Source organism: Dunckerocampus dactyliophorus, chromosome 5, assembly GCF_027744805.1.
Source record: "Dunckerocampus dactyliophorus isolate RoL2022-P2 chromosome 5, RoL_Ddac_1.1, whole genome shotgun sequence".
NCBI lineage: Eukaryota > Metazoa > Chordata > Actinopteri > Syngnathiformes > Syngnathidae > Dunckerocampus > Dunckerocampus dactyliophorus.
The window spans coordinates 32277320-32421498 of NC_072823.1; the positions used below are offsets into that span (position 1 = coordinate 32277320).

The 144179-nt window shown below is 42.4% G+C and overlaps 7 protein-coding genes across 24 annotated transcripts in view; 6 read left to right on the forward strand and 1 right to left on the reverse strand.

The window, feature by feature from the left end:
- Positions 1 to 214: 214 nt before the first annotated feature.
- Positions 215 to 9833, forward strand: herpud1 (homocysteine-inducible, endoplasmic reticulum stress-inducible, ubiquitin-like domain member 1). Of its 2 annotated transcripts, XM_054776539.1 has the most exons (8): positions 219 to 566; positions 955 to 1032; positions 1179 to 1256; positions 3484 to 3656; positions 5125 to 5235; positions 6606 to 6968; positions 7830 to 7944; positions 8020 to 9763. In XM_054776539.1, the coding sequence occupies exons 1-8, from the start codon at positions 414 to 416 to the stop codon at positions 8164 to 8166; spliced, it is 1218 nt and encodes a 405-aa protein (XP_054632514.1). In that variant the 5' UTR covers positions 219 to 413; the 3' UTR covers positions 8167 to 9763. The 2 variants fall into 2 exon arrangements, with proteins under 2 accessions (XP_054632513.1, XP_054632514.1); XM_054776538.1 differs by having other exon boundaries at positions 215 to 566; positions 7830 to 9833.
- A 2957-nt stretch (positions 9834 to 12790) lies between these two features.
- Positions 12791 to 61779, forward strand: cetp (cholesteryl ester transfer protein, plasma). 3 transcript variants are annotated; one of them, XM_054776777.1, is made up of 17 exons: positions 12791 to 13043; positions 27216 to 27330; positions 27519 to 27650; positions 32478 to 32548; positions 37335 to 37422; positions 37529 to 37598; positions 43199 to 43259; positions 43541 to 43632; positions 45089 to 45188; positions 48222 to 48322; positions 48423 to 48473; positions 48559 to 48705; positions 49688 to 49755; positions 51574 to 51613; positions 55384 to 55453; positions 55552 to 55637; positions 61409 to 61778. In XM_054776777.1, exons 1-17 carry the CDS (start codon positions 12902 to 12904, stop codon positions 61505 to 61507), a joined length of 1533 nt encoding a protein of 510 aa, XP_054632752.1. In that variant the 5' UTR covers positions 12791 to 12901; the 3' UTR covers positions 61508 to 61778. The 3 variants fall into 3 exon arrangements, with proteins under 3 accessions (XP_054632752.1, XP_054632754.1, XP_054632753.1); XM_054776778.1 differs by having other exon boundaries at positions 12793 to 13043; positions 48243 to 48322; positions 61409 to 61774; XM_054776779.1 differs by lacking the exons at positions 55384 to 55453; positions 55552 to 55637 and having other exon boundaries at positions 61409 to 61779.
- Positions 14135 to 27198, forward strand: LOC129181498 (uncharacterized). The gene is made up of 2 exons (XM_054776775.1): positions 14135 to 21124; positions 21306 to 27198. The coding sequence occupies exon 2, from the start codon at positions 22399 to 22401 to the stop codon at positions 24667 to 24669; it is 2271 nt and encodes a 756-aa protein (XP_054632750.1). The 5' UTR covers positions 14135 to 21124; positions 21306 to 22398; the 3' UTR covers positions 24670 to 27198.
- Positions 61780 to 92885: 31106 nt separating the features above from the next.
- On the forward strand, positions 92886 to 115448 carry LOC129181167 (tetraspanin-18-like). Its single transcript, XM_054775948.1, has 6 exons — positions 92886 to 93312; positions 99251 to 99321; positions 112133 to 112395; positions 112850 to 112972; positions 113915 to 113998; positions 114146 to 115448. The coding sequence occupies exons 3-6, from the start codon at positions 112387 to 112389 to the stop codon at positions 114188 to 114190; spliced, it is 261 nt and encodes an 86-aa protein (XP_054631923.1). The 5' UTR covers positions 92886 to 93312; positions 99251 to 99321; positions 112133 to 112386; the 3' UTR covers positions 114191 to 115448.
- A 302-nt stretch (positions 115449 to 115750) lies between these two features.
- Positions 115751 to 117761, forward strand: LOC129181165 (uncharacterized). Its single transcript, XM_054775940.1, has one exon. The coding sequence runs from the start codon at positions 115784 to 115786 to the stop codon at positions 116744 to 116746; it is 963 nt and encodes a 320-aa protein (XP_054631915.1). The 5' UTR covers positions 115751 to 115783; the 3' UTR covers positions 116747 to 117761.
- Positions 117762 to 118120: 359 nt separating this feature from the next.
- Positions 118121 to 144179, reverse strand: part of LOC129181164 (uncharacterized) — a 61401-nt gene continuing 35342 nt past the window's right edge. For 3 of the 10 annotated variants that reach the window (XR_008570375.1, XM_054775938.1, XM_054775937.1), the window contains one exon: positions 131649 to 144179. This exon is cut by the window's right edge. The gene's annotated coding sequence lies outside the window, so the exon portion shown is untranslated. Of the gene's footprint in view, positions 118574 to 118830; positions 118978 to 131648 lie in introns of those variants that run through there. The other 7 variants (XR_008570376.1, XM_054775939.1, XR_008570377.1 and 4 more) reach the window with 6 other exon arrangements.
- LOC129181166 (tetraspanin-18-like) overlaps positions 140881 to 144179 on the forward strand; it is a 6941-nt gene continuing 3642 nt past the window's right edge. The window contains exons 1-3 of one of the 6 annotated variants that reach the window (XM_054775945.1): positions 140881 to 141024; positions 141889 to 141987; positions 143400 to 143594. In XM_054775945.1, coding sequence (XP_054631920.1) covers positions 141928 to 141987; positions 143400 to 143594 — 255 coding nt within the window. In that variant the 5' untranslated portion in view covers positions 140881 to 141024; positions 141889 to 141927. Of the gene's footprint in view, positions 141025 to 141634; positions 141690 to 141727; positions 141988 to 143399; positions 143595 to 144179 lie in introns of those variants that run through there. The other 5 variants (XM_054775944.1, XM_054775947.1, XM_054775943.1 and 2 more) reach the window with 5 other exon arrangements.

Consider the following 144179-nt stretch of genomic DNA (forward strand, 5'->3'; position numbering starts at 1 on the left):
GCATTTTCCAACATGTCTGGTAAACCAAGCTGGGAAATACTTCAAACTACTCCTGGATCGGTGAACTTTATCAAATCCTGACCAGGCCTTCCACAGTTTTATGTTAGAATATGGGTACATGGCATACAAAGTGAATACCTCAAAATGTAACGATCTTTTACGAATGATATGCGCATGCACACAACCTTTGACGCCAGCCACTCACGTAAGAGCGCCAGCAGGCTTCGGCCAATCAGGAGCGGCCACAGTGTTTGGCAACAACACTGCGGACGTCAGCTCAATTGTGCAGTAACTATTTAGCGCAGGGTTGTTGTTTCTTTTCCTAGCTTGGCCAAACTGTTACTTCATTACAGTTCTGCTTCTACTAGTAGGACGACGTACACTTTATAGCAATTTCCATTTCAAACCAAACAATGGAGGCGGTGGACTCTCAAGGAAAGACCATAACTCTTGTCATAAAAACACCCAGCCGGGCTGTGGACGACCAGACCGTCGAAGGCGTCCGTTTGGACTGGACGGTGAAGGACCTCAAGACACATTTGGCGGCCGTCTATCCAACACAACCGGTACGTATTGGAGGCTAACGATAGCGGAACTTGCTAATGTCATGTGTTGGGATAGTTGCTGAACAGCTGTGTTGTTTTTCCTCTATCTCTGTAATGAAAGTGAATGTAACGTAAGGCCAGTATTTTCGAAGTCTTTTTCCACAACACAAATTGAGAGGAAGCAGGCTAGGACGAGCTGAGCATGCGCCGCAATGTATTGTCCTACGTAAACGCGGAAGCGTGTCACTACGTAATACGTACCCGGAACGGAAAATATACCGAACCAAGTCCACCATCTACCTGCAGAGTGTTAGTTTACTCTGCGTTAGCTGAGAGGTGGCAGCCCTGTTCCCCCACTTTGGAAACGTTCCTTCAGCTTCAGGGTTGTCTTGTTTGTCATTTACCTCAGACTGAGCGTGACCAGAAGCTCATATACGCCGGTAAGCTTCTACCTGACCATCTTCACATGGGAGATCTCTTCAGAGAGGTTTGTACACGTTTTGGAGAACAACTGCAGGACTCTTGGCGCACCGTGTCAGGCCTCTCTCTCTCTCTCTCTCTCTCTCTCTCTCTGTCTCTCTCTCTCTCTCTCTGTCTCTCTCTCTCTCTGTCTCTGTCTCTCTGCTTTCTCAGCCTGGCTCCATTCCAACTTTGCATCTGGTCTTCGCTGTCAGGATGCAGCACCAATCATCTCTGGGAGAAAGCTCACAGGTGAGAGGTTACAACGTTCATCAACGTGGCTTGAAGCAGGGATGTCCGTTTCATATCCCAAAGTAAGTGTCGCTGTCTACACGAGGTGGAACAATAAACACAGTAAGCCAGAGGTGTCAAAAGTACGGGTGTACGGTATTGTATGTACTATATTTTACACTCCTCTTACCCAAAATAGTAGACATAAGAGACAGAAAACTTGTTTACAGACATAGACATAAAATAGACATGAAATAACACACCTATAGTCACTTTTCCGCTCCTATTACCCAACATAGTCACATAATGATGAAAATAAGACATAGAAGACATAGAAAACTTGTTTACAACCTTCTAAATATGCTTTATAACATGAGAGCCCTCTAGACATGAAATAACACCCCTATAGTCACCTTTCCACTCCTATTACCCAATGTAGTCACATTATATGAGGAAAATAAGACATATAGGACATAGAAAACTTGTTTACAACCTTCTAAATATGCTTTATAACATGATTAGAGCCCTCTAGACATGAAATAACACCCCTATAGTCACCTTTCCACTCCTATTACCCAATGTAGTCACATTATATGAGGAAAATAAGACATATAGGACATAGAAAAGTTGTTCACAACCTTCTAAATATGCTTTATAACATGATTAGAGCCCTCGAGACATGAAATAACACCCCTATAGTTACTTTTACACTCCTATCACCCAATATAGTAGACATAATAAGAGAAAATAAGACATAGAAAGACATACAAAACTTGTTTACAACCTTCTGAATATGCTTTATAACATGATTAGAGCCCTCTAGACATGAAATAACACCCCTATAGTCACCTTTCCGCTCCTATTACCCAATATAGTCAAATAATATGAGGAAAGTAAGACATAGAAACCTTGTTTACAACCTTCTAAATATGCTTTGTAACATGATTAGAGCCCTCGAGACATGAAATAACACCCCTATAGTTACTTTTACACTCCTATCACCCAATATAGTAGACATAATAAGAGAAAATAAGACATAGAAAGACATAGAAAACTTGTTTACAACCTTCTGAATATGCTTTATAACATGATTAGAGCACTTGAGACATGAAATAACACCCCTATAGTCACCTTTCCACTCCTATTACCCAATATAGTAAACATAAGAGGAAATGAGACCAAAGAAGTTGTAATTAAATGAGAAAAAAGTCTTCATGTTATAAGAATAGCGCCGTAACATTATGAGGAAAAATAGCATCGTTTTGGGAGCATGTGGTTCAAATATTAAAGAAAAAAGTCGTAATATTTTGAGAAAGCAAACAAAATAAAATTGTAACTTTTGGAAAACTATGTTGGGGAGAAAATTTTAATATTATGGAGTAATGTCACAATATTATGAAAAGAATATTTGAGAAACAAGAAAGTTGAAACCGTTGGAAAATGTAAAAAAAAAAAACTAATAAAAAAAAAACAGCAACTGCAGCAAAAATGGAAAAAACAGCAGTCATTTTACAATAATAAAGTCCAAATATTAAGAGAAAAAGTTGTTATCTAATGGGGGAAAAAGTCCTCATTTTACAAGAATACTGTAGGAATATTAGGAGGAAAAATGATGTCATTGTAATAGTGTAAAGTTGAAATATTTAAAGGAAATTTGTTTTTTTTAAGTCACAAGAGAAAAATTATTTTTCCTCACAATGACATTTTTGTAAAAAGAAGTCTGACTTTTTCTTGTTAAGTTACAACTTTATTTATTTATTTGTAATATTATTTTTGCTCATGATATTATAAGCTTAGTCTTTTAAAATTGCTCCTTTTATTTGGACTTTATTTTCCCAAACTTACTGGTTTTCTTTTTTCCATTTGTGCGTTTCTTTATTTTCCAGCTATTTGAACTTTCTTGTAAATTTTCTTCTCGCGATCATGACTTCATTTACGTCATATTTTGACTTTCTTCTCGTCACACGATGACTTTTTCCGCAAGCTAAATGTCCAAAAATGTCAACTTTAGTTGTTGTTTTCTTTGTTTGCCATAATATAACGACTTTTAGCATTTACATCTTTCTTTAATATTTCAGCTTTATGCTGCTAAAAGGACGTTATTCTGTTGTCCTTGTTAAAACGGCAGCTTTTTTTTTCTCGTTGGATCGTATTTTGACTTCTGTAGTCAATGTGCTGCTGATTTGAAATATTATTGGTGCTGAGTTCTGCAAATTCTAACACATGATTCTCTTTTTTTTTGTATCAGGTTAAATACGCCGAGCAGCCTCATCTCTCCAGCCGAGGGCCCAAGCCGTCCTCGGCATCCTCTAGTCCCAGCGGCACCGCAGGACTGAGGCAGAGGAATGTCGCCGGCGCTCAAGGAAACGTTCAAACTGCAGCATCGCGCCAAGCGGCTCCGGCAGGGCCTCGCACCGCCGTGTAAGACAGAGCAGGAAACACTGTGTACTTCTTTGGTGAAATGCATGTCAATGCCAAGTGTTGCTTCTCGGATACAAGAAGCTTTGTTCATGTCCGAAACAGAAACATTGCAGCGGAGAGCAAAACTTGTCATGCACACGTTTCTCGTGGTGGCACAGAACCGGGGAACTATTGCAACTATTTTAACTTTTTGCAAATTGTCTTCTCATAATATTCTAACCTTATTTTAATAATATTATAACTTTATACCCATAATATCAGATTTTTTTTCAACCCCAACCACAATTTTGCAAAAATGTCAATTTTATTTTTTTGTTTCCACATCACTACTTAAAAATATTGCCTCTTTTCTTTAATGGTTCAACTTTATGTTACTAAAATGACATATTTTATTCTCATAAAATTGCAGATTTTTTCTCATTTGAATACAATTTTTTTCTTGTGATATTTTGACTTTGTTCTGTTTTTATCCGTTTCTGTTTTCTGTCTCTTTTTGAAATAGTTCCAATTTGCGCTACTAAAATGTCATTTTTTCTCATAATATGAGGAGCTTATTTTCATGAAATTGTTGATTTTGTGTCATTAGAATATACATTTTTATTTCTTTTAGTGTATTTCTTATTTATAAAAATTTGTAAAACTTTCTTTTTGTACATTTTCTTCTCATAATATTATGACTTTTGCCCCAACAAAATTTTCCAAAAATTACAAATTTTATCTGAATATTTTCCTCATATTATTACATCTTTATATGAGGAGCTTATTGTCATGAAATGACTTTTTTCTTCTCGTTAAAATACAATTTCTTTCCTCTTGATGTTTTGACTTTATTCTTTTAGCTTTTTTCCCCCATTTCTGCTGTTTTTTTTTTCAATTGTTAGCTGTTGACTTTCTTCCCATAATATTTAGACTTTCTTCCCATATTATTGTTACATTTTTCATTTTATTTTTTATTATAAAATGTTTAAATTTCCAAAAATTACAATTTTTTGTTTTGTTTTTTTCCTCATAATATTACAACTCAAAAAATATTGTCTCTTTTCCCAACTCGTTCAACTTTATGCTTCTAAAATGTTATTTTTTGTCATATTACAACGTTATGCTTGGAAAATTAGGACTTTTCCTCGTTAGATAACTTTTTTTCAGTATTTTGACTTTATTCGTGCAAAATGACTGCTGATTTTTCCTTTTTTGCTCATATCTTATTCTGGTGACATTAGAACTGTTTCTGCATCCCAGTTTTCCAAACATTCCAATTGTATTTATTGTTTTTTACTACACAAGGCACACCGAATGTAGCCTGGCTGTCTTCCCGTACGGTGTAACACTCAAAGCGTTCCACCCTACAACCTGTGCCAACTCCAAACATTTACAAGACGGTCCGATTGCGAGACGGAGCCACTGAATTTAGGAGAGCTAAAAACACATGCATGTCATGTGACAATATGACTTTCATATTCCCCTGCAGGCCCGGAACCCCACAAATGACCCGACCAGCGTTCCCAGCCTACTCTCTGTACAGCCCCCAGCAGCTCCTGTGGCTCCAACACGCCTACGCCCAGCAGTATTTCATGCAATGGTCAGCTCCTCCACTCTAAACTCATCCAAAGGTTTCATATTTTCTGTGCTAACAAGTTCTACACATCTCTGCTTTGTCATAGAGGTCACAACGCCTGCAGTATTTATTATTCTCAACGTCACTCTTTGCTCTTTTTTTCTTTTTTTTTACATTTCTCAAATATTTCAACTTTCTTCTGAAGTAATCTTTCTACATTTATCTTCTCATATATCATTTCCATAATATATTGACTTTATTCCTATAATATTTTGACTTTATTCTCATTATATTTAGACTTTATTACCATAAAATTATGACATTAATCTCATAATAGTTACTTTATTTCAATAATATTATTCCCATTACTTTATTTATATAATATTATGACTTTATTTCCATAATATTATGACTTTTTTCCCATAATATTTGGACTTTATTACCACAATATTATGACTTTAATTCCATAAAATTATAACTTTAATCACATAATAGTTAGACTTTATTCCAATAATATTTGGACTTTATTCCAATGATATATTTACTTTACTCCCATAATATTATGACTTTACTCCCATAATATTTTGCCTTTATTCTCATTATATTTTGCCTTTATTCCCATAAAATTATGACTTTAATCCCATAATAGTTAGACTTTATTCCAATAATATTATTCCCATGACTTTATTCCCATAATATTTGGACTTTATTACCACAATATTATGACTTTAATTCCATAAAATTATTACTTTAATCCATAATAGACTTTATTCCAATAATATTATTCCCATGACTTTATTTCTATAATAGTATGACTTTATTTCCATAATATTTTGAATTTATTCCCATATTATTATGACTTTTTCCCCATAATATTATGACTTTTTTCCCACAATATTTGTACTTTACCACAATATTATGACTTTAATTCCATAAAATTATTACTTTAATCCCAGAATAGACTTTATTCCCACAATATTATGACTTTAATTGCATAACTTTTTCCCCAACCTAACTTTCAAAAAATTACAACTTTATTTTGTTTTGTTTTTCATAATGTTACGATAAAAAAAGTATTTTTTTCTCTTTAATATTTCCACCACACTATTTGTCCTCATATTATTTTATTCTGGTGAAATTACAACTTTTTTTCTCTTCAAATTTTGACTTAATTCTTGTAAAACGATTGCAGATTTGTTGCCGTAGTTTTCTTGTTAAAGTGTGTTCTTAGAATGTACCACGGGCTCAGGGAAAAATAATGAGCAAAAAGCCACAAGCTGCAGTTGGCACACCCCTGCTTTCCAGTTTTTACAACGATGCAAAACGCTTAAGGTAATGTTTGGGTCACTTCACGGCCGGTCTTTTAAGAAAATGTTCCCGTCTTCTACCAACAGTCACGCAGCTTGGGCAGCAGCTGGCACCGTCCCCTCCTCCTCACCTGCACACCCTCCCGTCCCGGCCCACCAGGTACCCCTGCCAGCACCCATTGCCAATCAGAACCCCATCAACAACCTACAAGCAGCCAACCAGAATCCAGCACAGGATGGCGCCTTCATGGACCCAGCAATAGCCAATCAGAATATGAGGATGAACGCCCAGGGCGGACCAGTAGTGGAGGACCAAGAAGACCTGGAGCGAGACTGGCTGGACCGGTTGTACTCTGCCGCCAGATTTGGTGTGCTGCTCATGATCATTTACTTCAACTCCGACCTTAGTCGCTTCCTGCTGGTGATGGGCACCATCCTTCTCATCTACCTGTGAGTCGACAAGACACACACGTCAACTCTGACTATAGGGGTGTTAGTTCATGTCCAGAAGGCTCTCGTAATGGTTACATCTGTTTTTCAAAGGCGGTAAACAGGTTTTCTTAGTTTCTCTTATTATGTCTACTACATTGGGTAATAGGAGTGTAAAGGTGACTATAGGGGTGTTATTTCATGTCTAGAGGGCTCTAATCGTTTTAAAAAGCCTATTTAGAAGGTTGTAAACAAGTTTTGTATGTCTGATTTCTCTTATTTACACTCCTGATCCAAATCTTAGGACCAGTTGAAAAATGTCTAGAATGAGCATTTTGCACATTTGGATCTTAATGAGGTTTTAAGTAGAGCTACAATATGCAAAAACAAGAAGGGGGAATGAGACAAAAAACACTTTGAAAATGTAATTTATTGAAAACAGCAATTAAACTGAAAAACTGAAAAGACATATAAATGCTGGAATTTTGGGGGGGAAATTAATGAGAGTAATGTAATATGACAAATAAGACTATTTTTAGTCATATTTTATACATACTGTGTATTATATATATATATATATTTCGTAATTTAACGAAAATGTACGAAAAAAATTACGAAAAATTTAAATTACGAAAAAAAATTCCAGCATTTATGTCTTTATTCTTGTAAAACAACTGCTGATTTTTCTATTTTTGCTATTGTGTTTGTTTTTGTTCAATTATCATTTTTGAGTGTCCCAGCTGCAGGCTGCAAATGGCTCCCGGGCTGCCCTTTGGATTAGGCTTGTGGATCTGTGGCGGTTTTCTTCCAACATCTACGCATGCATCCATTCATGCATTCAATCATGCATTCATTCCAAAATGACTTTTTGTTTCTTTACAGCCACACCACAGGCTGGTTCACCTTAAGAAGGCGAGAGCAGGTCCAGGGACCCAACCCCATGCAGCCCCCTGAAGTCCTGCACAACCAGGAGGATGAGAACAGAATCCCACATCCTGTAAGTCAGACGAGTTGGCCTCGGACTGAAAGACGTGGCAGGAAGCCAGCGTGTGAACGTGTGCTGTCTTCTCAGGCTGCCAACACGGAAGGACCCACGGAGCCAATGACCGCCGTTCTGGTGCCTCCGCTCAGGGCGTCCATCATGTGGACGGTCTGGGTCTTCTTCAAAACCTTCTTCTCTTCGCTTGTACCTGAGGCTCCTCGGGGCGTGGCCAACTGACCTGCTCAACTGGACCCTCCCCCAAACAGACTTTTGCAACCGAGGTATCCGTGGACTTCTTTGGGAATATGATTATTATTGTTCTTCAGGAAATGCGTATTACATAACATTGACTGGACTATCAGTCACTATCATCACAGCGGCATGATGGACATCACGATATCAGCATAAAAGGTGTAAGGCGTGATTTGTTGCAATGCACCTATGTGATCACATGATTTGTGTGGCTGTGATATCATGTCAGACATTAAAGGTGATGTTTTTCCCGTGGAAAAGGAGTCGGTTGTCGTATTGGTGCTCCGCTGAGGGGAGAGGACCAGGAGATCAATCTTCTTATCTTTTACGTTTCCCCAACAGGACAAAGTCCTTTGACCGCAGGTTGACATGCATTTGTGACCTTAAATGACCTTGGCATGTCGACCCAACGCTGGGGAGAATAAATAGTTTCACCGTGTGTGTGCATGTTTGATCAAGCACTGGAAAAAGAGTAAAAGGATGATGCCCCTAAGACCGTACATCATGATACAGCCAGACGACACCACCGAGACGATACCACCAAGATGATACATCCAAGACAGACTTAGACAATACCAACAATACGATACATCCTAGACTGACCCACACAATACCAAGACGAAACATCCTAGATAGAGCCAGATGATACCACCAAGACGATACATCCATGACAGACCTAGACGATAAAACCAAGACCATACATCAAGATACACCCAGACGATACATCTTAATGCACACAGATGATACCCCCAAGACAATACATCCTAAGTGCACCCAGACGATACCACAAAGACGATACATCTTAAATGCACACAGACGAAACCCCCAAGACAATACATCCGAAGTGCACCCAGACGATACCACAAAGACGACACATCTTAAATGCACACAGACGAAACCCCCAAGACAATACATCCGAAGTGCACCCAGACAATACAACCAAGACAGACCTAAACGATACCACCAAGATGATACTACTAAGACGATACAGCATGATACACCAAGATCATACATCCTAGACAGACCTAGACGATACCACCAAGACCATACGTCATGATACACCAAGATGATACATCCTAGGAGGACCTAGACGATACCACCAAGACGATGCATGCTCGGTAGACCTAGACGATACCACCAATACGATACATCATGATACACCAAGATGATACATCCTAGACAGACCTAGACGATACCACCAAGACCATATGTCATGATACACCAAGACGATACATCCTAGACAGACCTAGACGATACCACCAAGAAGATGCATGCGGTAGACCTAGACGATACCACCAAGATGATACATCCAAGAGTCCGATGATACCACCAAGACGTTTCATTCTAAATGCACCCAGATGATACCACCAAGATGATACATCCTAGATAGACCTAGACGATACCACTAAGATGACACATCCTAGATAGAGCCAGATGATACCACCAAGACGATACATCCAAATGCACCCAGACGAAACCACCAGGACGATACAGCTTAGATCAGGGGTCCCCAATCACCGGGCCGGGAGCCAGTATCGGTCCGTGGGCGGGGCCGAACTGGGCCGAGGAAACTTTTCAAGCGCAATGATAAAAAAAAAAATACACACACAAAAAAATACTTTGGTAAAAAACTAAATACAATTTTAAGTAAATACATATCAATTTTGGAAATATGGGCCATTATTTGATTCCACAAAATAATATAGTTTGAAGTTTTTGCATGTTTGTGTTGTTTTTCTGCGAGTGTCCCACTTTGTTTGACAGTCCTTGAACGCACCATTGTAAGTGCGCTAGCCTTCTCCCACTCTGCAGAGATTGTCAACTATACTATATTTTTATCGTTTTTTTTCACTTCATACTTGCTCCCAAATGCTGATACTCTGTGGGAATGCATCAAGGTTAAGTTTGATGAGGTTATCGAGTGCTAATGTGTATATTTGTTGTGTGCACAGCTTCAAGTTAATTCATGCTAGCACACTGCCTGTTAGCACACGCATCAAGCAGCGGCGCCATCATCTTCAAACTCCAAGCTTATAGTGGTGGATGGTGGCTCTGGATTCACTTTGTGCTTTTCATTTCATGTTGTTCCTGTCTTAGTTTTACACAATACATACTAAATGAGATCAACGATACCAACAAAATGACACAGACGATAAGAGGATACCTCCAAGGGCTTCTTTCCTCCAATGGGCTTACTTGCTGCTTGATATTATGTGCACGATCTTCTGGATTACTTGTACGGTGCGTTAAATGGAATCGCGACATTTGTGTGTTGTGTTTTTGAGGGAGGGACATGCCCATCTGTGGAGGAACAAGGAATACTGCTGTCAATGTGCACGTGAAAACGGATGATGTATATTTATGATTAGAAGTACAAATACCTAAGAGGAAGAGTGATGGTGATTTCTGTACGAAGTATTTATGAAGCCAGGTAGAGCAATGAAATGTTCTGCCACCAGAGGGCAGAAGGCTCATGATTAACTTGCACATCCACCTGTTTGCCAGTCATACAACACAATCAGTCAGGATACACGCTTACCATCCCAAATATCACCTTGGCTCATCAAAGCTTTGGAAACACAGACGTAGCGGCTTTCATGCTTGCCTCGTAATCAGGAGGTCGACGGTTCGAAGCTGATGGAACATCCGTGGCTGGAGTTTGCATCTTCTCTGTTTGCTCCTCCCGCAGCATGTGTCACCTTCCTGTTCAGGTGGGATCTTAGATGATGAGACACCTAAGTGGCTCGCGGTGTGTGTATAAAATACAGTACAGTCTTAAAAAATGAAATAGAAGAATCAAATTCCTGACTTTTATCCCTGTGATTGTCCTGGAAGGGGCGTTGCAAGGGAGGGAGAGACAGGCTTATTGGACGGAGCACATGTCACCAATTAGTCTATTGGAGCAGATCCTTTCACATGCTCAAGGATACCATCTTCCTCCTTGTCTTGGGGGTGTCGTGATGGCATTTGAGCAGCTGGGAGCGGCCATGCAACCAGTGTGGATTCCTCCACTTTCTCAACCATGTGTCATTTTACTTCACTTGTCACTTTCCGTTTCTTGGACAACTCTGTCTGGGCGACATCATGACGAGAAAAAAAGTTCACTAAAAACAAACAAAAGTGGCGTCCTTCGTCATTGTAGCGATGCGCCACGACGTATTCTTCGGCTGTGCGCGCACGTAACGTTGCAAACCAAAATGTCCTCATCTGAACCGCTGTAAACTGAAAGGTCGTGAGTCGAAACGCAGGCGACAGAAATGTGGTCGAGTGAATCACTGCAGCACAAAACGGCGTAAACTGAATCGTGGTAACCCCAAATGCCGTAAACTGAAAAGCTGCGAAGCGAAATGCCGTAAGCTCAAACGTCGCCAACAGAAATGTCAGAAACTGGAACAGCCCGATACTAAATGTCATAAACTGAAGCATCAAACACCGCAATGTTGCAAGCTGAAATGTTGCAAACTGAAACATTGCAACACAAAATGTCACAAACTGAAACGGTGTAAACAGAAATGTCATAAGCTGACACGTTGCCAACAGAAATGTCATAAACTGGAACAGTCCAATACAAACATCATAAACCGGAACATCGTAAGCTGAAACGTTGTGAAACAAAATGTTGCAAGCTGAAACGTCAAAAAACGGAACATTGTAAGCTGAAACATTGCGAAACAAAATGTTGTAAACTGAAACACTGCAACACAGAACGTTGCAAACTAAAATGGTGTAAACAGAAATGCCGTAAGCTAAAACATTGCACACTGAAATGTGATAAGCAGAAACCGTGTAAACTGAAATGTTGTAAGCTGCTGCACCAAAATGTTGTAAGCTGAACCGCTGCCAACAAAAATGTCGTAAACTGAAGTGGTGCAATACGAAATGTCGTAAACTGAAACGCTTAAAACCAGAACATCCTAAGCGGGAAACTTGCAAAACGAAATGGGCAAACTGTGTGACAAACAAACGTTGCCACACAAAACGTCGCAAACTGAAGCGGTGCAAACAGAAATGTCGTAAACCGAAAGGTTGAAAACCAGAACGGTGCAAGCTGGGGCGTTGCAAAACGAAGTGTCACAAACTGAAAACGTTGCCACACTAAACGTTGGAAACGCTGGCAACAGAAATTGTTAGGAACGGAGTGAGCCGCAGGTTGGATCCCAAGATGCGTGAGACGACGTGAGGTTTGGAAACAGTTTATTCCAAACTCAAAAAAGGGAAAAAAGACAACACAGGTAGAAAAGTACAACAAAGGATTCCACAACTAAGGGTGACCCGGATGGCGTATGGGAAAAAGGCAGGAATAACACAAAGAGCTACCAAAAGAGTAGAGCTCGTAAACAGAAGACACTGCTCAGTAATCAAGCAGGAATAGCTAGCAGGATGCTTACGCTGCTGAGGGGTCCAAGCAGGGAAAACTACTAGCAAGGCTAGAAGAGCTAAATAGCAAACAGTAAGTAGTGGTAGCAGAAACGCCTGGGGTGACGAGTGTGATTCAACTATCTGGCAACACTGTCTGGAAAGCTTGCATCTTAAGAATAGTCCTGGTAATCCTCTCCAGGTGTTGCCAATCAGCTCCTCATGATGGTGTGACAGGTGTACTGCAACAAGGAGCACAAAAGAGGTGCAGTTACGAGAGCGGGTCACAGTCCACAGCAAAAGCAGGAGGCGGTCGTTGGAGTTTTGAGCGACGCACACGCAAACAAAGTGACAGGGTTGAAAAATGATGGCTGGGCGTTTGCCGCCGTGGATCCTTGTCGTCTCGTGTCTGTTTGGGACGTGTGACGGATGTCTGCCGGACGCTCGCTCCGCTTACGCTTCCTCCGGCGCCGTGTGCCGCCTCACCTACCCTGCGGCTGTCGTCCGTGAGTAGGATTCACGCCACGAAATGTTACCCTTCAACTCTTCTTTTTCAAAAGGACGAAAAACAAACACAATGTTATTTGCTGAATGTCTTATTTCCATTTGAATGTTTACATATTTGTATCATCATTTCATACGTTAACAATCAATTATAAAAATAGACATTTCTTTATACAGTATCTCGCCACCAATTATTAGGGCCACTTTGGAAAAATAATGAGATTGGAGAATTGAAAGTTGTACATTTGCGAGAAAAAACGTTGTAATATTACAAGAATTAAATCATAAAAATACGAGAACACATGTCGTGATATTACAAGAATATAGTTGTACATTTACGAGAATAAAGTTGTCAATTTATGAGGAAAAAGTCGTACATTCATAAAAAAAGACATAAATTTACAAGAAAAAAAGTCCTACGTTTACGAGAAAAAGTCGTAATGTTGCAAGACTAAAATACGCTTACAAGAAAAAAAGTCAAAATATTATAAGAACAAAAGGAGTACATTTATGAGAAAACATGTATGTTTACGAGAATAACGTCGTAAATTTGCAAGAAAAAGTCATTTACTTAGAAATAAAAGTTGTAAATTTACCAGAAAAAACGTCCTAAATTTACGAGAAAAAAAACGTAATATTACAAGAATAAATTCCATAAATGTACGAGAAAAAATGTTATAATATTACAAGAATAAAGTCGTACATTTACAAGAAAAAAAGTTGTAAATTCACGAAAAAACGTTCTAATATTAAAAGAATGAAGTCGTAAATGTACGAGAAAAACGTAATATTACAAGAATTAAATCATAAATATACGAGAAAACATGTCGTGATATTACAAGAATATAGTTGTACATTGACAAGAATAAAATTGTATTATTAAGGTCATTAATTTACAAGAAAAAACATAATATTAAAAGAATGAAGTCGTAAATTATGAGAAAAAAACATAATATTACAAGAATAAAGTCATTAATGTACGAGAAAAAATGTTGTAATATTACAAGAATAACGTTGTACATTTACAAGAAAACAAGTCGTAAATTTACGAGAATTAATGTCATAATATTAAAACAATAAAATAAATGAAAAAAACATTGTAATATTACACGAATAAAGTTGCACATTTACGAGAAAAAAGTTGTAAATTTATGAGAAAAAACGTAATATTAAAAGAATGTAGTCGTAAATTTACAAGAAAAATGCTGCAGTATTGCAAGAATAAAGTTGTACATTTATGAGAAAAAATGTAAATATACAAAAAAACTGACATTTGCGAGGAAAAAAATGCCTAAATTTACTAGAATAAAGTCGTGAAATTAATTATTTAATGTATTTTTTTAAAACATTTTTTCTCTGACTTTTTTTTCTCGTAAATGTACAACTTTATTGTCCTAAATGTACAGCTTTTGTTAATAATATAAATCAAACTACAATCTATAAAGAGGGGGCTTCTGGGTAGTCCGGTTTCCTCCCACATTCCAAAAACATGCATGTTAGCTTCATTGGAGACTCTAAATTGTCCATAGGTATGAATGTGAGTGTTTGTCTATATGTGCCCTGCCATTGGCTGGACACCAGTCCAGGGTGTACCCCACCTGTCGCCCGAAGTCAGCTGGGATAGGCTCCAGCATGCCCCCCAACGAGGGTCGTTGGGGGGCATCCGTGCTTGCAGGCGAGCGTCTGGTGGTCGGGCTTTCACCCGTGGAACCCAGCCGGGCTCAGCCCGAAGAAGCCACACGGGATCTCCCCCCCGTAGACCCACCACCTGCGGGGGCAAGCATAAGGGTCCGGTGCATTGCGTATTAGGTGGCGGTCGAGGGCGGGCACCTGGGCGACCTGGTCTTCGGCGGCCAAATCTGGCTCTTGGGACATGGAACGTCGCTTCTCTGGCGGGGAAGGGGCCTGAACTTGTGAGCGAGGTTGAGACATTCCGACGAGATATAGTCGGACTCACCTCGACCCACAGTTTGGGTTCTGGATCCGAACTCCTCGAGAGGGGATGGACCTTGTTCTATTCTGGAGTTGCTGCAGGGGAGAGGCGGCAAGCTGGTGTGGGCTTATTAATAGCCCCCCAGCTCGGTGCCTCTGTGTTGGAGTCATCCCCGGGGAACGAGAGGGTCATTTCCCTACGCCTTCGGGTTGGAGAAAGGGTCCTGACTGGTCGTTGGTAAGTACGCGTAAGTACGCGCCAAACGGCAGTTCAGAGTACCCAGCCTTCCTGGAGTCCATCAGAGGGGTGCTGGAGAGCACCCCAACTGGTGACTCTGTCGTTTTACTGGGAGACTTCAACGCCCATGTGGGCAATGACAGTGTGACCTGGAGGGGCGTGATTGGGAGGAACGGCCTCCCCGATCTGAACCCGAGTGGTGTGATGTTGTTGGACTTCTGAGTGAACCACAGTTTGTCCATCACAAACACCATGTTCCAGCATAAGGATGTCCATAAATGCACATGGCACCAGGACACCCTAGGCCGCAGGTCTATGATCGACTTTGTTGTCGTATCATCAGACCTGCGTCCGCATGTTTTGGACACACGGGTAAAGAGAGGGGCTGAGCTGTCAACTGATCACCACCTGGTGATGAGTTGGATTAGATGGTGGAGGAGGATGCCGGACAGACCCGGCAGACCCGGCAGACCCAAACATGTAGTGAGGGTGTGCTGGGAACGTTTGGCAGAGTTTCCTGTTTGTCGAGTCTTCAGCTCTCACCTCCGGCAGAGCTTCTCCTGCATCCCAGGGGAGGACGAGGATATCGAGTCCGAATGGGCTCTATTCCGTGCCTCCATTGCTGAGGCAGCCAATCGGAGCTGCGGCCGCAAGGTGGTCGGTGCCAGTCGTGGCGGCAAGCCCCGAACCCGATGGTGGACACCAGAGGTCAGGGCTGCCGTCAAGCTGAAGAAGGAGTCCTATTGAGCATGGATGGCTTGTGGGACTCCTGAAGCAGCTGACAGGTACCGGCAGGCCAAGCGGCACGCGGCTTCGGCGGTGGTCGAGGCAAAAACTCGGGTGTGGGAGGAGTTCGGTGAGGCCATGTGTTTTAGAATATTTTTAGAGGATCGTGTTCAGTCGGCACACAGAATGACACAGACACATCAAGGTATTTTAGCCTAAACAAGGGCGTATTTATTTAAGCATCAACACACAAGATATATGATTGCAGCGAAAAAGCCTCTTACCTACGCCAACAGGGTGGAGAGCCAACACCCATGGAAGAGTTCGCATCAATCGGCTGGGCGTTCGATCACAACCCGCAGCAAACTCCGTCTAGGTGTTTTCGCTCACCCCTCTTTATGCCAGTCTGTTCATGCGAGCGTGAGAACGGGGTGGCCTGCCCCGAAACTCAGGCATTCGCACACAGAGTTACTGTTTTTAACAAAACAGGCGCCAGGCAACCTAGTTTGGTTTTATGAGTGTCCTGTCTTCCTCAGTACATAACAAGCACCTGGTAGGCAAGGTCAGCAGATAACAATAACAAGATACTTCCCAAACCCATCACCCTTTCTCACATTCGTATCAAGGGAAACGAATGTTCAGAACAGCACAAACCCTTTCTCACATTCGTATCCTGGGAAATGAATGTTCAGAACAACACAAACCCATCACCCTTTCACACCATGGAACACAACTTTCGGTCGGCCTCGAAGAGGTTCTGGCAAACCGTCCGGCGCCTCAGAAAGGGGAAGCAGTGCCCTGTCCACACTGTTTACTGCTGACCTTGACTGAGGATATACAGTAGTCGGACAGTGGACGGAATACTTTGAGGCCCTTCTCAATCCCACTGACATATCTTCCATAGAGGAAGCAGAGTCTGAGGACACAAACGCGGACAGTTCCATTACCGTGGCTGAGGTATCTGGGGTGGTCAAAACGCTCCCCAGTGGCAAAGCTCCGGGAGTGGACGAGTTTCGCCCTAAATTCCTCAAGGCTCTGGATGGTGAGGGACTGTCTTGGCTGACATGTCTCTTCAACATTGGGTGGAAGTCGGGAACAGTATCTCTGGATTGGCAGACTGGGGTGGTGGGCCCCCTTTTCAAGAAGGGTGACCGAAGGGTATGTTCCAACTATAGGGGGATCACACTCCTCAGCCTCCCTGGGAAAGTCTATTCCAGGGTGCTGGAGAGAAGGGTACGACCGTTAATCGAACCTCGGCTACAGGAGGTGCAATGTGGTTTTCGTCCTGGTTGCGGAACACTGGACCAGCTCTACACCCTTGCAAGGGTACTGGAGGGTACTTGGGAGTTTGCCCAACCAGTCTACATGTGCTTTGTGGACCTGGAAAAGGCATTCGACTGTGTTCCTCGCGGTGTCCTGTGGGGGGTGCTCCGGGAGTATGGGATTGGTGGCGAGCTACTACGTGCCATTCAGTCCTTGTACAACTGGAGCAGGAGCCTGGTTCGCATTGCCAGTAGTAAGTCAAGCCTGTTTCTGGTGAACGTTGGCCTGCGCCAAGGCTGCCCTTTGTCACCGATTCTGTTTATAATTTTCATGGACAGAATTTCTAGGCGCAGCCAAGGTGTCGAGGGAGTCCAGTTCGGGGGCACTAAGATCTCATCTCTGCTATTTGCAGACGATGTGGTCCTGATGGCCTCATCGGGCTGTGACCTGCAGCGTTTACTGGGACGGTTTGCATCTGAGTGTGAAGCTTCTGGGATGAGACTCAGCACCTCCAAATCCGAGGCCATGGTTCTCAGTCGGAAAAGGGTGGATTGCTCCCTCCGGGTTGGGAATGAGGTCCTGCCCCAGGTGGAGGAGTTCAAGTATCTCGGGGTCTTGTTCACGAGTGAGGGAAGGTTGGAGCGTGAGGTCGATAGGCGGATCGGCGCAGCGTCTGCAGTAATGCGGTCGCTGTACTGGACCGTCGTGGTGAAGAGAGAGCTGAGCCGGAAGGCAATGCTCTCAATTTACTGTTCGATCTATGTTCCCACCCTCACCTATGGTCATGAGCTTTGGGTCATGACCGAAAGAGCGAGATCGCGGATACAAGCGGCTGAAATGAGTTTTCTTCGTAGGGTAGCGGGACTCACCCTAAGAGACAGGGTGAGGAGCTCGGTTGTCCGGGAGGAGCTCAGAGTAGAGCCACTGCTCCTTCACATCGAGAGGAGCCAGCTGAAGTGGCTCGGGCATCTAGTCCGGATGCCTCACGAACGCCTCCCTGGTGAGGTGTTTCGGGCATGCACAGCCGGGAGAAGGCCCCGGGGAAGACCTAGGACACGCTGGAGGGATTATGTCTCACAGCTGGCCTGGGAACGCCTTGGTGTCCTCCCGGTGGAGCTGGAGGAGCTGGTCGGGGACCGGGAAGTCTGGGCTTCCCTACTGAGACCGCTGCCCCCGCTACCCAGACCCGGATAAGCGGAGGAAAATGGAATGGAATGAAATGGAACACTAAAGAAGCAGGAAACATATATAAAACATAGAAAAATACACTAAATCGGAGATTTATCATTCAATACACTAAAGAAGCAGGAAACATTTATAAAACAGAAAAATACACTATATAGGACATTTATCATTCAAAATACTAAAGAAGCAGGAAACATATATAAAACAGAAAAGTACACTATGTCGGACATGTATCATTCAATACACTGAAGAAGCAGGAAACATATATAAAACATAGAAAAATACACTATATAGGACATTTATCATTCAAAATACTAAAGAAGCAGGAAACATATATAAAACAGAAAAGTACACTATGTCGGACATGTATCATTCAATACACTCAAGAAACAGGAAACATATATAAAACATACAAGAATACACTATATAGGAGATTTATCATTCAATACACTAAAGAAGCAGGAAACCTATATAAAACATAGAAAAATACACTATATAGAACATCTATCATTCAATACACTAAAGAAGCAAAAAACATACAGTATATAAAACATAGAAAAATACACTATATAGGACATCTATCATTCAATACACTAAAGAGGCAGGAAACATATATAAAACATAGAAAAATACACTATATAGGACATTTATCATTCAATACACTAAAGAAGCAGGAAACATATATAAAACATAGAAAAATACACTATATAGAACATCTATCATTCAATACACTAAAGAAGCAAAAAACATACAGTATATAAAACATAGAAAAATACACTATATAGGACATCTATCATTCAATACACTAAAGAGGCAGGAAACATATATAAAACATAGAAAAATACACTATATAGGACATTTATCATTCAATACACTAAAGAAGCAGGAAACATATATAAAACATAGAAAAATACACTATATAGGAGATTTATCATTCAAAACACTAAAGAGGCAGGAAACATATATAAAACATAGAAAAATACACTATATAGGACATTTATCATTCAATACACTAAAGAAGCAGGAAACATATATAAAACATAGAAAAATACACTATATAGGAGATTTATCATTCAAAACACTAAAGAAGCAGGAAACGTATATAAAACAGAAAAATACACTATATAGGAGATTTATCATTCAATACACTAAAGAAGCAGGAAACGTATATAAAACATAGAAAAATACACTATATAGGAGATTTATCATTCAATACACTAAAGAAGCAGGAAACATATATAAAACATAGAAAAATACACTATATAGGAGATCTATCATTCAATACACTAAAGAGGCAGGAAACATATATAAAACATAGAAAAATACACTATATAGGACATTTATCATTCAATACACTAAAAAAGCAGTAAACATATATAAAACATAGAAAAATACACTATATAGGAGATTTATCATTCAAAACACTAAAGAAGCAGGAAACGTATATAAAACATAGAAAAATACACTATATAGGAGATTTATCATTCAATACACTAAAGAAGCAGGAAACATATATAAAACATAGAAAAATACACTATATAGGAGATCTATCATTCAATACACTAAAGAGGCAGGAAACATATATAAAACATAGAAAAATACACTATATAGGACATTTATCATTCAATACACTAAAGAAGCAGGAAACATATATAAAACATACAAGAATACACTATATAGGAGATTTATCATTCAATATACTAAAGAAGCAGGAAACATATATAAAACAGAAAAATACACTATATAGGAGATTTATCATTCAATACACTAAAGAAGCAGGAAACATATATAAAACATAGAAAAATAAGTTTAAAAACATTTTGAGTGTGTAGGAAAGAATATTCTAGTCAATTATTAAACAAGACCAACATGAGCAACCAGAGCAACATGGGGCATTTAAACAGTATTATACGGAACGGTGCTGAGGAAGCAGACTACCCTCACTATTTCATAGATGGACATGATAAATATGACAACATGAATCAGGTAGTTGAAAAGTTCAACATCTAATTTGTAAATATTGGAGCAGAGCTGGAAACATTGGGCCTCATTCCCGAACATCTTCTTAAAAGTCTTCTTAAGAAGTGTCCTTAAGAAGGCGCGGGTTGGAAACTGCGCCACATTCACGACACGTTCTTAAGTAGGGATAATCGTTCGTACCGGTGTTCTTAGGTTGATGAATGCCAACTGCGATGCACGTGCATGTGAGCCCTAATTTGCATAGGTCACCGCCTATTATTTCCTATATAAGGGCAAAAATGTGCCGTGCGCAACAGGCAGCTGGAGGCGGAGATGGCAACGCGCAAGGGCAAGACTGAGGAGCAGCTGGACAACAAACAGAAGAAAAACTTCAATTGTACTGAAATAGAGGTGCTTTTACAAGGAGTGAGCGAACACAAGACCACCTTATTTTCACGTGTATCCACCGGTCATCAGGCCATCCAAAAAGAGACGGCATGGAGCACCATTGCAGGAAACATAAATGCCATTTCCACGGAGAAACGCACCACCGCAGAGGTTAAAAAGAAGTGGTTTGAACTAAAATCAGAGTCAAAAAAAAGATTGCACTGCACCGGAGGGATCTGGAGGAAACGGGAGGTGGGCCATCAATCAGTGCAGGCCCCTCCCAGGTGGATGACAGAATCATCACCATCATCAGGGAGACATCCGTCAGTGTGGTTCCAAACACCCTGGATACGGATGTGGACTTTTCATTTTTCATATCTGATTCCGAAGCTGGTGAGTCACATTTTGCTATTTTAACATTGTAAATGCCTTTCAAATTGATGCTGTCCTGTCTTTGTTACCAAACTTTGGGGCCTTTGTGGTTCTCTTATAATTCCACACTTCAAATTTAGACTTTTAATTCGGTTTTATTCATTTCTATCTTAACCCCTGTATCTCTTTCATTTGATTTCAGAGGACCTAGTAGGACGGAAAACACAGGCGATAACAGAAGAACAAATCCCGACTCAGGCCCGAACCCCGACACGAGTCAGGACTCCGACACAAGTGTCTGCTTCCTCCCGTCACCCCAGAATCATCTCTGGTGCTGTACTGGACAGTCAACAACAAATAGCACACTCACTTTCTCAAATTGCCACGACACTCCAAACCATTTCGGAAACTCAAAATATTTACACAATCATGATGGAAAAATCAAATCAAAATTCATAGTTTGTGTGTGACAATGTATTTTTTCTGTGGTTACATTTGATTAGACGCTGCCTAATTAATACAGCAGCCCCGTGCTCTGGCTCAAGACGTGGCTGGGGGCGCATGTCGTTATCTGGGGGTGCTACGTGCGCAATAGACACACCACGTTTCATTGCGATGTTATGCAAGACGCAGCAGGCCATTATGATCCTGCACACCTGCAACAACAGAGAATCAATGATTTATCCAGTTGACCTAATAAAACATATTTGCAATGGAGAATTCCTGGATTAATGAGAGCCTTCACAAAGAATCAGAATGTTTGCCTCTTATTTATTTGCCATTCCAAAGCATAAATAAACTAAAACCTAATATTAAATACTACAAAACCTACTGTACCTTTTCTGGTGTGTAGAGCAGCCTTCCACCTGCAGTGTCCAAACACATCCAGCGTCCCTTGAGTATACCGATGGTGTGCTCCACGCAGGAGCGTGTACGTGTGTGCTTTAGCTTGTACATTTGTTCTTGTGGGGTCTGCGGATTATTCAATTTAAATAGGACTTAAGTGGCAGAAAATATTTACATATTCTAATTGTGAAATTCCTTTTTTTTTGGATGAATTGGTGTTACGGCAAACAGCTGTTTTGCCAGCTGATGCGCGAGCCCGTGACTGCGGCAGCCCTGTGACGCGCTCGGCAACAGGCAGAACCCTGTTTAGATTATTGCAGTTTTCTTTAAGAGAGCACTTGGTAGCGCACATCCACTCCCGTATTCAACCAGGTTACTAAAGAGGGTTTTTATACAATTCGCCATTAGTTCGGCCAGTCAAGTCACATGATCAAAGCCAATTTACTTTCATGGAAAGTTACAGCGGTGAGCGCTCCCGTCTCATCGGCTGGTGCGCGAGCACGCTAATTACGCAGCTGTGTCAAATCAGGCAGAGTAAAGAGACGCCACTACATAGCAGAACAAAGGTTTTAGTTCCTCCACAGAGCTGTGAGAATACTACCAACATAGAGCTGAACGGACAGCCGGTTTTTCACCTCCTGAAAAATAAAAGAAAAAGGAAAAACAGTCTGGGCTTGTTGAGTGAAGTCCTGCTTAATTGTTCAGCGTTGGTACACCCCTTCAAGTGTGGGGAGCACAGCAAAAAAACAAAACACTTGACAGTGAAAAACCGCTGCAGCCCACTGCTGCGTCCAGGCCCCGCCCGCTGCTGCGTCCTGGACCCAGTGGAAGCAGCTGAAAAAGAGTGCAAGCGGGTGGTAGCCAACAAACCTAGCCTGAAGCTGGAGGTATACGAACTCATGCTCAGCAACCTTGAGGGGCTGGTGAAGATGGCAAAACAGACCATGCGCCAATGGACTCGGTGGGTCCCAGAAGGAGAGCAGCCTGACTTCCGGCAGCGTGTCAGGAATGTGGAGACTTCGATGCAAGAGTTAATTTCTGACAAGGCTACCTTGCTGCAGGTGAAGCTGGAAAGCAAGGGGCCCTCTGAGGAGACACCACACCAGTCACCTACCATCAAGCTGAAACCAACGGCACTCCCACAGTTTGACGGCAACAAGCAGAACTTCTACCTCTGGAGGAAAGAGTGGGAGGCACTACAAAGGCAAGGTGAACCGACTGGCTCCAAGGAGGTCAGGAAAATCCAGCTGTTGGACAGCCTGGAGGACAAAGTAGTGAGGGACCTTCGCCTGTCAACATATGGGACGGCGGATGAAATATTTAGTGTGCTGGGGAATCAGTTTGGAAATAAGACAGCAATTGCCCTGGAAATCATTGAGGAGCCGCAGGTGCTGTCACCAGAAAAAAGTTACCAACCCAGGAAGATTGTCGATTTAATACAGGTCGTGGAAAAGGCCCTGTATGACCTCAGTGAACTGGGAAACACTGGGGCCCTGAAAAATCCACTCGTTACCAAGTCCCTGGAGAGTAAGCTGCCAGACGGCTTAAAGAAGGAGTGGCTGGTCCATGTGTCGGAAGGAGAGGAAGCCTCATCACCTGAGGAGAGGTTTGACATGCTCCTTAAGTTTCTGAGAAGTCAGGAAAAGATTTATGAGCAGCTGGACCAGCTCAGGGATGATGACCCCAGCAGGAGGGAGTCAAGAGTCCCACAAAAACATGCCCGAACAAAAACCACCAACTCCTCAAGCTCCCAACCATCCTGTGTTGTCTGTGGAGAGAGGGGCCATAGAAAGAGACTCTATTACTGCAAGAAGTTCAAAGTTCTCAAAATAGCAGAGAAAAAGGAAGCAGTTAAAAAAATTGGTGCTTGTGGGAGGTGCCTGGAGGTCCACGACGATGACGCAGAGTGCAAGACCACCTTTCCGTGCAAAAGCGAGGGGTGTAATGATGCTCAAGGCCCGGGTCATCACTACTACCTCTGTCCCGAGGCTGCAAGTAAGGGAGATGGGCCGAGGAAGCCAAAGCTTAGTCCAGCAAAAGGGGGATGGAAAAAGTACACAGAGGCCCAGGAAGAGTTCCTGACAAGCCTGCCCCCTGACTCAGCCCAGCAGTGTCGTGATGTCTTCTGCAACTCAGTCTCAAAGACATTCAGTTCAGCCGTATCTGAGAGGAGTTTGCTGGCAGAGAGTGGATTTGAAGAGTTCCCTGTCATAATGATGATCCTGGAAGTTACTGCAAATGCTGGACAGAGGATTGGGACCCTGATAAACTTGGCGTCCGACACGAACTACATCACTCATGAGGCTGCAGGTGAGCTGAACCTGAGGAGTGAGGATGTGACGCTCATAGTCCATGGAGTCGGCGGGATGCAAGTGACAGTGGATACCAAGCGTTACCTCCTGAAGATCCGGGTCACAACAGCAAAGGGAACCCTGAGGTCTCACCAGCTTGTGTGTTACGGACTGGACAGCATTGCAGAGGTCAATCGCCACATACCACCCAAGACACTGCAAAAAAATGTCCCTCTTCATGAACTGGTCTGTCCTACTAAAATCAAGCTCCTCATCAGCCACAAGGAAGGCCGACTCGTCCCTCAAAAAGTGCGCTCTGTTGGTGACCTTGTCCTGTGGAATGGTCCCCTTGGGAAAGCAGTGGGTGGCTCTCATCCAGATCTCATGGAAGATGTTAAAGTCACAGCCCACTTGACAATTGAGGTTTGAATATATATTTATCAATGGAGTATATTTTAGTTGTTTTGATGATAAATAATTGTTGGGATATTTTATTTGCACTACATTTTTTGGGATCAGGTTGCAAAATCCATCATGAGGGCGATTGCGCATTGAAAGTGCAAGCTTTGATTGTGCGTAAGAGTCCTCCTGAGCGTTCGTAGAATTTGTTCTTAGATCTAAGAACTGAGTTAAGAACACGTTTCGTGAACGCCAAAAATCTTCGTAAGAAGGCTTTAAGAACACATTTGTGCGTAAGAACGTTTCGTGAATGAGGCCCAAAGATCCCAAATGACCCCCAGTAGAGGAAAGGAATGCCAACTCCATGTTCCTCACTAACGTTACACAAAAGGACATCATTGATGTTGTTCATACATTTAAAGCCAAAACATCAACGATTGCAACGGAATAGAAATGGAAACGATATAAAGGGTTATGAATGAGATTGCACAACCGCTAACGTACCTTAGAAACCTATCATTCCTGACAGGTAAATTCCCAAACAACATAAAAATAGCTAAAGTAGTTCCAATCTTTAAAAATGGAAACAAACATCAATTCATAAATTACCGACCAGTGTCCTTAATGTCACAACTTTCCAAAATAATTGAAAAACTATTTAATAACATGTTGGGCAATTTTATAAATAAAAATGAGTTACTAGCAGACAGCCAATACGGATACAGAACTAACATTTCAACGTCCATGGCGCTGATTGAAATTACAGAGGAAATCACCAATGCTATAGATCACAGAAAGTATTTATGGATTTAACAAAAGCCTTGGACACAATTAATCATGATATCCTAATCACTAAACTAGGAATCAGAGGGTTAGTCTTGAATTGGGTTAAAAGCTACTTGGCTGACAGGAGGCAACATGTGAAGCTAGGAGAATATACGTCATATATCATGTGGCGTACCCCAGGGGTCAATCCTAGGACCAAAACCATTCAATCTATAAATAAAGGACATCTGTAAAGTCCCAAGAGACCTAAAGCTAGTATTATTTGCAGACGATACAACCGCATTGTGTTCTGGAGACAGCACACCAGAGCTAGTACAACAAATCACAGATGAACTAAATCTACTAAAAAGATGGTTTGATAAAAACAGACTATCCCTGAACCTCAGTAAAACTAAAGTAATGCTATTTGGTAAGTGTAAAAAGGAAATGTACCAGCAAATACAAATTGATGATGTAAACATTGACAGGGTGAACCTAAATACATTTCTCAGGGTTATAACAGACCAGAAGATGAACTGGAAATCTCACATTAAAAATTTTAAACATAAAGTGGCAAGAAACACCTCAGTACTGAATAAAGCTAAATTTGTCCTTGACCAAAAAGCACTACAGTACATACGCTCTACTGTTGACTGATATCAGCATATCAAAAGTATTGTGTGGAGTTATGGGTCATAACTACAAAAGTGCACTTCAGTCACTAACTGTGCGACAAAAAGGTCACTTAGGATCATCCATAATGCTGCTTACAGAGAACACACAAACTCTTTATTTATAAAATCACAATTATTAACATTTGCCGATCTAGTAAACTTTCAGACGGCTAAAATGATGCATAAAGCAAACAATAACCTTCTACCCAAAAATGTAAAACAATTATCAACTTATCAACAAGAGAGGAGAAATATGACCTGAGGAGAAAATGTAAGCTAAAACACTTCAATGCACGGACAACACTGAAAACTTTCAGCATTTCTGTGTGTGGAATCAAGTTGTCGAACGGATTGAGTGAGGAACTCAAACAATGCACAACAATGAGCCATTTGAAGAACAAGCACAAGCAGTTGATGTTCACAAAATACAAAGAAGAACAGACCTGAACTACAAGTACTAACCACTACTACACTGACTACTAACTCTTCATTGTGGAGAGTACATGGTCTGTACTCACTCATCATCAATCAAACACTCTTTCAACCATCTTATCAGTTATTATTAAGCCTCTAGCTTCCTTTTAGTAAGTAAAAACCTTGGCTATGATTGCACTACATTGTCATGTAGACCTACAAAGTACACTTGGAAGAACAAGAGGTGAATAAATGTATTGCAACTGATGTGAAACTGATGAGGGGTAGGATTAAATAAGCTTTGCTTTTTCCTACTCCTTTTTGGACATGCAAAATTATGAATTGTACTATGTGATGTGCTACTGTTTGACTCATGCATGTTCAGGATGAATTCAAACCATGAACCATGAACCATATTAGGGGCCCTAATACTCCGTCGTAGTATATTATATGATCTTCATAGATTTATGAACACATTTATTGATATTTATCTTACAATTTGATATATTATTCATACATTTAAGCCATTTTTAAAATGATTTGACCGTAAATATTTTGGAAATAAAACTAAAATTAAAACAAAAATGTATTATTTTTTCAATAATTGCGAATGAATGAGACCCTCACTGAAGGATCCCAGTCTGAATTGTGTTGTATTGTGTTGTCGGTCCCGTGGTGTCACATGACCATGTGCCCTGACGCTGACGTGTTGTGTTTGTGCAGTGAACGAGAAAACCACCAAGGTGATGGAGGCGGCGTTCCAGCACGCCCGATATCCCAGCGTGAAGGCAGAGAAGTCGGTGCTCTTCCTGGGCACGGTCTCATACGGCCTTGACAAGTGATTGTCTTTCTTTCTGATATCCCAAATGCCGATAGCGTATACCGAGCTCGCAAGCACAATATCGGCCCTGGCAGAAAAATCCATTTGTCATTTTTATGCCGACATGACATCGGCCGGATGATATCGCTGGGCATCCCGTGAGTAAATGCTCGATTTACTGTAGGCTGTGTTGTTACTTGCTGCAGTTTGGAGATCCACAACCTGACGATCGGTCGGAGCTCCTTCAAGCTGGTAGCAGGTGAAGGGATCTCCATGGAGATCAGCAACATATCCGCCATCTTTGACGGGACCATCCGTTATGGATATGGCAGCTGGCTGTGAGTGTCCGGAAAACTAAGTCAGGATTATTCAAATGTTTGTTGATCTACGTGGCGGCAGATTTAGGGATTTTTTTCTAAATGTAACATTTTTTCCTTCTCAATTTTGCCTTTTTTTTTGGAAGGAAAACCACCAGTTTCTGCTTTCTTGCAAATGATCGTCTCGTAATATTAGAACTTTTTTGCAATCTAATTTTCCAAAAAATGACAACTTTATTTATTGTTGTCTTTGTTTGTCATAATATCACAAAACTTCATGCTACTAAAATTGACAAGTTCTTCTCAACCTTGTGCTTATGTGCTTATCTCGATGTCCACGTCCCTGACGATGCCTTTGCCATCTGCATTTGTGCTCACAAATCTGCCAAGCCTGAATTGTCTTCTTAATGCGTTCTGGTCTGCAATCCATACAACGTCTCCAATTTGGACAATCCTTTGTGTGCCCGGCCACTTACTCCTTACGAAGTTCGGACCTGCCAGTTGGCTCCAGCGTCTCCAGAACTTGGTTACCTTTGACTGCATTGCTCAAAGTCTTTTATAAGGGTAGCTGGAAAAGTCAAACGTTTTTAGGTCTCCACTATGTGACGCTCGGCCAAGAAGAAGACAGACATACTGAATACAATCTTCTCGACTCTGGACTCCTGCATCAATTGGGCGGTCATTCGCCAGATTGGCTGCCAATTGAAATATTGTCTGGACCTCACTACAGCTGAACACAGAATCTCCACAGACATTCTGGAGTGCTCTCTTGAGGACACAACGTGGATTTTCCACATCCAATCAGTTCCATTCTTGGCTGCTGTTTCCTCCAGGCTTGCTTTATTCTGGCTTTCCAAGAATTTGTACATATCATCCAAGACAGGTTTTGCTCCAATGTAATTGGTGCCTGGGTCAGACCAGATTTTCGACGGATGCCCTCTGATTGCAGTGAAACGTTGGTAGGGCAAAAGAAGACTTTCACTCGATAGGCTGTTGACCAACTCTGCGTGGATGGCTCTGCTCGCCATGCAGCAAAATACAACACCCCAGACTTTTAGGCTTACTCTTCCCTTGACATCATCCCTAACATGGTAGGGTCCAAAGAGGTCTACGGTTGTAAACTGGAATGGTGTCGCAGGCTCCGTCCGTTCGGGTGGCAAGCTTCCCATTACTTGTTGGCATTTTACAGCTTTTGTTTTCCTGCAAACGATGCAGCTATCGACAACTTTTTGGGCTATTTTCCTTCCCTTGATTACTCATGCTTTCCATTTCATTTTGAGCAAGGTACCAGCTACGCCCTCATTACTTTCACTGTGACACCAAAGCCCATATGGTCGAAGGGGTACAGCACTTTTGTCTTCTTTAAAGATTTGCACACGCGCACCACAAAGCAGCAACCCAGTGTTTTTGTCTCTGTAGACCACTAGTCTGTTTGTGGTAGTATCTGGGAAGGTAGTGCCCTCTTGTGCTGCAAGAATTACGTCTCTCAGCGCATCCTCTCGCTCCTTTGCAGAGATGACTCCTGTAGAGGGGATTGCCTCCCGCTTCGGACTCTTTGTGGCTGGATTCTGTCCTCTAAACTTCTTTGATACCCTTCACATCCATGCAACTGTTTTTACCAATCGAGTTAAACCGCTGTACCATTTAATCTCAATGAACTGGATGGAAGCTGGATCAGGTGTTTTTTTTTGGGTTAGCAGGGATGATTTCCTGGCTTTGGATTGGTTCTTGCTACTGTTCCCGCTTTTTGTGGTATCTTGTCACCACAGCAACAAATGACTTCTTTTGCATCTTGTGGATGCTCTCCCTGGCAATCAAAGCCAGATCTGTGGCGGCTTTTGACGGCCATTCATTAACTGGCAAACTGAGAAACATTGGCCCATTCTGCCACTTTGAGTCCTCGTCCAGGTCATCTGGGCCAGCACCTCTGGTGATAATGTCAGCAATGTTATGTGAGCCAGGAATCCACCACCAATCTTGGACCCTTATGCTTTGAATCTCACCAGTTCTATTTGCAAAGAATGTTTGATAGCCATAGCTTTCTCTCTGTATTGCTCCAAGCACTGTTTGGCTGTCAACCAAATGATACCACCTTTCGACTTTAATCCTACTGTGTTGCTCAAAGTATTTCTTCAAGAGTGAGGCGAACACTGCTCCGCATACCTCTGCCTTAACAGCGTCTCCTTTGTGATCCATGGGGGGGTTAATTTGGCTTTGGACTCCACTAGTCTGATGATTGGACAATGAATGGAGTCCCACCTTAGATAGAGAACTGCCCCATAAGTGTGCTCACTGTCATCAGAGAACGTAAATGCCAGTGGTTTTCCGGACGTGCCGGGAGGAGTTAGTGCCCTGGGAAATTTGACTTTGCTCAGTTTTGAGTATTCTTCAACGAAACGAACAGCATCTTCTCTGAGACAATCTGAAAGTCCCAGGTCCCATGTTTGCTTGACTGGGCAACTTTCATTTTTTGGCTCCTCGAATGCCCTCCATACAAGAATGGCACCCTTCTGCTTCGCTGGGGTAACTAGGCCCAGTGGGTCATACAGGCTCGACACCTGGCTGAGCAGTTCTCTTCTGGTCAGAGGTTTCGGTGTCTCGGTTTTAATTTGCTCGTGAAGAAGGTCTTGGCTCAGCCTCATCTTTTTCCTCCTCTTTAAGAAGTTAATGCCCAGCATAATGTGCAATTTGTCTTCCTCCACCAGGTAGCCCAAACCAAGTGCTTTATTGTCGTCATCCCAGATCTTATTCGGCAACACTATGGTCTTCACTCTGCTCGTCTTTGTGCCAACCTGGCTGTCCTTCCTCCCACTTTGATCTGAGAAGACCCAAGGCTTCAGTTCCAATCCTCCCGCTTTCAAAATCTTCTGTACATTTCCCGTGATGGTTCTCAGTTGTTTAAGGTCATTCTGAGAAGTGAGAATGTCATCGACGTAACTATCTTTATGGAGTACCTGCTGCTCATCTTTGAGGTGAGTGAAAGGTGAGAGGGTAGCAGTTTCACGCATTGCTAACTGCGCACTGCATCCAGCTGGCTTGTCTCCAATGTTCACTCGGGTAATTGCATACTCCTTCAGTCCCTCATTCTCAGAGTCTCGCCAAAGGAATCGGTGCAGGTGTACTTCATGGTCTTCCAACCAGACGGAATTATACATCTTTTTAATGTCTCCAAAAGCAGCATAGGCTCCTCCCCTAAATCTGAGGAGGATGGCATGAATTGGATTCAGAACATCTGGGCCTTTCATCAGCAGGTCATTTAGGCTCCTACCCCTAAATTTCTGACTGCTGTTCCAGATGAGTCTCACCGGAGTGGTTACAGAGTGAGGGTTCAGCGCAATGAGATGACTTATATACCAGACCGGCCCTGTCTGAGTAAGGATTTCTTCTCTCGATAGCTCCATTGCAGCTTTGCGGGCAATCATCTCATGCACTTGTGCGATATGCGCAACTTCGCATTCTGGTTCTTTTGTTAGATGTTTCTCTGTCCTGAGAAAGGTAGCCTCAACAGCACTTTTATTGTTTGGTAAAGAAGCTGGGTCCTCCAACCAGGGATATTTGGGATGCCAGTGAGGTTCCTTGCTGTGGTCGTCCCCTGTGACGTAGCTGAGCCCTGCTTTCACAACTTCAAGCTCTCTTTCCTCAGCAAGAGTCATTTCTTTGCCACCTGGTTGGCAGTTTCCACAGCGACAGCCTCCATCCACATCTTTGTTCACAAGCTGCACTAATGCTGTCCCACTTCCACCAGTTTAAAAAATCATGGCTGCTTGTCGAAGAACTTGACTCTGAAAACCAGGACCGGTAAACTGGAAAACCAGGACTGTTGATCTGTCTGTGGAACTGTGGGAAAATTAAGCAAGATTAAAAAAATCATCAAACTGCATCAAAAATAAATGAATAGATCTGACAAAAAATCAAAATGGCTGATCAGGTTGCCAGCAAGTCTGTGGAGCAACTTAAAGTGGATAGGACAACAGGAAAAAGAGCATTCTCACGACTTTTTAACAACATCACAGCCTCTTCAGACTTGTAGCTCCAGATTGCACAAAGTTTGGTGGTAAAGTTGTGATTACACCAAATCAGCGCACCTGTCTGCGGCCTTGCCTGCTCAAAAGGAAGTTGCGTCTCTATTGTCACGCCCAGGTGCACTGGTGACGCCCTAACTTCCTATTCTAATCTCACCTTCTGAAGCATATTTTCATTACCAACTTTATAAAAATAGCTTAATAACTACACAAACGAAAATCTGCTATTTACTTACATAAGGCTATAAATATTTATTTTTTCTTTTTCCTCTCACTCTGCTTTTTTAAAGTTATTATTTTCTTTTGTTTTTTAATAAATTTAAAATAAAGGATTTTTCAATCACTTTTTTTCCTGTCTCGTCGAATTGATTAATTCTCGCTACCACTTGAACTGTAGTTTCATTTGACAAAAATGACTTGAATTATTTTTCCTCATAATACAGTATTTCAAAGTTATTCTGGTGAAATTGTGACTTTTTCTCATGAGATGGCAACTTTTTATTTTATATTTTGACTTCCTTTTCATAAGAAATTTGCTGTTTTTTTGGGTTTTTTTCCAAATATTTCTACTTCATAAATTTTCTTCTGGCAATATTTGTATCATATTTGGTCTTTATTACCATAACATTCTAATTTTCCCCCCAAGCTGCATTAAATTGAACTCTAAGCTACAAAAATGACATTATTTTTGCTCATCTTATTAAAGTTTACTCTCAAAGTGTGATATTTTTCTCGTTAGAATTCCATTTTGTCCTCTTAACATTTTGGCTTCATTCTGGTGAAATTACAGCCTTTTTTTTTCCTTTCTTTCTTTCATCTCTTGCAGTGCCAGCGTGAATCAGTCGGTTGACTTTGAGATTGAGTCACAGATTGACCTTGGAATCCACCCCAAACTCTGTAAGTATTTCACTCTTTCAATATTTCCACTTCCACAAAAAAACACAGTATTTATGATATACACAGTATTGGAATATTTTCTTTTTTAAAGTGGATTACTGTAAATCACGGTGTATTAACCGCACCCAAAAAAACAGTTGAGTTCATAAATGCTTGCCAACTCTTTCATCTCAAATCAACATGCGTAAAGGTACTAAGCAATTTCAAAAAGAAGAAGAAAGGAGAATTCTGCCGTCCATCAATTCATCTGCAATGGAGTTCATGTAAGAAAAGTTTGCCATCAACTTGCCGATGATGTCCGCTCTCCAACGCCGGATGACTGACTCGTCCACACCGTGCTGCCGTCCTGCTGCCCGGTTCCCAAACTCTTCTGCATACCGGCAGACGGAGAGTTTGAACGCTGCGGTGAAAGATCGTCGTGGCGTTTTGAGAGGGTACAGGCCCGGTCACACCGCCCCAACTTTGCTGTAGCGTCCCTTGAACGGTAGGTAGAGGGGGCCGAATTTCGACAACGCTCGTCACAAAATGTTTCAAAAAAAAGAAAACACGGGCGTTGTCCTAGCGGTGCACCGCTGAAGCCGGTGTTGCTTTAGCCTTGATTTAACGGTAGCTAATGTTGGTTTAGCGGTGATAGAGCGGCGTTCTGCGCATGCGCATCAGTTATCCATTTATTGTACGTAACGCTGCATTGCTTCAGTGTGAATTTGAATAAACTCCAACGTTGTATTGTATTTTACATCATCTGCAATGTTTTAATGGAAGCTTAGGTTAGCTTCAGTGTATATAGAGATCGTTTTACTGTGTGAAAATAAAGACACAAAGCAGTCAGGTAAGTTATAGAGGAATTGCACTTTCAGCAACTGTACAGCAGAGGGCGCTAAAGACAAAGCAACAGTCTGACCCACAGACGGCTCTTCTAAAATCTGCTTCTGGTCAATTTCTGTCTGGTCACACACTTGTCATTGTGTATAAACCGCACCCCGATTTTTGGCGTCTTACTGGTGGAAAAAAGCGCAGTTTATACACCGTGATTTACGGTAATTGGGTTTATTCTGTTTTTTATGTACCGAATTTTTTACATAATGAATAACTGATTTCCCAGGTTCCCAAAATAGCCCGCAATAAGTGAAAACCGCCAAGTAGCCAACTTTATTTTTTTCCCACAATAATATATGTTTTAAGGCCGTAAAAGCCCCCACTGTACGCTTTATACACTTTTCTCAGACAGGCATGAACATTTTCTCACATTTCTTTCTTGTTTAAACACTCAAGTTCACATTTTGTTTGAATCTTAATGCTCAACTTGGGAGATTGAAAACAAATTAAGTGGTGTCAGTTATTTGTCATTTATTCCGTAGAAAATAGAAAAAAGTTGTTAATTTACAAGAGAAAAAGTCGTAGATTTATGAGAAAAAAGTACTAAATTCATGAGAAACAAGTTATTTCGCGAGAAATGAAGTCAGGAGAACAAACATTGTGAATTTATGATGAAAAAAAAAGTTGGCAATTTATGAGAGAAAAGGTTGTGCATTTCCGGGAAAAAAAGTCAAAAATGTATTAGAAAATAAGTCATGCATTTACGAGAATAAAGTAGTAAATTGTGGCCCCTATAAGTCTGGACACAGAATTGCAAAAAAAATTACACAATTATAAAACTCTTTTTAATTTTGTATTCAGTAAGTCACATAAGTAGCTAACAGTATATACAGTATTTAAAGATTTTTCATCTTTTATTTTAATTAATCTTTTTTTTTTAGCATATATGAATACCTCTCCCCTCAGTTGGGGCACCGGTGCTTGTGCCCAGCTGTCCCTGCGGAGCTGTCTCCCTTGGGTGGGAGGGTAGATTGAGGGATGGCAGTTTGAAATTCTTATTTTTATTTATTTATTATTATTCTTTTTTTATTATTTATATTTTTAAAATTATTGGGTGTGCCTGAGTGGCGGGTCTCGGCTGTGCAGTTGCATGTGGGGAGGGTGGGCGCCGCGGGCGGATAGGTGTGCGGGTGCCCGTGCGGGAGGGGCGGCGGGGTGTTACTCTGCATGGCGCTGGCCGGGATCATCAGGGGTATGCTTACTCTAGGGTGGGGTGGTCGTGGGGGGGCTTGGGGGCGGGTCTGTTGGGGGGGTGGCGGGCCGTCCCCGCTACTTGCTGGTGTCTGGCTAGTCTCCTCCGTTTCCTGGCTTGGCGGCTGTCTGCTTGCCTCCTGGGTGTGCTAGTGGATGGGCAGCGGGTGGAGTGATGGCAGGTCTGCGGCGTGGCAGGGGGACAGAGCTGGCGGGGACATGCGCCTCGCTCCTCTCGTTCACATACAAGTAGGGCTTTGGGGGGTGGTCGACGGTCGGGCGTGGCGGGGGAGTGGAGTTGCCTTGCCAAGGCTCCTTTGACCCTGACATGCCTCTGAGTCTGTTGCCCCTCAATTTTAATCGACACTTAGAGTTTGGGGGCCTGGACAGGTGAGTGGCCCACCATACCTCAGCTGGCCTCCAATTTTAATTGCATTGTTGGCTGTCATCCGCATACACCCCTATCATGTACATGCACACACATGCACACCTCAGGGACACAGAGACCAGCTCTTTTATTTATGAATATTTTTAATTGCATAATATACACAATCACACCTTATCACATGCACGGGTGGAGTGGGCTGGATTGGGGTACCTCCTGCCTATTCCGTGGCACCTGTCTGCCGGGGTCGGGGATGTGGCTGTGGACCTGTCTGCTGGCCGTTTCAGAGCGGTGGTTCACCCGGGGTGGACTGGCTTGTGGGGTGTTTTTTTTCTGGTTCGCCTGCCCTTCCCTGGGGTGGCTCGTTGGGGCCAGTTGATGCTGGGGCTTGTGCCGGGGGGCGGCCTGCGATGCTTCCCTTGGACTGACTTGGGCCGTGGGCACTTCTGCACACTTGGTGGGGATTCTGCAGTCTCCGGGGGGCGGAGATAAATTATACATTTTTACAATAATTATAATTATTAAATTATTAAATTTATGAATTATTAATTTTGTACAGCTTTTTGGGACCGGACGTCCCTAAAGTCTGGACACAAAAATTATACAATTCTTTTTTTATTTTGCATACAGTAAATCACATAAGTACTGTAACTAATGTTATATACAGTATTTCTATATTTTTCTCCTTTTAATTAATTTAACTTTTTTTTAGCAAATATAACATAGTTTTATTTACATGTATTTTTTTTACATAATTACTTCTGTGGATTATAAACTGTTTAATTAATTATTAAGTTGGTTTATTTCCTTCATTATTATTATATTATTAAAAATAATTCAAGATTGAAGAGTTTTATTGTCATATGCACAGTAAAACAGGCAGTTATACTATGCAATGAAATTCTTATTCTGTTCATTCTCCCAAAAAAAGAAAGAAAACACAAGAAAGAATAAGAACATAAGAAACATAAACACATAAACATAAATACCAATAAATTAAGCAACAACAACAGAAGAGACATGAATACCAATAAATAATACAAATAAATAAATAAAGTGCTATGAGTGTGTGCGGCGTGTGCGAGTGCTTCGTTGAGAAGCCTGATGGCCTGTGGGTAAAAGCTGTTTGCCAGCCTTGTGGTCCTGGACTTCAAACTCCTGTAGCGTCTGCCTGACGGTAGGAGTGTGAATAATGAGTGTTGTGGATGTGTGCTGTCCTTGATGAGGTTGTGTGTTCTGCGTAGGACTCTAGTTTTATAAATGTCTTGCAGTGAGGGGAGGGCTGCCCCAACAATGTTCTGTGAGGTCTTGATCACCCGCTGGAGTGCCTTCCTATCACGTGTTGTACAGTTACCGTACCAAACAGTGATGGAGGCGGTAAGGACACTTTCCATAGTGCATCTGTAGAAGCAACTCAGGATTGTGGTGGACATGCCAAATTTCCTCAGTCTTCTCAGGAAGTACAGTCTCCTTTGGGACTTCTTCAGGATTTGTTGGGTGTTGTGAGACCAGGTGAGGTCCTCGCTGATGTGTGTGCCAAGGAACTTGAAGGTTTTCACCCTCTCCACCTCAGTCTCATCAATAAACAGGGGTCTATGCGGCTCCTTTTCCCTTGTTCTTGGGTCGATGATCATCTCTTTGGTCTTATCTGTATTGAGAAGGAGATTGTTATCACGACACCAAGCTATGAGGTCCACCACCTCTCTTCTGTATGATGTTTCAACACCACCAGTGATCAGGCCGATGACTGTAGTGTCATCCGCATATTTAATGATGCTGGTGTTGTTCTGGGAGGCCACGCAATCGTAGGTGAAGAGCGTGTAGAGGAGTGGACTCAGCACACACCCCTGTGGGGTCCCAGTGCTCACAATTCTTGAGCTGGATGTGCGATTGTGGACTCTGACTGACTGGGGTCTGCCTGTTAGAAAGTTAAACACCCAGTTACAGAGGGAGGGAGACAGGCCAAGTGTGAGGAGCTTATTTGTGAGTTTGTGGGGGCTGACTGTATTAAAAGCAGAGCTATAGTCTATAAATAGCAGTGATGATCATATCATTAAATATGATTTATTTGTTTAATTTATAACTTAGCACAACTTTTGTGTACAGGGTGTCCATAAAGTGTGGACACAAAAATGCATATATACAACTATTTTAAAAAATATATTTCTTTTTTAATTTATTATAGAGTATTTCACATAAATAACTAACACAGTAAATGTTGAGTTGAGTTTACTATTATAGGTAGTACACATAAATATTTGTGTTAACTTTTTGTACATTTATACTGTATTTATGTAATATTTCCTGTGATTGATCCTGAATGTCTTGTGTCAGACTGCGGTCAGGGCAAAGTGGCGGCCGACACGTCGTCTTGCTACTTGAACTTTGACAAGCTCCGTTTGCACCTGCAGGGGGACAAACGGTAAGTTGCTAAAACACCTTTCAAGTTTTTTAAATAATGCTATTTCATGATTAAAATAGCATTCGAAATGTATCGTTAGTTTATGCGCCTTTTATTTCTATTTCAGACCAAACTGGCTGAAGAGGCTCTTCACAGACTTCATCATGTTTACTGTGAAACTAGTCATCAAGGCACAGGTATGTGGGCCCAAGGCTAGGACTGCCACTATGCTAACAGCACCCCACTTCCCATCGTGGAAGTCGTGAATTATTAATGAATCTGACGTGAGCGAGTGACGCTGGGAACACCAAGGTAGGGTGGATTGTGTGGTTTGTGTTGTACGTAAAGCATTTCATGTACGCTTCCAGTCCACGTTGAGGGATGTTTCTGGGTCAGAGTCGTATGACCAGGGGGCATCATAATGGTCATACTGTATGCCAGCGCTTCTCAAATAGTGGGGTGACCGGTACCGAAGCCACACCCACTGCAATTAAAGGGAAATACAGATTTGTCCATAGATAAGCTGCACCGGTCAACAAGCTGCACGTTCCCACGTCGTGACGTGGGATATTTAGTACACACAAAGATTAAACAATTAACCACAATATCTTAATTTCAAAATTAGAAAGGTACGGAATTAGAGGATTAGTTTTGAATTGGGTTAAAAGCTATCGATCAAAAAGGAAACAGTTTGTAAAGTTAGGATAATACACATCTGGGAGTTTATACACCACGTGTGGAGTACCCCAGGGGTCCATACTGGGACCAAAACTGTTTAATTTGTATATCAACGGAATTTGTAAAGTAACAAAGGACTTAAAATTGGTCTTATTCACAGATGATACCACCGCTTTCTGTTCTGGTGAAAGCACACAAGAACTCATTAAAATGGTCAAAAATGAAAAGGTCATATTAAAGTCATGGTTTGACAGGAACAGATTATCCCTGAACTTAAGTAAAACTAAAATAATGCTATTTGGAAATAGCAGAAGTGATACGTACGACCAAATACAAATTGACATTGAAAAAGTGGAATATAAATTCCTTGGGTTTGTAATAGATGACAAAATGAGTTGGAAATCTCATATTAAAAATATACAACAAAAGGTGGTGAGAAATATCTCTATATTGAATAAAGCAAAATATGTTCTTGATCATAAATCACTCCGCACTCTGTACTGTTCCTTAGTATTACCATATCTAACGTATTGTGTAGAGATATGGGAAATAATTACAAAAGCAATCTTCACTCTCACTGTACTGCAAAAAAGATGGTGAGGATCATTCATAATACCAAGTATAGACAACATACACACCTTTATTTTTAATATCACATATTAGTGATGATCATTCATAATACCAAGTATAGACAACATACACACCTTTATTTTTAATATCACATATTAGTGATGATCATTCATAATACCAAGTATAGACAACTGTTTTAGAATATTTTTTAAAGGATCGAGTTCAGTCGGCACACAGAATGACACAGACACATCAAGGTATTTTAGCCTAAACAAGGGCGTATTTATTTAATAATCAACACACAAGATATATGATTGCAGCGAAAAAGCCTCTTACCTACGCCAACAGAGTGGAGAGCCAACACCCGTGGAAGAGTTCGCGTCAATCGGCTGGGCGTTCGATCAGAACCCGCAGCAGACTCCGTCTAGGTGTTTTCGCTCTCCCCTCTTTATACCAGTCTGTTCGTGCGAGCGTGAGAACGGGGTGGCCGGCCCCGAAACTCAGGCGTTCGCACGCAGAGTTACTATTTTTTAACAAGCACCTGGTAGGCAAGGTCAGCAGATATACAGTGGGAAGTGAATATTCAGAACAACACAAACCCTTTCTCACATTCTTATCCTGGGAAATGAATGTTCAGAACAACACAAACCCATCACCCTTTCACAACAACATACAAACCTTTATTTTTAATATCACATATTAGTGATGATCATTCATAATACCAAGTATAGACAACATACACACCTTTATTTTTAATATCACATATTAGTATCATTCATAATACCAAGTATAGACAACATACACACCTTTATTTTTAATATCACATATTAGTGATGATCATTCATAATACCAAGTATAGACAACATACAAACCCTCTATTTTTAAAATCACACATATTAAAATTAGCACATTTAGTATTCTTTCAAACCGCCAGAATAATGTATAAAGTTAATAATAACTTGTTACCAAAAAACCTCAAACAGTATTTCTCAATCAGAGAGGAGAAATATGATCTTAGAGGAAAACAGGCTCTCACATCCTTCTCAGGGACAAAACCAAGGCACTGGTTTAGATACGTGGATGACACCTTTGTCATAATCAAAAAACAGGAAATTCAGTCTTTCACAGATCACATCAATGCGGTGGACACCAATATCAAATTTACTCGCGAGGACACTAAAGAAAACCAACTAGCCTTCTTAGACTGCAAGGTAATTATAGGAGAGGACAGACAGCTACTTCCAGAGGTCTTTAGAAAGGCCACACACGCTGACCAATACCTGCTTTTTGAATCAAACCATCCACTACAACATAAACTAGGGGTTATTAGGACCCTCCAACATAGAGCGGAACAAATACCAACTAGTGCTGATGGAAGGGAAAAGGAGACACAACATGTCCAGAGAGCGCTCTCAACCTGTGGGTACCCACGGTGGGCTTTTAACAAATGTCAAAAGAGAGTAGGGAAAGAAACCCAAAAGCCCACAGAAGCAAAAAGGAGAGGAGTGGTAGTCCCTTATGTAGCGGGGGTCTCCGAAAAACTCCAGAGGATCTTATGGCAACACAAAATTCCAACCTATTTCAAACCAGTAAATACCCTCAGACAAAAATGAGTGCATCCTAAAGACAAGGCTCCAAACCAGAAACAGAGCAATGTGGTCTATTCCATCCACTGTAAAGATGAGGAATGCAAAGAGCACTACATTGGGGAAACTAAGCAAATGCTCCAAAAAAGGCTTTATCAACATCGCAGGGACAATTCTAGCGGTCCTCAATCAGCAGTACATCTACACCTTAAAGCTACCAATCACTCTTTTGAGGAAAGCGAGGTAAAGATTTTGGCCAAAGAAAACAGATGGTTTGAAAGAGGAGTAAAGGAAGCTATTTTTGTCAAACAGAACCCATCATTGAATCGGAATGGTGGTTTGAGGTTTAATTTGGACCCTGTGTTCAGCAGGTTACTGAGACCAAAACCCACAGCTCTTAGTCTTGCAAATGAGGTGAAGCCAGGGCCGAGCCAGAACAATAGATGCTAACGAGCCAGTATCAGAGTCGTTCATACCCAACTCAGGGAGCTACACTTCCCTTTTATCGGAGGTGCTAATGGCAGGAGAGGATTAGACCACAACTCCTCCCAGTCTTCGTGTAAGGAACCAATAGAAGGAGGGTGTTGGCACACCAATTCCGCCCACTCTTACTGTATTTAAGGCCTAGGATACCAGCACTTGTTAGTTCGCTGACGAAGCTCTTCGGATGAGGAGCGAAACGTCCGACACCTTCTTCACAGAAGTACAGATGACGTCTCAAGAAGCCTTTCCCTCGAGCTTAGAGGAAAGTTAAACTTAAAACATTTATATGTCAGGACAAGGCTGAAAAGCCACAGCATTTCCGTGTGTGGAATGAAAAGATGGAAGGGATTGAGTAAGGAACTAAAACAAAAGACAGAGATGAGCACATTCATAAACAATACAAGCAGTTGATGTTTGCTAAATACAAGGAAGAAGAGTCTTGATCATCACAATGATGTTCTGTCAGGTTCGTTATTTTTTTGTTTTGTTGAAAGAAAACAAAATTCTTTCCTCATATTTAATTATTTATTTATTATCACTTATTATTATTAATTTTATAATTTTATTATTATTACTATTATTACTTATTTACTTATTTTTTGGGGACTTACCGATATGGATTATGTATTATTCTGACGATCACAGAAAACATGACATGGAATCCAGGAAGTGAACAACATGTACTGTACTAGATGTAGAATAGATGAGGGGTAGGATTAAATAAGCTTTGCTTCTTCCTACTCCTTTTGGACATGTGGAACTGTGAAAAAATGATTCATGAGATGTATTCCATTGGAACCTTCATGTTCAAATAAACTAAAACTAAACTAAACATGAACAGTAGCCCACCAGAAAAGTCATGGTGTCTTCATCCTTCTCTTTTAAAGACCTGATGTCTTGTTGAATGACCTTGTGATGGGACATGGAACCTGCCCCAGCAAGGAGCCTCGTAGTCGGACACACTCTCCGAGCGCCCTGGTGTGCCGCTCCAGAGGTCGATACAACCAGGATATAGAGCAGGTGGAGCCGCCTGGCCTGGCCTGGCCCAGCAAGTTGCACTGTAGTCGGACACTCTCCAAGTAGCCAATGTGCTGCCCCAGAGGTCAGGGGAACCAGGGTAGAGAGCAGGTGGAGCCACCTGGCGTGCCCCAGCAAGGTGCAATATGGTCGGACACACTCTACAAGGAGCCCCAGTGTGCTGCCATGTCCTCATGCCAGAATACCAGAAGCAAGCGTCTCTTTGTCAGACATTTTCTCAACATTACTCAGAATATAACTTCACCTACTGGTCACATTTGGTCTTACAGTTTACTGCGTGGACCTCCCGACACCTTTCCACGTGTTGTCTATGAAGAGGGCGCTGCTCCGAAGCACATAATATGATAAACAATGTCAAGTGTTTTTGCTTTTCGCCGTGCTCCCCACACTTGAAGGGGTGTACCAACGCTGAACAATTAAGCAGGACTTCACTCAATAAGCCCAGACTGTTTCCTTTTTTCCTTTTATTTTTCAGTAGGTGAAAAACCTTAAAATGACAAACACCACATGATTAACATTTTATACCCAAGTACTCACAAATCAAATAATTATCAAAACCCACAATAATGAACAATTAATACAACACAATTATCAAACCCTTAAATATTAGCCATTACACAAGTACATGAAAATAGATTAAATTCTCTCCTTTTAAGTTAAAACAGATTTTAAATGAATTATTTCAGTGTGAATGCATAAAAATACATTTTTAACCACAGGAAACAATGAATTAATGGAACAAATTAAAGCCAACACAACTTAATAAATACCGAATTCATTAACCACAAATTTTACAGGCACATATTTACAATCCATATCCGATATAAAATGATTATCTAGCAGTGAACCAAGTGACTCATTTCCCCCACACGCAACCATTTACTCAGCCAACATTACACAAAGCACCTTGCCCCACATTCCAATGCCACAGCAGCGCAACAAGTGCCGCACATCCACAAAGAAAATAGAAAGTGATCTTACCAGCTGTCCGTTCAGCTCTTGTTGGTAGTATTCTCACAGCTCTGTGGAGGAACTAAAACCTTTGCTCTGCTATGCAGTGGCGTCTCTTTACTCTGCTTAATTTGACACAGCTGCGTAATTAGCGCGCTCGCGCACCAGCCGATGAGACGGGAGCGCTCACCGCTGTACCTTTCCATGAAAGTAAATTGGCTTTGATCATGTGACTTGACTGGCCGAACTAATGCCGAATTGTATAAAAACCCTCTTTAGTAACCTGGTTGATTACAGGAGTGGATGTGCGCTACCAAGTGCTCTCTTAAAGAAACCTGCACTAATCTAAACAGGGTTCCGCCTGTTGCCGAGCGCGTCACAGGGCCGCTGCACTCGCGGGCTCGCGCATCAGCCGGCAAAACAGCTGATCGCCGTAACAAACAATAAGGAAAAACTATAATAAATATATCGTTTTATCTGATGTGTTGCAGATTTGTAAAGAGATCAACAAAGTGGCAAACATATTAGCAGACTTCATCCAAGAAAGAGCAGGTGGGTTCAATTCCTGATGTTTGCATAACACACACTAATTCTCACACATAGCACATAACAAAATACATGCGTGTCTAATAATTGTGCAAGCGTGCTAGGCATACATTTAGCAAGTTCACCAGGTATCCCACATCACTCCATCCACTGAATTAGCATAGGGCGCCCTCTGGTGGCTGTGAATGGTAATGTTCACTCACTGGTTCATGTGAGTCGCTATGAATGCACGTTTCATTTAAAAACATGTTAAAAAATCCTGCTTGATAAAAACGTTGACTTTCCAGAGGAGTTCCTGAGTGACGGAGACATCAGTGTGGACATCGGCGTGACGACTGCTCCTGTCATCACTGCCAACTACATCGAATCGTACCACAAGGTCAACCACGCCTGCCGATTCTGTCCCACGCGCCACAAAAACTGCAATGACACGGCCAGGCGCTCGTACCGCTTTCAGTCCGTTTCAATCCATTCAGCTGATTGGAAAAGACACAGCAGCAGCTCTTGTGGCACGTCACAGGGAGACCGTGCTTCCTAATGGTTTTCTCTCATACCACGGCTGTCCAAACCGTGGACCACAGAGCCACACAATGAAACCATGCAACTTTCACACTTTGATGTTGCTGTAATATGCTAAGAAGTTAGATATATTTCGTCTCAGCTTTGTCATGTAGGTGAAACATTAATAGCAGCTTCATTCTGTGCTCTTCTTTCCCAATTCCATTTTTGCTGTTTTTTTTTTAATGGACCAAATATTTAAACTTTCTTCTTAAGTAATCTTCCGATACTTTCTTTTTGTGATATTCAGGCTTTATTCTCATAATATTTGAACTTTATACTTATAATATTTTGACTTTATTCCCATAATATTATGACTTTATTTTGTTAATATTATGACTTTATTTCTTTAATATTTTGACTTTATTCCCATAATATTATGACTTTATTTCTTTAATATTATGACTTTATTCCCATAATATTATGACTTTATTCCCATCAGATTATGACTTTATTCCCATAATATTATGACTTCATTCCTTTAATATTATGACTTTATTCCTTTAGTATTAGGACTTTATTCTTTTAATATTAGGACTTTATTCCTTTCATATTTTGACTTTATTCCCATAATATTATGACTTTATTCCCATCATATTATGACTTTATTCTGTTAATATTATGACTTTATTCCCATCATATTATGACTTTGTTCCCATCATATTATGACTTTATTCCCATAATATTATAACTTCATTCCTTTAATATTATGACTTTATTCCTTTAATATTATGACTTTATTCCCATAATATTATGACTTTATTTCCTTAATATTATGACTTTATTCCTATAATAATATGACTTTATTCCTATAACATTATGACTTTATTCCCATAATATTATGATTTTATTCTGTTAATATTATGACTTTATTCCCATAATATTATATTTTCCATAACCTAGTTTGCCAAAAATGACAACTGACATTATTTTTTCTCGTGTTTATTGTGAGTTTACTCTCACAAAATTTCAACTTTTTTTCAAGTTCAAATATGACTCATAATGTTCCCGTGATTAGGACTTTATTCCTGTCGTTTTTCGATTTTATTCTTGTAACATCTACCTTTTTCCGCAACCTAATTTTCCAAAAATGACAATTTTATTTGTTGTTTTGTTTCTCATATTACAACTAAAAAATGTCTTTTTGTCTTTAATATTTCAACAACAGTATATGACACTAAAATGTCTGACATATTAGTCAGCTTTTGAAAAAGACATTTTGGCAACAAACACAACGTCCAGCCACCCCTCATGTCTGACCTTTCTCCATCTCCCAGGGCTTTATGAAGTACAAAAACACAACTACGCTCATTCATCATTCAGTTTTCAACCCCAGTCAGCTGACTGACCACAGGATGCTCTACTTTTGGATCTCAGGTCAGCACTTTCTTCAACACAAAGCTCCCAAATACAGAACGAGACATCAAATAATACAATCAGTTTGTATTAGATGGAGAGAAACATACATGCGATGCCCAAGCATACATTAAATTTAATTACATTTATTAAATTAAACATTGAAATTCAATTAATTATCATTTCATTTTCATTTAATTTAATTTTTTCATAAAATGTATTTACATTTTGTATTTAATGTAATTCAATTAAATTCAATGATTCAATTTACAGTAATTTTTGTTTTAAAAATGAAATTTGTATTTCACCCCCACCCCAAACTAAACATGAGTCATAAATTATTTAATTAATTCATTAATTATTATATATTTGATAAAAAAAAAGCTAAATAATAATGAAACATGAAAAAAAAATTGATTAAAAAAAAGAATGAAATAAAATAATACAATCAATTTGTATTAGATTGAGAGAAATAAATGTGTTGTCCAAGCATGATTTAATTTAATTTAATTTAATTTAATTTAATTTAATTTAATTTAATTTAATTTAATTTAAAATGTTTACGATGAATTAAATTGAATTAGTTTAATTGAAAGTTATTTTTAAATTACATTTAAATGAATTCTAAATTAAATGAAATTTAAATGAATATAAATGTAAGTCAATAAAAAAATAATTAATTGAAACATGAAGAAACATTAATACCAATAAATTAAGCAACAATAATAAAAAAGCAGAAACAATATGTTGAGATAAATAATACAAATAAATACATAAATAAAGTGCTATGAGTGTGTGCGTGTGTTGCGTGCGGCGTGTGTGAGTGCTTCGTTGAGAAGCCTGATGGCCTGTGGGTAAAAGCTGTTTGCCAGCCTTGTGGTCCTGGACTTCAAACTCCTGTAGCGTCTGCCTGACGGTAGGAGTGTGAATAATGAGTGTTGTGGATGTGTGCTGTCCTTGATGAGGTTGTGTGTTCTTCGTAGGACTCTAGTTTTATAAATGTCTTGCAGTGAGGGGAGGGCTGCCCCAACAATGTTCTGTGAGGTCTTGATCACCCGCTGGAGTGCCTTCCTATCACGTGTTGTACAGTTACCGTACCAAACAGTGATGGAGGCGGTAAGGACACTTTCCATAGTGCATCTGTAGAAGCAACTCAGGATTGTGGTGGACATGCCAAATTTCCTCAGTCTTCTCAGGAAGTACAGTCTCCTTTGGGACTTCTTCATCATTTGTTGGGTGATGTGAGACCAGGTGAGGTCCTCGCTGATGTGTGTGCCAAGGAACTTGAAGGTTTTCACCCTCTCCACCTCAGTCTCATCAATAAACAGGGGTCTATGCGGCTCCTTTTCCCTTGTTCTTGGGTCGATGATCATCTCTTTAGTCTTATCTGTATTGAGAAGGAGATTGTTATCACGACACCAAGCTATGAGGTCCGCCACCTCTCTTCTGTATGATGTTTCAACACCACCAGTGATCAGTCCGATGACTGTAGTGTCATCCGCAAATTTAATGATGCTGGTGTTGTTCTGGGAGGCCACGCAATCGTAGGTGAAGAGCGTGTAGAGGAGCGGACTCAGCACACACCCCTGTGGGGTCCCAGTGGCCAAGTGTGAGGAGCTTATTTGTGAGTTTGTGGGGGCTGACTGTATTAAAAGCAGAGCTATAGTCTATAAATAGCATTCTGACGTATGTGTCCTGGCCCTGTAGGTGAGAAAGGGCTGTGTGGATGGCAGTGTTGGCTGCATCATCCGTGGACCGGTTCTGGCGATATGCAAACTGTAGAGGGTCCACAGTGGCCGGGATTGTGGTGTGCCGTGTACTGCGATACTGCCCTCTCCTGTGGTCTTTTTCCAGTACACCCTGCACACCAACATGAGGAGCTGATTGGCAACACCTGGGGCTGATTACCTGTGCTGCTTTTAAGACGCAAGCTCCCCAGCCAATGTTGCCAGATCGTTGACTCCTACTCCTCGACCCAGGCTCCTATGCTACCATTTCATACTACTTGCTACTTGTAACACTTGCCTAGCCTTTTGCTACTTTTCCCCTGCTTGGACACTCCAGCAGCGTAAGCATCCTGCTAGCCTTTTTCCTGCTTGATTACTCAGCAGTGTTTTCTGTTACTAGATCTACTCTTTTGGTAGCTCCTTTTGTTACATTTGACTTTTTCCCGTGTGACATCTGGGTCCCCCTTAGTTATTAGATCCTTGTTTGTACTTTTTCCTGTGTTGTATATTTTTCTCCTTTTGAGTTTGGAATAAACACTTCTTCCAAGCTCACGTCGTCTCACGCATCTTGGGTTCCAACCTGCGGCTCACTCCGTTCCTGACAGGGATGCTCTTTTTGATGTGGGTCATGACTATTCTTTCAAAGCACTCCATAACAATAGGAGTGAGTGCTATAGGGCGATAGTCATTCAAGCAGGTCACGTTGCTCTTCTTGGGTACGGGCACTATGGTGGTGGACTTAAAGCAGGTCGGTACAGATGCTTGTGCAAGCGACAGGTTAAATATGTCAGCAAGCACATCAGCTAGCTCTGATGAGCAAACCCGAAGTGCACGTCCTGAGATGTTGTCTGGGCCTGCTGCTTTTCGTGGGTTTGTTTTGTTTAGAACCCAGCGCACATCAGCTGATGTCACCATGAGAGGTGAGTCCTGTGTGCTCCCCAAGTCCAGCCACCCTCTCTGCTCATCAGGAGTTTGGGTGTCAAAGCGGGCATAGAACTCGTTCAGCTCATCAGGAAGTGTGGTTTGGCTGGACGTGGCTACGCTACTCCGCTGTCGATAGTCCGTGATGTGCTGGAGCCCCGCCCACATGCGCCGAGGGTCTGAGGTGGAATAGTAGCCCTCCAGCTTCTGTCTGTACTGTCTTTTGGCCTCTCGTATGGACCTCCTCAGGTCATATCTGGCCTTTTTGTAGTCCTCAGCGGTGCCCATGACAAATGCAGTCGAACGAGCACGTAGCTTAGCCCTTACATCACAGCGGGTCTGGCTCACGAGTTGAACTTTGTTTTCCTTTTGAAGTTTTCGAATACTACTGTACTACTACTACCAGAACTGGTTTTCCCCCCCCAAGACCAGGTCTTGAGGCCGATGGTGACCGCCGCCCACCAAGATGGCCGCTTCCAGCTCAACATCGCCGGAACAGACTTGACCGTAAACACACACAAACGCACATTAACCTATAAGACGTCAGCCCTCCCTCCTCTCCCGGAAACAAATGTATCTGTCACAACTCTTTTGGATGTCATTTCAGGACCTTTTCAAGACACATTTCTCCTCAAGCGTTCCTGACTTTGTGAGAAAGGTAAGCAAAGCGAGACACGGGTGAAGACATGCTCTACTCCTGCTAACATGTTGCATTGTTTTGCGTGGCATGCTCGTGTGTCAAGTGTCTGCTGGAAACAAGTTCTCCACAGCTCCATGTGAGGACTTCATCTCCTCCACATATAAGCACCTCCACCTTTGGCACCACCGTCAGGGCAGAGACCTCGGGCCGCCTGCGCTGCGGAGCTCAGGACACACTCGTCTTCCAAACGGTCAGACTGGCTGCAAATCGTATGATTATACTGTTTACTGTATATAACATTGTCATAACATTACATTGTCTCCATATTCCTCTCAATACTGCTTATTTGGCAATCATATTCTATTAATAGTACTATTAGAAGTATCACCGATATCATAAACTAATTATTACCCTTTTTGTTTTGCTAATTAAAAATATGATTGCAATTTATAACATAATTATATAACAATTATTAATAGATTATAATTGCCTACGTTTATTTGTTGCTGATTTTATGTATACTGTAGATAGTCAGTATTATACGTACAGTATGTATGTGTGTGTGTGTGTGTGTGTGTGTGTGTGTGTATAGATATATATTTGTCAATATTGTTAATATGGTCATATTTACCTGTTGATATTTTTTAAACATTGTTAAATATCATAATTAAAATATATCATTGATGCAATTCAAGAACAATTATTATATATAATTACAATATTATAGTTATATTGTTTTTATTTTTTTATTTCTAATTATTAATATTTAACATTGGACTACAATGATAACATCTCATTATCAGTGCTAATAATGTTTTTATTTAGCTTAGTGTGTGTGCGCGTATAAAGTATATATATTTCTCAATATTACTAGTATTAAGTGTTATTAACTATAAATATCTCATTTTAAATGTGTAATATATAATTTATTACTTACTATTAATTTATTACTTATTCACGTGATAATTAGACATAATGTATATAATTCAGTATAATGTTGTGCTCATAGGAAAAATGATTGTCTCAATATCGTTTTCAATATTATTCATTTGTTTATTATCAAGTTGTATTCATATATATAGATATATATTATTTACAGTAAATGATTGAATATGAATCTTGTGCATATGATTGAATGGTGAAATGAGCATTTGTTTGAGTTTGAAGTGTGGCCTTTATTTCTTTCAAAGAGTGCAGGCAGTCAGTGAATGTTGGTGTGTTTTTCTGCAAAGGTCATCAGCACCAATGTCACCGCTTCTTACGCCGACAAACACCTCTTCTTGCACAGCAAACCTTCACAGTAAGAGCTTTGGCATCCTCATCTGCAGGGACACGCACAGTAGACCACACGGACAGTCCAACCCGATGGCTCCCGAATACAAACGGAAAAACCAATTGCACCATACGCAGGCCACTTTTTCCATGGATGCACATGAACTTGGTGACATAGTCAATCTTGTTACGCTTGTTGGAGTTTCAGAGAAACAAATCTGTGACTCTGATGTCTTTTTCTGTCTATTTTCTTTCATTTCATTTCAAACACGCGACTTTTTGACATTTACCAGACACATGAGGTCACAGGTGGCAAAGTCAAGGCCCGGGGGCTGGATTCGTCTCGCCTTATCATTTCTGTAGCTGTGTAAACAATACATTATATTTATATACTTATTTTTATATTATTGTGAAAAATATTTGTATATATATATTTTACTTTTATTATTATCATTCATGTTATTTTTGCATACTTTTTGAATATAGTTATATTATTGTATTTATTGGTTTTAATATTATTGTCTGCGATTGGCTGGACACCAGTCCAGGGTGTACCCCGCCTGTCACCCGAAGTCAGCTGGGATAGGCTCCAGCATGCCCCCGTGACCCTAATGAGGATGAAGCGGTATAGAAAATGGATGGATGGATGGATATTATTGTGAAACATATTTTCTATTGTTGAACTTATTTACTTTATTATATTAAGCAAAAATGTATATACAAATTCAATCATAAAAACAGATTCAAATGGAAATAAATATGTAAAAGACATCCAACCTGTTTATGACCTTCTAAATAAGTTTTTTTTAAACATGATTAGAGCCCACTTGACATGAAATAACACCCCTATAGTCACCTTTACACTCCTATTACCCAATATAGTAGACATAATAAGATAAAATAAGACATATAAGACATAGAAAACTCATTTACAACCTTCTAAATATGCTTTTTAACATGATCAGAGCCCTCTAGACATGAAATAACACCACTACAGTCACCTTTACACTCCTATTACCCAATACAGTAGACATAATAAGAGAAAATAAGACATATAAGACATAAAAAACCTCATTTACGACCTTCTAAATACGCTTTTTAACATGATTAGAGCCCTCTAAACATAAAATAAAACCCCTATAGTCACCTTTAAACTCCAATTACCCAATATAGTAGACATAATAAGAGAAAATAAGGCATATAAGACATAGAAAACTCGTTTCCGACCTTCTAAATACACTTTTTAACATTATTAGAGCCCTCTACACATGAAATAACACCCCTGTAGTAACCTTTCCACTCCTAATACCCAATATAGTCGACATAATAAGAGAAATGAGCCATCTTTGACATAAATACTGTATGGTAAGGTATACTCACATGCGTAGTACCAGCGTACTTCCTGGTGGATTTTGTCTCATCAGTGCAGCGTTACTGACACCTAGTGGCCAGTGTTGAATACTACTTACTGTACTGCCGCTGTTTGTGGTTAAGGAGAGACACAGGATGTACTTGAATGGCTTTATTAACAAGCAGAGAAGACATAAGCAGTGAACATTCACCCAGAAGCTGCTGTCGGCCACTCTCTACACTGCTAACCTGCTTTTAGCACTCAGCTAACAGTCAGCCCTAGCCGGCTGACTTCGCACACAGGCCCCATCTCTTAAAGGGGCGCACAACAAGTCACAGATATTACACTTCATGTCACGTCTGTTGAATGTTTTTCTTCATTCAGCCATTTGTATGCTTGCAGAAACTTAATTTAGGTCATGAATACATACAATTGGCTTAAAGTAGAGCACCGGATGTCAGATGCTTGTTGGTGATCACCTTTCTCTTCCTCCAGGCTTCTTGTTCGACATGCTGAGCTCTACCACCATCCTTTGGTAGGTGTCTGCTAATGCTTAAAATGAGCAAAATACTGTAAGTATGACATGTGATCATGAATGTACCTGTTACTACATGCTCACAGCATGGACATAATACCAGAAAACCTTGTTGGAGCTTTTTTGGAGGTGTGTCCCGTTGCCTGTATTCATTAGCTGCCGCTTTTTCACTGTTTTTATATCTTGAGAAGGCACAGAAAAGAGAAAAATTAATTACAAAAAAAAATTATATTACAACCTTGTTTTGCTTTGTTTGTTTCTTGTTAAAAAAAAATCAACAGAAAAAAGTCTTTTATATTTCAACTCCATGCTACTAAAATGAGTTTTTTTTTGTTCTCCAGAGAGAATGCAAGTTTTTTCTTTTTATATTTTGACTCAATATTTGGACTTCATTCTTGTAAAATTACAGCTGTTTTATTTTATTCATTCCTGCCGTTTTGTTTTTAATTTTCCAAATATTTCAACTTTGTATTCGAATATTCGTTGCACGTTTTCTTCTCATAATATTTTGATTTTATTCCGATAGCATGACAATGTTTTTCTCAACCTCAATTTTCTAAAATTACAACATTTTTTCAATGCTTTCTTTGTTTCTTATATTTTGACTTTAAAAAAAATTCCATTAAAAAGTTTCTTTATGCTACTAAAATGATGTTATTTTTCCTCATATTAAAGTTTTATTCCTGGAAAATTGTGACGTTTTTGCTCGTTAGAATACAGCTTTCAGCTGTTTTTTTTCCCTTTCTGCTGTAGCTTCCTTTGAACTTTGCTCTTGTAATAATGGATTCGATTTTTATGTCGCCTTTCAAGGAACCCAAAGTGCTTCACCATGAAGTGAAGCCGTCATTCATTCACTCCTCACTCACACACTGGTGTATGGTAACTGCAGTACATCTGTAACGGGAATCTGTGGCGGAAACGTGGCCTGCGGGCTCTCCGACCACCACAAAACATTCATACACATTCATGCACCACTGTGGGCAACACAGCAAGGTGCGTGAAGTGTCTTGCACGACACGACGACCGTGACTGAGTGGAGGGAAGGAGGATCGAACTGTCGCTAGTAATATGATGACTTTATTCCCATAATATTTTAGATTTATTCTAGGGGGGCTCCAGTCAATCGGGCACCAATCAGTACCGGCCGATTTCCGTGAAAAAGCATGGGATTGGCATGGTATCTCCGCCCCCACTGCAGCATCCAGCCTATAGCGACCATCTCCCGCCCACTTCCCCTTCACAAAGCCAAAACAAGCATGTCAGCCGTGTGGGACGTACCTGTCGTCATTTTGCACCCTACCAAACATGCTAAAAAGCTTTAGTTTGGTGCGGCATTTGGGGGGCGGGCAATTGGCAGGGTGGGGTGAGTTTTCAAGGCTGGCGATCAGTCGAGTGGCGGCTAATGTTGCCAAAACCTGTGTGCGTGGCAGTCGGAGGTCTGAGGCGGGTGGCCCGAAAAGTGGTCGGATTGGACGGACTGCCCTGGTGGGGTGTCCTGCTGGAGCGACATCAAGCTGCTCTCGCATCCAAAGTCTCCTTAAAGAAGGCGCCTGAGCCTCGAAGCAGTGGCGGAGCCAGAAATGTTTCATTGCGGTGACCAAGTTGAGACCATTGCTCACATAGGGGTGGCAAAATGTTCCATCCATCCATCCGTTTTCCTGCGCTTATGCGGGTCTGGGTCGTGGGAGTAGCAGTTTCAGTAGGGAAGCCCAGACTTCCCGGTCCCCGGCCACCTCCTCTAGCTCCACTGGGAGGACCCCCAGGCGTTCCCAGGCCAGCTGTTAGACATGATCCCTCCAGCGTGTCCTAGGTCGGCCTTCTCCTAGATGCCCGAGCCACATCAACTGGCTCCTCTCCATGTGAAGGAGCAGCTCTACTCTGAGCCCCTCCCGGATGACTGAGCTCCTCACCCTAGTGGCAATAAGTTGATACCTGAATTGTGTAGATGGCTAGTGGGGTGGCCACCACTGGCCACCACGTAGCTCCGCCTCTGCTTTTGGAGCATCTATGTTTTCAATGCATAGTTCCGGATTCTACTCCCCATCATGGCGGCCAAACACGTGCAGGGCATAATCCGGAAGTGGACTCCCGTCTCAACTCTAGACTCCTTGATTTACCTGCCGACTCATGCTGCCAGAGAGAGCTTCCAATATTTACTGATTCATGTGCTCAATTCCGCTTCACAATTGAAGTCAAAGTCAACATAGTGAGAAAACTAGACCAGACCCGACCAAAGTCACCATGGAAAACTTACTGACTGACTCATGCTTTGACTGACAGCTCCTCTACAAAACAGGCAAGTTGTGTGCTGTAGTGAAACGCGTCAAAGCGGAAATGTCTGTGTTCCGCACCCACCACAGAGCCGCGTCTGTCCGAGCTGTCCCCCGGCCGTGGGGGTGGCCACCGGGGTGGGCGGAGAGAAGGGACCAAGGGTGACCGCCCCTTCACTCCGCCACTGCCTCCAAGTTTCACCAGCGATTTTGATAAAAGCAAGTCAAATATGTTTATGTCACGGTTCCCCTTTCATATGGTACAGTCCAGGGGGTCACCAGCGTGAGCCTCCCAGGACCACACGAGGCGCCTGCCAGCCTGCTTGTCATTCAGGTTTCCGGTTGATAATGTGAGAAGACTAGAAAGGCCATTTTCATTTTGTAAAAGTAGCTCTTGCAAGAAAACACCTTGGTGAGCCCTGACACAGCCAACAGTGCACCTCAGCGATGTGAGCCGTATCGGTATCGCTGATTTCACTTATGGATGATCGGTATCGGCATCGGCAGCATAATACCCTGATCCCTACTTTTTCCTAAACCTACATTCTCTATGCTACCAAAATGATGGTATGTTCCCTCTTAATATTACAAGTTTATTCTTGTAAAATTGTGACTTTTTTTCTCATCAGAATCTGACTTTTTTCTCCTGATATTTGGACTTTATTCTCGTAAAATTACAGCTTTTTTGTTTTTCAATTTTGCTGTTTTTGTTTTTACATTTTCCAAATATTTAAACTTTGTTCTTCAAACGTCTTTGTACATTTTTGTGTAGTGTGTTGACTTTATTCCTGTAATATTTTGACTTTATTCCCATGATAGAACTTTTTTCTCAACCTACATTTTCCCAAATGACAGCTTTATTTTGCATTGTTTCTCATATTCTGACTTTTGAAAAAGAAAGAAATTTTAAAAAGTATTTAATATTTCAACTCTATGCTACGAAAATGATGCCAAAAAAACTGTGACTGTTTTCCAGTTAAAATATGACTTTTTTTCTCTCAATATTTTGCCTTTATTCTTGTAAATGTATTGCTGATTTTTCCACTTTTGCTGTCGTTGGCTTTTTTTTTCAGTTTTCTTGTCAAATTACCTTTTTAGAGCGTGCCGTGGGCCAATGAAAAACAGCCACAGGCCTCGCATGGCCGCGGGGCCGCACTTTGGACACCGCTGGCTCGTGTGGACGCAAGGCAGCCCGTCCGAGGGATGTAAACGGGCTCCACTGTGTTGCTAAATGTGAATTCTCAGGGCTTTGAATGGCAACTGGACTATTCAGGTGGTCTTAGAAGACGTTCGGCCTCTCAGCCAGGCGGGCTTCATGGGTTCATGCGCAAAGACTCATTATGACAGCTGCAGTCCAAAGCATGTATCCCCAGGGTTTCACTGTTTTGTGGCGCAAAGCGACAGTGGTTAAGTCATACAACCACAGTCGTTTGGACAATTATGTCAATCCACATAATATTTCCAGCAAATGTCTTTTTGTTGCTGTATCTTTCTTTTTAGGTAGATGAAGCACAACTGGAGTTCGTAGAAGAAGCTGTGATGAGGATAGGCATTCCCAAGGTGCTGTCTGGTAAGAAATGCACACAAATGCGCACAGCAAAAGTCATCAGAATTGAGAGTTTTCCAGAAGAAGTAAATGTGATGAAGGTGATGTGTTTGCTGTTCCAGTGCTTGAAAGAGAAATAACCAGGCTGTTGGACAAACAGGGGGTGTACTTATTTGACATCTACAACCCGGAGGTGCTTCCCCACGATGTAAGTCTTGCTTGAATGCATTATTAGTATTATACTTCTACATACTTCTTATGTTACAGACCTACTCCAAAATAGATTCAATTCATTTTCACCCTCCAAATTCTACACGCCACATCGCACGATGACAACATGAAAAATGTTTTGTTTTTTTTTTTAACGTTTGGAAATGACTTTTTATGGGAAAAAAGTCATAATATTATGGGAATAAAGTCATGATATTAAGGGAATAAAGTCGTGATATTATGGGAATAAAAGTCATGATATTATGAATAAAGTCATGATGTTTTGGGAATGAAGTCAGATTATGGGAATAAAGTCATAATATTATGGGAATAAAGTCATGATATTATGGGAATAAAGTCATAATATTATGGGAATAATGTCATGATATTATGGGAATAAAGTCATAATATTATGGGAATAATGTCATGATATTATGGGAATAAAGTCATAATATTATGGGAATAAAGTCATCGTAATATGGGAATAATGTCATGATATTATGGGAATAATGTCATGATATTATGGGAATAAAGTCATAATATTATGGGAATAAAGTCATCGTAATATGGGAATAATGTCATGATATTATGGGAATAATGTCATGATATTATGGGAATAAAGTCATAATATTATGGAATTAATGTCATGATATTATGGGAATAAAGTCATAATATTATGGGAATAAAGTCATAATATTATGGGAATAAAGTCATCATAATATGGGAATAATGTCATGATATTATGGGAATAATGTCATGATATTATGGGAATAAAGTCATAATATTATGGGAATAAAGTCATCATAATATGGGAATAATGTCATGATATTATGGGAATAAAGTCATAATATTATGGGAATAAAGTCATCATAATATGGGAATAATGTCATGATATTATGGGAATAATGTCATGATATTATGGGAATAAAGTCATGATATTATGGGAATAAAGTCATAATATTATGGGAATAAAGTCATGATATTATGGGAATAAAGTCATAATATTATGGGAATAAAGTCATGATATTATGGGAATAAAGTCATGATATTATGGGAATAGAGTCGTAATATTATGGGAATAAAGTCATGATATTATGGGAATAAAGTCATGATATTATGGGAATAAAGTCATGATATTATGGGAATAAAGACATGATATTATGGGAATAAAGTCATGATATTATGGGAATAAAGTCATAATATTATGGGAATAAAGTCATCATAATATGGGAATAATGTCATGATATTATGGGAATAATGTCATGATATTATGGGAATAAAGTCATGATATTATGGGAATAAAGTCATAATATTATGGGAATAAAGTCATCATAATATGGGAATAATGTCATGATATTATGGGAATAATGTCATGATATTATGGGAATAAAGTCATAATATTATGGGAATAAAGTCATGATATTATGGGAATAAAGTTTGATTGATTGATTGATTGAAACACTTATTCCATTCCAGAAAGAAGAAAAGAAACAAACAATATTAAAACTCTATAACATAAAACCAAACACCCTTCAAACCAGAATGAAAGGGAGCAGAAAGAAGACAAGTCTTATTATCTTCAGCCACAAAATCATATTTAAAAACAATAAAAACTAAAAAATATACCTATAGTATAGTTACACATTTCAATTACAACTCAACCAATGCCATTTCCCACAACAAAAATAACCATAGTATGACAGCCAATCATAACTGAGATAGTTCATATTTCCTCAACATACTCCTTTTAACCATTTTTTAAAAATATGGTATCAGACTTGGATTCTATAGTTTCTTTATTTAGATTGTTCCATAAACTGACTCCTTTTACAGAAACACAACGTTCCTTCATTTTAGTCCTGAATTTTGTTTTTTTGAAAATCATTATACCTTTTAACAAATACTTACTTTCTCTTCTTTCAAATCTTTCTGAATATTAATTGGCAAACTTTTTTTATAAGCTTTCAGCATAATTAGCAATATATTATATTCTACTAATTCATAAAATGTCAATAGTTTTAACTTAAGAAATAGTGGATTTGTTGGGTCTCTCTATTGTTTTCTACTGATTATTCTTATTGCTCTTTTTTGCAAAATAAATATTGACTGAGTTTATGTTTTGCAAGCATTTCCCCATACTTCAATACAATAAGTCAGATGTGGAACAATCATGGTGTTGTACAACATACACATTGCTTTGTTATCCAGTGAATGCTTTACTTGATGTAACAATGCTATTATTTTGGCTATTTTTACCTTTGTGTACTGTATATGTGATTTCCAACACAACTTCTCATCCAGAATTACACCCAAAAACTTGATTTCTCTTACTCTACTAATTTCAATACCATCTATGTTAACTGAAGCACCAGAGTCTCCCTCTGTTACTGAATATCATCAAGTTTGTTTTTTTTCCATATTTACCGATAATTTGTTTACATCAAACCACACTTTTATTTTTTTCAATTCTTGTTTAACCACATCCAACACCTTCCCAAGGTCTTCCCCACAATAAAATAAAGTAGTATCATCCGCAAACAAAATACATTTGAGCAGTTTAGATGCACAAACAAAATCATTTACATACAAAACAAACAATTTTGGTCCGAGGACCGATCCCTGAGGTACTCCACACCATATGATGCAATTTTGATTCTACCTCATCTATCTGCACAAACTGCTTTCTATTTTCTAAATAACTTGAAACCCATCCAAGTGCAACTCCTCTGATACCATATTTGCTCAGTTTTTTAAGAAGTACGGTATGATCAATGGTATCAAAAGCCTTTTTGAGGTCAACAAAAACACTCACAAAAAACTGTTTCTTTTCTCTTGCGGTAGATATTTCTTCCGTTAATTCCATAAGAGCCATAGATGTGGAGTGGTTGGTTCTAAATCCATACTGACTGTTACTTTAAATATTGCTTCTATCTATAAATTTGTCTAACCTGGTTACAAACAATTTCTCTAATATTTTGGAAAATTGTGGAAGCAAGTATACTGGTCTATAGTTGGAGAAAGCATGTTTATCTCCATTTTTATACATTGGAATTACTTTGGCAATTTTCATTTTGTCAGGAAAAACTCCTGACAAAAAGGACAGATTACAAATATATGTAAATGGTTCAATCCAATCCAATCCACTTTATTTATATAGCACATTTTATAAACACTGTTTCCAAAGTGCTGCACAGACTAGCAAAACCATAAATAATAAGTAAATAAAGGAATGCAAATTTAAATAATAAGTACAAATTACGACAATAAAAACTAAAAGATCAAATAGAAACAAAGAAACGTACTACAATAAAATATTTAAAACAAGAAATCGAAACAATAAAAGCCAAAAGTCCAAGAAGTAGGTAAAAAATAAATAAGTAAATTTGATTAAAAAACTAAAATAAATAGAACCAATAAAAACTTTAAAAAGAATAAAAGACACAGAGGACCACACGACTCACGCCGAGTTAAAAGCCAGAGAATAAAAGTGGGTTTTAAGACGAGACTTAAAGCTTTCAATTGTGGGGGCCGTTTTTACATGAGGGGGGAGAGTGTTCCACAGCTTTGGGCCGACTACAGAAAAGGCCCGGTCTCCCCTGGTCTTAAGTCTGGTCTTAGGCACCACCAGTTGGAGCTGGCCTTCGGACCTCAATGTGGCGCTGGAGTGTAAATTTGGATGAGGTCTGAGATGTACTGAGGGGCCAGCCCATTCAAAGCCTTAAAAACAAACAATAAAATCTTAAAATCAATCCTAAAACGCACAGGCAACCAGTGCAGGGAAGCTAAAATTGGGGTAATATGCTCCCTCTTTTTGGTTGCTGTTAAAAGCCGTGCTGCAGAGTTCTGGACTAACTGGAAGCGAGAGAGTCATTTATGGTTTATTCCAGAGTAAAGCGCATTACAGTAGTCCAGACGTGACGAGATAAAAGCGTGCATGGCTTGTTCGAAATGTTGCAATGATAAAAATGATTTGACTTTGGATAAAAGCCTAAGATGATAAAAACAGGATTTTACAACAGCATTGATTTGTTTATTAAGTTTAAAATCACTATCAATGATGACGCCAAGGCTGGTGGCTGTGGGACTGACTTGGTTCTTGATGGGGCCCAAGTCCAAGTGGGGGTCATTATTATTATTATATATATTTTTTTTTATTATTATTAAGGATGATAACTTCTGTCTTCCCCTCATTGAGCTTTAAAAAATGTTGAGCCAACCAGACCTTGACGTCACTAAAACACTCAAGAAGGGGAGTCGGGGGGGCATGGTCATTTCTTGTAATTGGTAGATAGATCTGGCAGTCATCTGCATAAAAGTCATAGGAGATACCATGCTTTCTAAAAATTGTGCTAAGTGGGATTATGTACAGAACAAATAGGATGGGCCCCAGGATTGATCCCTGGGGGACTCCACAGTCCAGGGGGACAGTTGACGAGGTGGAGTCACCAAGTCCCACAGTAAGGCATCTCCCTGACAAGTAAGACCTGAACCACTCAAGGGCAGTCCCCCTGACACCCACACAGTTTTCCAAGCGAGATAAAAGAATAGTGTGGTCCACTGTGTCAAAGGCAGCAGTCAGGTCTAAAAGCACTAAAATGGCTGAACCACCAGTATCAGTCATTAAAAACAGGTCATTAAAAACCTTTCAAAGTGCAGACTCAGTGCTATGAAAGGCCCTGTAACCTGACTGGAAGGTGTCTAAAATCCCATTTTCATCTAGAAAAGGCTGCATCTGTGCAAGAACACTTCTTTCTAAAATCGTTGAGATAAAAGGTAGTTTAGAAATGGGCCGATAATTTGATAAAATCGAAGGATCCAGACCTGTTTTTTTAAGCAAAGGTTCAACAGCAGCCGTTTTACAAAAGGAAGGAACAATACCAGAGGACAGGCTGCTGTTGATGATATTGCACACATAGGGGCCAATAGTTGCCCACACCTCCCTAAAAAAGCGAGGGGGGAGTGGGTCAATGGGAGAGGAAGAAGGCTTAAGACCATCAACTACCTTGGTAATGAAGGCCAGCGACACAGGTTCAAACTGATTAAAAACTTTAGAGCACTGTGTCACTGTAGACAAATTAAAAGAGGGGGGTGATATATTGGCTCGTATAGACGCAACCTTCAATGACCAATTCAATGATATTCTTTACCAATATCATGTCCATATCCATAAAGTCAGTGGATCCTTTACTTGCACAACTTTTTACAATATTTAGTATTTCTTCTTTTTCTACTTTACAAAGAAAAATACTGTCCACATGATCCATTATTGTGTTTTTATTTACATTGCCTTTTATTGTAGGTATGTTTGCTGCAAGACTCGGGCCCACATCAACAAAAAAGTCATTGAACTCATTTACTATTTTAATTTTTTCAAAAATGTCATCATTATTTTTCACAAAATAATTTAGAAGAGCCGATTTCCGTTTATCATTTTTTATTACACTATTTATTATTCTCCAAGTAGCCTTTGTACTATTTCTATTTTCATATAGTAAATTACCATAGTATTCCTTTTTGTGTCTTCTAATTATCAATACTAACTGATTTTTGTATGTCTTATACCTTTCTTCTGCTTCTTTCGACCTTGATTTTAAAAAACATCTATATACTGTAAGTATTTTTTTTTCTTGCAGGCATTTCGTAGTCCTTTAGTCATCCATGGCTTATCAATAGCAGATTTCTTTACTATCCTCCATATTATGGGAATAAAGTCATGATATTATGTGAAAATGTGTAAATGCTGCCAGTGTCTTTGTGTTTTTCCCTCAGGGTTTTGTGCTGATTCAGATGGACTTTGGTTTCCCTCATCACCTCCTGGTTGACTTCCTCAAGAGGACACTGCAGTCACCAGCATACTTCCATGACTAATAAACACCTCTTTTCTGTTTCTGTTCAAAAATTAATGAATACTGATTGGTTAAATAATGATTAGATTTAAGTAGATTTCAAATTAAGTAGTTTTTAGATTAACTGTTTGCACTGGTCTATTGATTGAATTCTTGTTGAGTGCCTAATAGTAAGCACAGACGATATAACTGTTTCATCAATTCATCTAATTCAGTGGTTCATAACCTTGTCGGACGTACCGAACCCCCCAAGTTTCATATGCCCATTCACCGAACCCTTCTTTAGTGAAAAATCAAATAAAATTAGTTTTCAAATTCAAGACATACATACTGTAGGTATATGTTTGTTAACTGGTGCACAAAATGAACCGTGCATGAAGATCACCTCGTTCAAAGAACAAAACCAACACAGTGCATGAACGCATAACAAACACACCCGCAAAGCAGCGTGATTTCTGCTGTTGCCTTTGAGAGACCAGTTCAGATATGCGTGGCTTCACCTTGGCAGGTGCCACTCTCATGAACCTGGCTCTGCTGAATTTTTTTTTTTTTTTTTTTTTTTTTTTTTTTTTTTTTTTTTTTACCCCTGTCCTGTCCAGCCTTTAAAGCAGATAGAATTGTATACCTAGATGCCGTCAAGTGCTCAACAGATTTACTCTGCCAGAGAGAAGTGTGATATACACTTCCCCTGTCATACAAAATTTATTCGACCTTGATGCTTGTTATAAAGCAAATTTGGAGCGACCGGACCGGAGCAGGAGGGGACAGAGAAGAAGAGAAAAGGAAACGGGGGGGGGGGCGAGAGGGGACAAAAACAAAAAAAAGAGAGACAAGAGACAAGGACAACAGCAGCAACAACAACAATTGTGACAGAACAACAGAAACATACAGAACGACATCAGCAAATAAATGTCCGTGAAAACTATAAAGACGAACAAGGATAAAGGACAAATCAATATCAACAACCACAATGACAAAGCTGTCAATGACAATCAGACATAATAGCAGTCATGAAATGATGAACTATGACAGTGATCACAATGACAATACTGCATTGAAACAGTCGCACACAATAGCAGTCATGAAATGATGAATTATGATAGTGATCACCATGATAATACCGCATTGAAACAGTCACACATAACTGTAGTAATGAAATGATTATCCATGATAGTGAATAGAATCAAAGTTACTGTAATGCACATCATTGTAAAAAAAAAAAATATACATATACACACATATATACATACATACACATACATACATATATATATACATATATATATATATATATATATATATATATATATATATATACATACACACATATACACATATACATATATACACACACATATACCGCACACACACACATATATATATATAGTCATACTGCTGAAATCACCGTCGCTGTAATAAAACCAACAACATAATAACACCCTGGTTAACTCAGTGAGTAATGTGGGGAAGTACGTATGTACTGTGAGTGTGCATATGTACAGGTATCTCTGTATGTAAGGAAGACTTCATCTATATATAAAGGTGCAGGAATGTGTGGGCGTGTGATTGTCACTGAGAGTGCATGAAAGGAAAGGGGCCGCCTTCCACCTCCCAGAGAGCCCCGCCCCAAATAGCAAGGCCGGGCCCCGGCCGCCAGAAGGCCACCAGGCCCATAGGGGCAGGCAGCACAAAGATCAGTGCCCCAAGAGCCAGCCCAGAGAGCCCCCCCCCCGGGAAGACCAGTAAGGGGCCGAAGAGAGGTAATCCCAGCCAAGGACAGGGCGCCAGCGGGCCGGAGGACTGCCAACCCCTGAGACCAGCGAGAGATCACACCCCACAAAGGCAGACGGGTACCGGGGGCCACAAACCGGCAGGCCCAGAGACGCCTCCACAGCCGGAAAGAAGCCCGCCCGCGCCGGAAGCGCCAATTCCCGCCCACCGCCACCCCCACCCCCAGGGAGCGGAGCCCGGCCCGCCCCGGGCCAACCCCCGCCCGACCCCCGACACAGGGCCGCCCCGCCAAGGGATGCAGGAGGCACACCCCCCACCCACCCGGCGGAGGCACGGGCGGCAGTGATGTATCGCCCAGCACCTGACCCCACGGAGCAAACCCCTGTATGCCCCCCCCCCCCCCCAAATAAATAACTAAAATAAATAAATAAATAAAAATACACACACGCACGCACATACACACTCCTACGCACCCACACACACGCACATAAACACTCCTACGCACAAACACACCCCTATGCGCACGCTCATACACACTCTTACTTACTCAAGCGCGCACACACACACACACACACACACACACACACACACACACACACAGTGGTCGACTGCCCGACACCCGGAAGCCCCACCCTATCCCCCGTTGGTAACCCAAGGAGCAGCGGAGCCGGGGACCCCGGGGTCCCAGACATACGATTCAGAACCCAGGGGCGGAGAGCGCAGACCGCCGGGGAGCAGGAAGACACCCGGCCACACCCCCCCAGCGGTAGGACGCCGCCAGCGAGGCAGACAGGGGAGTCAGCGAGGAGGAGAGCGGGAAACCGAGCAGGCAGGCGGGAAAACGGGCGAGCAGCCAGGCGAACCACCACACAGCGCCAACCGACACCCGCGGGCCAGCAAACCCCGAAGAGAGAGCGGGAGCACCACACCCCAAGCCGCAGGGAGGCCAAGCACCAGAGCCGAGAAGGCGAGACCAGCAGCCGACCAGCCGACGGCCCCCACAAACCACCAGAAGCCAGACCAGCCACATGCCACCAGAGCCGACAGCGCACCACCCGCGCACCGGAGCCCCACCCCCGACAAGCCCACAGACAGACCGGGGGAGGCAAGGACACAGACAGCGGCCCGGCAGCGCACAAAGCGCAACGGCGACAGACGCCCAAGCGCCCGGCAGAGCACGACCCCCCCCAGCGAGCCCGGCCCCAGGGCACCCGCCCCCCCACCCCCACCCCGCCACCCAGGCCCACAGTACCCGCAAGCATGACCAAGCCCCAACCCACCAGCTGGCCCGGCGCCCCAGCAGCCGCCACAGCGCAGCAACCACCGGCCGCCGCGACAGCACACGGGCCACCCGAAGCACCAGCACCGCCCCCCGGAGACCGCCGAACCCGCCCCAAGAGCGCAGAGGCGCCCGCGGCACGTGTCAGTCCAGGGGGGGCACCGCAAGCCGCCCCCCCCGGCGCAAGCCCCGGCATCAACAGGCCCCAGAGGGCCACCCCAGGGAAGGGCAGGCGAACCAGACAAGGGCACCCCACAGGCCAGGCCGCCCCGGGCGAGCCACCGCGACGGCCAGGCCCCCGGCCACACCGCCGACCCTGGCGGGCAGACGCCGAGGTGCACGAGGCACCCCAATCCAGCCCGCCCCACCCGTGTATGTGATAAGGTGTGATAGTGTCTATGATGCAATTAAAAAATAAATAAATAAATAAAATAAAATAAAAGAGGATGGTGTATCTGTGTGCATGTATATGGAGTGTATGTGGATGATAGCTAATGATGCAATTAAAATCGGGGGACAGCTGCCGCTCGGAGGGCCCCTCACCTGGCCAGCCCCCCCAAACCCTAAGTGTCTACTCTGCGATTAAAATTGGGGGGCAACAGGTCAGTGGCACAGCAGGAGCAAAGGAGCCCCGCAAGGCAGCTCCCCTCCCCAATCACGCCCGACCGTAGGCCACCCCCCAATGTCCTATATATATGTGAGGTGGTGCAGTGGCACAGGAAGGACGGGGGCCCCACACCCCAACGCCGCCCAAACCGAGCAGGGGGGGGACCAAGGACACATGACCGACCGGCCGCCCACCACAGCCCAGGCTCGGGCGTGCCGCAGGACACACCACAGGCCCTACCCGGCCCGCCAGGATGCCCAGTCCGGCCCACCCAACCCCCCAGAGGCGATACCCCCAGCGCCCCCCAACACCGGAGCCCCACCGGAGGTAGCGTTCACAGCGCCACCCCCAAACCGCCAAACACCACGGACAAGCCACACGCCCCCAAGGCAGATCCGACCGCCACCAGGACAGCGGGAGCCGCGCCCACGCGCCCCCCGCATACCACCACGGACGGCAAGGGAGCAACACCACGACGACCACAAGAGCACCGGACCCCACATAGAGCGGAGCACGGCCGCACCCACGAAGCACGCAGGCCAGAGGCGCCAGGGAGGGACAGAGAAGCAAGCACCGCACGACCGGGCCCGCGAGAGGAGCGGCCCCCCGCCCGGCGCCCAAGCAGATGCCCCCGCCCGCCCCGCCCCCCGCCACGCCACAGACCGGCCACCGCCCCACCCCCCGCCCATCCACCAACACGCCAAGGGGGAAACCCCGGAGGGAGGGAGACAACCGCCGGCCCGGAAGCAAGGACCAGCCTGACACCAGCAGGCAGCAGGGACCGCCCGCCAGCCCCCCGCCAGCCCGACCCCCAAGCCCCCGGCCAAAGCCACCCCCCGACCGCCCCACCCCGGAGCAAGCATCCTCCCGCCGATCCCGGGAAGCACCACGCAGATGGACACCACGCCGCCCGCCCCCACGCGCAACCCGCCCACGGCCCCCACACGCCCCACCCACCGAGCCACAGCGGCCCCGTCCCCGAGGGGAGAAAGCAAGGGATCCCCCCCACCCCAGCACCACGCACCCCCCACCCCGAGCCCAAACCGCACATCCGCGACCCCCACATCCGCGCCCCCCGGAGGATAACAGGCAGCTCCCACCTATCACACATACACCACACACATAAATCAGTGAAATAAAATAAAATAAAATAAAATAATTAAAAAAATAATAAAATAAAAATAAATAAATAAAAAGGGGCAACCCAAACCACCCTCGCACCCAGGGGAGATGGCTCCGCGGGGGCAGCTGGGCTCAGGCACCCGCGCCCCCACCAGGGGGAGAGGCCGGCCCCCACACCCCACACCGGACGGCCCCACGCGGCAGCCGAGCAGGAGGGCCCAGGGCAGTCCCCGCCCCACCCCCAGAGGCAAAGGAGGCGAGGGAGAGCCAGCGCCACCAGCCGCACACGGGCCCCCCCAGCAGCAGTAGGCGCCCGGCACCCGCAGGATGCAGCACCCCATCCACCCACCACCCCGGAGGCCAACCAACGCCGCCCCCTGGGCGACCCCCCCGACCCCGCCCCCGCCCCATCACCCGACCAGGACCCCTCCCCACCCCCACCCACCAGCCCCCCCAGGCAGGCAGCCCAGCAAAGAAGACCCGGGACACCAAGCCCGCCACCGCCCGCCCCCGAGGTACCAGGCCCACCCAGCGACCAGGACCACACCCCACGCCAGATGAACGAGACCCCCAGGGGCAGAGACAGATGCCCTCACCCCCCTGAGAGTCAGGTCAGGGAATTAATTATTGGTGCCCATATAGACTGAAATTCTGACATTTGTTCTTTAGATTCAGCAGACATTCTCTCCATAGCTATATGATCTAACAAAAGATTTTTGTAAAGAGCTATGTTCAGTTTCTTCCTTGATTTCCAATTGATGAGAATGGTTTTCTTGGCGATGCTTAATGCAGTGATGAGAAGCTGTGTTTGATTTGTTTCTACATCAATTGTGGAGAGATCGCCCAGCAGGCATAGTAAAGGAGAGGTAGGAATGGAGAACCCAAGTGCCAAAGATAGGTACTCACACACTCCGTGCCAAAAATTTTTAATGGGAGCGCAGGTCCACATGGAGTGTAAGTAGTCATCTATTCTATGGTCTGAGCAGTGTGTACAGATGTTAGAGTCAGCCCACGGTGGGCTTTTAACAAATGTCAAAAGAAGAGAGTAGGGACAGAAACCCAAAAGCCCACAGAAGAAAAAGGAGAGGAGTGGTAGTCCCTTATGTAGCTGGGGTCTCCGAAAAACTCCAGAGGATCTGATGGCAACACAAAATTCCTACCTATTTCAAACCAGTAAATACCCTGAGACAAAAATTTGTGCATCCGAAAGACAAGGCTCCAAACCAAAAACAGAGCAATGTGGTCTATTCCATCCACTGTAAAGATGAGGAATGCAAAGAGCACTACATTGGGGAAACTAAGCAAATGCTCCAAAAAGGCTTTATCAACATCGCAGGGACAATTCTAGCGGTCCTCAATCAGCAGTACATCTACACCTGAAAGCAACCAATCACTCTTTTGAGGACAGCGAGGTAAAGATTTTGGCCAATGAAAACAGATGGTTTGAAAGAGGAGTAAAGGAAGCTGTTTTTGTCAAACAACAGAACCCATCATTGAATCGGAATGGTGGTTTGAGGTTTAATTTGGACCCTGTGTTCAGCAGGTTACTGAGACCAAAACCCACAGCTCTTAGTCTTGCAAATGAGGTGAAGCCAGGGCCGAGCCAGAACAATAGATGCTAACGAGCCAGTATCAGAGTCGTTCATACCCAACTCAGGGAGCGACACTTCCCTTTTATCGGAGGTGCTAATAGCTGGAGAGGATTATACCACTGCTCCACCCAGGCTTAGTGTAAGGAACCAATAGGAGGAGGGTGTTGGCACACCAATTCCGCCCACTCTTACTGTATTTAAGGCCTAGGCTACCAGTACTTATTAGTTCGCTGACGAAGCTCTTCGGATGAGGAGCGAAACGTCCGACACCTTCTTCACAGAAGTACAGATGACGTCTCAAGAAGCCTTTCCCTCGATGGACAACTCCTGTACAACTGAGAGCCTACACAGACGCATCTTCCATCTTACTAACGCGGTCGTCCAGAAGGGGAAAGTTTGCAAAGTTGTTGTTCTCCGTTCGTCGTTTCCATAATGGTAGCTTTTTTTTTTTTTAAGTCTTCAGCTTTTCTTCCGCTTCTCTGACGTTAACTCCACCACCCTGCATCTGCTGATCGAGATGGTTGAGAGCCGCCAACATATCAGCCATGTATGCTAAAATGAGAATAAACTCAGAATTTTTGAAGCAACAGGGCTAATTCCACACGCATGGCAAAAACATGATTCAGTACCTGTCCCCGGGGTAACCACCAAACATTAGAATGGTACAGAAGTACCTCTAATTCAGAGCCCATTTCTTTACATAGCTCCCTGAAGATGCGGTGCCCCAGAGCACTATTTCGCACATAGTTCACACATTCCACTACAGTTTTGAATACTTTTGCCATTTTCGGAGGCAAGGTTTTTGTTGCCAATGCATGCCTGTGCAGAATACAATGTGTAACAATGATGTGTGGCGCATCGGCTTTTACTAGCGCACCAAAACCAGACGTTCTTCCCAGCATGACAGCAGCTCTGTCCGTACAAACTGCAAAAAGCACGTCCCATGAAGGATTGTCGTCTCTGAAGAAGTCCTCCACGAGCTTCTTCCCATCGGCTGCCTTACTTGTTGCTGTAAGAGGCTTACGAAACAAAACATCTTCTTTTTTCATGGCATCTTTCCCCTAGCGCACAAAAACAGCAAGCCGGCTTAGATTAGAAACGTCTGTGGTCTCGTCGAGTTGAAGGCTGTATTTTGCCGGGCTTGAAATCAGATCTGTGACTACTTGAGCCAAGATGTCTTCACTCACGTCCTCCATTCTGTCGCTGACGGTGTCATTTGAAAGAGGAATTTGGACTCGCTATCTTTAAGGCAGCTGGTTTTATGAGCGTTTCACCAATGGTGTGGGGCTTGCCATGCTTTGCGATCAGGTAAGCAACTTCATACGATGCCACCAGGATCCGTTTGTTAAAGGTTACCAATCCAAAAGCAGGTAGAGTTGCCTTTTCATCGAATCTGGCTCTCTTCACCTTGAATTCAGCAAGCGTTGTGTTCTTGTATCCCCCATCTCCATGCAGCTTCAACAAGTGTTCCTTTAGTTTTGCCGGTGCCAACGTGGCGTTGCAAATCCTGCACACAGGACGCTGACCCCCATCACGGCCCGTGATACGTGAATCCATGCTGGACATGTTTCTTTTTTTGCTCAACATCGTTAGTATGGATTCAAATATGAAGAAGGAAATCACACAACAATCATAGTTCAGTTTTTTCGCCCGTCTATGATGCCAGCAACTCCCAAAACATGTTTTTATAGTTCCACAAGCGTGAAACAATTCTCAAAGCATAGAAATGACAAATGATCATTTCAGGTTACGTTTACCCTCAGTGAAGATGTGACTGTTCCTAAAGACACGATGTGGCTGTGAGATCAACACCTTCCTCTTCAACACTACCTTCCTGTTTTTCCTGAGTTATTTCTTTAATTCAATAGTGTTTCTCACCTTTTTTATAACATGCTGAACCTTGCGACCAAATACGCTACATTGAAAGGCAGATTACTTGACTTCCACTTGCGTAGTACGTCATGTGCGGGTTCGGCCACCATGATGGTAAGCAGAATCCAGAAACAGTGTACAGCTCGGCCGGACTAGATGTCCAAGCCACCTCAACTGGCTCCTCTGGATGTGAAGGAGCAGCCGCTCTACTCTGAGCTCCTCCCGAATGACCGAGCTCCTCACCACAAGCGACTTTGTGGCTTATATTTATTACATATGCTTCTCCGCATGGACACAATCAAAAAGAAGGGTTGGAGGGGCCACAGAAAAAGAACTGTCAAGTGCAGGGTAGCAATGAGCTGATTGGAGGAATCCTCCTGGGCATCAAACGGCGATGATTCTGGCATGTTTCATGTTGTTTGATGGACCAAACTTGCTTTGCTGCTGCAGGTAATATCATGCAGTCCTTGTGAAAGCGAGCAGCTGAACATAAAGCAGCAACTCGAGGCACCATGCTCCAAGTTCTGCTGTCTTGCCCGACTTGCCACTACCAAACAAGATGGGACGGTCAGTCGTTTTGTGGTGATGTGCCAACTGGGAACATCAGCGGTGATTCTCTGCAGCGGTGCTCATGCCACCCGAGTTCTCAGACTATTAAGACACATGAAGGCTGCTGTGATTTCAGACGGAGCATTGTTTTCGACATCAAAAAAGTTGGGAAAGTCTGGTCCGACACACGGGCATGAGGAGCAACACCTTGTGTTTGCAGGTGACGGCTGTTCAGACGGCCCTGGACATTCTACAAAGCATGGCTCATGCTTCACTGGGGTGCATCGATACACAACATTTGCGGATGGGTTCAACATGTTTGTGTTACACTTTGATCACTTTTTCAATACAAAAAAGAAATGACCTTGCCTTTTTAAAATTTTGATCACCTTAAAAGTACACCTCTGCTGCACACACCTCGCACAATATCAAAAAAAGACCAAAAAAAAGAAATAAATACAGTCAAACCTGTCTTCGCGGCCACCTTTATAGAACGGCCACCTGCCTATAGCAGCCACTGAAAAATCCCCCGCAGTAAATGTACATGTTATAGACCCTGTGTATAGCAGTCACCTGTCCAACACGGCCAGCGGCCACCCGTTTTGTCTCCCTTGGTCAATATCTGACTGCATATAGCGGCCAAATTACCAACTCAAGTAGAAGCTTCATGCACAAAAAAGTTGCGTTTTTCAATCAATGAAGCCGTCGTGTGTAGACTTGAATTACTGAGTCCTAGCTCAGTCACAATCATTCACAAGATCCACACAAACTGTCAGTTGTTCCACATAAAAAAGCCGTCTTTTTTTGAGCTTGCTATTTCCTGGTCAAACATGTAACTTTAAGAGCATTTGCACCAAAACATTACCGCAAATTAGGCTGGGAACAGGACGTGCTCCCAGCGACGCTACGATAAAAAAAAAAACATACGCTAGCATGCATGCGGCAGCGGGAGCAAAACTGAGTTGGGTTGTACTTAATTGAAGTATTTTAGAATGTACTCACGTTATTTTTCATCAATCCTCATCCACAAATCCATCAAAGTCCTCATCTTCTGTATTCGACACAAACAAAGCCGTCTCCTTTTCCGTTGGCTACTAGTCTGTTAACTTGTCAGTGTTGTTCAGCTCCGAAGCAAAGAAGGAAACTTCTCCTGTTGCTTCTGCCAACTTTATTTATTGAACGCGGCCACCAGACAGCAGCTCAGAACACACACACATCTCTCAGCATTGTCTCTCCTTCTCCTTTTTTCCTTTTTTTTTCTTTTTTTTCCTCTACTGGTCAACATTCAAACTGGACGCCAACATGTCTATAGAGGCCACCTGTCTATAGAGGCCACTTTTGCAGACTCCCTCTAGTGGCCGCTATAGACAAGTTTGACTGTAAAAGAATAAATGAAATAAATTCAAACAAAATCAAAGCTTCACCATACCCGTCTCCTGAAAGTAGCTATCACACCGTCAATCTGTTTTGCCCTCTTTGAATCACATGCTAATAATGGCTGTCTCAATGACACGGGTAAACTGTTTTTGTCTGTTTCCAGTTGTTTTCACACCGTGGTGATGTCGACGGAAACGCGTTGTCATGTTTGGTGTATTTCTACCGATGGAGTTTAGCATTGTGTGACATATGTTTGTATTTTTTGTCCACGACTCGCTTGCCATCACGGTCGCAGTAGACATGAAATCCAAAGTGGTCCCAAACACCAAATCTGAAGGATGGTGGAGGATCTTCAATATCAGGAAAGGCATGAGCCATGTGTCAGTGAGCTATCGTGCATGTAGCTTCTCTCGGCAGCATTGTACGAGCGCTTGACAATGCAGCCTGAGCCAGACGAGTCGATCGCAGATACACTGAGCTTTCAGCACAGAGCGCCGTCAGAAGTTGATCAAATAAATATAAAACTGCATATTGCTCAATACAAGGGTCACAGTTTGGTACAGATACACATATTGTTGCACCCCTGACATATATACAGTGCATATACAGTAAATACTGGATATGTATTTCCCAATTACCATGATGATGAAACGCTACATACTATTCTGCGTATGTAAGTCATGTCTTTTTCTCAAAGTTCAATTGAATTTCTGGAAGACCAAGGCATGGATATAGTGAAGATATGTACATGTACAGATGAGAAAATGGTTGAGGGAGAATATGCCTGGAGTAACTCACCACTTTGACATATGGCACATATGGTTCTTGGGTATTTTCTTGCACAATTAACAATAGGTTTTATTATTATGACACAGTCTTTTTTTTCTCCGGAATGAAATAAGAAGCTGTGGTCCTTTGTCTAGAGCGGTGGTTGGCGACCTTTGGCAACACCATTTTGCCTCCTCTTCCAGTCAAAAAAAATATAGTTTTGGATCCGCAAAATATGACACAGCTTATAAACTTGTCAAAGTTGTCATCTTTTTTAAATGTTACCTGTTACAGTAAGAAAATTCAACAAATAAAAGTGCAGCAAGCACGACTCTGAAATCATTTAAACGCCTTTGTCAGTGGTTCCCGTATTTGTTTAAAATGAAAACAAAATGTAGCCGACTTTAACTTGAAAAAGCAATTTTTGCATGTGTTGTTTGCTCAGTAGCGTTGATGCTGGCACACCTCGCTGTGACACTGGTAGTATGGTTTCGTTACTTTCTTACGGTTACTCAGTTTGTGGTGCCTTTTTACTTATGTTTCTGTCTTGTACCCAGACCCTGGCCATTCCCGTCTTTGGCGGAGCTGCGGGATGTGCTGCAGCTGCTGGTCATTATCTTACCTATTTATACTCACCTGTTGCTGTTGATGGCACTCTGCTATTCTCCTGTATACCACGCTTCCAGCATTACCGTCAGAGCAATCCTGCTACACGCCTCGTAGCTCTGGCAAAGTCTGGTATAGTTATTCCGCTGTGTTATCCATTTTTGTCACAGTGCCCTTTTGGTTTTTGCTGGCACCATTGTTTTTTTTGTTTCCACATGCAACAGAGACTATTAAAAGCCTGTATTGTACAAGCCTTTGTCTTCCGCATCTTGGGATACAGAAGCCACAGTTTTCATTCACACTCCGCATCACAGATGCCATCAACAACCATTCTATTGAGCCTGGCCTTGACTGTCTTTGCAGAGGGAGCCATTCATTTTCTCAGTCATTTCTTCTTTGTTTAATTGGATGGATATAGATATTTTTATGAACGATTCTTTCACGTGTTCTCCATCTGTGAAGGATTTCCCCTCCTTACGATCTCACGTGCAGCCCAGTGTTGCCAACTTAGCTATTTTCTCGCTAAATCTGGCGACGTTCCAAACCCAAAATTTTCCCAAAAGCGACTGGCGACAAACATAGGGACTGGTATTTGGAGACGTAAAAGTGGAACGTATTGTTGTGCCCGCCTCACAGCAGTCACAGGCGGGGTGACACCGTCAGCTCCCGCAGCACACTATCCGCCTCTCCCGGAGTCACCACCTCCGCGATGAGCGTGTCACGGGCTCCCAACACATAGCTACAGTGCGCTTCTTGTTATAAAACATATTGCTATGCTCTCTTAAATTCTATACTTTTATTCTACTGTGCAGTAACTTGCTTCACACTCAACTCAAAACTCGGACAACTTTTGTCTCTCCAGTGAGACTCACCAAATAGCCTACCTCCCCTTCCCTTGCTCATCCAATCAGCAGTCCAGATGCATTCACGGACTTGCGGTGAATCGGATATTTCATATTCTTTCCGAAAATGCACTTTCCCTGCTTCGGTGTGTAAAAGAAAATCACCCAACTCGCAAAGGGAGCTGCATGCGGCTCCTGGGCTTCGAGTTGCCGACACCTGGTCCAGCGAGAAGGATTGCAATCAGACTGGATTAACGGTATTATGCACCACCTTTACTGGTCAGGGATCTCGACACCACCTTGTTGTGACTGCAAAGTCTCAACCATGTTGTCAACATCTACCGACACAACGATCTCTACTCACGGTTTTACGCTAACGTCTTACTGGACGAGCAGCTGGTGTTAAATGGCTCAAGCCATGCAAGGCATCAAATATTCTGCTCATAAATGAAAAAAGATTACATTTGCAATCATATATGATGTCATTTCTGAGCCCAAGCAAGATTTGGTTGGTTTTGGCCAGGCACGGATTTAAAAGGGGGTGTGGGGAGTGAACCCCCCCCCCCCCCCCCCACACACACACACACACACACACACACATACACCCCGTTTTGAGGCACCCACGATTTTTTTGCCACAATAAAAGCTAATAAAATGATAAACCATCCTAGTTTCCAGTCACCTAGTCCCAGTGAAGGTACATGTTCTGAATTCTGGGCGCGTGGTGGACGCATATGCCAGAATGCAACCGAGACGCATGCTATCCCTGAAGCCACTGTCAGGCTGATCATTGACATTGGACATTGAACGTGTGCTGTACATGGCTATTCAGGTGGAGGTGCAAAGTAAATGTTCTGGCATCATGACTGTAAGGAAAACTGTTGTCTATTCTCAATGAAAATGAACCAGAAAAGCGATCCCCAGTGACATCAAATTATACTCAAATCCTCTGAATTTACAGCTGCTTCAAATTGGAAAATATTTCAGGAAATTGAGCTAAAATGGGTTTCTCCTAGTACCGGTCATTTTATAAATAGAATGTTTTGGCTTAAACGCTGTATTCCAAGGATAAAAATAACAACAAACTCTTGAAATTAAGGACATTAAGGGGAGGGTGGGGCATTCATAAAAACCTTTTCACGCACATTAAGAAACATTAAGAAGTGTGCACTGCGTACTTCACACTGAGCCAAGGAGGGTGGTCGTGGGGGCGGGTACGCTGATGTTGAAGCCCCGCCTTCCGGAGCACCTCGGGCTGCGGGGTGATCCTCTCAGCTCGCACTGACTTCGCTAAACTGTTTGCTTCTCCTGCCCGCCGCTTTTGTGTCTATGTTACGGGTCCCAGGCGTGGGCACCGTAAGGCAGATAAATTACCTGAATGGAAATGCAGGCAGAACAGCAAAATGAGGACGACATGTAGCGTTCCCTTGCAGATTGCGTCTGACGCAATACAGGAAGTGTCTCCGTAATAGGGTCCTGCCGCAACTGAAGAGAGACAAAGGTTCCGCCTCACGCTGTACAACAAAAACTACAAATCCAATTCTATAAATGTCAACACTATAAACAACCATCACATTTCAGAAATATTAAATTCTGCTCCTTTATAGAGCATATTTTACTTCAATAAAACAAAATTAAATCTATGTGGACACCATATTTTCGAGTGTGCCACATCTACACTGGATCTCGGAGCGTGGATTTGATTAGTCCGGCGGTCTTTGGACGTTTCAAATGACTGGTATTTTTAATCGTTTTTGTCGCACCGTACATTCATCCAGCGGCGCTCAACAAACAGGCCGTTGAAGAACATTGTCACAGCTAAAGGTTTCGACTCCGAGGTAAGAAACCTGACTTTTTTTTAAACCGCAAAGTGATCGCAACTTTTACACTGCAATGTAGGATGATTCTTTAAAAAGTGCTCGTTGGGGTGACGAATGGACTCAAAACATCGTTGCCTTGTTTACTCTTTCCGCCGCAAATCACATTTTGTCTTTACACAAGGGAAACGTCATTTAAATTAGTCCTACACGCTGCTGAAATGCACACTCGGTTTCTAATGACTCCTTTAGGAGTTACACACGTCCTGGAATAGTCTGCAGACTGCACGTAAAATAAAGCCGTTTATAGAGAATAGTATGTGACCTGATGGGAAGGCTGACAGCAGTGCTGGACACTGCATATGGTGTGATTCACAAGGGCCTGACTGAACCTGTCTGCTGATATCTTCCGGGTCACCTCATGCGTGATGGTGATGCTCCGCCTTTAGCTGCAGGGCAGGACAAGACTGCCACTTTGCATCCATCAGAGGCAGCCCTCAGCCAAAAAATATATCACACCATCCCTGCCCACCACAGTGAGTGAGACATCTCCAAGAACTTCATATATACTTTACACCTGAACCATGTTGTAGTCACTATGTATTCTTTACTTGCGTATCTTGCTTGCTGCTGTAACAAGTGAATTTCCCCGCTGTGGGATAAATAAAGTACAATACAATACAAATACACTTTAAAGAGATGATATGGCACATTAGCGCGTATCATAGCAGCTCCCCCTTACAGGCTGTGAGCGGCACTGATGTCTTTATTTAAGACACCATAGACACATTATTGTTTTGTGGTCTGTGAAGTTTGAAATGACAAAAACAAACACAGCTTTGTATGGTGCAGTGATATATGCCTATACATCTCCACTTTTTTCACGCTGCCCTCAGTCTCCCCATGAATAAAATGTGTCCCCTTACACATGCTGAGAAGCACGTGTAGTGGAACCTTGGTTAGCATCATTAATCTGTTTCAGAAGGCCTGACTCAAACCAAAACCCACTCCAACCAAATCAACTTTTCCCATAAGAAATAAGGCGGTATAAAGTCTTCCAGTGATAAGAAAATGACTTATATGAGGGAACGGCTGATGGTTCAAATGGAGAAGCGGCTATACAGTGCCATCATTTCACTCGCATATACGCCTAAAATTGATTGTGCGAATAGAAAAAATAAAAAGCAGCACACGTGGGACTACGTTTTTCAACCCTTTCATTGGCATTTTGCTCCTGAAATAAGTCCATACAAACTGAACCAAAGCTGAGTTTTGCTTTCATAGCCGTCATGCGTTTCGAACACACACGAGCTGATAACGGCTGGTGGGCGGTCATTATGAGCCCGCTCCATTTCAAGGCTGACAGTCGTTGATGTGATGTTCAGGGTTTAAAGAGGGTGAAGAATGATAGTGAAAAGTTTCTACCCGAGCAGGGGCGTACAAACTTTTTCCACCATATACTAAAAAATGAAAGGATGCAAAAACACAAGAGAAAAATGCCTTTCAGAATTGCCAAAGAGGTGAAAAAGCATCATGTTAGTATGAACGGCATGTTTTTCCCCATTTTTGCTGTTGTTTTTTTTTTCCAAATATTTCAACATTCTTCTTAAATAATCTAAATAATATTATGACTTTTTTACTGTTTTTACATATTTAGCTACATTGTACGTGGTAGAGTCAATGCTACAGACAATGGGTCTGAGGGGAAACCCTTCCTTGTGGATTTTTGGAAGGCCATAGATACATGGTGTAGCCTCCCCAGGGTATAACCTATGATACATCTGTCTGTCAATTAGTTCTTCCTTCTCTAACGTTTGGAGACAGTGTATGATTTCTTTCTTATACCTACTGGATGGGTCCCTTTTAAGTTGCTCATATGCGTTGGCATCACTAATTAGACTTGTTATTTTTTCTTCATAGTCCAATGTGTTGAGAACCACTGGTGGTTTGAGGTTTCATTTGGACCCTGTGTTCAGCAGGTTACTGAGACTGAAACCCACAGCTCTTAGTCTTGCAAATGAGGTGGAGCCAGGGCCGAGCCAGAACAATAGATGCTAACGAGCCAGTGTCAGAGTCGTTCATACCCAACTCTGGGAGCGACACCTCCCTTTTATCGGAGGTGCTAATGGCGGGAGAGGATTAGACCTACTCCACCCAGGCTTAGTGTAAGGAACCAATAGGAGGAGGGTGTTGGCACACAAATTCCGCCCACTCTTACTGTATTTAAGGCCTAGGCTACCAGCACTTATTAGTTTGCTGACGAAGCACTTCGGATGAGGAGCGAAATGTCCGACACCTTCTTCACAGAAGTACAGATGACGTCTCAAGAAGCCTTTTCCTCGATGGACAACTCCTGTACGACTGAGAGCCTACACAGATGCATTGCGACATTAGCTTACATTATATTACCTTAACACGTCATGAAGCCAGCCACAGCATGTCCGACATGATGTAGTGAAAAAAAGTTCTCCGATTACATGTGGAAGTGCTGAGTATTTGGCTTCTAATTTTAGAAAAAATAAACTTGAGCCTAGCTTGTTAGCTCGCTAGGTTGCTTAACATTAATTTTTGGAAAAGTACAATGAAAGAATAGGACTGGATGAACAACTTTTTAATTTAACTCCGTTCCAAAACAATGCCAGTGTGTTTTCAAATGTTTATTGTCCTACAAATTGACACCACACGATATTATTGTCAACATTATTTGAGACCAAATAAACCGCTATGGTGATAATACTTTATATAATACAAATAATGCAATTTCTTTTAATATCTTTCACTCTGTAAAGTTGCAGAATTGGCGTTTGTGACATGTATTTTCTCACAGGCAATTTGTACTGTCTGTCAAACGTTTGCAGCATTTCTTGAAAGGCTGGCTTTTCAATGGGTGTGCCAGCATTACAGTTTTTGCCAACTGCTTACACCCAAAAGCAAATGCGTACACCAAAGCAAAAAAAAAAAAAAAAAAAAAAAAAAAGCAAACGTCTTCTAAGAATAGCTTAAACACAACGTGGCAATACACATTTTGCTTGCAATTCTTCACCACCGTTTCCTACATTACTTAACTCAGATATAAAATATGTTGGTATAATTGAGTGTGTCCAAGCTCTGCCTTCTTAGTTCTGTCGCTGGGTTGCATTGTGGAGGGGTTTATGCATCTCTCAGACCCGCATTTCATGGTGGTCCGGAGGTGGACCTACACTCCCGCCGGCCTGCGGGACAGATACTTCGCCTTTGTTGACCGCTTGTACTTTAATTGCCGAGTAAATGCATGACGCAAGAAACATTTCCTGGTGTGAGACTCTTGCTCACCACAGGGTCTGAACAGATGTGTTGCTCACATTCCCATCACAAGCGAGGAAAGTCACTCACAGTGAAAACAAAGGTATGCCGGGAGAAGTGCGCATGCATGGTGCCTTAATGGTCACGTCATTTTCAGCCTGCTGAGAGTGTCAGCGCAACACATGTAACACGTAAAAAGAGGCCTGAAATCAATCAATCTGTGGTTCCACACGCTTGAATCCCTGTCATTTCGGCCTTCTCTCTTACTTTCACTCTCTCTTTTTTTTTTTTTAATTTTGGCTGATTTGCCTCCTAATGAGGCTGCAGACTCTTGGCAAGTCATCTGATCACAGGCACTGATTTCACAGCCTTCTACTGAATTAAGTCATCTATTTTTCTTTCCCCCAGTTTGTCCCCGTTCTTTGTGCGCACCCTCATCAAGTACTCGGAGCTCATCTGTTTCACGTATGGATGGGTTCAGAGCAGCGCGGTGACCCTCACACTGTGCTCCATGCATCAGAGATCCTGGACCTCAATGGATTATCTATCGGCTCAATGAGAACATTGCTTTTCTGGATTGCTGGAGGACTCTTCATTTCATGTGCGTGAGGCTGCCCCCTCAGCCAGTAATAGCTTCAGCATCGCTGTTGTCTGTAGACATGAGTGAATGAAATTTGCTTTCTGTCTGGCAGAAGCAACTTACAGGTACATTTCCATCAGGCATAAAGATGACACTGTAGTATATTACTGTGTGCAGTTTTCTAATGGCGCAATACAGTCGTCCCTCGTTTATCGTGGTTAATTGGCTCCAGACCCGACCATGATAAGTGAATTTCCTTTAAGTCGGATTTGTTTTTACCATGTTGGAATGTGGCTCAGAGTTACCAACGTGATATCCGATCCTCACAAATACAGCGGATCGGCAGCTGATCCTGATCCTGAAGATCGGATCGGGACATACCTAGTAGACAGAAGACAGAAATAAGACTCACGCGTGTTGCTGCTGCGAATGCTTGGAAGACCATCAACATGGACAGACTTATTGGCTCATGATAGCTGCTAAAGTAGCGTCCAAAGTACTGTGTTTCGAAAGAGTTCAAGATGACACCAGCATGTGAAGTGCAATCGGTGTCAGCAGCTTCTTACACCTGACGCCAAAACAACCGACAGTGCATCATTTCAAACGGGTAAGGATGCGATGCCAACTTCATTTCATATCCCGACAGTGAATGCAGGAAATGAGGCTGCTAACAGAGAGTTTTGGCAAGTTGTCATTTTTATCGTCGTGCTGTTCCCCTTCTATGTGCACTTTTCTGATGTGCAACTCTGATGTTGATGTGCAACTGGTGGAGAACGTTTGCTCCTGGTACTTGAGTTTCCTCCCACATCCCCAAAACATGCAAGTTAGGTTAATTGGAGGCTCTCAAGTTGACTGGTGAGCAGTCCCTGGTGAACCCCGCCTCTCAGCTGGGATAGGCTGCAGCTCACCCGCGACCCTAATGAGGACAAGCGATATAGAAAATGCACGTAAAAAATAATGTATCATGAATGTTTTTGCTTCATTCCACGTGGGTTTTATCAAGAGATGTACCGAATAAAGTGGCAAGTGATCGTAAGTGTCAGCAAGCAAGCCCTTCCTGAAGTTTTAGCTATTTTGGACATTATTGTGTGGCCACAAGCGCACAATCCAAGGATATTGACAGATTCCCCGACGATTCCCCCCCTCGCGCAGGAAGTAGTAGATGGCCTCAGCTGAGGGCAGCTGGCCGATCCCCAAGTTGAGGTGGAGCAGGAAGCTCAGTGGCCCCTCAGCTGTCGCTGCCCCTTTATCAGGAGGAAGCAAGCCGTCTGTTTTCGCTCAACCAAAGAATTCTTTGGGCTTATCTTGCCTTGACCTTATTTCCCTCGGCAATGGCCGGGCTTAGCAGGTGATGAGATAAAAGGTAGGTCTATGACAAGCTGGCCCTTTCTCCGATATTCTCGTGAGTCACTCCAGTTCATCTGTTGATGTGGAATCCATCCCTTTTTTGTTTGCTCGTTTGTGCTAAAATTGCTGAAGGCTGTAAAGGATCTCGTCTAGTCCGTCACTGAGCGAGAGTGCAGTCATCAGGCCATCCAAAAAGATCTCAGAAGGGAGCCTTGGTCTGACGCTGATACCGAGCTAAAGTGCGATCAGCCCTCTGACATCCACCAGAGGAGGAAGAGCACACAGAAGAGCACAGCCTCCGCCTCGGCAAGCCAGAGGCGAGGCATACACCTGTGCCTCCTGTTGCTCATGTTGTTATTGGTGTAGAAACGAACAGCGAGCTCCCCACAACCGCATTTTCTCAAATAAAGTTGGCACCCCGGCCAAGAGGAAGCTTGGTGATCATGAAGTCACACCAGGGGAGGAAGAGCTTAATGGATGTGGGGTTCGCAAAGTAGGATTCCTTATTTATAAATGGAATGTTTTCATGGTTAGAGCATAGCGAACCTGTTTATGACATTCTAAATACGTTTTTTTTTTTAAATGATCAGATCCCTCTAAACATGAAATATCACCCCTATAAGCCGCCTTTACATCAATACAACCCACTATAGTTGACATAATAACAGGTGTCATCCATTGTAGGGTTAAGTATCGCGATAGTTCCATACATCAATATTCCGTCACACTCCGATGTTTCAGTTTTTATGGATAAGGTCACAACAGTCAGTCAATGCATCCCAAAGGTCTCAGCTGCTAGTCTGCATGGCACCCCTTAAAACACGCTTTGGAGAACTTTGAGCCAATTTCCGTTCCTCCCCTTTAAAGAAATGAGTACAATAGCTAAACCCCAGCAACTGCCATCTAGATATTGTCCCTGCAAGGATAATGAAGGAGGTTATGGATCCCATTACTCCCAGCCTTGTTCTTCTAATGAACAGATGCTTCATGATGGGTATTGTCCCCACTGCCCTTAATAAGTTCAACACTCTGTTGTGGCGGTGCTCTTAGATCTTGCAGCCACTTTTGATACTGTGGACCACTCAGTCCTCATCTCCTGCCTGGAACACTGAGTTGGCCTACGCTGCTCTGTGCTTCAATGGGTCATCTCATATCTCACCAAACGGAACATTTTTGGCAATAATCAAACAGTCGCTCCCCTCTCTTCTGGCATACCCCAGGGTTCAATCCTTGGACCTATCCTATTTTCACTCTACATGCTTCCATTCGGACCAATCATCATTATGTACACCTCCATTTTTATCCTGCACCTACCAGTAATGATCCCCTCCATAGCTTGTCTGCATGACCTTAAATCACAGTACTTTCTTGAAATGAAGGAAAAACAGAGTACATTGGACCTCATTCACGAAAATCTTCTTAAAAGTCTTCTTAAGAAGTGTACTTAAGAAGGCGCGGGTTGGAAACTGCACCACATTCACGACACGTTCTTAAGTAGGGATAATCGTTCACACCGGTGTTCTTAGGTTGATGAATGCCAACTGCGATGCCCGTGCATGTGAGCCCTAATTTGCATAGGTCACCGCCTATTATTTCCTATATAAGGTCAAAAATGTGCCGTGCGCAACAGGCAGCTGGAGGCGGAGATGGCAACGTGCAAGGGCAAGACTGAGGAGCAGCTGGACAACAAACGAAAGAAAAACTTCAATTGTACTGAAATAGAGGTGCTTTTACAAGGAGTGAGCGAACACAAGGCCACCTTATTTTCACGTGTATCCACCGGTCATCAGGCCATCCAAAAAGAGTCGGCATGGAGCACCATTGCAGGAAACATAAATGCCGTTTCCACGGAGAAACGCACCACCGCAGAGGTAAAAAAGAAGTGGTTTGACTTAAAATAGACTAAAAAAAAAGATTGGACTGCACCGGAGGGATCTGGAGGAAACGGGAGGTGGGCCATCAATCAGAAACCAAACCATTTCGGAAACTCTAGAAAATATTTACACAATCATGATGGAAAAATAAAGTCAAAATACATAGTTTGTGTGTGACAATGTATTTTTTCTGTGGTTACATTTGATTAGACGCTGCCTAATTAATACAGCAGCCCCGTGCTCTGGCTCAAGACGTGGCTGGGGGCGCATGTCGTTATCTGGGGGTGCTACGTGTGCAATAGACACACCACGTTTCATTGCGATGTTATTCTGATGATCCTGCACACCTGCAAGAACAGAGAGGGAAGCCTGAAGCCTGAAGCGGGACATCAAATATTGGTGGCTTTCAGCAAATAAATCTAATGGTCCCTTTACATTCTCTCTCTGCAGCGCACGTCCAGCCAGCCTTTTTTTTTTTTGATGAATTGGGATTTGAATATATATTTATCCATGGAGTATATTTTAGTTGTTTTGATGATAAATCATTGTTGGGATATTTTATTTGCACTACATTTTTTGGGATCAGGTTGCAAAATCCATCACGAGGGCGATTGCGCATTGAAAGTGCAAGCTTTGCTTGTGCGTAAGAGTCCTCCTGAGCGTTCGTAGAATTTGTTCTTAGATCTAAGAACTGGGAGTTAAGAACACGTTTCGTGAATGCCAAAAATCTTCGTAAGAAGGCTTTAAGAACACGTTTGTGCGTAAGAACGTTTCGTGAATGAGGCCCAATGTTTTTAGCCTTGATTCACCTCACAGTGCACTCAACTTTAACACTCCTACCCTTCTTTTCACCCCGGCTATGAAGAACCTCAGTGTTATATTTGACAGCAATCTCAAGGTCTTAGAGCAAGTCTTTTTCCTGCCAAAGGTGAAGCCCTTTTTATCAAGAGCGGACCTTGGAAAAAGTTCATCCGCTCGAGGCTCGATTATTGTAATGCCCTCTAAGTGTCACCCTCAGCGCTTGTTCTGCCAGATCGCCGGACCTTGCTGTGTGGGACGTTTTCTTGTGGGGTTATGTTAAAGACAAAGTTTATGTCCCACCGCTTGCAGCAAATATCCACGACATGAACCATGGAATAACGGCTGCAATCAACATGGTGGCCCACCCCATCCTGAGGCGTATTTGGGAAGAATTCTCACATGGGCTTGATGTTGTCCGTGCTGCACATAAACATAAACACCACACCACATAAAACTCGAAGGTACTGTACACCTGTGTCCCAGCTGGAGTTTTCGATTGTTTTTCCCGGTTTTGAAATATTGCGTGCTTATTTTGGCGCATTCTACTTGATAACACCAAGAACTATTCACAATTTTCACATTTGGAACTCAACTATGTGCGTGCATGTGCATGTGCATGTACATGTTGTGTGTGCTCATGCGTAGGAGTGTGACAATATCTTGATATTTTATCTCCCGATCGATTATCGGTATGCGCCCACCAATTATCGATCATTTTGATTTACATACGTTCGCTATAAACTGCCTCACTCATTATTAGCTCCTTTTGCACAATTGCTTGGCGGTACGCTAGGGGGCCGCCTCGCGGGAGCGGCGGAAAAGTCGTCGGAAGTCGGCGAGCGAAGTAAACGCACAACAAGGGAGAACATGGCGGACACGAGCGGAAAACGGTTGAAAGATGCACCGGCAGCCTACAAGTGAAAAGTGTGGATGCATTTCGTGTTTGACAGCACCAATGGTGGAACAAAGCTGGAGAAGGACTTTGCTGCATGCAAGAACTGTTTCACAAAAGTTACGTATACTGGCAACGCAACGAATACGCGCAGCCACCTGCAGCGCCGTCACCCACAGCTAGTAAGCCAAAAAGCCACAGCCAGACCACCGTGTATGTTTGCAAGGATCTGCGGCCGTACGGCATTGTCGAGAATGATGGGTTTTGCTTTTTGATGCGCACTTTGGGGCCACGCTACGAAATATCAAGTCGAAAACATTTCACCAAAAGCTTGTTTATCAAATTTTGTTGGTTCCCTCAAAAAGCAGGTAGATGCACAGAAATGGTGTCACTGTTTATGAAATAAGCTGTAAGTTTGTTACTGAACACAGTCACTACCATAGTGACTGTGTTGGAAAGACACTCATGTGTTGTCAGGAATACTGCAATAAAAGTGTCTTAAGAAGACATTTGTTGACAGGAAGTGTTCACGTGCTGTTGTCACATCACCACCGGATTGTTGGTGAAGAAAACCGCTGGTTTCCTAGCAGCATGCAGCAATTAGAGCACGTGCAGTCACTCACTGACACACACGTTGTTGTGTCTGTATTTTTTGATTTTGAAAACAATGTGTCAGATGAACTCCACAGAGACCCCAGCATGTATCTTTGCAGATGAAACGTCTATGTTTGCATGTTATGCTCATGCAGACGCATCCTGGGTGTTCTGTAAGTCGCAACACATTCCTTGGAAGCAACACTTGTCTTTATGGTGCTGTGAGGCCTGAATGGTGTTTTTGTAACGCCTCCCCGTGACGCCTTTCTCTTCCTGACTCAGGCATTCTTCTGATGAAATGGGAAACTCTCTCTTAGCTTCTGGTCTTTCTCTCTTTTTTAGCTGCCTGCAGGCCACCCCATTGAGCTTACCTCAAAGATGTAACACTGTTTCCATATGCGAGATATCTTCTTGGAAGGACAGATGCTCTCGGGATATCCTAGCTGTCTCCCAAGGTTTTGTCACTCGTCTGCAACGTAACTCTTGAGAACCTTTTTGATCCACTCAGGCATCGCTCCAAGTGGCGAGAACAGAAATGGGTTCAGATCACCTTTCGCGATAACGCCTAGCTCAGGAGTCGGCAACCCGCAGCGGCTCTTCAGCCTCCTTGTTGCGGCTCCCTTTTCCGAGCTTTGAGTTTTTGAGTTCAGTTTTTAATACTGAAATAGGGGAAATGAATATTTTCGAAAAGAATGTGAAATATCCGACTCACCGCAAGTCCGTGAATGCATCTGGACTGCTGATTGGATGAGCAAGGGAAGGGAGGTAGGCTATTTGGTGAGTCAGAGTTTTGAGTTGAGTGTGAAGCAAGTTACTGCACAGTAAAATAAAAGTATAGAATTTAAGAGAGCATAGCAATATGTTTCATAACGAGAAGCGCGCTGTAGCTATGTGTTGGGAGCCCGTGACACGCTCATCACCGAGGTGGCGACTCCGGGAGAGGCGGATAGTGTGCTGCGGGAGCTGACGGTGTCACCCGGCCTGTGACTGCTGTGAGGCGGGCACAACAATACGTTTCACTTTTACGTCTCCAAATACCTTTGTCGCTTGTCACACAAGAGGGTTTGCAAAGTATCCAGAGCATCTATTCTTCGAATTAAAAAAACAAAACAAGAAATGATTGATAAAATGAATGGCTCCCTCTGCCAAGACGGTCAAGGCCGAGCTCAACAGAATGTTATTATTGATGGCAATTCAGCACAGGCATCAACGCTATCAAGCAAGCAACACTCATATGCAAGAGTGTGAATTGTGATGGGCTTTTTGAATTGATGTTGAATTTGGCTAAATGTTGTTTTCATTATAAACAAAATGATTTCAGAGTAGACCTGCACACGCTTGCTGCAGTTTTGTTGAATTTTGTTGCTGCAACAGGTAACATTTAAAAAGAGATTACAACTTTGACAAGTTTACAAGGTGTGTAATGTTTTATGGCTCCAGGCTAGGAAAAATGGCTCAGGATGCTGAAGGTTGCTGACCCCCCCCGACCTAGCTGGAGAAAGATTCGAAAAGCAGAACTACGGATGACTTCATTTTCATGACGTGCTTCAAGTTACAAAAAAAAACAGAAAAAAACAAACCCAAATAGAATTGGACATGTTCAAATGCAAATCGGTGTTAAAAAATCAGATGTGAATAGATATCATATACGGTATCATCAATCGTATACTGTATGTCATGCTGTTTCAAGGTTGAATGCAGCCCATTAGCAGTGAAAACAACCTGCACAAAAAGCTAATTGTATGCTTTTCTTGCCGAGCTTAAGCATTTTCAAAGATAAAAATGGCTAAATGAACTGAAATGCAGTCGTCCCTTGCTACATTGCTCCCTCACTCATTGAGTTTTTTCAAAAATGAATGAGCTCACTCAATGCCCGCCGTTTTTTATAATACATCCCTCTCAAAACCCACCATTTTTGACCATTTTGACTGATTTTTCAAGGCACACAGAATATTGTGTTCTAGATATCACATAGTAGAACACAGGTGTGTTTCAGCAAAATATCAGTTCTCAACAAAAAAAGGGAGAAAAACAGCTTTTTAACAACCGTGCCACAAAACACAAACAATGGTTTTACGTGAAAATAACAATTTATTTACAAATATAACACCGTCAACTATTTACAGTTTTCACATTTGGAACTGAACCGTGTGTGTTGTCGCATGCATTAAAATTCCCCCTTCAATGATGGCTTGTGTCCACCTTGGCTGCTGGGGTCTCTGTGGAGTTCATCTGACACATTGTTTTCAAAATCAAAAAATACAGACACAACAACGTGTGTGTCATGGCTTGTGCCGCTTTTTCTCCTCTGCGCGCCTCTGCACATGTGACAGCCTGCTCGTACAATTTGCTCTGGATGTGAACGCGGCACTCACCGGTGTAGCTGGTCACAGCCGCTCGCCGCCACCCGTGTACAGGGTTTGCCAATGGCAGTTTGTCGCCTCCCATGTGTGGCGCCCATCACACTGAGGTGCGCCACCATAAATTGTCTGGGCGGCACCTCCGCTTTCCATCTTTTTGTTCCGTTTTTTTTTTTTGTTTTGTTTTGTTCTGTCAGCATTGATTATTGACATTTATGAATCGATTATTTCCCACACTCCTAGAATTGATACCGGTACATGGAAATTATCGCCAACCCTAGTCGATATGCTAAGAAGTTACGGATAAGCATTTCGAGAATAAAGTGCATCTCAGTTTTGTGTTATACAGTCGTCCTGTAAAAGTTGTGTCTCGAAGGTCAACATGTTTGCTGTGCTCTAACTATGAAAACATTCAGTTGATTAATATTGAATCCTACCTCGGGTCAGGTCTGGAAGTAGGTAACCTTGATAAACGAGGGACAACTGCACACCCTTTAGCAGCTAATAAATCGTTTGATTTTTCTTTGCAGATGAAACTGTTAAGGATTTTCTTACCACTGTATGTACATGCTCTTTATGTTGTTATCTGAAGTTAATCAAACAGTCACTGTGACTTCTTGTTATTCAGTAGTGTTGTAAAGTGGACTGAGGAAAAGCAGTTGAGTTGACCCCCGTGCATGGGCTTGGGGAGCAGGTCATGGGGCACATTACACCAGCGGGTGAGGTCAGCTGTTTTCTGTCAGTCCACTTCCTAAACTAATCATGACTGATAACGTAACTGAACTCATCACATCCATTCCTGTGGTACCGCCCATCTGTGACAATAAAAGAAGCACGAGGAGAGTGTCCCAGCAGAGAGTGTTGCAGTGTGGCACGGACGCTCTCTCCTCGCGGGTGAGAAAATCCCAAATTTTGTTTTCTGTGTCATTTTGTTGGTTCCTTGGTGGTTGGGGTCAAGTTCCCCTGACAGAAACCCATCGAAATGAATGGTGGCAGCCAGACTCAACTTTGAAGAAAGAAAATTCATTTGAAAAAAATACCAAGGGACTTGTTTCGTGATGCGTGCGATTCCATTGCTTCACGTTGTCGGCAGCGTCTGGACTAGAACGGACACCAGCTTTAGAACAGGCGGTTACAAAACAATAAAATGATGCTTCAATGAAAATGGAACGAATTATAGTAAATGCCTAGTTTAAAATGATGTGAAGCGTGTATATGTTGCAGGTCTCAGTATGAGATCCCATGAACCAGATTATAGTTCTGCTGGTTGTGGAGGGTGTAATGGCCTGTTAAAACAGGGATAAATAAGTGAGACGTGCAAGCGGTGTCTTCTCCATTAAGCCACCTCAGCAGAATTTATTTACATTCCATTAATAAACATTGACATGCAATAGTACGTTCTTCTGAGTCATCACCACATATCGTATCAAATTTTCTCCAAAATAAAGTCAATATTTCTCTTATCAAAATAAGACAATTGCATGAATAAAGACATTTTCTTTCATAGTGTGTAATGATAGTCAGCAGACAAGCTTCACGTTTTAAGCAACCTTTTATAACAACGTGGCAGAGCCGTAAAACATGCAGTGTGCTCACTCTAACAGTCACTTCCTGGAACTCCCCCTTATAGGCGGGACCTGTCAATCAACTGGAGTATGACGTATCACAGTACAAACTTTTATAAAGCACTATTCATATAATAATAGCCTATTATATGACATCTCCCCTTTTAAGAACACAGTGGTATCTCTAAGTCAAATATAACATTTAGGTGTGATTTTTTCCCCAAAATAAGATGCAATGAAAATAAAACTTAAATCAAGTTAGACATAAATGTTTCTTTCACTGCAATAAGCAATTTCCTTATCTAAAATATTATCACAATTGTCACTTAACACAGAACTTATCAAGTATCAATGCTTCCCGTTCCCTCCCCAAAAATACAATAAAGCCTACAAGTCCAGCTTAACTACTGGCCTGCTGACCCGGCCCGACCTGGTCATCGTCTGAGTCGGCGGCCGTGTAGGGGACGAGACCATACCTGGGTCTGGAGGGACAGTCTCTGGTTCAGCAACAGTCTCAGACTGGAAACTCACCCCAGTACCTCCGGTGGATGTGGGTGAGGTGGCCTGGGCAGGCTGGGGAGGTGGTGCTACACGGAGGTGGCGGCGGTTCCTCCGAAGCACAGTCCCCTTCTGGGTGTTGATGAGGTAAGAGCGCGGGGTGTCACACGCTCTCGAGACCACTGCTGGCATAGTCCAGCCCTTCTCTTGATCGAGCTTGGTGGAGATCCTGTGTCCTGGGTGAAGGGCTGGGAGGGGTCTGGCACCGTGACGGCGGTTGTAGTAGAGGGCCTGCAGCTCCTTCTCCGTAGCGTCTCTTTCTCGGACGGTGTCCAGATCTGGCCATTTGGGCTGAAGGTTGGCCTCCAGTGTCGGAAGAGTTGTTTTGATTTTTCGGCCCATGAGAAGCTCTGCAGGGCTCACGCCTGTGGTGGTGGAGGGAGTTGAGCGAAAGCTCATGAGGGCGAGCAGAGGGTCTTTTTGTTTTAAGATCCTCTTGGCGGACTGAACCCCTCGCTCTGCATGTCCATTCCCTTGGGCATGGTGCGGGCTTGAGGTCATGTGCTGGAAATCAAAGTCTTTTGAAAATTCCTTAAATTCCTCACTTGAGAATTGAGGTCCGTTGTCTGATACTACCTCGTCTGGACAGCCAAACCTTGCAAACACGGTCTTCAACTTTAAGACGACCTGTGAAGCAGTGATTGTTGGCATGTGGAGTATCTCCAAGAAGCGGGAGAAGTAGTCAGACACTATGAGGTAGGTGTGTTTGTTATGTTCACAGAGGTCGACTGCGAGTCTCTGCCAGGGTCGTTCAGGTAGAAGTGTTGGAATAAGAGGTTCCTTTCGCTGAGTGTGCTTCATCTCATGGCACTCCTGACAGGACTCAACCTTCTGTTTAATTTCAGATGAGACGCCCGGCCACCATACAGACATATTGGCCCGCTCCCTGCACTTTGACAGACCTTGATGTCCGTCGTGTATCCGATTCAGGATGTCTGCCCTTAGAACGTGTGGTATTACCATGCGGGTTCCTCTGGTGACAAACCCGTTTTGTTCTGACAGTTCGTTTCTGATGGGGAAGTACTCTCTGACTGCTGCTGGGACATTGCTTATATAGTCCGGCCACCCTGACCTGATGTACTGCAGCACCACTTGCAGGTCACCATCAGCTGCTGTGGCTGCTCGATTAGCCTCCAGTCTACGTGGAGTGGCTGGCGTGCACTCGATGACGGCAGCTACATAAGACTCCACCTCTGAGTGAGTGTCAGTCTCCTTTTCCAGGCACGGTAGTGGACTCCGTGAGAGGGTGTCGGCCACTGTCAGAGTTCTTCCCGGGGCGTATTCAGCTGTTGGCTTGAACCTCATCAATCTCATAAGGAGCCTCTGACATCGTATTGGAACACTGTCGAGGTCCTTCTTGTTCATGAGCGGCACGAGTGGTTTGTGGTCGGTGACCAACTTGAAGTCATCAAGGCCACACAGATACTTCCCAAATCGCTCACAGGCCCAGACGCTTGCCAGACATTCTTTTTCAATCTGGGCGTATATAGTCTCAGCCTCAGACAGTCGTCGTGAACAGTACGCCACCGGCTGCCAACACCCGTCATGCAGCTACAGCAGCACTCCGCCAATGTCATAGCTGCTGGCATCAGCCGAGACTGCAGTGGGTCGGTTCACGTCGTAAAACTTCAGGACTGGAGAGGTTGACAGGATATCTTTCATGCACTGGAAAGCTTCCTGCTGAGCGTGGTCCCACGTCCAGGCTGTCTTGGATTTCAACAGTTCATATAGTGGCTGGGCCACTGCCGACAGGTTGGGAATGTATTTCCAAGGTAGTTGAACATCCCTAAGACACGCTTTAACTCCTGTACGTTCTGTGGCTGTGGAAGCTCACGGATTGCCGTGACTTTATCCGGGTCAGGCTTGACACCAAACTTGTTGATCACATGACCGAGGAAGCGGATCTTGTTCTGTCGGAACACACACTTCTCTCTGTTCAACTTCAAGCCGGCTGACTCTATCCTCTCCAACACCTTATCGAGGCGCTGGTCGTGCTGCTCCGGGGTGTCCCCATGGACCAGTATATCATCCATGTAGATGGCCACGCCTTCGAGGCCATTCAGGGTCTCAGCCATTTTCCTTTGGAAAATCTCTGGGGCGCTAGTGATCCCGAAAGGGAGGCGTTTGAAGGCGTACCTCCCAAATGGTGTTATAAATGTGGTTAGCTTGCTGCTTTCTGGACTTAGAGGGATCTGCCAAAAGCCTGAGGCCGCATCTAACGATGTGAATACGGTGGCGCCGCTCAGCTCTGCAGTGATTTCCTCTGCTGTAGGAAGGACGTACCTCTCTCTCCTCACAGCTTCATTTAGCCGCTTTAAGTCCACGCATATGCGCACTTTTCCATTTTTCCTCGGAACGGGCACCATCGGCGCACACCAGTCCGTAGGCTCTGTCACTGGGTCTATTATGCCGTTCTCCTCCATGCGCTGGATTTCCTCCTTCACTTTTTTCATGAGGGGCAGGGGTACCCTCCGTGCCGTATGCACTGCGTACGGTTGAGCATTCTCTTTCAATAGGATCTTAACTGGTTCCGTTTTCAGAGTTCCATGCTCCCTGAACGCCTCGCGAACTTCTTCAATGCACTTCACCAAGCCCATTGTTGTAGCTGTGTCTCTGATCAGCAGATTGTTCGCATTCTGGCCACGGATTACGTACACTGGGAAGGAGTAGAGGTTATCTTTGTACTTTGTGGTGGCTCGGAACTTCCCCAGACAGTCCAACTGACCACCAGGGCTGCACAGTGTGACATTAGGATGCTCTAATTTCTTCCTGGGGGTTAAACTAGTAAACGTCTCTTCACACATTATGTTTGTATCAGCACCCGTGTCGATTTTGAATCTGACCGATGTTTCCCCTATCACTAACTGTACAGTCCACTGTTCATCATTTTTGCTGGATTTTGTGACTGCCCCCAGGAAATATGGTATCTCTGAAACATTATCTGAAACGTTTTCTGTCACTTCTCTGACTGATTTAGTGTGACATCTAGACTCCCAGTGACCCACTTTATGACATTTGTTGCATGTTGATTTCAAGGCTGGGCATTTTTCCTGTTCCTTGTGTTTAGGTTTGCCACACCTTCCACATTTTGGTTCTCCTTGCTCTCCACTTGCTCTCATTCTTGGCTTCCACTTGGGTTTTCCTCTGCCTGCTGTTTTTTCCCCGTGCTATCTCCTGCACTGCAGCGTATGTCTCCCCCTGCTGGTGGACTTGGAGTGCAACCTCCTCAGACTGACGTACGGTCTGAACAGTTTGGGCTAAAGTAAGATCAGCCATCAGCTGCAACTTGCGTGATAAATCCTTATCTGAAATGCCCACAACTATGCGGTCACAGATGTGTTCATCTCTGTTTACACCGAAGTCACATGTTGGCGTGGATGTAAAGTCCTGCAGTGTTCTCCGCTGTTAATAAAGCCATTAAAGTGCATCGGCGACGTGAGTCTCTCCTTCCCCACAACAAGCGGCATTACAGTATTGACCAGTGCACACCAGGAAATAAACGGTGTCATTTCTTACAGGCATTGGCTGGACAGCTATGTAGTGGGGCTTGTTTAACCTTTGCCTTGTGGGCAAGCAGGAAGGAGAGACGATGCTGAGAGATGTGTGTGTTCTGAGCTGCTGTCTGGTGGCCGCGTTCAATAAATAAAGTTGGCAGAAGCAACAGGAGAAGTTTCCTTCTTTGCTTCGGAGCTGAATAACACTGACAAGTTAACAGACTAGTAGCGAACGGAAAAGAAGACGGCTTTGTTTGTGTCGAATACAGAAGATGAGGACTTTGATGGATTTGTGGATGAGGATTGATGAAAAATAACGTGAGTACATTCTAAAATACTTCAATTAAGTACAACCCAACTCAGTTTTGCTCCCGCTGCCGCATGCACGCTAGCGTATGTTTTTTTTAATTGTAGCGTCGCTGGGAGCACGTCCTGTTCCCAGCATACTTTGCGGTAATTTTTTGGTGCAAATGCTCTTAAAGTTACATGTTTGACCAGGAAATAGCAAGGTCAAAAGAAGACGGCTTTTTTATGTGGAACAACTGACAGTTTGTGTGGATCTTGTGAATGATTGTGACTGAGCTAGGACTCAGTAATTCAAGTCTACACACGACGGCTTCATTGATTGAAAAACGCAACTTTTTCGTGCATGAAGCTTCTACTTGAGTTGGTAATTTGGCCGCTATATGCGGTCAGATATTGACCAAGGGAGACAAAATGGGTGGCCGCTGGCCGCGTTGGACAGGTGACTGCTATACACAGGGTCTATAACATGTACATTTGCTGGGGGGGATTTTTCAGTGGCCGTTCTACAGTATAAAGGTGGCCGCTAAGACAGGTTTGACTGTATTTGACAAAAACAAGTTGTTCCAATGGAAGTGCAATTTTGCTTACAAGAATAATGACCCAAAACAATTACATTTTCTCTGTTATACTCAAACAAAATAAAATACATCTCACAAACGTGACCATACATTTTGTGTGCGTCACATATACGTATTTTTGGGACACATTATGACAGCATATGATATATTATCCATAACATTAGAGTTTAATTTGGTCTCAAAATAACGTTTGCAATAGTTTTAGCGTCAGTTATTTGCCGGACAATCAACGTTTCAAAATGCACATGCGCATTGTTTTGTGGCTCATTTCAACAAAAAAGTAGTTTTGCCCAGTCATATTACTAAAACGCAACTTGCATCACAGCCTTGTTTGTAACCCGAGGGCACATGTAGTTAATCACTTTTTCTTCCCTGCTATGAGCATCAACACCGCAAACGAGCTGGCCTGCTTTCTGATGCACATGTGCAAGTTTTATGAGGCCGTCGCAGTCTGGAACCCGTCTGGGCTAAGGAAATGATCCAGATGCAAAGCTTCTGGTTCTTGTGACCCAGTGGGACACCTGCTCTGCTGCGGCTGTGCAGTGCAATGCACAAAGCAGCATTCCACCACGTCTTGTCCTTGGTGGTGTCGTTGACTCTGGCCAGCATCTTTTCAGCACAGACGACACACGCCGCGTCGCACTTCAAATTTTGCCCCTTTGCTCTATCACTTTTTTTTCAAAAACTTAAAGTATTAATTAGGCCTGTCATGATAATAGATAGTCGAACGATACAAAAAAAAACAGGTTGAAAAAAAGAAAAAACGGTCTAAAAAATGTTGCCAATAATAAGGAATATCAGCAATAAGTGACCGGCAAAATTTGTTATTGTGACAGGACTAGTATTACTAAATCATCGCTGTTTTGTGGTTTAATTTTGCTTATTATTTTCCAAAAATATGCATATTTAGGCAAGTTGTACATACAGTATTTTCTGCCTAAATTAAGCATTTTCAAGCATAAAAATGGCTAAATTAACTAAAAACAAATATAATGCATTCAAAAGATGATATCCATATGATATGTAGTACTCTACACCGGTCACTAGGTGTTAGTAATGTTACTGATTTACTCAAACAACATACTTTTATTGCAGGTTTGAATCACACTCCCGGTCGAACGTTTTAGGACACTAATTTCCGTGGGGGAAAAAGCCCCATTTTTCAGTATTAAGATGGTCTGTCTGTCTTCCTTTGTTTATCTCCGTTTTTGTTGCCATGTTTGTAGCAGCAAATCAATTTCTCCAGTACAATGCTGTTCAACTGATGCTCACAAGGGTATAAAGGAGTACCACAGTGTGTTCCCAACACTGCTTTCATGCAGACAGAGGCGGTAGTAAGTACTCCAGAACTTGGAACACCTGCAAAAAATAGTAGCACCAACTTCCAAGGCTTGATCAACCTCTGTTTCTGCAGAACAGCTTCAAATTATTGACCCATTTTGTGGTCCCTGAAACAGGCCTTTTTGTATCATTTTGCATATAATTCTGAAACATACAGACATCGTTGCAGCCAAACTCACCCGAGCAATGAGTCGGGTTACAACATGGCTGCAGGAGTGCCGCTTGCAGTGAAAAACTGCAGATTGTAAATCAATATACAGTAAGTACCTTGGATTAGTGATAGATCGAAAGTTTTCATTTAAACCTCGTGCAAACACAATGTGCAAAAAAAAATCAAATTTTTTCTTGTACGTTTTAGCTCAATCGGACATGATGTCTACTGAGGCAGTGAAAATCTTCTTCCATTCAATGATTTGCAGCCATCTCCATTACTGAATGACTTGCTGGTCCCAGGCAAGTCATACGCCAATGAGACCACTTGAAAGTGGGGGACGCGCCAGTCAGAGTTTTATGCTGGCGATGTAGATCATCCATGAGTGAAATCTGCCGTTGAAATCTGCCGGTACCCACGTTTTGTAACATTTATTTTCATCGCTGTTTCACGGCAAACAAAGCCAATATGCTTGTTTTACCAGAACATGAACAAAATGCTGGTATTTTGTATTTCACAATGCATTTCTCTCCTCTCACGTTATTAACGAACACCTGAGTGAAAGCAGGCTTGCAGGGACCTCACGTGGTCGTGGGTGATATGACCTCAAATCAATATCAATTGGGCAGTTTTCCTTGATAACGATAAATGCAGGATAAATCCCCACCTACTGAAATTAATCGCAGGAAATGCAAATAAACTGCTTTTCGTTGATTTATTGCCCGACTGGCACACATTACTTTCAATGGAATGTAATGCACGTAATGGGACGCACCAATTCCGCCTATAAAGCCTGCTGAACAAAACCTCCAAAAAGCGCCAACAACGCTGCATTTCCATAATGTGCTTTGGGTGATTACGACAGTGTTCATACTCACTTTACATTTAGTGTTCTTTTGCTCAACATCATCTTTGTGGAAGCCAAAAGAAACGTCCCTGGGACTGCGGTCCACAAATATGAATGTATGGTACACACCCTGGCAAGCTACGTCCTGTACACACACGTACTAAGCTACACGTGCAGCCACATGACATGACTGGCATCACGTCTTGATATCAAGCCGACCGACCACAACCATGCAAGCTCATATTTTCCAATAATAATAATAATAATAATAATAGCAGCATTTATAAATCTGGTGACTTTCTCATTTTTCTAACAATTCTATTCAATTCCAAACCTTCCATTGTCATGTTATTTGCCTAGAAGTACAAACTGGATAGAGAACCATCAACAAAATGTTCTTGTAGCCATGTGACCATCTATTCCTGACATCACATAAAGCATGGAATCCTTCAAAACTGCTACCAACAGCAAACCAATCATGGTTTCCTGTAGAGACGCTTTATTTTTCTTTCTTCAATTTTGCATCGTTGGCCATGATTTGAACATGTTTTGTTTTTTTAAAGGCTTTAAAAATCCACATAGATTCATGAGATGTATTCCATTGTAACCTTCATGTTCAAATAAACATAACCAAACCAAACCCAAACATATTTCAATTCAAGGATTTGTGTTGTTGGGGTCGCACGGTGGTCTCGTGGTTAGCATGTTGGCCAACACAGGAACAGTCTGGAGATGGGAAGACCTGGGTTGGATTCTCCCTTGCATGTTCTCCCCGTGTGTGTGTTGGGGGGTTTCTGGGTACTCCGGTTTCCTCCCACATTCCAAAAACATGCATGCTAGCTTCATTGGAGACTCTAAATGGTCCATAGGTATGAATGTGAGTGTTTGTCTATATGTGCCCTGCCATTGGCTGGACACCAGTCCAGGGTGTACCCCACCTGTCGCCCCAAGTCAGCTGGGATAGGCTCCAGCATACCCCCGCGACCCTAATGAGGAGAAGCGGCATAGAAAAAGGATGGATGGATGGATTAAAGAAAATATTACTCTCTTTTTATCTTGTTTAGAAATGCAAAAACTAGTGAACCATGGCAAAAAAGAATTCTGATGTGTTTATTTCCTAAATGAAGTGAATATTAGCTCTAATCACACTCTTTTAAGTTCCATTTAAGCTCCATTCATATCATTTGCTTCATGCTTGTTGAAAAGCTCAGTAACCAACGCAACTAACAGGGAACAATGTTAGCCTCATGGTGGCTGAGTGGTCGCTACATTGGCCCCACGAGCAGCCAACCTTGGTGCGGAACTCACACGCCCCCCCCCCGTGTGCTGGCTTCCTTCCATGTGCGTGATAGGTTCATCGGAGAAATTATGAGAAAATAGAATAACACTCCTACTGTACATCTAGAATATGTCAACATAATTTTGCCTCATAAAAGCAAATTTGATCTCAATTTAAGAATATTAGAAGAGCATTTGGCTTACTTCTTACCTTGTAATAAGAACATTTGACTTCAATCTAGCTATGTAATGAAGAACTTGCTTATTTTAGGACTCATCGTATTGTTAATAGTCACAAGGAAAATGTTTCAGTTATATGAATTCTAGCCAAGCAAAGTTTGGTTAGCCCATTGGCAGAATTTTCTGCTTGAAATAAGAAAAGTTGTCTCATTTGAAGATGATCTGGGCTTCTTTCGAGCACGGCTGTGTTTGCAGTGCACTGCTAATGTTCCAGTGAGCAGCAGAATGACGTAAGAGCGGAGTAGTCAGCAGCTCACAGTCCCTCTCGACGTGTCTGTGAATGACTTGAAAGAAGGCTGCTGATAATGTCGACGCTCAAACGGTGCGTGATTGTAAAAGCATGTGTGAGAGAGAGCGTGTCGAAACACTCCATTCTTAAAGACAGAAAAATACTGTAGATCAAAAGAGGCAACTAAGCATGCACGTAACGGCATGCAACTATTCCGCCTATAAAGCCTTCTGGAAAAAACCCTCCCAAAAGCAGCAATAACACTCATTTACATAACGTGGCCTGCATGTGAACCAAGCTATTATTATTATCATCAACATCGTTACGCCCAAGAACTACGTTTCGTGACACCACTACTTTATTCCCCTCTAAAATGATGGCTGTTTTCCATTTTAGTTTTTTAGTTTTATTTTGCAGCTATTTCCATTTTCTTTGAATGAATTGTCTTCTCATAATTTGGACCTTTTTCCTGCAATGTTTTGAAATGATTCTCACATCGTTATGTTTTCGTTTTTATGTTTTTGGTATTTTTTGTTTCGTTTCTCATCATATTTTGTCTTTTTGTATTTCAACTTTTTGCGACTAAAATTGTTATTTTTCATCAAAATATGAGTTCATGAATTAGAAGTTTATCCTCGTAAAATTGTGACTCTTTTTCTTTATTCTGGTAAAGTTACAGCAGTTTTTTCCCACCATTTCTGTTGTTGTATTTGTCGTATTTTAAAACGACTTCAACTTTCTTATTGTAATTTTTGACTTTATTACCATAATATTAATATTCTCGTTAAATTGCAGCTTTTTTCTCAGCGTTTTAATTTTCTGTCGTAAAAAAATCTTGTAAAAATACTGCAGATTTGTCAGTTTTTGATGTTGTTGTTTATTTGTTGTTGGTTTTTTTTCCTGTTAAATATTTGTAAAACGTGCCATGGACCCCCGTACTGCACTTGGGACGCCACTGGTTGAAAGCGTTTAAGTTCATTCGGGACACTGGGGGCATTTTCTTTCATTGCTTCCCTGTTAAATTTGCCTTCCAGCTGAGGGGAGAAATACTCAAAGACACCAACAGCGTTGCAGTCCCGGATTAGCTCACTGCTGGAGTGGCTTCCTTCAACTATAATACAGTAAACGCAGCCTCGGCCCTTTGAAGTGTCCTCCGTTTGGATTCAGCGTTTTCTCCAGCTCCCACTCTCACTCTGTTTAACTGAAATGTGTCACTTTGCTTTCCACTCTTGTCTCTTGTTGGTCTCATTAGCTCTGTGCTGACCTCCGCTTCTTTCCGTTTGCAGCCGCCCGTGAAAACAGCAGCACTAACCCCAAGAGAAGGCCTCAGCTTTACCCGAACAAAGACAAAGACATGGTATGCTGGCTTTTTCGCTGGATTCTGTGGTGGTAAAATAACAGATCGTATATTGGGCAACACATGTACCGTAGATGGATGCTAAGAAGTTACATTCTGTGTATTTCAAGAAAAACTGCATTTTAGATTTGTGATGTAAGTGAAAAGGCTTATTATCAGTATCAGCTTTGGTCTCTGCTGTTGTTGTTTTATTTTTTACTTTCTTCTTAAAAAGTCTTAGATTTTATTTTTCTGGTCAAATGATTTATTCAGATATAATATTATACCTTTTTCCCCAACCTAATTTTCTTACAACTTTATTTTGGTTTGTTTGTTTCTCATATATATATATATATATATATATATATATATATATATATATATATATATATATATTTCAATATTTCAACTCTATGCTACTGAAGTGACAATATTACGAGTTTATTTTGAGAACTTCAATTTTATTCTCAGAAAATTACTGTTTACTGTTTTTTTTCCACTTTTAAAATTTTCCCAGTATTTCAACTTTCTTCTTGTAAACTTTCTTCTCATAATTGGAACTGTATTCCAGTATCGGCAGCATAAAACCCTGATGGGAACATCCCCAGTCCGGGGCAATGTTACTGTCCAAGTCCAGTAAATTATGGTCCAGATCCTCATATTGGGCAATCCTTAGAGCTATGTTGTTATTATCTCTTGATAAAGTTCCGTCATAGTTGTGTTGTGAGTTAAGCTTCATGCTGCACAGGTCCATCTGCTTGACAGTGATTGATATTTGTCTAGCTCTTTTATGTTCCTAATGGTTGTAACTTTTGCTTCCTCTGGCGTTCCACTTCATTTCATGAATATTTTGCAATTTGCAGTCCATGTTTGTGGAATTTTTTCTTGTCTTTTTAGGTGGCATGCTATGCCAGCATGTTTTTTCCTTCTGTGTTTTAACAGTGCAGTGTTGTGCTTTCTGTTGACGCACCTCATGATGATTGCTGGCGTAGAGCTGTCATTTTTCCAGTTGAGCGGGTGGCAAACCCTGATGTTGTTGATGTCCAGTTTGACTCCCTTAGAGAGGAGGAACGCAGTCACCTGTCGTTCCGTAGCGCTGACGTCTAGCTCACCTCCGTTGTCAGCAGTCACTGCCCGCGCGTATGAGCAGAGTTTGACGTGAAGCTCTGCCGTATCACATTGTTCATGCGAGTGTATTGCTCCGACTTGGCCACTTTGCTCTCCGACTCCACCAAGTGCCGATCATTTTCAACGTTCTGGACCTGGAGAACCTTCATCTCTTCCAACAGCTCCGGGATGGCTTTCTACTGCAGCTTGACAGCACACATCTTCTTGGTTAGAAACTCCAACACTTTCCTGACACTTTCCCTGTCGTCACCGTCGCCTTCCTCGGGCCCACGCTGTTGCTGAGCAATCGTGGAGCAACACCAGTTGTAAGCTAACCTGCAGACCTGCCAATCTGCCTTTCTGCCACAATCAGTGTACACTGATTGTTGCCCAAACACGAGGCAGTGGTCAAATCACTGGAGGCATCAACGACCCAATGTCTAGTCTGCAACGCGAGAATCAGTAGGAGTGTCACGAGATCTTGTGATCGTGCGAGATCAAAACCTGACGAAATTTCTCTTTTGGAGAAAAGCTGTCTCGTAAGAACAAGGCAGCCAGAAGCCAATCAGACTGTGAACTATTGCATTTCTACTGTGAATGATAATAAACGGAATATGGCGAGCCAGGTGACCCCTGTGATAGCACCACCATCATAAGACACACTATTTTCATTAAACAATCACACACAAATAGTTTTTGGAGGACAAGACATCATGAGCATAATAACAACAAGATAGTAAAGTTGTTCAGTGACACTTGAAAAAGTTAGTACGTAGTAAGTCCACCACCATAGTGCCCGTACCCAAGAAGAGCAACGTGACCTGCTTGAATGACTATCGCCCTATAGCACTCACTCCTATTGTTATGAAGTGCTTTGAAAGATTAGTCATGACCCACATCAAAAAGAGCATCCCGGCGGCAACTGTGGACCCTCTACAGTTTGCATATCGCCAGAACCGGTCCACGGATGATGCAGTCAACACTGCCATCCACACAGCCAGGACACATATGTCAGAATGCTATTTATAGACTATAGCTCTGCTTTTAACACAGTCAGCCCCCACAAACTCACAGATAAGCTCCTCACACTTGGCCTGTCTCCCTCCCTCTGTAACTGGGTGTTTAACTTTCTCACAGGCAGACCCCAGTCAGTCAGAGTCCACAACCGCACATCCAGCTCAAGAATTGTGAGCACTGGGACCCCACAGGGGTGTGTGCTGAGTCCACTCCTCTACACGCTCTTCACCTATGATTGCGTGGCCTCCCAGAACAACACCAGCATCATTAAATTTGCGGATGACACTACAGTCATCGGACTGATCACTGGTGGTGTTGAAACGTCATACAGAAGAGAGGTGGCGGACCTCATAGCTTGGTGTCGTGATAACAATCTCCTTCTCAATACAGATAAGACTAAAGAGATGATCATCGACCCAAGAACAAGGGAAAAGGAGCCGCACAGACCCCTGTTTATTGATGAGACTGAGGTGGAGAGGGTGAAAACCTTCAAGTTCCTTGGCACACACATCAGCGAGGACCTCACCTGGTCTCACAACACCCAACAAATTCTGAAGAAGTCCCAAAGGAGACTGTACTTCCTGAGAAGACTGAGGAAATTTGGCATGTCCACCACAATCCTGAGTTGCTTCTACAGATGCACTATGGAAAGTGTCCTTACCGCCTCCATCACTGTTTGGCACGGTAACTGTACAACACGTGATAGGAAGGCACTCCAGCGGGTGATCAAGACCTCACAGAACATTGTTGGGGCAGCCCTCCCCTCACTGCAAGACATTTATAAAACTAGAGTCCTACGAAGAACACACAACCTCATCAAGGACAGCACACATCCACAACACTCATTATTCACACTCCTACCGTCAGGCAGACGCTACAGGAGTTTGAAGTCCAGGACCACAAGGCTGGCAAACAGCTTTTACCCACAGGCCATCAGGCTTCTCAACGAAGCACTCGCACACGCCGCACACACTCATAGCACTTTATTTATTTATTTGTATTATTTATTTGTATTAATGTCTCTTCTGTTGTTGTTGCTTAATTTATTGGTATTTATGTTTATGTGTTTATGTTTCTTATGTTCTTATTCTTTCTTGTGTTTTCTTTCTTTTCTTGGGAGAATGAACAGAATAAGATTTTCATTGCATGGTATAACTGCTGTTTTACTATGCACATGACAATAAAACTCTCTTGAATCTTGAATCTTGAATCTTGAATAAAGTACAACCCAACTCAGTTTTGCTCTCGCTGGCTTTTTAAAAACATACAGCAGCATGCATGCTAGCGTATTGTAGCATCGCTGGGAGCACTTCTTGTTCCCCAGCGTGCTTTGTGGTAGTGTTTTGGTGCAAATGCTCTTAAAGTTACATGTTTGAGCTACATAGTTGTTAGTTATTGTTCTGCAAAAGTAGCTGTAGTGTCTTGTCTGTTTTTGCGTTGCTGTGTGATGTTTGTAGTTGTGCACCATGACTGAGACTGTTGTGTTGAGTGATGACCATCCTGATTTCAAGTCAACTGAATGAGAATTCTGCTCTTAATCTGTCCAAAGAAATAAAGCATTGTAGCTTTCTTTCCTTTCATTTTGAAAAACTGCGAGCGAAAGAGCGAGGAAGCAATGTTTGAACCACAATGTAGCGAGGGACGAGTACTGGTTATAATGGACGCTGTAGGAGAGAATAATAACGTCATGAGGGAGATAAGAATGTGAGTTGTTGTTGTTTTTTTTTAAATCACAGAATATGCTACAAATTCACTTTATTCTGTTGAGTACTCTTTTTTTTTTGCTTTAAATTTAATTTAAAGTGAGTTATTTTTCACACTAAAATGTGCAACATTTACATCTCGTTCTGTAAGCCAGAACGGGACCAGTGGCAGCTTTTCACGATTTCACAATGGGGCAAAAAGTTGACTTACGGCAGAATTTAGAAAGTGTTTTTAAATTCAAGCTCAGGTCTGAATGGGTTCATGTTTGAATTAAAGTGACTTTAAATTATCCTTTATCGAAAGTAGTGAAGTAACTCCATGAGCTCGGTACACTTGCTGTATGTATGCTGCTCATTGACAACAACTTTGATGGTGCTTATTTTCTTCTTTGCTATTTCTGTATTTATTTCTCTCGGACTGCCGGCCCTACCACGCTGTGCCATCATCTTCAATGTTTTTGCTGTGCAAAATTCCACAAATCGTGTTCAATGTAATTATTAATGATGTACAGTCAAACCTGTCTTAGCGGCCACCTTTATAGAACGGCCACCTGCCTATAGCAGCCACTGAAAAATCCCCCCCAGCAAATGTACATGTTATAGACCCTGTGTATAGCAGTCACCTGTCCAACGTGGCCAGCGGCCACCCATTTTGTCTCCCTTGGTCAATATCTGACCGCATATAGCGGCCAAATTACCGACTCAAGTAGAAGCTTCATGCACGAAAAAGTTTAGTTTTTCAGTCAATGAAGCCGTCGTGTGTAGACTTTAATTACTGAGTCCTAGCTCAGTCACAATCATTCACAAGATCCACACAAACTGTCAGTTGTTCCACATAAAAAAGCCGTCTTCTTTTGAGCTTGCTACTAAAGTGACACCGTTTATTTCCTGGTGTGAGACAATGTGCACAATGTGTGTCAATACTGTAATGCCGCTTGTTGTGGGGAAGGAGAGACTCACGTCGCCGATGCACTTTAATGGCTTTATTAACAGCGGAGAACACTGCAGGACTTTACATCCACGCCAACATAAACACACTTCCCAACTCTCTCCAAACTCACAGCTAGCACTGAGCCTAGCTCTCCTGCTCGGGACGCCCACCGTCACTTCCCGTCACTTCCTGATGAACTAAAGCTGTAATGACACTCTGCCGTATAAAAAGTAAAATATTAAAAACAAGCGTAAGACATTACTAGCACAGCTTTGTTCTGTGGGTGGTGGATAATAACAAGCCTAGTAGTGTTGTACAACTTTCATCCGCAGTCCCACAGTGCCCTCTACTGGTCAACATTTAAAAAAAATTCCCTGTTTTTTCTTTTTTTTCCCCTCTACTGGTCAACATTCAAACTGGACGCCAACCTGTCTATAGAGGCCACCTGTCTATAGCAGCCACTTTTGCAGTCTCCCTCTAGTGGCCGCTATAGACAAGTTTGACTGTATATCCGTTCTTGTAAACATCAGTGCCAGCGACCCAAATGACTCCAGCTGACTTCAGATCACCTGGCCTGGGTAAAGACGCCTGTATTCCCATGTACCTCTCAGTACACAATAACCTAATGTGTGATGCCTATACAGTACTGTAGTTCTGAAGGACTTTGCCATTTTTGTTCATAGAGCATGCAGTTTAGCAGGTGTTCTATCCTTGATTTCTTAAAAGAACTGGAAATGGCCAACCTACAAGCTCATAACACTTTTTTTTTAAATATTAACCTATGACGTAATTATAATCAAGTAAGGGGTCCCCCAAAACATTTCCCTGTAAAATGGGGTTTTTGTGTAAAACAGCTGAGAACCACTGCAGGACGCATAAACATACGCAACAGACCAGGGCTCTCCAACCCCCCCACTCTGGAGCTGCATATGGCTCTTTCATCCTCCTGTTGTGGCTCCAGCTGATTTATGCTTCTTTGTAGTCGCTACACCATCCCTTCTGACGGCATCATGAGCCTTTCCAAGTTGTGCGTCTGAGTTGAGCTTGTGCCATGCTAGGGTCAGTGTTTTTTTTGGTGAGTTTTTGTAAGCTCATGAACAATGGCAATGAAAGCAACTGGAACTGGAACTAAACAATGTGGTACAACACTTTTAGCGCAAATGATGATCCAATATCTGTGGAGAAACCTTAAGGAAAGCCTTAAGAAACATGACTAATTTCCTGGTGGCACCAGGAAGACAGAAAAGGAACATTGGTTAAGGAAATTATATACGTGGCGTTACAGACAATTTCGTGGTGAAATACGTTTTGTGGCTCCGGGTGGAAACGGGCCCAGATGGCTCTTTTGACACTAAAGTTTGCCAACCCCTGCAATAGACCAATTGAGCATTTCATGGCCTTAGTTGACTTGGGGGGAATGTTGCAAATTAATATTTCTGGTCTTCTAAAGTCAAGGCGATTGCTGGCGATTCGTTGTGAAGTAACCTCTGTCTTTATGTGTTTTTTTTGCACTATTTGGTGTTTAAAAGTTCTGTGGTGGTTGCTCCAAACTTGCCTATTAGTGATATCACTGACAAATAGACTACTTTGGCATACTCCTGGTTGAACTCAAATAGTATGGATTTCCGTTATTGGCTTTTTTCCCAATATGCCAATATTGTCCAACTTGTCAATTTCCAAATCCAATATCAACCAATACCAATATGTGTACCATCACATACCTCCTACCGTGGAATTAACACATTGTGGTGACCCTCAATATTGCTTTAGACGGTTACCAGGTATACGTCTGTTTGCGGGTCATGAGGTTGGTGTAGCCACTTGGCTGTTGCTAAAGAGTTGTAGCTTGTTGCTGAGTTGAGTGGAGAATTGTCTTTATGTGCACTGCGATTGAATGATGATCAGTCAATTGTGTGCCCCGCCTCTCGCCAAAAGTCAGCTGGGATAGGCTCCAGTGCACCTGTGACCCTAATGCGGACAAGCACTGTTGAAAGGAATAAACCATACCATCTTTGTGGTTACGTTGAAACAATAAAAATAAAATGATTTTTCACGGAGACTGAAATGAAAAGATCTCATCTACAGCTTGTAGGTTAAACAAATGCTTCTCTGAAGGCTTTGTGGTTCGTCACATGGCAGTCACACAGGGTCATCGATACTGCTGATACTGTGTAGCTGTTGTTTGCTAATGCTCAAGGGAGTCTTTGTTATCTGGAAGTGCTCCCACGACAGGCTCCCATCAGGGGAAAGTGTGCTTGTGCTGGACGCAGAGGGTCCCTGCTGCTCATTACATGAAGAAACTCCATAGTAAACCTTATGCATTTTTTCTTAAAGCACACTGGGTCCCCCGGGCTCATATCTATAAAAATGTTCCCAAATAGTCAGCCCTTTAGTTCCCTGTGAACCAAGAGCCATCGTCTGTGCTCAAGACAGGCAGTGTTGAATTATGGAATCAGACCACCTGACTGGGAAACATGTCACATGACATCACCTGTCACGGTAGTGAGGTCAGCAGCTTCACATTGAAGTCCAAGCATGCCCGTTTTAAGTGATTGCTCACTAAAACATTTGGGGCGTTCATCCTCTGCTGGACCAACAAGACCAAATGGACTGGCAGGTGTGTGTGCATGTGTGTGTGTTGTTGCTGTTCTCATTGAAACGCCTTCTTGAGAACCTGGAAAACTGCACCCGCTTGGATTCATAAAGCAGCACGTGTGTTGTATTTGTTTCTCAGGGACAAGGAGGGGCTTCAGCACGATTGACGACATCCATCATGGGCGAAAAATGAGGATTGAAAAATGAAAGAACAACAGACCTTATTATTTTAAAATGATATTATTATGACAAGCAAAACAATGAATAAAGTTATTTTGGGGGGAAAATTTGTTTGCAGAAAAAAATGTAAACATTATGGGAATGAAGTCAAAATATGGGAACAAAGTTGTAATTATGAGAAGAACATTTACAAGAAGAAAGTTTATATCGTTATGAAATGGGGGAAAAAATGATAGAATACCTGCCCTTTTTGGAGTCCTTCGAGGGAGTACTGGAAAGTGCTCCCTCAGACCCAACGAAAATACCAATGTAGCGCATTCAAAAGACTCAAAGATGTTGATGAAATGTATTCTATACAGGCACTACAAAAAAAACCTGCATCTTTTGCAGCCATGACCCACGCAAAGCTGAAACTCAACTCTGAACCCCTAAAGTCACCTCCTGTCCGCCTCCTTTAGGTCCACGTGGGAACACATGTAACAGTGGTGTGAAAAAGTGTTTTCCCCCATTCCTGATTTCCTTTTTTTTGCATGTTTGTCCCATTTAAATGTTATAGATCATCAAACAAATGTAAATATGAGCCAATGACAACACAACTGAACACAAAATGCAGTTTTTAAATGAAACTTTTTATTATTAAGGGAGAAAAAACATTCAAACCTACAAGACCCTGTGTGAAAAAGTGATTGCTCCCCCCCATTCCCCCCGCTCAAACATAACTTAACTGTGGTTTATCACACCTGAGTTCTGATTTCTGTAGAGTGATTATTGATTATTACCACACCTGTTGTCAATCAAGAAATGACTTAAATGGGACCTGCTTGACAAAGTGAAGTAGACCAAAAGATCCTCAATCCTCATGCCGATGAAAAAGAAGTATGAGAAAGAAAGAAAGTGAGAAAGGAATGAGAGAGAAGTGAAAAAGAAAGTAATTAAGATCAGACCTGGAAGACTTGCTGTGATAAGTGGAACCAAGAATTCTGCTGTCCTGAAGGAGAATGTCCGGCCATTTGTTCTGCAGAAGGAGAATGATATAAAACTAGGAAGGTATGGAATGCGAGGGTTAGTCTTGAATTGGATTAAAAGTTACTCATATGCATGTTCAGGATGAATGAAACCATTAAACCATTATAAAACACACCAGCATGTGCACCTCTGAACGACTGAAGAAAAACAAATTGAAGACGTTGGAGTGGCCTAGTCCAAGTCCTGACCTGAATCCTGTGGAGATGCTGTGGCATGACCGTAAAAAGGCACTTCATGCTGGAAAAGCCTCCAGTGTGGCTGAATGGCAACAATTCTGCAAAATTCATCCCCAGCGCTATAAGAGACTCATTGCAAGTTATCACAAACATTTGATTGCAGTTGTTGCCGCTAAGGGGGGCCAACCTCTTATTAGCTTTAGGGGGCAATCACTTTTTCACACAGGTGGTAGGTTTAGATTTTTTTTTCTCCCTGAATAATAAAAAGTTTCATTTAAAACCTGCATATTGTGTTCAGTTGTGACTAATGTTTAGTCAGTACGGGTCTTCTTTTTTTTTCTTAAATGAAATAGGTTGGACACATTTCTTAATGAGAATGAATTACTAGCAGGCAGTCAATATGGATACAGAGCCAACATTTCAACTTCTATGGCACTGATGGAAATCACGGAGGAAATCACTACTGCTATGGACAACAGAAGATGTGCAGCAGCAGTATTCGTGGATCTGACAAAAGCCTTCGATACAATTAATCACACTATCTTTATTTCATAATTAGAAAGGTACGGAATTAGAGGATTAGTCTTGAATTGGGTTTAAAGCTAAATAGCAAAGAGGAAACAGTTAGTAAAGCTAGGAGAATACACATCTGGGAGTTTACACACCACGTGTGGAGTACCCCAGGAGTCCATACTGGGACCAAAACTGTTTAATTTGTATATCAACGACATTTGTAAAGTAACAAAGGACTTAAAGATGGTATTATTTGCAGATGATACCACCGCTTTTTGTTGTGGGGAAAGCACACAAGAACTCATTAAAAAGGTCAAGGATGAAAAGGTCATATTAAAGTCATGGTTTGACAGGAACAGATTATCCTTGAACTTAAGTAAAACTAAAATAATGTTATTTGGTAATAGTAGAAAGGACACGTACGACCAAATACAAATTAATGGAGTGGATATTGAAAACGTGGAAGAATATAAATTCTTATATAATAGATGAAAAAATGAGTTGGAAATCTCATATTAAATATATTCAACAAAAGGTGGCGAGAAATATCTCTATATTGAATAAAGCAAAATATGTTCTTGACCAAAAAACACTCCACACTCTGTACTGTTCCTTAGTATTAGCATATTTAATGTATTGTGTGGAGATATGGGAAATAATTACAAAAGCAATCTTCGCTCACTCACTGTACTCATAATACCAAGTATAGACAACATACACACCTTTATTTTTAATATCACATATTAGTGATGATCATTCATAATACCAAGTATAGACAACATACACACCTTTATTTTTAATATCACATATTAGTGATGATCATTCATAATACCAAGTATAGACAACATACACACCTTTATTTTTAATATCACATATTAGTGATGATCATTCATAATGCCAAGTATAGACAACATACACACCTTTATTTTTAATATCACATATTAGTGATGATCATTCATAATACCAAGTATAGACAACATACAAACCCTCTATTTTTAATATCACAGATATTAAAATTTGCAGATTTAGTAAACTTTCAAACCGCTAGAATAATGTATAAAGTTAATAACAACTCGTTACCCAAAAACCTAATAAAGTATTTCTCAATCAGAGAGGAGAAATATGATCTTAGAGGAAAATTCAACCTAAAACATTTATATGTGAGAACTACGCTGAAAAGCCACAGCATTTCCGTGTGTGGAATTAAATTATGGAACGGATTGAGTAAAGAACTCAAACAAAGTACAGAGATGAATACATTCATAAACAATACAAGCAGTTGATGTTTGCTAAATACAAGGAAGAAGAGTCTTGATCATCACAATGATGTTCTGTACTGCTCGTTTTTTGTTTTGGTTTTTTTCTGTTATGTATTATTTATTATTCCAATGATTATCATATAAAACATGACATGAAATGCAGGAAGTGAACAACAAGTACTGTAGTAGATGTAGAATGGATGGGGGGTAGGATTAAATAAGCTTTGCTTCTTCCTACTCCTTTTGGACATGTGGAACTGTGATTCTAAACCAAACCAAACCAATACGAGGGCCCTGCGATTGGCAGGTGACCGGTTCAGAGTGTACCCCAACTCTTGCCCCCCCGCAACCCTAGTGAGAACAAGCGGCATAGAAAGTGTATTATGAGTGTAAAAGGTGACTATAGGGGTGTTATTCCATGTCTAGAGGACTCTAAAAAAAAAGAATGCAGTGTAACACGTTGTGTATTAATAACACGAGAAGATGCACACCATATTGTACGCTAACCGGAGAACGCACGCAAATGAGGCAAAATTGTGGCGTCAATTTTTACTTTGACGCTAAAGTGAAAAAGGCGCTGACCCGGGCATAAGCTAAGCGAGGTTCCACTGTATATCTTAAAGTTTTTTACTTGAATAATTATGAGTGACCAGACGGTATACCGCAGCAACACAACCAATCTTGTAATAGCAGTTAGGAGAAAACATTTCGGTTAACGCTAACACTGCTGTGAGTTCTAGTGTTAGTGTTAACCAAAGACCTCCTCAGTCCCAACGACACGTCTTCCAATGAGGAAGCCGTGCCTGGGAACACCATGGTGGGCTCTCCTATCTCTGGGGCTGAGGTTGCCGAGGTCGTCAAAAAGCTCCTCGGTGGCAGCACCCCAAGGGTGGATGAGAGCCGCCCGGAGTTCCTTAAGGCCCGAGATGCTGTGGGCGTGTCTTGGTTGAGACGACTCTGCAGCATTGCGTGGAAATCGGGGGCAGTGCCTCTGGTTGGTAGGCCAAGATGAGGGGATCACAGGGTGTATTCCAACTATCGTGGAGTCACACTTATTAGACTTCCTGGTAAGGTTTACTCAGGGGTTCTGGAGAGGAGGATAGTTGAATCTCTGCTTCCGGAGGAGCAGTGTGGTTTTCATCCTGGTTGCGGAACTCTCGGTAGGGTGCTTGAGGGTGCATGGGAGTTTGTCCAACCAGTTTATACTGTATGTGTTGTGTAGGCTTGGAGAAGGCATTCAACCATGTTCCTCAAGGAGTTCTGTGGGGAGTAGTCCGGTAGTATTGGGTACCGGACGAGCTAATTCAGGCTGTTCGTTCCCTGTATGACCAGTGTCAAAGTTTGGTTTGCATTGCCGGCAATAAGTCGAACCAATTTCCAGTGAGGGTTGGATTCCACCAGGGCTGCCCTTTGTCACCGATTCTGTTCTTTACATTTATGGACAGAATTTCTAGGCACAGCCAGAACGTTGAGGGGTTCTGGTTTGGTGGCTGCAGGATTGGTTCTCTAATTTTTGCAGATGATGTGGTCCTCATTGCTTCATCGAGCCGTGACCTTCAACTCTCACTGGATTTGTTCGTAGCCGAGTGTGAAGCGACCAGGATGAGAATCAGCACCTCCAAGTCCAAGTCCATGGTTCTCGGCCAGTAAAGTTTGGCGTGCCGTCTGCAGGTCGGGGATGACATCCTGTCTCAAGTGGAGCCGTTTAAGTACCACTGGGTCTTGTTCACGAGTGAGGGAAGGAAGCATCGCACAATCGACAGGCTGATTGGTGCGGCGTCAGCAGTGATGCAGACTCTGCATCGGGCCGTTGTGGTGAAGAGGGAGTTGAGCCGAAAGGCAAAGCTCTCAATTTATCGGTCGATCTACGTTCCTACCCTCACCTGTGGTCATGAGCTTTGGGTAGTGACTAAGCGGGAGAGGATTGATGGATGGATGGATGGATGGATGGGTGGACTGCTGTGAGTTCATCACAATCAACATTTTAGTGTAACACTCTTGAGTTTCACACCAATAGCACGATTTGAACGCGTATGAAGCGCTAGGTAACGCGGCTGGATGTGGACTGCTCATGGTCACATTTCAAATGCAGTTACTGCCACTCTGTGGAGTTTAGAAAAACTACCTGCCAATGTATTTTTGACCGGGCACTAAATAGAGACGCCAGCGGTTATTTGCAAAGTAGACGGCGCACCTGGAGACTGTAGGTGACTCAGCGGCTAACTCAATACAGGTGGTAATAATTCACCTCGGTAGGTGTTGGCAATGGGATTTTTACTGACTGGCATGTTTATTTTGGGTTTTTTTGCTCCTGTCTTTTTCCAGTTCTTTATGGCCATCATCTTCATCTTCGTAGTGCAGCTGGTTGGTGGCATCACGGTCTTCTTAAACCGTGACAAAGTAAGCTCCGGTATCCAATGTTCACTTTCTGATTTAAAGTGACGGTGTTTGGCTCAAACGTCTTTCATGTGCTGTTGCCCGTTTTAGCTCTACAAGAAGCACTTCACGAAGCAACTGGCAGATAAGTCGCTAATCTCGACTCTGCCAATAGTACACTGGCACAGGCATGGAAGCAAACCATGAGCGGTGTAAGTCCTTCCACTTCAGAGACAAGTGTTTGTACACCAGTCCGGTCAGGAACTGTGTTTACAGTGCGACCCTTCTGATGACCAACTCATGAAGTCCAGGTCTACCATGCAGGCTGACGTCCACGTACATGGTCGATGGACTGCTTCAGTTCAACGTCAAATGTGAGACCCAAATGGGATATTTCTCTAACAAATGGCTCCATTTATGTTGACGTGTGTAATTCAAAATAAAAGCATGGCAGGATTAACCTGGATTTTACCAGATTAGTGGCCACCAGAAGATTTGCGCATGTACTAAAACTTTATTGTCATTGTAGTCAAAACATATAAAAACTGAAGAATCGCAATAAAAATATACCCAAATAAATAAATAAACCCACACGTTTAGAGTTCGGTGCATGTGAACCGTGACACTGCAGTAATAGGATGTCTTTTTCTTTTCTGCTCATTTCAGTTTCAGTGCTGTGGAGTGAACGGCCCAGACGATTTGAAGATGACAGCCTCGGGGGTTGTGACCTATCCCAAAGCCTGCTGCAGTAGCAGCGGAGGCCAATGCAAGGTCCCAGACCACACTAAGGTATCTTTAAAAAATCTTTCATACAAATTTTGCTTTTCTAGGCCTAAAGAGGTCTGCAATTTTCTGGAATGTCTGGTATTTTGGAAAGTGAGGTATTAAGTTTAATTTGAGGGCGAGTGACTGAAATGTCTCCATCCGGTTTTGTGTATTATAAGTGGCCAGCCTTTTGGGGAGTCATGAACACTGACCTTAACTGAGGCAAGTGAGGCCTGCAGTTCTTTGGATGTTGTTGTGGGGTCTTTTGTGACCTCTTGGATGAGTCGTCGCTGCACTCTTTTAGTTATTTTGGCTGGCCGGCCACTCCTGGGAAGGTTCACCACTGTTCCATGTTTGGCCATTTGTGGATAATGGCTCTCACTGTAGTTGGCTGGAGTCCCAAAGCTTTAGAAATAACTTTATAACCTTTTCCACACTGATAGATCTCAATTAATCCAAGATAACTTTCGTTTTAACAGTTTGATGATCTGAAACGTTCAAGTGTGACATAAAATAAGAAATCAGGAATGAGGCTAACACTTTTTCGCACCACTGTATTTAAGCTAATTGTGTGTATTTTTTACTGAAATGAAGCATTTTCAATAGAAATGGCTAAATGACCAAAAATACAAACAAATATAAGGAACTCAGAAGAAGCACTGAAAAGCAGTCGTATGTATTACTACAGCGGCCACTAGGTGTCATGTCTTAGAGGGCGCTATTGTTAAAAAACGTATTTGATGCTCTTAACTATGAAAATAATCCATATGCAGTATACATAATGAATCCTACTTTGTGGAAATCCACTTATCACGGTGGGTTCTGGAACCAGTTAACCGCGATAACCGAGGGATCACTGTAAATACAAAAATCTCTTTTACAATTTCGCTAGCTTAATTTTCAAAGAATTCTCCACTTTGATAGTTAACTGATGATGTGCTCAGTTGTCATTCACTGTCTCCGCAGGGCTGCTATGAAAAAGTCCTTTCCGTCTATGAAACGTACCCCTTTATCGGGGCAGCGCTGGTCATTGTGCTCCTGGTCGTTGAGGTATGGAGAGCTTCTGTTTGAACAGGTTTTTTCTTCATACTACTTGTATGTTGAAAGGGTTGAACCGCAAATGAAAGAGTAGCATTTAGTATGGAGAGATCGCCATCTAGTGGTGGTGTTGCTGTTCAAACGTGTTCTTTCTTCCAGCTCTCTGCCATGTTCCTTGCTGTGATGCTCTACCGGGAAATCTAGCAGCAGCTCCCATCTGTGAAGTTTTTCGAGGAGGAAATGCAGGCAGAAAGACGATCATCGATCGACATTCGTTGCATTGAATGTGTTGTCTATTTAATGATCGGTGGGGGAACACGTGAAATTCTTAAGCTGTCATAGTTCACAGCTGGACTTGTGAGGCACTGGGTAACAAAGTAAAACACAATTGGAGGTAAAAATGCTGAGCTCAGTGCAAACGTATCATTTGTGGACCAGGTCTTGTAGATTGGGGGAAACGTAGACCTGACATGAGGACCAGCCTAAGAAGGCACTGCACTGACTTTTGGAATTTAAGAAAAATGTGCTCACATGTTATACACGTTTTTATGTATGCTTTGCCTGTTACTCGTTCCCTTTAATGCTGTATATTGTTTAGTAATAATCTTTTCCCTTTAATATTGTATATTGTACAAAAAAAAATCTTTCTTTGATATGCCTTTTTCACAGCCACTTTTTTATGATGTTTATCTCTGTAGCTAAGTGGTTGCAGTTCTCACGTGTAAGCTTTATGGATCTTCAAGGACCTCCCTGAGCTTGAAAGACAACTCATTTTATTTTGTGTTGGTATGGTGGCGCTTACTGCAGCAGCGTTACTGTTATGAAGGTATACCATGGTATAAATGAAAACACCCCGGTTGGAAAACCACGAAAATTTGTCATCATGCCGTTTGTGTGATATGAGAGAAAGTGGAGGTCGTGTTTCCTAAGCAGCCCGGAACTGGGCATACATAAAAACGTGTGAAGGAAGCCAAAACTAAATATTTATCAAACATCATTTCTAGCAATAGCCATCACCCCAGAGTGTTATTTAGCACCATTAATTCTGTTATTAACCCTGTCACTGCTGTTTTTAATGATGTTTCTGAACGCACATGTAGTACATTTCAACAATTTTTATGGACAAGGTTGCAACAGTCAGACAATCCATCCCAAAGGTCTCATCTGCTAGTCTGCCCGACTCCCCTGTAAAGCACATTTTTGAGAACTTTGAGCCAATCACCACTTCTCTTCTTAAAAAATCAGTCCAACAGTTAAACCCCACCAACTGCCCTCGAGACGTTCTCCCTGCAAGGATAATGAAGGAGGTTCTAGATACCATTGGTCCCACCCTTGTTCTGTTTATGAACAGCTGCTTCAGGCTGAGTATTGTCCCCACTGCCCTTAAGCAAGCTGTAGTTAGACCACTTCTTAAAAAAATGAATCTAGACCCATCAAGTCTATCCAACTTCCATCCAATCTCACATCTGCCCTTTCTGTCCAAGGTCATGGAGAAACTTGTCTTCTCACAACTCCAGTCATATCTGTCTATTCACAATATTGCTAACAAATTTCAATCTGGCTTTAGAACCCGTCACAGCACAGAATCCGCATTATTGAAAGTACACAACGACATCCTCACAGCCCTTGACGCTAAAAACTCTGTTGTGCTGGTGCTTTTAGACCTTACAGCTGCTTTTGACACTGTGGACCACTCAGTCCTCATCTCCCGTCTAGAACACTGTGTTGGCCTACGTGGCTCTGTGCTGAAATGGTTCATGTCATATCTCACCAACAGGACTTTTACAGTAATGATTCATGACTTCTCCTCTACAACTACTCCCCTCTCTTCTGGTGTGCCCCAGGGTTCCATCCTTGGGCATACCTTATTTTCACTATACATGCTACCATTGGGTCCAATCATCTCCAGACACTATCCATTTTCATTTTTATGCCGATGACGTACAGCTCTACCTACCAGTAATGCTCAGTGACAAGAAGGCACTAGATCCCCTCCATAGCTGCCTTCATGACATCAGACAATGGCTGTCTCAGAATTTCCTTCATTTAAATGAAGGCAAAACGGAGTACATTGTTTTTACCCCTGATTCACCACACAGTGAAATCAATTTTGACGCCTCCACCCCTCCTTTTGCTCCCGCCGTTAATAACCTTGGTGTGTTTTTAGACAACAGTCTAAAGTTCGATAAGCAAATTAGTTCTGTGGTCAGAGCAAGTTTTTTCCACCTCAGGCTCCTAGCAAAGGTAAAGCCCTTTTTGTCCAGTACACATCTCGAAAAAGCGATCCATGCCTTCATCAGCTCCAGGCTGGATTATTGTAATGCCCTCTACACTGGAGTAAATCAGTCCCTCCTCCGCAGGCTCCAGTTGGTGCAAAACGCAGCTGCTGGCCTTCTTACTAATACCCCAAAATACTCCCATATCACTCCAGTTCTCCGTTCTCTCCATTGGCTCCCGGTACAATCTAGAATACATTTTAAAGTCCTTTTATTTGCGTTCAAGGCCATTCATGGACTTGCTCCAGCATACTTGGCTGAGCTTTTAACTGTCCGTCACCACTCCAGGGCCCTGCGCTCTTCTCAACACACAACATTAGAAGTCCCAAGGATGAAATACAAAAAATGGGGGGATCGTGCTTTTGCTGCGTTTGCCCCCACACTTTGGAACTCCCTTCCACCTGCGCTACGATCTACTACAGAGTTGTCAGCTTTTAAATCTCTTTTAAAAACTCATTTATTCAGACTGGCTTATGACACATGATGGTTATATGCACTTTAGTTGTGATTCTGTGCCTGTATTTTTATTTTATTGTATTGTTTTAGGTGTTTTTATTCCCACTCGATTTCACCCTGCTCTCATTTGCTATTGCATATTTTTTACTTTTGTGAAGCACCTTGGGCACCATTGGGATGTTGTAAGGTGCTATATACTGTAAATAAACTTTGATTTGATTTGATTTGACTTTGATGTGTTAGCACCGCGGGCGAGGGCCGTGTTGGCTTCCTCGTTGGCGGTGAGCAGCTCCCATACGGCCGCGCTGTTGTCACCATTGTTGGTCCATGAATGACTCACGTCGAGGGTCGCCAAATGCGAAGACGGCGTTCAGAATGAGACAGCTGAGGATAAGCGGTAAACCGATAAACCGTCCACTCGACACGGAACAAGCAACAACCGCTTTGCAACGGTTGCTACAATAATCACATGAGCAGGAAAGGGATGTGTTTTAACGATATTGTGGGTCACCACAAGCAAATGAATCAAAACTCAGCACACACACAAAACTGTTGACATACACTTTCAGCATGTGGTGAAATAAACACGTAACATGAGTTCTTTTTTCTTGAATTATGTTGACTTTCTTGGACCACTTTGTGATATTGGTATTACATGATCAACTGCATTCTATTTAGAAACAATTCAGTTATTTTTTATGCCAATAAGATTCATGCCTTACTACATTGTTCAAAAACTAAATTGTTTCCTTTTTAATAGATACATTCTAGTGTGCCTATAGCGGCCACTAACGGGAAATGGCAAAAGTGGCCGCTATAGGCAGGTGGCTGTTATAGACAGGTTGGTGGCCATTTTGAATGTTGACCAGTAAAGGGCACTGTGGGACAGCGGATAACCCACTGATCTGTATTATATATCTGGATAGATCATACGTCGCACCCGCCCGTGCAAGCCGCTGAAGCCAAAGAGACGCCATCTTACCACTCACATGTCGACTACATGGGCACAGCGTACATAGTGTACAAAGCAGATGAAGAGGCTAACACAACATCTATATTTGACATTAAAAAGCGGGGAGATTCTCCCATTCCTTCAAGTAACGCAACCTTCGTCCCTTAAAAACCATTTGATACGTTATTCTCTATCTTTTGGCTATATTAAATGTACTTTTTCCCTTCCAATTCTCATTGCCTTTGGGACAAAATTCTACTGTGCACCCTGGCTCAGCACTCCCTTATAGCAATGATAGTTTTACTCCTCTAGAAAGAGATTTTCATTTGAACTGCATATCCCATCCCTTTTTTCCACTAAAATCCATGGTCATGATGCGTTACTTTTTATTCTTACTTTCATACAATTCACTATGCTCTCGTCTGTACAAAATATGAATCATAAAAGAGACAAGTTTTAAAATCATTTCACATTTTGATGATTTTTTTGTTTGTGTTATGAAATAGAAATAAGCTCTTTTCTGATATAGAAATATATTTGAACAAAAACCACAGGAATAACCATAATGTGTAATAACCATAAACCATGCAGAGTTGGGGGATATGATTTTCTACTCAGCGTTCCACTTTCTTTGTTGATCAGCATCCTTTTCATTATGTCAGCAGGAACACCAGAGAATGTTTTGGACAATGCATCAGCCCCATTGGCAGAAATGAGATTCTTCTCCTTTAAAGTTGTGACTTCCTTCAGATGTGTGACTCGTCTTTTTAACCGAAGCAATTTTTGCTGCAACACCTTCACTTTCTTCTGCAGGGTATCAATTTGGACGAAGTCTCCTTCAGTCTCCAAGGTTGGTTGAGCATAGTTTCTTTCCTGTGGGGGTTTTCTGCAGGGTTTCGTTATCTAGAAAAAAAAAAGGCTAAAGGGTGGAAATTTTTCCACTTTCATACATTTCATACATTAATGGCAGCACTGAAATTAAATGGCCCCAAAATGGTGCTAATGGAGATAACAGGAACATGAACAAATTTTAAAAGCATTACAGTTAAGCTTAAAAATATATCTGTGTTATTATTTCAGTTTAATGCATTACCAACAACTCTCAAAATGTCTCCTTTGTAATCCTTAGGAGGAAGAAAATGAAACAGTAAAATGCATACCTTCTGCAAATGCCTTGGAAAATGGAAAACTGTGGGAACTGCAACCTTTTTGAGACTTCACTTTACGTGTTGGTGTCCACTTATCTCGTCTCATGTCATCTCGTCTCGAGCCACGATGACAGCAACTGTCGACGGCTACACGGAAACCTACACAGGAAAAAGGTGAAAATAAATATCATGATAGAACAAAAAAGTAGGTACATTTCCTCTTAGCTATTATAGAGCTGTATAAACGTATCAATTCTGGACATACATTTAATCAGAGGAATTTTACACGATGGAAAATATCTGAGAGATGGACAGTGCAAAAGCCTTAAATGATCAATCATAAATCTACATTTCAATCATACTTACACGTGAAATGTTCGTCCACAGCCTTTGAACTGGCGATTTGTGCAGTTAATAGCTGCACATGCAGGCATCTTAAGTTGGAATTTGTGTCCAATCCGAATTAATAAAAGAAGTTCACCACGAATGCAAAAGCTTGCCCGAGAAGTGTTTCTTGAGAGTAGCAATATGGCGGCCGTGTGGCTTCACAAGTCATCTCCAATGAGCTATCCAGATATATAATACAGATCAGTGGGATAACCCACCTACACCACCCACAGAACAAAGCTGTGCTAGTAATGTCTTACGCTTGTTTTTAATATTTTACTTTTTATACGGCAGAGTGTCATTACAGCTTTAGTTCATCAGGAAGTGACGGGAAGTGACGGTGGGCGTCCCGAGCAGGAGAGCTAGGCTCAGTGCTAGCTGTGAGTTTGGAGAGAGTTGGGAAGTGTGTTTATGTTGGCGTGGATGTAAAGTCCAATTCTCGGCAGGACGGATTTTGGAGCTGCCGAAAATTGCATGCACCCCTCCTTGATCAGAGATGACTCCCACATGTGTGTAACTCACGATGTGCTTCAAAGACACCCACCACCAATTCCGACATAATTTATTTAAATTGCAGACAAGTAAAAGCATGCATAATGACATGTTACTCATATAAAAACACAGTCTGTATACATAAGCATATATTTAAATAACATGTTTATTTGTAATTCTTGTGTTATTTTTGCATTTTGTTGCAATTTTAAAGGTGTCTAAACCCTGTTTTATTGGTTGTTGTGGCATGTTGTGGCATGTTGCATTTTGGTGTTGGTCTGGAGAGGTTGAATTAGTGATGTGCGATACTACTGATTTCATCTCCGATTCGATACTAAGTAAAATTCAAGCTGGTATTGGCTATACCAATACCATACCAATATTTTGTGCAAATACACTTAGTGTTTCTGGTCATTTTAACAAAGTACAGTATTTCAAATCACACTGCATGATAATCCCACTGCATAAATAATACAAGACATCAGAATGATTTTGACGTCAGTAATTCACAATTATCACAATTCCATTAATGATCAGGCATAGTTTCAACAGGCTGAGAGAGACTGACTGAGCAGTGTTGTTTCTACGCATTCCACACTTACCCTGGAAGAAAAAGAACAATTAGCTCCCACCAATTACCGATCATTTCAGCAACATCTCAATCATTACCTTACCTTCCATTGTGTTCATGATAATGATATACATTACCAGTAAATCTGACTTAAGGATCAAAATTATTGATATTTTGGTTTAGAATCAATTTTACAACATAAACATTTGGTATCGGAAGTAGCGATATTTCCGTATCGATTCCTACATCACTTACTAGCAAGTGCTTTACAGTAGCTGCGGTAGTTTTTGTAATTATCGATTAGTTAACATGGACCCTGCATTGTACGAAACTTTGTTGTTGTACAAAACACAAGGAAAGTACACAGATGGGCTGACAAGACCACAGAAGTCGGAACTTCGCAGAAAAGCGTCGAAGTATTATGTTGAAGGTAAGTAGGCTAATTAAGGTTCACTGGCAAACGTCAACTTGTGTCAGGACTTATGAGATCATTTGCGAATGAAATTAAAATGCTCTGCTTTAAGAAATACAGGATGTCACAAGAAATGGACATAGTTTAAGTTTTTCTCAACTTCACTAAGTAGGTTAAACGGTGATGTAAGGTTTAGTCGTGCATGACACCAACCACTGTATCCTCATATATGTATAGCTTTAAAACATTAACAGGCTACTTAATGTCATTGATTGATATCGTATCAGTCAGCAGACTTCTTCATAGTGTTAGTGTTTTCAATAAATTCAAGGTCTGGCATGCTATAAATAAATTCATGTCGTCATTTATCCTGTAGGTGGAGCACTGTATTACACCAAGGGATCTGGCAGAGAAATAAAAACAAAAGTGGTTTGTGGTACAGAAGAAGCAAACACAATTTTTGTTGAGTTCCATGCTAGCCCCACGGGAGCTCACACTGGCCAGAAAAAAAACACGGGATGCTATTTGCATACGTTTTTTCTGGCCTGGAATGACCAAGGACATAGATACATGGGTAAGAACACGCACGTTTATAATGGGATTTTGTGTTTGGCTCTTGTAGAACAAAGTGACGATGCTGAAGTTGGCTTCCGATTCACCAGATTCTGATTCGGCTTGTGGAATTTAAGGCGACGTTATGAGCAATGCGAGTGTTTTTTTACTGATGGTCTTTTTTTTGTTACTCTTCTTAATGTGAAAATATTGTAGACATTTTAGTTAAGACATTGCCTTTTCCTGACACTCACTATTGGATTTGTGAGAGCAGAGGCACATTTAGACATTTGTGCATAGATGTATAAGAAGGCATTGAACATGTACAGCTATTATTTGAAGAATATTAAAAGGAGTCAATTGTGTGCACACGGTACCATACTGCTTTCATCCTAAATCTTCTGTGTGCTAAGACACATACACACTCATCTTGTGAGTGTTTCCAAGAGCCAAAAGGGTACTGACCAAGTTAGTTACCTAGGGGTCATATTGAGGTCATATCCTTTTTCTGACATTTCCACAAATAAAGAAAGGTTTCACAAATATCAACTGTGTTTTTATAAATGTTTGGGGTCTGTAGATTAACCCAGTCCAAATTTGAGAAGTCTAGGTCTAATGGTTTTCAAAGTGGACCTGGTCTAATATGGACTAGGTCCTAAAAATGTCCAAATGCATTTTCACACATCAAAACTTTCACAAATCCAATAGTGAGTGTCAGGAAAAGGCAATGTCTTAACTAAAAGTAAGAAGAGTAACAAAAAAAAGACCATCAGTAAAAAAACACTCACATTGCTCATAACGTCACCTTAAATTCCACATTAAGTGCCGAATCAGAAGCTGCCGAATTCAAAGCTAACTTCAGCGTTGTAATTGACTGTTAGAAAAAAAATATTTCGAATAAATTTCTTCTTAATCCAACTTGTGTCATTTATATCGTCTTGTATTCTTTCCACAGGTGCCAGAATGTTCTGTCTGCCAGTCGGCCCAGCAGACAATAAAGCAGAAGGCCCAACACACTCCCATAAAGGTATTATTTATTTTGTTAGTTTGCCATTCTGTCTCCTCCGTGTGTTATTGCTCCAATATTCTGCCTTGTAGTGAAGGTTACATTCGTCCATGGGGTTGTACGAGTTACTGTAGCTTTGGTTTTGTCTGGTTTACTCGGGTTTTCCCTAAGTTGTATTTCAAGGTTTTGTTTCAATAAATTCCATTTTGTCTAACAGTTTTTCCTGCCCTGTCTGCTCCTGGGTTGTCTGACCCACTTTGTAAAAGTTTGAATTTACGTCCTCACCTTTTTCTTCCCTGACATCATCATGCAGGATACTTTGATACTCACTAGATAGTTGTTTTGGCATACAACTGTTGAAGAAAGGAAAACAAAACACAAACTCAGACAAAGTAGATTCATGTTAGTTAAAGTGATACGTCTAGAGATATTTTGAGACCCTTACATCATTCTTTCACTGTTTTATTTCTTTAGGTTACTCAACCCTTTGAACTTGTGGGTATGGACCTTATTGGGAAACTGACCACCACAACCAGCGCTCATACATACATATGTGTGTGTGTGAGTGATGGTGGACTACTTCAACAAATGGCCACAAGCTTATCCTCTAAAAACAAAAAGGGCGGAGGAGGTTACTGAACAAATGATCACATTTGTTCATCAGTTTGAGGCACCAAAGCGCATTCTCACAGACCAGGGGAGTGAGTTTGTAAATGCGGTAAGCACTGAACTTATGTCCTTATTGTAATCTATTACTATTATAATATATGTTTTTAAAATAACCAGTCTGTGTATGTGTTAACAGATAAACAAGAACGTCTGTAAAAGACTGGGGATAAAAAGAAGCTTATGTGCTCCATACCAGCCTCAAACCAATGGTCTGGGGGAGCGCATGAACGCAACCATACAGAAGTAAGGAAAACCACTTTGTCAGCCAAGTTGTCCTTCACAAATGATATCGTAGAAGACATTTGCAATATCATTTGTTTCCCTTTTAGGGCTCTTTGTAAACTGGTTGGGTCCAAACCACAAGAGTGGGATGAATATTTGGATGCTGTCATGTTTGGTTTGCGGACCAAAAAACAGACAACAACAAAGTTCTCCCCCTACTGTTTAATGTTTGGTCGGGAAGCCCGCTACCCAACACAAATTCCTGAGGACTTTCAGGTTCGTGAAATACAGTCTTAGGTTTTATTGCATTATGAAGACTGAATGTTGTCATAATGAAATGAAATAAGTCATATATTTCCAGCCTGTTTTGTGTGTTACAGTAATCCCTCATTTTTCGCGGTTAATCAGGACCTGAACCTCCCGCAAAGATGAAAAACCGCGAAGTAGGATTTGCCCCCACCCCAGGAATTTTCATATATGTGTATATGGGTACCAGAATGTTTAAATTATGTAAACAGTATTTATACTTTACATATTTGAGACAAAGATTACAACAGTACACGTATTTACTTAAATCTTTAACTATAAAACCTTATAGAGTAATTAATATTCATCAACATTGCCTTCTGGAGAGGCGAACAGGCTTGTGTTGGTGGCGTAGTGGAGAGGCTCTCACTTCACTCTTAGAGGCTTTAGGTTCACTCGGATACTCGAGGAGACGAATCACTCCTGGCAGCACTAGTACCGGCTTGAGGTTCGTCAGGTCCGTCAGCACCTTCTTCCGCCTCTCCATTGTCATCATCGGGCAAGATTTGGTCGTAGCGAGCCTTTGCCTTTGTGCTCATATTAGTGTCCAAACTCACTGACTTTTTCCTCCAATCAGCAATCTACAATGCCAATGCAGCTTCCATTTTCACAATTCTCTTATTACGCAGAGTTACCCAACGTTTCGCTTCCGTATTGAAGGTTATTGAAGCATTTTGGTTCTTCTTTCTTGATGTACCGCACTGTAGATTCATTTACGCCATAATGGCGAGCCACAGATGCATAAGTTCTGCCCTCTTTGGTCATATCTAAAAGTTTCACTTTTTCCCTGATGGTCATCATCTTCTTCTTCCTCTTGGGCTCCCCGGAGGACGTTTTGGTAGGGGCACAGGGCTTAGGCAGCATCGGAAGGGCTTAACTAATGAAAAAAAGTTATCGCAAACACAACACCGAGATACAGTATGCTAGACAGTCAACAGCGTGGATGAAACTGGTGGGACACAACAAGGGAAGATGCTGGGTGATGCTGTGAAGACACGCAGCCAATCAGCTCACAGGATAAATCTACTCGTGCTCTCATTGGTGGATGTCACGCCGAAAACCAACCACGCGCCTTGTCTGAATGCCCATGGCATGTACAGTACAGTACAGTACGGTACAGTACAAGCATTTACAAAGCCCCTGAGTCAACTCATCTCTTTGGCATGCAGGTAAACCTTCTCTCTCACGCAGCAACATAAAACAACGCCGTTTCCCGCAATATGGCTGCCGATATGGCTGTATTTTTGTCACCATTTTGTCAAATAACTGAAGGTTGTTTTGTGTGTGTTTTTTTTAAGAGTCCCTCAAGAATATCTGCCATCATTGTGGGTCTGAGGGAAAGGATGCCATGCTATGGGTAATGACATCACATTGAACATATCAGGACACATACTTAGCAAGCCAAGTTAGCAACTACTATAGATGTCACATTCTTTTTATACATGAAAGTAATGAATACATTTTAAAGTAGTTTTCTATTGTAGTGGTAGTAATGCCTGCAGTAAAGATAACGTATAGAAAGGATTTGAATAACACCTCCAATGTTTTTCATTTTCAGATTTGCTGTGACAACTGCAGCAGGTGGTTCCACCACACGTGCTTAAATAATCCTTCGCTGGATGACGAGTATGTCTGCCCTCTCTGCGTGTAGGATAAGGGGGAGAGAAGAGCAAGTGTTTGCTACAGTTGGGACTTACCGCATGGTGGCCTAGAGGTTAGCATGTTGGCCACAAAGTCAGGAGATTTGAATTTGAATCTGTGTGGAAAATGATGGATGGCGTTCTGATTGTTCTTACTTTGCCTGTGTTTACTTTTCACTGTGTTTTACTTTTGTTCCATCCGAGTTACATTTTTATTATTCATATATATTTATTTATTGTATATAGTTTGAAAAAATCACCACTAATAAGCACATTTCTGTTAAAATACTATTTCTATATTTTGTAATAAAGTTTTCATATAAAACATTTTCCCCCTCCTATTTACTCTTTGGGACATTTTGAAAATATATGATCTTAAACCAAACAGAGTGGATTTTGGTCCTGCCAAATATTGCATCCGCCTTCTCTTTGCTGTTTGGGACATTTTTAGATGAAATGACGCCAACTACGAGAGAGGTGGATGTCTTTGAAGCACATCGTGTGAATTACACACATTTAGGAGTCGTATTGCTGATGTCCTGGACAGTCTCGCCCCGCGTAAAACCATGCGCTCTAAAACTAAACAGGATGTGTGGCTCAACGATGTCACACGAGAAGCACGCCGCGAATGCCGAAAGGCCGAGCGCAGGTGGAAGAAAGATGGTCTGCAAGGTTCCTTTGAAACCCTCAAAGCCAGTTGGAGGCGTTATCAAAACATAGTGAAGGCTGAGAAAACAAAATAGCTCTCAGATGTGATATCAAATAACATGAACAACCCACGTGTTCTTTTTAAAACTACTGACTCTGTTTTAAACCCCAGTCCATCCACGACACTGGAAGTCTCATCTGACACTTGCGAACATTTCCTGCACTTTTTTAATAATAAGGTTGCGTCTATACGAGCCAATATATCACCCCCCTCTTTTAATTTGTCTACAGTGACACAGTGCTCTAAAGTTTTTAATCAGTTTGAACCTGTGTCGCTGGCCTTCATTACCAAGGTAGTTGATGGTCTTAAGCCTTCTTCCTCTCCCATTGACCCACTCCCCCCTCGCTTTTTTAGGGAGGTGTGGGCAACTATTGGCCCCTATGTGTGCAATATCATCAACAGCAGCCTGTCCTCTGGTATTGTTCCTTCCTTTTGTAAAACGGCTGCTGTTGAACCTTTGCTTAAAAAAACAGGTCTTGATCCTTCGATTTTATCAAATTATCGGCCCATTTCTAAACTACCTTTTATCTCAAAGATTTTAGAAAGAAGTGTTCTTGCACAGATGCAGCCTTTTTTAGATGAAAATGGGATTTTAGACACCTTCCAGTCAGGTTACAGGGCCTTTCATAGCACTGAGTCTGCACTTTGAAAGGTTTTTAATGACCTGTTTTTAATGACTGATACTGGTGGTTCAGCCATTTTAGTGCTTTTAGACCTGACTGCTGCCTTTGACACAGTGGACCACACTATTCTTTTATCTCGCTTGGAAAACTGTGTGGGTGTCAGGGGGACTGCCCTTGAGTGGTTCAGGTCTTACTTGTCAGGGAGATGCCTTACTGTGGGACTTGGTGACTCCACCTCGTCAACTGTCCCCCTGGACTGTGGAGTCCCCCAGGGATCAATCCTGGGGCCCATCCTATTTGTTCTGTACATAATCCCACTTAGCACAATTTTTAGAAAGCATGGCATCTCCTATGACTTTTATGCAGATGACTGCCAGATCTATCTACCAATTACAAGAAATGACCATGCCCCCCTGACTCCCCTTCTTGAGTGCTTTAGTGACGTCAAGGTCTGGTTGGCTCAACATTTTTTAAAGCTCAATGAGGGGAAGACAGAAGTTATCATCCTTAATAATAATGACCCCCACTTGGACTTGGGCCCCATCAAGAACCAAGTCAGTCCCACAGCCACCAGCCTTGGCGTCATCATTGATAGTGATTTTAAACTTAATAAACAAATCAATGCTGTTGTAAAATCCTGTTTTTATCATCTTCGGCTTTTATCCAAAGTCAAATCATTTTTATCATTGCAACATTGTGAACAAGCCATGCACGCTTTTATCTCGTCACGTCTGGACTACTGTAATGCGCTTTACTCTGGAATAAACCATAAATGACTCTCTCGCTTCCAGTTAGTCCAGAACTCTGCAGCACGGCTTTTAACAGCAACCAAAAAGAGGGAGCATATTACCCCAATTTTAGCTTCCCTGCACTGATTGCCTGTGCGTTTTAGAATTGATTTTAAGATTTTATTGTTTGTTTTTAAGGCCTTGAATGGGCTGGCCCCTCAGTACATCTCAGACCTCATCCAAATTTACACTCCAGCGCCACATTGAGGTCCGAAGGCCAGCTCCAACTGGTGGTGCCTAAGACCAGACTTAAGACCAGGGGAGACCGGGCCTTTTCTGTAGTCGGCCCAAAGCTGTGGAACACTCTCCCCCCTCATGTAAAAACGGCCCCCACAATTGAAAGCTTTAAGTCTCGTCTTAAAACCCACTTTTATTCTCTGGCTTTTAACTCGGCGTGAGTCGTGTGGTCCTCTGTGTCTTTTATTCTTTTTTAGGTTTTTATTGGTTCTATTTATTTTAGTTTTTAAATCAAATTTACTTATTTATTTTTTACCTACTTCTTGGACTTTTGGCTTTTATTGTTTCGATTTCTTGTTTTAAATATTTTATTGTAGTACGTTTCTTTGTTTCTATTTGATCTTTTAGTTTTTATTGTCGTAATTTGTACTTATTATTTAAATTTGCATTCCTTCATTTACTTATTATTTATGGTTTTGCTAGTCTGTGCAGCACTTTGGAAACAGTGTTTATAAAATGTGCTATATAAATAAAGTGGATTGGATTGGATTTGACCAACGAGGAGTGCATGCAATTTTCGGCAGCTCCAAAATCCGTCCTGCCGAGAATTGCATGCACCCCCTACTTCTTGTTGGGGACATTTTTAGATGAAACAATGCAGTCCACGTGAGAGGTGGGTGTCTTTGAAGCACATCGTGTGAATTACACACATTTAGGAGTCATATTTGACCAACCAGGGGTGCATGCAATTTTCGGCAGCTCCAAAATCCTCCCTACCGAATACTGCATGCATGCCCCTCTTTTCTATAAATGAATGAGCTTGGTAATTTGTCATTTGTTATACAGAAACAAATAAATCGAGGGACAACTGTGTAACCAAGTGCCACAGTTACATTGTGAATGTCTAACCTGCTTGTCATGTTCTGTGTTCTGCTCTGCTGCCCTCCGTCGTTTATTTGTTGCAGCACATCCCTGAACATGACCCAGCCCTAATTACACACACCTGCAGCTCATTACCACCGGCCTAATTAAGCTCCAGCCAAACTCCAGACCGGTGCCAGATTGTACTCCTTGACTCCTAGACAACCTGCTCCCTGTACCGCTTTGCCTGGCTCCCTGCTCCTTACCCTGCTCTCTGGCTCCCCGGCTCCCCGCTTACCTGAACCTACCTGCTAGCCTTTTTGTGATCTTCTCCTGTAAGGTTTGCCTGCAGTGTATTTTTGTTATTTCTAGTTTTGTCCTAACAGCCTTTTGCTGTTAGTGTTTTTTGTTATTGACTCTTACCTTGCTGGATTTTCCTTATTTGTACTTTGTATTTTTGGTTTTGGACTCTCTTTGTATATTAAATTGTTCTTTTGTACTTTCTGCCTCCCTTGTCTGCATTTGGGATCCTAAATTACTCGCCGTGTTCCACGGCCTCGCATGACACTGCTCCTCCCACCGTGTTTCTGGATATGCTTGAATCAAATGCTTCCACATATCTAACAAATATAAAGCCAAGAAATCCGTGCTTTGGGTGCTGTATAGTTACCCATAAAGCTGACAACACGTACCATCACTTCGTTATCATGAAGTACTGTGCCTTTAAGAATAGCATGGTGTAGTTTTCAGCTGAGCGTGCGCGCTCCCGCGACCTGCATGCAGATCTCGGTATGGATGCCAAACTCGGCACAACACGCCCGCTTGGTAAATGCGAGCGACCCTCCAGTGTCTACAACTAGCTGGGGGCTACGTTTGGGGCTTTCTGCGGGAGCTACCCCACTTCCCCCTACGGAACGCTTTTCCCTCACCAAACCACGAACTGTGCCGCTCGCGTTGACTTGAGTCAAGTCAGAACTGACTGAACTGTTGCTCTATTTTGCACCGAAATGTTTGCGTTGTAAAAATTGTGTTTTATTTCCCAGGAGCTGCGGGTCAAATGGTGGTGGTGGTGGTGGTGGTGGTGCTCCTTCGGTGGTTAACTTTGTTTGTATATATTTGCAAAGCACTTTCGGTTGATTTTGGTTTTGTAGTGGTTTTGTTGTGTTTTGTTGCTTTATTTAGGTTGCCCCATCCATCCAGCCTAACTCCAGCTCCCTGGCTCTTTGAGGGTGAGTGTGTGTGGGTGCGTGCGTGTGAGTTTATTGGCGCCAAATTTTTTAGAAGACAAGAGCCACTATTTGAATCAACTTGAAATAAAAGTCTGTTTTAAGGATTTGTAATAAGCATAATAAATATTGTAAATGGAGCCAGTGTCTCTGTCGCCTCATTCAAGGTAAGCTTCCCTGTGTGCCTTAGCTTCATTAGTCCCCTCTTAGGGGTGGCGTTGTTGAACCCCCTACCCTCCCCGCCCCGCCACATTACAGTTGTTTTATCCGAGCTTTGTTAGGAGCTGCAAATCAGTTTCTCTGTGGGAGCATGAGCTTGTGGGAGTAATGACCTGTGGGCGAGTGGCTTTCACTTGCATTTGTTCATCCTGGTTACCCAGTTACACAGCCTCTTCTTCTTCTGGAGTCAGAGGACTTCTGCCCTGGGGGATTCACACAAGCACGGCTCCGAAAGGCTGAGTCGTCCACATTGGACATCTGAATGGGCATGGGCCTGCAACTGCTATTGTTTTCACCGTCGATGAATCTGAAGTTTGTTGTTTCAATTAATCGAGGAATCGGTTAGGCCCAAAACAGACCAAATGGACATGAACCAAACACACAAAACAGTTAGTACTTTCAGCAAAGAAGCTAAAATATTTTCCAAAGTCAAAGCAGGTCTGTGGGAATGTTTTGTTTTGACTGAAACACGAAGATAACACTTTATCATTTCATGGACGGCTCAGGAAATGTACAAATATTTGAGAGGCTGACATCAGAGGATATTTGCATTTTTCAATCAAACAACAATGAATCAAATTCCAAAACAGTCGCTGCTCATAGGAGTTCAGCTGCTGCTGCTGGCCAACAGCCGCATGATTTTACATTGTATTACTTTGATGTTTCAACCGCTACTGAAACGAGATTATTTCTCCTTATAATTACAAGTTTACCTTCGGAAAATTGCAACTTTGTTTTTCATTTCTGCTGTGTTTTTGAAACTATTTCGACCTTTTTCGGGTAAATGTTCTTCTCATGATTATGACTTTATTTACACTTTTTTAAAGAACTTTATAACATTTTCCGTGACCTTTTTTTTTTATTAAAAAAGTGATGACCTAACAACTGAAACGCGTTTATTCTTTCATATTTACGTCACGCTGCTAAAACGACAGTATTTGTCACCATGATATTTCAGTGTCATTCTTGTAACATTTTGAAACCTTGTTCTTCTTGGAACCTATTTTTTTCATAACATTTTGACTTTACACTTGGAAAATGACTGCAGACGTTTCCATGTTTGTCTTTCAGATTTCTTGGTAAATGATCTATTTATCAACAAGAACAACAACAACAAAAGGAAATACAGCTATCTACCTGTATCTTAATTACATTTTTACAATGTGCTGTGGGCCAATAAAAAAAAATGGATGGCCCCATGCTCGCACTTTGGACTTTGGACCCCTGTGTTAGTGGCTAAGTGTTGTCCCAGGGCCGGTAATGCTGCACCAACCACTTTTAAAAGTGTCAGGATACCCCCACTAATTAACACTGTTTATAATGACAGGATGATTCGATACACTTGCACGAAACCAACACAAGAGCTATATAAAGTATTCTTGCTTGATTTGATGATAATGGCGACACCCATAAAGGTATGCATTGAACAATATTGTCATTGTGGTAGTGGGGTGTGTCTTTTTTTTTTGTTAATAATATTTTGACTTGTGTAGCTGAATATGAAAAAATGAAACGAAAATGCAGGGCGGTTCTGCAGCCCTCCTACAATTAGGGACCGGCGCTGATGTAAATGTAGTCACCGGATCAAAACATGAAGTAACTCAGTGCCTCATTTTGGTTCTAAAGAAATGCAGGTGGTGGGATCGTGCAAGTAACGTCTCCATCGCTGCTGGTTTCACTGAGATGGTTAGGACAGTTTCTTGTGGATTTTATTTCATATTGGTGAAGGTAATACTTAGTTATCATTTTATTTATACAAATGAGTATAAGGGCCACATAAATTTAAAAAAACTGAGATTTTGAGAAGAAAGTCATACATTTATGAGAAGAAAGTCGTATGACTTTCTTGGAGTAAATTAAAAAACTTTTGAAATTTACAAGAAAAACAGGCAACTGAGTTGTTTTTTATTAGAAGAGAACACATACACATACAACAAGCTTACAAAGAGTATAGACATAGAAATATGGCAACAACTTCCAGTCAGTTCAAGAGAATGTCAGAACAGGCTCTTGTAGAGGATTGAAAAAACAAATAGGAAGTCAAATAGAAAAGGCAAACGATAAGAAAATTGCAAAAAAACAAAGAAATTGAAAGTTGAATTAACAAGGGGTTTTCCATTAGATTCAAAACATTCATTGTGTCTGATCATTCCACAGCTTGGTTTTTGCCTAATAAATTTGAGAGAAGACAAGAAGTGGCGGAAGGATGGTGAAGGATGGTGTGATTTTAAAAAAAATCGGCATTTATGAATTAAAAAATTACCCAATTTTTACCCTTGAATTACATTCAAGGCATTTTGATGTTTTTTCTCCTTTCCTTAAAGCACCAAAAGTACACTAGGTCCCCAACTTACGAACACAATTGGTTCCAGACGACCGTTCTTAAGTGTAATTGTTATTATTATATTAGCAATGATATAGGTACTACATGTACGTGTATACATATACAGTATATGTGTATGTATGTAAATATGAGTTTGGATGCAGTAGTGATATTAAACCAGGATAATGAATGAAAAAAACAATAATAAAAGTGATATAATAATACGTAATGATAAATGTTATTTACCTTTGAAGAGGAGTGGTCCAGCATACGTCGTTGTGGAGGAGTTGGAGGAGGAGATATTGAAAAAAAGGACAAATGGTGGTGGTGGTTAGACTCTTCTAAAAGAGGTAGTGTTCTGTGGGTGGTGTAGAATTAAGCAGGCCTATTAACTCTTCATCAACTTTAATCACATGCTCTGTCCGGGTTGTATCATAAAGCTAACACTTAGCTTTCTATTTAGCAGAAGCTTTCTCTGCCCAGCGTCTGTTGGTCCCATTAGCAGTGTCACAGTGCCCTCTACTGGTCAAGCATGTACAGTAGCAGTAGAAATACTGATTCCTAAGCACTACAAGGCAAAATAAAATAAAATATAAACCAGTCGGCTTGTGTTCGTATCAGCGAGTGTTCGCTAGTCGGGTGTTCGTAAGTTGGGGACCTAGTGTAATAATAATTTTGGAATCTTGGGGAAAACCCAGTACATCATCCCGTAATGCTTTACTGTACATACACTCAAACAACAGCAAGTATTCAGTTGTCTTAATAAGGCGGGGTCGTGACGGGGAAGGACGTGTATGGCAGGAGCTCTGTTGATGATATTGGAAATTGTAACTATTTAGGTGCTTTCCTGTCTACAATTCATGAACACAAGGTCAGCGCCACTTGCTGAATCCCCCAACTTTAACTAGGATAGGCGAGAGGAACAGATTCCTTGAAATACACTAGATAGAAGTATCGATACCTGCTGGCAAGTCTAGCTAACTAGTGAACTGCTGAAGTCCAAAGAGGTCACCGAGCAACAATGCCAAACAGAGCAAAATTGTTACAATAGGATTGTAATGTTTATACTTAGCACACGTTGCAAGGGGAATGTTTGGTGTGGGGAACACGGTACAGGAAGTCAGTCGGGCTATGTACATGTGCGAATGGTGACTGCTGTAAGTTCTGAATAAAGTTCAAGTGAGCAAGTGTACTGCTCTAACCGTCCACTCTTTATGGTTCAGGAAGTAACGGACTAGAGTGAAACATGGTGGCAGCGGTACTTAGTGTACTTTAAGGCAGCTGACAGCTAACGAGATGATGCTGCTAACAAGTTAGCGAGGCTAACAGAAGCTAACGGCAAGAGACTGCAACAGTGTGTACAGAGGAGGAATCACACAAGATGGAGCAGCTTCGACCTCTGCCGATACTTTGTTTGGACTCTACCAACTTGGCGAAGACGTGGAAATGTTGGAAAGAGGAGTTTATTCTGTACATGGACCTGACTATGCCGGACGCAGAGGAGTCTACAAAAGTCAAGCTTTTCTATTATCTCATCGGCGAGAGCGGGAGGGAGTTGCTAAACACGCTCGAGAGCGGCAGTGCATCTGCGAGGAGGAGCGTGAGTGCAATGATGTTGCTGTTTGATGGACACTGCTACCCTAAACTGAATGAGAGAGTGGAAAGATACAATTTTTTGTACGGAATCAGGAACTGTAAGAAAATATAGACAAGTGTGCCACTGAATTGAAAGTTTTTACCAGCACCTGCAATTTTGGAGACATAAAAGACTCTAAGAGATCGGATAGTGTGTGGCACGAACAGCTCAGTAATGAGAGAGAGGCTGCTCAGGGAGGAGAATTTAACCCTGGAAAAGTGCCTACAAATATATAGGGCCACAGAGCTGTCAAAAGAAGACAGCAGAATGTTGCAAGGCCAGAACTGTGAAGAAATACATGCAGTGCAGAAAACGACAACACAAGACAGAAGAGATCAGTTGCAACTTCTGTGGTAGAACACATGCAAGAAATAAAAAACTGTGTCCAGCTTTCAGAAAGACTTGTAAGAAGTGTGGCAAAGAAAATCATTTTGCTGCTAAATGCAGATCACAGGCACAGCAACACAGAAGTCAGAGAGCCGTGCATGCTGTCACAGAGGATGTGGAATTATGTGATGACATTGCCACAGTAACAGAGTCGAGCAAGAAGCAGGAAGTAGTGAATAAACTGCAGGAAAACAAAAGGCAAAGCCAACAACTTTTTGCAGGCATGTTGCTGAACAGAAAGCTGATCGACTTCCAAATTGACTGTGAAGCCACCTGCAATGTTATGCTGATACAACTGCTGAATCCTGACACACTAGAACCTACAGAGAAGGTGCTGCTCCTGTACAACAAGAGTAGACTTTGGCCACTGGGAAAGTGCAAAGTCAAAATCAGAAATCCACGTAACAACAAATGATACAGGTTGGAATTTCAAGTGGTGGACCAGAAAGGCAAGCTTCCTTTAATTGGCAGGAAGGCTTGTGAAGCAATGAAGCCGATTAAAGTCCAATATGACAACATTCTGGCTGTGGACAGTATTGTGAAGGAAAGCTGTGCAGAAAGAGACAGATGCAATGTAAACATGACACTGGCAGAGATTAAAGCGGAATATGAGGATGTCTTCGAGGTTGTGGGGTGCCTCGAAGGGGAGTACCACCTGGAACTGGATACGAGTGTATTCCCTGTGAAACTGCCTAAAGGCAGAGTGCCAGTTGCTCTGTTAACACCACTCAAAGCAGAACTTGGAGAACTACAGAAGAATGGAATTATTGCACCAGTGGAATGCAGTACAGACTGGATAAGCAGCATGGGGACGGTGACCAAGCCCAATGGAAAACCGAGAATCTGCATAGATCCTAAACTACTGAACTGGGTGCTGAAAAGAAGCCATTTTCCTCTCGCTACCATTGTTGTATGTATGTACTTTATTTATCCCACAGCGGGGAAATTTACTTGTTACAGCAGCAAGACAAGTAAAGAGTACAGTGTAAAGAATACATAGTGTCTACAACATGGTTCAGGTGGTGCAGGTGTTGTAGAGCCTGACAGCGGTCGGTATGAAGGACCTGTGGAACCTCTCCTTCTTACACCGTGGGTGTAACAGTCTGCTGCTGAAGGAGCTGCTAAGGGAACCCACAGTGTCATGTAGCGGGTAGTGTCATGTAGCCTCTGGACCATTGATGACATACCAGAACTCTCAAAAGCGAAGGTGTTCACGGTTTGTGATGTCAAGCATGGGTTTTGGCACATTAAGCTGAGTGAAGAGTCAAGTTACATCACAACTTTTGCAACCCCATCTGGCCGGTTCCGTTGGCTCAGGTTGTCAATGGGAATCAGTTCGGCTCCAGAAGTGTTCCAGCGTAAACTCATGAAGGCATCTGAGGGGTTGAGAGGTGTGTACATTATTGCTGATGATGTGCTCATCACTGGGGAAGGTGAAACAAAGACAGAGGCTGACAGAGATCATGATGCTAACTTGAGGTGTTTCCTAGCTAGATGCGGGGAGAAAAACATTAGACTAAATGCTGACAAGTTTAAACTCAGACAACGGTCTGTGCCTTACATTGGTCATTTGTTGACGGCAGAAGGTCTCCAGATTGACCCGGAGAAAGTGCGGCCGATTAGTGAGTTGCCCAGACCGACTGATGTTAAAGGAGTTCAGAGGCTTGTAGGTATGGTGAACTACCTGTCCAAATTCTTTGATCATCTATCGGATGACTGTGAGGTGTTGAGACAGCTTACACACAGAGACAATATGTGGGAATGGACAGATGTGCAAGAGACAGCATTTCAGAGGCTAAAAGATAAAATAACGAAGGCACCTGTGTTGAAGTAGGGTGTAGAACTTACACTACAGTGTGATGCGTCAGACACAGGCCTTGGGGCTGCTCTAACTCAGAATGGCAGTCCTGTAGCATTTAGTTTGATAGAGATAGAGATTGAGATTGAGATTGAGAAGATTGAGAAGGAATGTTTGGCTATAGTTTTTGGAATGGAAAAATTCCACCAATATACTTACGGCAGAAAGGTGACAGTGCAGAGTGATCACAAGCCACTGGAGAACATACTCAGAAAGTCACTGCTTAGTGCACCTAAGAGGTTGCAGAGGATGCTTCTAAAGCTGCAAAGATCGGACTGTAGTTTATGTGCCAGGGAAAGAAATGTTATTGGCAGACATATTGAGCAGAGCATATTTGCAAGACAGCACAAAAGGTGATGTGGAGGCAGAGATTGAGACTGTAAACATGGTCAATTACTTGCCTATATCTACGGAGAGGTTAGCGTCCATTAGAGAGGCCACTAGAGAGGACACTAAACTGCAGAAAGTCATAGGCTTTATTCTGTCAGGATGGCCGCAGAGTAAACATGACATGCCACAAGATATTCAGCACTACTACTCGTTTCAGGATGAACTCAGTGTGCAGGATGGTATTGTGTTCACAGGTGAAAGAGCAGTGATACCAGATAAGCTTAGGGCTGATTTCACACACTGCATTCACTCATCACATCGAGAAGTCGAGGGATGTCTCAGGAGAGCACGTGAATGTGCATATTGGCAAGGCATGAATGACCAGATGAGGACATTCATCTTGGGATGTGACATTTGTAGATCTGTCGACCCCAAGCAGCAGAGAGACACTAAGACCCCATGATATGGCGTATAGACCATGGGCCAAGGTTGGGACGGATCTGTTTAAGTGGAACAACAGAGACTTTTTGATTACAGTGGATTATTACTCCAATTTCTGGGAGGTGGATTACCTGCCAGACACGAAAAGTATCACGGTAATTAGAAAGCTGAAAGCGCATTTTGCACGACAGGGCATACCGGATGTAGTCGTGTCAGACAATGGACTGCAATATTCGTCTGTAGAGTTTCAGAAATTCAGCCAGAGATGGGAGTTCGAGCACAGAACATCTTCACCGGGATACCCGCAGAGCAATGGGAAGGCCGAGTCCGTAGTGAAAACTGCCAAGCATCTAATGCAGAAAGCTCAAGCTGCTGGGCAGGATCCATACTTGCCTATACTGGACCACCGCAACACACCGAGCCAGGGCCTGGAAGCAAGTCCAGCACAGAGACTGTTAAGTAGGAGGACTCGGACCCTGCTGCCAACAAAGGACACACTCTTGACACTGAGGGTGATACACTGTGAGCAAGGACTAAAGGACAACAGCCGGAGACAACAGAGATACTACAACCGCTCAGTAAGGGACCTGGACTGTCTCAAGAGTGGTGACAGTGTGAGAGTCCAGCCAAGGTAGTGAAGGCTGTGAGTCCAAGTGGAGTCAGGAGGAGTCCTGCGGAGGAATCGCCGACACCTCCAGATCAACCACGCACCTGCCACACCTCCACGCACGTGCAGGACCGGGTGAGGACACATCCAATCGGATGAGTCAGCAGCGCGGAGGGGACCATTCTGTTACTGTGACGTGGTCTGGTCGGAGAGTTATTCGTCCATACTACCTTAAGGATTATTCACAGTGACTTTTTCTATAATGGTTTGTCTTATAGGTACATGTTCAAAAAAAGGAAAGAAAAGTGAAAAGTGAATTTGATGCAAGTCTTGGTGTAGAATGACCATTCACTAGAATAGCTGGGGAAAGAAATATGTCAGAGTAATTTTCCATTAGTTTGTGTGTTGATTTAAAATATACAAAAGAAAGTTGAATTTCATAATGTGATATGTTTGGCAATGTGTGTGCATTCTTTAAGTTTCTGTCATTATTACAATTGCTATGTTTTGGGATATACTGAAAAAAAAGGGGAAAAAAAAGAGAAATGATGTTAGAGTAGGATTGTAATGGGAATGTTTATACTTAGCACACGTTGCAAGGGGAATGTTTGGTGTGGGGAACACGGTACAGGAAGTCAGTCGGGCTATGTACATGTGTGAATGGTGACTGCTGTAAGTTCCGAATAAAGTTCAAGTGAGCAAGTGTACTGCTCTAACCGTCCACTCTTTATGGTTCAGGAAGTAACGGACTAGAGTGAAGCAAAAATGACACTGGTTCTGGATTTCCTAATAAAAAAAACAACTTCAGGATCTCAAGGGGACTCGGACAACGAAGCAACTGAAACAATCAAAGATATTTTCAAGAGGATGACACAAGTATTGAATCATGTCTTGGATAGAGGAAGGAAGGATCTATCGATTCTGGAAACAGAAATTAAATGTGATTACAGTAGCCTCCATGAAGTCATGTAGTGGCGTCACACCAGTAATGGTGTCACAAACATTCTGGAAGAAAATATAGCACAGAGCAAGGCTATCAAAGCGCTAAGAAAAGAAGTCAAGCAGTTGCAAGATGAAAAGGCAGATTTGAGCGCTGCTCCTAAGGAGGTTAAATACCCTATGGAAGATATCAAGGCTCTGCAGGACGATATTAAGGAAGTGTTGAATGACAATGCTGCCTTAGGGAAGCTAAAAACCCTAAAGGAAATACAGCATTATGCAAGGATGTTAAGGTTCTGCAGGATGATATCAGGGCATTTTTGGACGATAACGCTGCCTTGCGCACTGCTCTCAAGGAGGCTAGAAACCCTATGGAAGCTGCCTCGTGTGCTGATCTTAAAGACGCTGTAGACCCCACGAAACAAAATAGAGCATTATGCAATAATGTCAACATTCTACAGGATGATATCAAGGCACTATTGAAGGATAATCCTCCCTTTCTCACCACCCTCGAGGAAGAGAACGAAGCAAAGGAGAATATCCATCCATCCATTTTCTATGCCGCTTCTCCTCATTAGGGTCGCGGGTGTATGCTGGAGCCTATCCCAGCTGACTGGTGTCCAGCCAATGGCAGGGCACATATAGACAACCACTCACATTCATACCTATGGACCATTTAGAGTCTCCAATGAAGCTAACATGCATGTTTTTGGAATGTGGGAGGAAGCCGGAGTACCCAGAAATCCCCCCCACACACGGGGAGAACATGCAAACTCCACACAGAAACGCCCAAGGGAGAATCCAACCCAGACTGTCACTGTGTGGCCAACATGCTAACCACCAGACATAGTCTCTCCAACGTGTCCTGGGTCTTCCCCGAGGCCTTCTACCGGTCGGACTTGCCCTGAACACCTCCCCAGGGTGCCCAAGCCACCTCATCTGGCTCCTCTCAATGCGGAGGAGTAGCGGTTCTACTCTGAGTCGCTCCCAGATGACAGTGCTTCTCACCTTATCTCTAAGGGAGAGCCCAGCCACCCTACGGAGAAAACTCATTTCGGCCGCTTGTATCCGCCATCTTGTCCTTTGGGTCACTACCCAAAGCTCATGACCATAGGTGATGGTAGGAACGTAGATTGACCGGTAAATTGAGAGCTTTGCCTTTTGGCTTAGCTCTCTCTTCACCACAACATCTACATCAAACTAAATGGAGGTCCAGGAGATGCAAGAGTGCTTGTTGTCCAAGACATCAGCGATCTGGATGCCTATTAAAGATCATATTACTATGACAAGAAGCATAATGGAGGACACACCCTACAGGACAGACCAATGGAGCTAGAAGGACCACATTCAATAACAATAACTTGGATATAATTGTTGCAAGGGCCGGCTCAGTTAAGAGGAACTCGTGTATCTGTACTCAGCGTCACTCACGGTGCAACACCGAAGACGGAGGATGTGCATATCAACAGGGGAGAAAGGATGGGATGTATAGAAAGAAAAGGAAAAGGAAAGGGAAAAGAAAATATTAGCAATTGATGTGATACAAAGACGGGGTAGGATTAAATAAACTCTGCTTCTTCCTACTCCTTTCAGACATGTGAAACAACACAAAGCATTCTATATATAATATAATCTAATTCAACCCAATCAAAACCAAAATTTATGTGACCTTTGAGTTTGGGCGTGTGGAGGGAGCGGGGTAAGGAAGGCAGAAGTGACGTGATGCTAATCCATGCTAATCCATTTGTGCTCAACTGCCGTGTTTTGCTGCCCTGTTGTAAATAAAAGCTTGTCTGAAGCAAGAGGAATGTTTCCTTCCGTCCAGAAGAGCTGTGCTCTATTTTCCCTCCCGCACACACGACACCGAAAAACGTTATTCTGGCACTGACTTTTTAAAAAAGTTGTAAAATTAGGAGGAAAAAGTCAGAAGAAAAAAAAGTTGTATTATTCGGTCACATAAGTCCCCCTTTTTCATTTTCTTCTCGCAATTTAACTTGTTAGCTTTTCAAAAAATAATGTCTTTTTTTTATTTCAACATTGTTACCAAAATGAATTTATTATCATATTTTTTTCAAATTAGAAATTGTTTTTTTCCTCGTAATATTTTGACTTTACTCTGGTAAAAATTTCTGTTGTTTTTTTTTTTGTATAATTTTCCAGATATTTCAACTTCTTTTGTCTTTATTCCCACGCTATACATTTTCCCCCAACCTAAGTTTCCAAATATTGCAACTTTATTTGTTTTTGACTTTAAAAAAAACGTTAATATTTCAACGTCTTGCTGCTAATATGACATTTTTCCTCATACTATTACCTAAAAAAATAATACTTCTTGAATAATGATGACTTTTTTTCCTTGCTAGATTACAATCATTTTCTCAATATTTTGACTTTTGCTTGATTGTCCCATTTTTGCTGCTGTTGTTCTTTGAAGTTTCAAAGCAAAGCAAATGGCCCCGGGACCGCACTTTGGACACCCAAAGCGATCCTCAATGCTTAACATGAACATAGAAGTATAATAATACCTCTGACAGCGTCAAAAATGACTTATTATTGGCACACATTGAATGAATGAATTTAACGAACAACTTAGGTGATTTCCTTAAGATTATTATTTTGTTGTTGACAAATTTGAAGGTCACACGCACACAAAAAAAAACTAACAAAGCAGGCGTTGTGGTGACGTCACAGGCACACACGCATCTTGGTCGTGTTGGCTACATTCGACCAACGAAATAACACGCCTGCTTTTACAGTCACCTGGATGAAGGTGCTATGTTTTCCACACAACTGGGACGTTTCTTTGTGCCCCAAAAGTGACCAAGGTGAGCATAAAAGCAAACGTTACGCCACACGTCTTGGGGGACCTCCGGCCCTGCCAGCTAGCAAGTACGATGTGGAGTTCATCTGCTGCGCAAAATTCTTGCTTTGCCTAAAAGCATTTTCTGTAACTGTGCCAATAGTGTTGGACGTACTGATAAACATCAATTACACCTTTGCCGATAAGGTTTTGGACAAGAAGTTTGTAAGTATGGCTCATTCAGGGACACAGAAATTGAACAGTGTGACAAAAAGAAGTAATAGCGCTGTACGTCAGTCAACTGCAGCGATGGAAATTTCATCTCTTTTTAGATAGCCGGTTCTTTTGGCTCGGCTCACGAAACCGAGCCGGCTCTTTTGGCACTCTGTATTGTTTTGTCCTTAAATGTATTACCACCAATGTAAAAAAAGTTTTTCACTGTGCGTTTAACCCTGCTCAGTGTGGACAGAGACGCTGCCACACATCTTCACCAATGGCATTCGCTTTTAACAGAAAAAAGATGAGGAAAAAACTGATCGGCTCCCAATGACACAACCACGCTCCTGATGTTCATTTTAAAGAGACGGCTCCTACAGCCGAGTCGTTTGTGACCTACAAAGACAGCTGGGATAGGCTCCAGTGCAGTGAGGCCAAGCACTGTAGAAGGGAATGAAGCATAACATCGTTAAGGTTAAACACTGTTTATTCCCAATACAATGATTTTGTGTCTTTGATGGAGACTGAAATGAAATGATAGCTCCACGGCATGTTTCAACACAGAATATCTTGCTGTATGTTGCTGTTCTCATTGGAACGCCTTCTTGAGAACCTGGAAAACTGCAGCCGCTTGGTTTCATTAACCAGCACGTGTGTGGTATTTGTTTCCCAGGGACAAGGAGAGGCTTCAGCACGATTGACGACATCCATCATGGGCGACTGTGTAAACTGCATCCGACGTCTCTTGATCATCTGCAGCGCCATCATTGCTGTGAGTTCATTCTGGTCGAGCTTGATTCTGTTAAGCCGGGGGTGTGTGGCCCGGGGGGCCCCATTTGTGGCCCACAGCAACTTCTAAAAATATCATTGACCAAGAAAACAAAGAAAAAAAACAGCGCAGCAAAAATGGAAACATCAGCGGTAATTTTACAGGAACAAAAGTGAAAATAGTAAGAGGAAGTTGGAAAGTAAGAAAGAAAAAGTCATCATATTGTGACAAACAAAACAAAGCAGGCTGAGGTATTTTCTTGGGTCTCCATGGTTGTGCTTTTGGAGATGAATTTATCCATGTGTTTAAAAAGGGGGAAAAGGGGAGAAATAATCCTAGTCTTTACTAAGCCTTACTGTGCACATAGAAATCCTAAACTGGATTTTGATGATGAAGGTAGTTCCACTTAGTTGCCGGGGACATTTAAGTGAAGAGTTTGGCTTCTCAAAACAATGTGTTAAAGGCTAATATGGTTTCATGACCTCACAAATGGCTTGGTGTTCTATGTGCCCCCCACTGTACCGCTGCGCGCTGTCGCCTGCCCGAATTATTCATAAAGCATCTTCCGCTGTGGAACACGTACGTAAGCAAGGTGGCTGCGGAAGAGTGGCATTACCGCGAGTGTGTTCATCCCGTAGACATGAATGCACAGACGACAGTGCAGGGATACGGTGGGAATAACGCCAGGTGTTTCGTGAGGTCAGACTTTTTTTGACGGGGGCATTTGTGTGACGCAAATGTGTTACTCTTTTGAACACATATTGTTTGGACAAGCCAAACTCTTGACTTAATTGTCCCCAGCAACCAAGATCCGACCAGAACTGCACTTGGGAGACCCAAGTGGGGGTAAGCTGCTGTCATTGGACTACACTGCTGATGGGGATGTCATACAGCTTCATGTCAAAAAATCCCAACTATCCTGTTCATATAGGCTGACTAGAAATAAGACACATTCTTACGACAACAAGTTTTTGCAGTGTTCAACATAAAATGCATCGCACTCAACTGAGTGAGACACGCACTCGTTCCATTTCACAGTATTGTCTGCTAGAAATAAGCAGCTACTGGTCGGCCAGCTAAAATGTTTTTGGTTTTCCATGTTCTTAACTCGCAGCTCACAACTTGCCACTGTATTTTTGCAGATGACATAAACCCTGTACGCATGAAGAGAAAGCTAGCCCTACACAGGGCTGACATTATGCCATTCTCTCGCCTCTTTTTACCTGATAAAAAAAAGAAAAAGACTGAGTGTATTTGTTGTAAACGCTGATAGAATATGCTTACGCTATTATTAGAGTGGTGGACGGTTCCTACAGGGTGGAACTTCATTCTCAGAGATTGTCTTCCTCAGTAGCCATGTGCTAAGTGCTACATTGTCCAAGTCATGTCCCATCTACTCTTCTTTCATTTGTCAGCTGATTGGTGCTTTCATGATAGCAGTGTCAGTGTGGATCTTGATGGAAAACGATCCGATCGGACAAGTCTTGATGGGCAACTCCATGGTGAGCACTTCCGTCAACTGCGTCATGGTCTTGAGTGTGTTGGTCTTCCTTGTGGGCATCCTGGGATGCTTTGGAGCCATCCGTGAAAAGCAGTTCACCCTCAGCTTGGTGAGTCAAAGATGATGATGATGTTGTACACATGTTTAGGTTTTGCCTTGTGTGGGAGACACGAGGTGCACATGCTCATCCATGAGTAGGGGTCTTTTATCCATCCATCCATCCATTTTCTATACGGCTTCTCATTAGGGTTGCGGTGGTAGTCAAGAAAATGTTGCAGCTTTTCAAATAAAAGCTTTGATTCTTTTGCTTTGTGGATGACAACATTGAACATGCTGCCGTCAGCACGTGTACACAATACTTCATGCAGAAACTGAACCACCATTTTCTTTTTAGAATCGAGGTTGAAAAATTGTTCTTCCACACACGTGCAAGGCCGAACTGGATGAGGAAAAAAAAGCGTATTTAAGCAAAAATGCAAGCATAAGAATGGCTCATTGAAGTAGAATCCCAACATAAGGCATTCAAAAGAATCTTAATATGCACGATAGTCCGTTACAAAAACACCTGCTGCGTTTGCGGCCATTAGCCGCGCAAAGCTGAAATTGGACTGGGATAAGGTCGTGTACCCCTGCAACACCGGTGAGAACCAGCAGCATAGAAAGCTAATGAATGGAATATGGGTGTCGGGCTGGG

Bases quoted from the DNA above. Each gene is read 5' to 3' on its own strand.
- herpud1 (XM_054776538.1), top strand. From the start codon at position 414: ATGGAGGCGGTGGACTCTCAAGGAAAGACCATAACTCTTGTCATAAAA. The intron at 1,033-1,178 runs GTTTGTACACGT...CTGCTTTCTCAG, and splicing joins TGGGAGATCTCTTCAGAGAG to CCTGGCTCCATTCCAACTTT. The intron at 6,969-7,829 runs GTGAGTCGACAA...GTTTCTTTACAG, and splicing joins ACCATCCTTCTCATCTACCT to CCACACCACAGGCTGGTTCA.
- cetp (XM_054776777.1), top strand. From the start codon at position 12,902: ATGATGGCTGGGCGTTTGCCGCCGTGGATCCTTGTCGTCTCGTGTCTG. The intron at 27,651-32,477 runs GTGAGTGTCCGG...CATCTCTTGCAG, and splicing joins TATGGATATGGCAGCTGGCT to TGCCAGCGTGAATCAGTCGG. The intron at 48,323-48,422 runs GTAAACACACAC...ATGTCATTTCAG, and splicing joins TCGCCGGAACAGACTTGACC to GACCTTTTCAAGACACATTT.
- LOC129181498 (XM_054776775.1), top strand. From the start codon at position 22,399: ATGGAAAGTTACAGCGGTGAGCGCTCCCGTCTCATCGGCTGGTGCGCG.
- LOC129181167 (XM_054775948.1), top strand. The intron at 112,973-113,914 runs GTATCTTTAAAA...CTGTCTCCGCAG, and splicing joins AGGTCCCAGACCACACTAAG to GGCTGCTATGAAAAAGTCCT. The intron at 113,999-114,145 runs GTATGGAGAGCT...TCTTTCTTCCAG, and splicing joins TTGTGCTCCTGGTCGTTGAG to CTCTCTGCCATGTTCCTTGC.
- LOC129181165 (XM_054775940.1), top strand. From the start codon at position 115,784: ATGACTTCTCCTCTACAACTACTCCCCTCTCTTCTGGTGTGCCCCAGG.